This window comes from Chaetodon auriga, chromosome 3 (genome assembly GCF_051107435.1).
Source record: "Chaetodon auriga isolate fChaAug3 chromosome 3, fChaAug3.hap1, whole genome shotgun sequence".
Classification (NCBI taxonomy): domain Eukaryota; kingdom Metazoa; phylum Chordata; class Actinopteri; order Chaetodontiformes; family Chaetodontidae; genus Chaetodon; species Chaetodon auriga.
In genome coordinates this window covers 3,698,892-3,820,787 of record NC_135076.1, presented here as the reverse complement: position 1 = coordinate 3,820,787, position 121,896 = coordinate 3,698,892, and the positions used below count along the sequence as shown (strand labels likewise).

At 40.4% G+C, this 121,896-nt stretch overlaps 6 protein-coding genes across 7 annotated transcripts in view; 1 reads left to right on the top strand and 5 right to left on the bottom strand.

Annotated features, from left to right (window-relative positions):
• The first annotated feature begins 2,220 nt into the window (after window positions 1-2,220).
• Window positions 2,221-17,876, top strand: b4galt6 (UDP-Gal:betaGlcNAc beta 1,4- galactosyltransferase, polypeptide 6). Of its 2 annotated transcripts, none has more exons than XM_076723315.1 (9): window positions 2,221-3,012; window positions 8,544-8,660; window positions 9,964-10,077; window positions 11,493-11,617; window positions 11,789-11,905; window positions 12,134-12,321; window positions 12,496-12,618; window positions 14,763-14,864; window positions 16,711-17,876. In XM_076723315.1, the coding sequence occupies exons 1-9, from the start codon at window positions 2,898-2,900 to the stop codon at window positions 16,856-16,858; spliced, it is 1,149 nt and encodes a 382-aa protein (XP_076579430.1). In that variant the 5' UTR covers window positions 2,221-2,897; the 3' UTR covers window positions 16,859-17,876. The 2 variants fall into 2 exon arrangements, with proteins under 2 accessions (XP_076579430.1, XP_076579440.1); XM_076723325.1 differs by having other exon boundaries at window positions 2,243-3,012; window positions 9,964-10,308; window positions 10,555-11,617.
• Window positions 17,877-26,201: 8,325 nt separating this feature from the next.
• On the bottom strand, window positions 26,202-28,925 carry ttr (transthyretin (prealbumin, amyloidosis type I)). Its single transcript, XM_076727021.1, has 4 exons — window positions 28,833-28,925; window positions 27,673-27,801; window positions 27,435-27,566; window positions 26,202-26,436 (listed from the first exon to the last, which is right to left on the bottom strand). Exons 1-4 carry the CDS (start codon window positions 28,902-28,904, stop codon window positions 26,329-26,331), a joined length of 441 nt encoding a protein of 146 aa, XP_076583136.1. The 5' UTR covers window positions 28,905-28,925; the 3' UTR covers window positions 26,202-26,328.
• Window positions 28,926-34,227: 5,302 nt separating this feature from the next.
• Window positions 34,228-52,960, bottom strand: LOC143314913 (uncharacterized). Its single transcript, XM_076722255.1, has 14 exons — window positions 52,851-52,960; window positions 48,111-48,236; window positions 47,063-47,218; window positions 45,472-45,610; window positions 45,021-45,190; window positions 44,546-44,680; window positions 44,079-44,264; window positions 43,361-43,965; window positions 41,855-41,997; window positions 41,130-41,351; window positions 40,533-40,772; window positions 39,562-39,695; window positions 39,091-39,417; window positions 34,228-38,963 (listed from the first exon to the last, which is right to left on the bottom strand). Exons 1-14 carry the CDS (start codon window positions 52,905-52,907, stop codon window positions 34,401-34,403), a joined length of 7,203 nt encoding a protein of 2,400 aa, XP_076578370.1. The 5' UTR covers window positions 52,908-52,960; the 3' UTR covers window positions 34,228-34,400.
• Window positions 52,961-55,660: 2,700 nt separating this feature from the next.
• On the bottom strand, window positions 55,661-78,721 carry LOC143317854 (desmoglein-2.1-like). Its single transcript, XM_076725772.1, has 16 exons — window positions 78,614-78,721; window positions 73,481-73,597; window positions 70,807-70,962; window positions 70,306-70,447; window positions 68,522-68,691; window positions 68,279-68,413; window positions 67,024-67,209; window positions 65,713-65,926; window positions 65,313-65,487; window positions 64,269-64,411; window positions 63,682-63,903; window positions 62,875-63,129; window positions 62,393-62,514; window positions 61,164-61,448; window positions 57,990-59,763; window positions 55,661-55,713 (listed from the first exon to the last, which is right to left on the bottom strand). Exons 1-16 carry the CDS (start codon window positions 78,659-78,661, stop codon window positions 55,661-55,663), a joined length of 4,197 nt encoding a protein of 1,398 aa, XP_076581887.1. The 5' UTR covers window positions 78,662-78,721.
• A 13,277-nt stretch (window positions 78,722-91,998) lies between these two features.
• Window positions 91,999-108,018, bottom strand: LOC143317838 (desmoglein-2.1-like). The gene is made up of 15 exons (XM_076725771.1): window positions 107,927-108,018; window positions 107,146-107,212; window positions 103,193-103,282; window positions 102,530-102,688; window positions 102,188-102,329; window positions 100,461-100,621; window positions 98,813-98,947; window positions 98,481-98,666; window positions 97,037-97,464; window positions 96,781-96,923; window positions 95,888-96,109; window positions 95,244-95,486; window positions 94,083-94,213; window positions 93,633-93,956; window positions 91,999-93,287 (listed from the first exon to the last, which is right to left on the bottom strand). The coding sequence occupies exons 1-15, from the start codon at window positions 108,016-108,018 to the stop codon at window positions 92,196-92,198; spliced, it is 3,615 nt and encodes a 1,204-aa protein (XP_076581886.1). The 3' UTR covers window positions 91,999-92,195.
• An 11,255-nt stretch (window positions 108,019-119,273) lies between these two features.
• Window positions 119,274-121,896, bottom strand: part of LOC143314712 (desmoglein-2.1-like) — a 13,209-nt gene continuing 10,586 nt past the window's right edge. The window contains exons 12-14 of the mRNA XM_076721794.1: window positions 121,882-121,896; window positions 121,442-121,747; window positions 119,274-121,110 (exon numbers count right to left, since the gene is read on the bottom strand). The exon at window positions 121,882-121,896 is cut by the window's right edge and continues 116 nt beyond it. Of these exons, the coding sequence (XP_076577909.1) occupies window positions 120,013-121,110; window positions 121,442-121,747; window positions 121,882-121,896 (1,419 nt within the window). The 3' untranslated portion in view covers window positions 119,274-120,012. The remainder of the gene's footprint in view (window positions 121,111-121,441; window positions 121,748-121,881) is intronic.

The following is a 121,896-nucleotide window of genomic DNA, read 5'->3' as shown; positions in this document are numbered from 1 at the left end:
TCTGAAGCATGATATTCTGTGTACACATATCATAAATCTCTTATTAGCATTCACACAACAATCACACTTACTGCTCTCTGTCAGCAGAGCATCAGCACAGTTCTCTGATCTGATGACTTCAGACCAGCGCTCACAACCAGAGACCGCTGCACTGTGCGCCGTTAATTCGTCTGTAAATATCAGCTGCTTGCACTATTTGAAAGCCACACTCCTGCTGTAGCTTCAGCCATTATGATGCTTTGAACAGAGTCAAGTGGAGGCATACCATCAGACCTGGGAGCAGCTGACCTCTGCCTCTTAATGGAATGCACATGAAGGCGTAGAATAATAAATAGAAATAAAATGAATGTAAAAGCAGTGAATTTTTCATGAAAATCCAATCGAGTAAGAGCAAATCATACGCTGCTTTAAAACTACTCTGACAAGTTGGCCACAGTTGACTCAAAAAATTAACGTCAGGGCATGTAAGAGAGTAAATATGACTCATTACTACCCACCTGATGGTCAAGGTGAGAAGAAGGAGTGTTTGCTATGAAGACGGTCACAGATTTGGCCAATGGTCCTGCCAATCAAAATTCACTGAGGAAAATAAAGCAGCTGGTCATAAAGTGTTATTACAATTTTTTTTTTTTTTTTTTTGTATAAAACGTTTCCTCTGTAAAGTTCTAGAGGACTCTGAGAGCCAGGTTTATTACAGATTTTAGACAAACATGTAATTTAACCTTTATAAAGTGATCAAAAGACCATGCCAGAATTGATGGTATAGCTTGAGACATTGATGCCACCATGTTTCAGCTAAAAGATGGTACATTAGAGGAATGGACTACCTGAGCACAAAGTAAATGAATTGCATTTGTAAAGTTCTGTTTTCGTCTTACCGACCACTCAGAACTACCATGCAGGGCTCCACCTGCTCATCAGGAGTGATGACATCCACACACACTCACACACCAATGGCACAGGGAGCTGTTTGGTGTTCAGTATCGTGCCGAAGAATGACTGGAGGAGCCAGGGATGGAACCACAAACCTCTAGATTAGTGGATGACTGCTCTACCTCCTGAACCACAGCAGCCAGTTCATCCGCTCCGTCTTCCCGTAGGACTGCGGGTGGGACACAGAGTAGAGACTTACAGTGGCTCCTTGGAGACCGCAAAACTCTTCCCAGAAACAAGAAGTGAATTGAGGTCAGAGACAGCGTCTCTGGGGAGGTTGAAGACGTGTTGTAGCATAAATTCAGCATTCTCTATGGCAGTGTGTGGCTTGGACAGAGGAATGAACTGACATCCAGGCAAATGTGAGACCTAGGCAGAAGAGGAACAGGCAGGAAACACAAGGGAGCCTGCAGAGGGTGTTGAGAGCTGACGAGCCAGGCAGCAACGAACTCCTTGGTGTCCCATTGGACAACCACAGGGAGCAAGATTTTCAGAATGTGATGGCTTTACCTTAAATTCAATTCCGTAGGTAACTACTCAGGTGAAGCAAGGAGTGGGGAGGCTGTCCACAGGGTCTGTGGTCTTGTCCTCTTACTGGAACTAGTCGGTCAGGGTGAGAGAGTTTTGCATTCTTGGAGCCTGAGCAGGAGCAAAGAGTTACGCTGAATCCTTTAAAAAAACACACAAGGCCTGGCCTGGCCTGGCCTGGCCTGGCAGGGGTTCAGATATTTTGGCCTTGCAGATATATTCCAGGATCTTGTGGTCTGTCCAGACCGCACTTTCAGCCTACTGAGTATTTGAGGCTTTATGCTGCATCAACAGAGAGACAAAGAAAATATTTATATATTTTTTTTCTACTGTGAACATTGGATTTTATTGCTTAAGGAATCACAATGAAGCATAGATCAGGATATCCCAACAAGATAGCCAGTAACAGTGTATTGATTATTGGCTGTAACAACAACAACAACAACAACAACAACAACAACAACGATGATAATAATAATAATAATAATAATAATGTTTTAATTCAGTTTGACTTCTCGGTGTTGAAATTTTAGGGGCAGAATCATTAAATAAAATGTACGCTTGATCTCTTGAATCAAAACTGACCTCTTCTGTCTTTCGTTTTCAAGCGTAAGCTCGCGAACGGCCTCAAAAAAAAAAAAAAAAAAAAGAAGAAAAAAAGAAGAAAAAAAGAAGAAGAAAAGAAGGCGCAACTGGAAATCACGCCGCCGCACCGCGCGCGCACAGGTTTCCATGGCGACGCGGGGGAGGGGTGGCGTTACACCCACCGGAAACGGTCTCTGCAGTGCCAGCAGAAAATGAAAAGGGGGCAGACCTGACATCTCTATTGAGTTTATTTCTCATATATCATTCTACACCTATGTGTGTGTTGAATGCCACAGTCGTGCGGCAGCAGCGTGGAGACTCCCGGTGGCATGACTGGACTCCTGTGCGCGCGGTCTGAGGAAGTAGCGCACCGACTGTTTTGGAAACATCGCACCGGCTAAGAGTAGACTGTGTGGGAGAAGGCAGAGCGGTCCTGCCCCCTTCAATGACCAACCATCAGTGCTAGCGATAAAAGTCTCGCTGGCGACCCCGCAACCATGGAAGGCTACCATGAGTATCCTTAAGTAGTACTGTTGCTGAGCGCTTGGCCCGTAGTGTAAAGGTTTCAATATGCCTGACCGGTGGTCCTCCATGAGGCTCTCAGTTGCCTGATATTAACGTTACAGGCCTGCTTTTTCCATCTGGAAATTTCTTGGCAGGGGAAAGCAGGCCAGCTAGCACCGCTAACGTTAGCGCTAGCCTTTTCCGCGCTGCACCTCTTGGCTTTGACGGTGCAGATTTTTCCATGACCTCACCATTGACACCGTTCTCTATCAATTCGAGGACATTTTAACTCCAAAAAGTATTTTATGGGATTCATATCGGCGAAAGAGAAGCGGGCCTAAGCCAAAATGGTGAACTGGAGGCGGCTGCTGCGAATGTCCAACCGATCGTTTCTGGCCTTCATATTCTTCTTCTCCATGTCCACCACCTGTCTCTACTTCATTTATGTGGCTCCTGGAATAGGTTAGTTAACAGAGATTTACACTAAACGCCTTTCAAGGTAACAGTTAATGTGCTTGTGTTTGGATTATCCGCTGCAGCAACAAGCTCCGGCGGCTGTCACAGTGCTTGCTAATGCTAAAACAGTTAGCTAACAGGCTAATTAGCCCATAGAAAAAGGTCCACCCCAAGCATGATGTCCATCCACTCCTGCGTTGTGAAAGAGCAAAATACCTCTCGCTGTAGCAAGGGGGTTGAAATATTACAGAAATATTGTCAATTTGTGTTGGAATTGTGGACGGCACAGCAGACTTGTGAATGAATGAACGATAACTGCTCAGGTTAATTTCAGGGTACCACACAGTAAGTAACACAGGCATGTTGAGCAGTCCATGACACGGTCCATGCTTGTACTGGAGAGTGGGCCAAAGTGAAGCAGTATTCACCATTTCCAAATGTGTCCCCTTTCTTTAAATGTCCTGTTAAATTTGGTCAATGTGTACCTCAGAGTTTTGTCTTGTAAGTGAAAAAGTGACTGTCACGATATTATGATGATTATTGGATACTGAACTGTGGTCAGACTGCCTCAGTGTGTGTTATGTCTACAATATACTCTATATTTATGTACGTGAAGTCCATAATGTGACATATATGGTATGATACCATCCAGCCATGATATCTGAGCAGTCATATGTGTGTCCTGTCAGCTGGAGCTGCTACAAAATATTGTGAATAACCTTTCTGTGAGTGGAGATATTTACGTCCTGTTTGGCATGAATGCAGATGCTACATTGATATTTGGTGGGCCAGCCAGGTTTCAGATGTATGTAACGCTTTTGTTGATTCAGTGTTTTACGGGATCATTTCTGCGGTAATCACATGCTGGGTGGAAGTGGTTGTGTGCGACCGGGAATTCTCTCTCATAGTGCAGGCTTTTACTGGCAGTCAGTGATAGTCATGCTTGAAGGGAGAGGCAGTTCTGGGAAAATTTGCCAAAGATTCTTGATGGCCCGAGGTCTTGCAACATGATCGTACATGTAAAGAGATAAGATGAACAAGAAAAGAGGGTTTTGTGTTTTAGACTTTGGCTTTGTTTGTTGGTGAAGGTTTATTGTGTGTTCGCTTGTTTTCTTGTACTGAACTGTATTATAGAAAGTGAATATAAAGTGTCAAATGTTTTTCTCCTCCGTGTATGAAGGGGATTTATCCAGTATTGTACTGGTGTTTACTACCAACAGTGGAAGCAGAAAAACACATCTACCCTACCCTAGCAAACTGCTCCTGATAACTGTGCTATCAGTGTGTGAGTGTGTATGTGAATGGTCATCGCTCCTGATTAGCAGGTGGCACCACCAAATATTTGCCGCCATGGTATGCATGTGTGGGTGAATGCATGAATCCTGGTTTGTGTCGTAAAGTATGTTAAGCGGTCAGTAAGACTAGAAAAGTTCATCATAAATGCAGCCCATTTGACATTATGTAATAAAGTATAAGAGCACCAGTTTTTGAAGCAGGTAGTGTGTCATGGCTTCAAACCCATGATCACAGGTGATATACATCAGGCCTGGAGTTGTCATTTTTAGGGCAAGGTCACTTTGGCCTCTGACAAATAGAAAGTTAATTTAGTCGAAACCAAAGGTGCAATAACAAGTGATAATTACGTAGAATGAAGAAATGGTGAATGGACTATTTATATAGTTTGACTGTCCCTCAAAATGCTGTCTGATTGGTATTTTTATATTTGAATAATGAAATCAACTGTATATATGGGTTAAGAGTGATCAAGATTAATCTGAACAAGTTTAAACGCTCATGCAGCTATTAATGTTTGACAACCACATCATTAGAGTGCCATAGAAATGACTTTTACATGTTAAACATTAAACACACTGATGAGAAGCTTCTCAAGGTGAGATAAATAATCTCCTCTAGTCACTAGATACACTGCAGACACAGCAGCTGACAGGAAGAGGAGTTCATATAATGCAGAGAAGTATAAGTTTTTTCTGGGTAGATAATTGTTCATTTTATAAAAGGGAAAACAACAGGAATGCTGAGCTTTCAAGTTTCATTCGGAGTCATTAATAACCATCAAGAACATCACATTTAGGACAGCAGTTTAAAAAGGCACACAGAGAGCAACCATTTACTGCATGCTGCTGTTAGAAACTCAGCACAGTTAGCTGATAATTAGCCTGATCAGCCACCATCAGTAATCGATACTAACATACATTATTAGACTGTAAACCATTAATCAAACTGATAGCAAATGGCAATCAATGACTGTCTGACAACCTTATCATATTTTAGCGTTTCCAGTGTTTCTGTGGTTATGCCAGAACATTACAAAATACACATCCAGTATTTGAAAGGAACTGAAACTCCATGTGCTCTCCGACTGAAATATTATGGCAAACCTCCTTTAAGACCAACGACATCTGCACAAACACGTGATTCAAGAAACACAAGATAAAAGGTGTCATGTTGAGAGACTTCTCGTAAATTCAGCATTAGTAAAATCCATAAAGATAAAATATGTTCTGTAGTAATTTAACAGATCTGTCAACAACTCTGTCTGCTTCCAATGGTTGACTGTGCTGTTTTAGTTGGAGATGACCAAGGGAATGACAAGTGAACCGTCTCAAAAGTTTTGTCCTGTTACCTGTTTTTACTGCTAATTGCAGTTATTTGGAAAAATAATCAACATGATGCTGAAGTAAAGATCTCACAAAGCTGCAGTTATTGCTTATTTTGTGTATGAACCCTTGCACATCTACACTCACAGAAGGGTCAGCTGGGGGTTTTAATGGGTTGACATATTATCCTTGGCTTCTGCCTTTGAGGCCACAAGCCGTATCTTTTTTAAAGTTGGAAAAACACTGTATACAAGTCAGGCATCCACCTTGTGTCGAGCCTTTTTCCCCCTCAGAAAATGTGTTGCTGAAGCTGTTCTGGAGGCTTGTGCTGCTCCAACACCTTACTCAGGCGTATTTTTTGTTGTTTTTTGTCGCCCAGCTCGACACTGCACGTGGCTTAAAGTTTCAGGCGGTTCATGACTGTAGGTAAAATGTGCCAGCCACCGAGTTAAGAAGAGAAAGTTTCTCGGATTCTTTCCCCTGAGCTGTGTGTGACACAGCACGTGGTCTGAATATGTCTGGGTGTGGGTCTCCTCCTCACTTGGTGTTAGCTTGTCAAAATGTGTTGTAGCTTCCTGTGTGTTTCTGACATGTTTACTGCATTTTTCCTGGGTTTTCTGTGCAGTAGACTGCTATGCAGACTGTTCCAGGCGGCACGGTTCAACATGCAGCTGAGGATTTAATTTGAGGACTGATGACAGTCATCCCGTGCTCTTCTTGTTCTGCCTACCCTATAACAAATTTGACTTTTCACGCACTTGTGCAGTTGGGAACTTGAGTACATATTGACATGTGTGGCAGCAGATATAGAACTTACAGTATTATACTGACAGTATTATATTGGTTTCAGGGATATAGTGAACATTTCTATTAGAATTTCTTCAGGTAATTGTTGGTCCTTGTCAGAATGGAGGAGCTTCATCTCCTCTCCAGCCTGTGTTGACCTGCCTGTAACCTTAAGCCTGCCTCCTAATCACCAACCAAGGCTGCCTGGCTGATCTGTGATGAGACGCTTATCATCCCCAAACACTCTGTTTACTCACTCACACACGCGCTGAAAGTTGTGGACAGACCAATAGGAAGAGAGACACTCGAGTTTCGTTGCGTATTTTTGTGTTACCCATAAACAGCTTCTGAAGTTTTTCTGTTGATGTTTTTCCACAAACTTTACAATATCACAATATCAATTTCAATACATTAGAAGTTAAAATGATGGTATAAAATTACACGTACCATGAAATGAAATTGTTGTACCAACAACAGCAACTTACTGGTCATGTGTATGTCAGTGTAAACCTTTGCAAACAAGCTGAAAAGTGAGATAGTTTGTATGGTGAAGCCTTGCTTTCAACAGTTCTGACAGATATCCGGATGATCAAAGCTTTCTGGTGTGGTCTTTATTTGGGCCTCATGCAGGACAGGAACCTCTCTTACACACACTTTAGTTTTTGTTTTGGCACATAGAAGAGACGTAGAAATGAACAGAAATCACTGACTTCACAAGTGTAATAAATTGATCTGAGTTAGTTTCAGTATGTTACCGAAATACAGTGAATCATAATGTAAAATTATTCTGCTTACTTATGTACAGAGAGCTTCAACAGTGTTTTCATTTTCTTTAGATCTTATTGGCAACTTCCCTGCAGTTGGCTGCCTTCCACTTTAGACATTAAATGCTTTTTTGGCATCTAACGTCATGTCGGACCATTGCTTCTGTATTTCTGCCACAGTGCTGCTCTCTGATGATACAACCACTGACACCTTTATTGACAGTTACTGATGGTTTGTTATCTGGTATAATTACTGACCCTGATGCATTCATTATGGTTCTGTCTGCTGATTTCTGACCGCAGCTTCTTCCTTTTTTTTATCTTGACTAACAGTTTTATGAATGAAGTTCATAAATTCAGAGAGTTTGGTGAACCTGACTAACACTTCTTTGACCAACCGGTTTTCTGAGCTGTCACAAGTTCATTTTGTTGCCTCTTGCCTAATGGAAAAGAAACTGGTTAGGGGGCATTTTTTGGATCAAGACCAATTTTGATGGTGTTGTAAAATTCAAGCACAGACAGAAGAAGAACTTGTCTACTAGCAGACTTGAAAACATGGGCCTTGTTTGCAGTTGGTCTGTGTCACTCACCCAACCCAAACACGTTTAATAGTCACGTCATAAGCACCGTGTCCTGTTGACAAGATCTTACACTTATTTTTTGTACCTGTAGTGTTTTTGCTTTAAATGACATCTTGAGCCCCTGAAAATATCACTGTCATGTCTGAATAAGCTTCTGATTACTTTTACTTAAAAGTCCCTGTAGCAGCTTTACTAGACTGGATTTAACTGTAACTGTAAATCTGTCATTTTCACCACAACCTGTATGAACTAAATGAACACAAATTGAAATATGCAGAGAGAACATGTCTGTCGTAAAAAGACCATGAAGAGCAAAATTATTACTCAGTTATCAAGAAAACCAGATAAATAACAGAAGATTCTTCTCTCCTCAAATTAGTCATTGAAAAAACATTTTTATTTCATTTTTTTCTCCACACTTTAAGTGCTTTACATATGAACTAATGAATGATGAGAAAATGCATTTTACAGAGTTAACAGTGTTCCTCGAGCTCATGATGGCTACAAAGCTTAAGTTCTAAAATAAGAGTTTTAACAGTGAGATGTTCATTTGTTCATGGTGTTCTCCTGTAGTTGTAATATAGTGTTTAAACCTTCACTGTTTCCAGTGTTTGTAGCTGCTAACACATTTGTTATTATGATTGAAACGGTAACATCCATGTTTTAAGTTGTGTTTTACACTATGTGAGGGCATGTAAAGAGCCACCACTACATGGAGCACATGTCATTGAATGCATGTCATGCAATAAGTGAAGCAAATTAAACTCTTTCTCTTGTCTTTCTGTCAGCCAACACATACTTCTTCATGGTGCAGGCTCAGGGCATCATGTTGAGGGACAATGTGAGGACCATTGGCCAGATGATCCGATTGTACACCAACAAGAACAGTACACTCAACGGGACGGGTAAGTGGTCCACACAGGTACTTTTTACTCTATGGGGAATTACCTTGCAGTCTCTCTCAATAAATACAGAGATTCTTCCTACAGTATATGAAGTTAAAGGAAACTGACAGTTGTAGTATGTGGATGTCTAAATGAGGGTGTTCCTATTGACTAATTTGACTGACATTTAAACAGAAGTTAAAACTTATACTAGTCAACCGCCTACAAGTAAGAAAACACTCAGAAAACAGTCAAAATTGAGCACAATTTAATTTATAAGGTTGGGTATTGTTTGAAAAAAAGCTGTTTGAAACCAGTTAGCTGGTTAGCTGCTATGCCAACATCTAAAAAGCAGGTGGTGCAGTTTTCTGATAAAGGTGAAATGTGTCATACCTGGCACATCATGTCGGAATAAATGCAGCGGTGTCGTGCTACAGGGGCTACAAATCCTATTCTCCAGATGTAAGGGTACACACTTGTTTGGCACAGACCCCAGCAAAATTCACATCATTGTCTTTGTATTAGTTTTTTCAGTGAAAATGAAATGCAAAAGTTACCATTCCCACTGAAATTGTGACATATCGCAATATCTGTATCTGCGTCTGTAATCTGGATTGTTTTTCTTTTTTTTTCTTTTCTTTTTTTTTTTTTTCCTTTTGCATTTTGCATTTTGTTCAGCCTGAATTAAGACATACTTAGCCTGGTAATTATCTATTTCTCTGATCTGCCGAGTGACCTGAATCCATGTAACATAATTGTTACCTTGCTAGGAAGCTAGCCTGCTGACACAGACTGCCTCAAACATGAAGTAAACGTGCTTTATTCTGAAGGTCGCCTTCAGCTGAATACTTCAAGCCACGCTCTGCCATCTCAATTTTCCAAGGTTGCGTGGGAGGTCACGCTCTCCGTCCCTCTATAAACACAGGGCAGGCCAACACTGTGACAGGGAGGGACTCACACATACTACCAGGCACGCACAGTCGCTCCCCCATCAAACAAAGAACAGAGAAGCTCGGATTACAACATGTATGAAGGGAGCGTGACTATATTCTGTGCTCAGGATGCCATCACTCACTATGTTCAAAGTCTCACACGTAGAACCTTTAAATGGAAGGATTTGCTGCTTTTCATTGTCATTTATGCCAATATATGAGTGTTTGGGTTTAGGACTGTTGCTTTAGGAAATGTTTTGACATGTAATAGATTAATTGATCGTGAAAGTAATCATTGGAATAATCGATATTGAAAGTAATTGGTAGTTGCAGCCCTTCCCTTCACACATTTCAAATGCGCATTCACCCCCTGTTGGTTGTTTTTGCTGCAGACTATCCTGATGGCAGTAACTCCAGTGAGTACCTGGTCCAGCCAACCACGTACCTCCCTGAGAACTTCACCTACGCCCAGAACCTCCCCTGCCCAGAGCGATTACCTTCTATGAGTGAGTAGACTCATACCCAACAGCAGGAAAATGTTTCAGATGGTTGGTTAGCTCAGAGATTAAAAGACCTTTACTGCACTTCCAGCTTTGCTGCTTTAGTATTAAATTGCAAAAAAACAAAACAAAACATGATGAAGTCCATGGTGTTTCAAAGATTGTCGTACAGATGCTGCATTTCAAGAAAGATGCTAATCATGTGTCATTTCTTGTACAGGGCTCTACAGTGCAGCAGTTTGTCCAGTTAAGATTAGAGTGTGTGAATGTGTATGATTATTTGGTTGTACTGGTTGCTCTGAGTTATGACTCCTGCATTGGCAATATACACAGACAGTCAGGGAGCAGCTTCTCAGTCAGCTTTTCAGTCCGAGCAGTCCATCACTTCAGCAGCGGATCGGATCAGCCTACACTAATATTTACATTCATTTTATGTGTGACAAAACTTTGCTGATGTAGGGTTTGTGTGCTCTCTGCAGACAGTGTCACTCAGCCAAAGGTTGTTTATGAGGAAATGAGCATTGCTCTGTAACACCACTGTACATCTTCTCTAGTTCAATGATCAGCTGGTCACGTCAGTTTCAGGAATCGTATTCTCCCAATTAAACTTTCATTCGCATTATGTCAGTAATTTAAGAATGTCAGCTTAGTAGTTCTGAATCAGGTTTTGGAGAAAGTTCCTTATGAAAAATAAGGTGAGCGAGAATTAGTAGGTTAGTGTTCAAAGTGCTACTGTGAACATTTATGTTGTTTGACCATTCCGACAGTCTGACACAAAAATGTCTTTTGCGATGAGTTGAATTCTTCTCATGTCATGTGCAGGTTGTAGCTACAGGCTGTGAACAGTAATCAGGCTGCCACTCCAAACTGTTTCTGTCCTCTCAGCCTTCAGATTTTAGCTTTTGAATTGCACTTATTTATAACTTTTATATCTTCAGAAGTCAAACCTACATGGATTCAGTCAGAGATTTGACTGGACTCAAGTGTGATAAGCAGATTCAGTAAGAGGATTTGATACTGGGTTCAGATTGGATAAAATACTGTGAAACCTCAACACTAACTGTAACCCCTCAAAATAGTTCTGTCTGTGTGTGTCCCTGCCACCTATGGAAGTTTAAGTCCAAGTGAGCCGCAGAATTGATGTTATTTGTAGTTTCTTGTTGATCAGTTGATGGAGGCCGGTAAAGCCACAAGCTCCTTGGTCATAACCAGATCCATTGTGGATCATCACTCACAGACACACAGACTGCAGCTGGGCCTTTGCACAGTACCCACAACAACCCCTCCAAGAGGATTTTCCTGTTTGGTCTGATAGAATGATTTTTGAGTTATTTATTTAGTAATTTATTTGTTTTACTGTTGTTCTGTGATGCTGATGTGTTAGTGGAATAACCCCCCCTCCCTTAAAAAACTCCCCACAGAGGGCCTTATGGAAGTGAACATGACAGAAATCCCTATGGAGGAGATAGAGGTGAAGTTCTCCAAGTTTTTTGACATTGAGTTTGGAGGCCATTGGAAACCAAAGGACTGCAGACCTCGCTGGAAGGTAGGCTAATGTGTTTTACAATTCTAGTAATTATGTATCCCATAAACATGTACACTGTTAAAACATATGTCAGTCATGCTGAATGGATTCTTCTGAGAAATAAAAACAAACATAAACCAGATGGATTTACTAGATATAAGATGATTTATTACTCTAATATCTGTGCTTTAGGTGGCCATCCTGATTCCATTTAGAAACCGCCATGAACATCTGCCCATCCTCTTCCAACACCTCATCCCCATACTGCAGAGACAGCGGCTGCAGTTTGCCTTTTACGTCATTGAACAGGTACAGTCTGTTGGTGCATGTTTCTGTACTGCAGCCATTTTTGTCCATCTAGAATCAGATGAATGCAATCCATAGAGTGTGGATTGTGGGGGGAAAAAAAATAGAAAAGCATTTTAAATGGTGAAGTCATGGCACTCAGTGATGTAGAAACAGGGCTTCATATGACTTCTTACTTCCTTTCATAGCAGCAGTGTCATTGAATTTCTGTGTGTGTGTATGTGTGTTCAGAGTGGGAGCCAGCCCTTCAACAGAGCCATGCTGTTTAACGTGGGATTCCTGGAGGCCATGAAGGACTTGGACTGGGACTGCTTGATCTTCCATGATGTTGATCACATCCCAGAGAACGACCGAAACTACTACGGCTGTGGTCAGATGCCACGCCACTTTGCTGCCAAGCTGGACAAATACATGTACATGTGAGTGTGTCATCAAAATGTGTATATTTCTTGAGAAGATCTCAAATGGAAATGCCCAAAGCATGATTAATTGAAGATGTACAGACCTTCTTTGGCAATGACAAGTGAACTTGAGCATTGACATGAAGGCAGTGAACGGTCCAGATCACGCAGCATGTTTGTTGTTGTTTGCAGTCTTCCATACAGTGAGTTCTTCGGTGGTGTGAGTGGACTGACTGTGGAACAGTTCCGCAAGATTAATGGCTTTCCCAATGCTTTCTGGGGCTGGGGAGGAGAGGATGACGACTTGTGGAACAGGTAGGTCTGCTGAAGGGGGGTGTACAGTGCATTCAGAAAGTATTCAGGTCCCCTCATTTAGTCACTGAGTTGTGTTTTCCACATAAGCGTGTCAGTTTTTGGGGAGTACTACTGCATATGTCACACATTGTACCTTATAGGTACCTTACAGGTACAATGTGTGAGATAATGCGAGAATTCTCGTGTAAAACATTCAGAAAAAATGAGCTCACATTATTCACAGAACGTGAAAAGTAACAGTGATGACACAAGTCAAAGATGTCTCTGTATTGTTTTTCACAGACATCTAGTGAACTGAGTGTATTAACTGGCTGGCTGCAGCCTGTCCTGTCTCGTAACACACTCTGTGACTCAAGTGGCAAAAGTCCTAACTTTTTGGAGTCAGGGTTGTACATACTGTACTGTGTGTATAGTTTCAGGGTTGACATTGTTGACATTGTTGTCATGGTGACGTTAACTGCTCCAGTGTTGTGTGTGTGTGTTGCTGCAGAGTTCACACATTGTCGTCACACCGTGTTCTTTACTCTGTGTCTCATTTTCTCTGGACGCAGTTTCTACATCTAGTGTAAATGTAGCTGGAAGAAAATGTCAGAGTCAGCTTGGACTCAGTCTGAGCCTCCTCTGCCTCGTTTTCATGTTGACCCAGTCATTAGAGATGTGATGTTGATCCATTGATTAATGTTATTTTGTTCTCACTGATCGAAGGTCACTGGCATGAAATGGTTTAAGGCTTTCCCCCTTTCCTGCTTCTCTGAATCTCTTGGTGATATTATCAGTTGTAGATGGTGAAATCCCTAATGTCCTTTGCAGTTGTGCATTGAGAAATGTTCGTAAACTGTAGGAATATTTGCCCACAGAACTTTTCACTGCAGTGGTAAATCTCTCTCCAGACTTTGTGAACGACTGAGCCTTTGCAGGATGCCCATTTCATACACACTCATGATACTGTCACGTGTTACCAGTGAACCTGTGGAATGTTCCTGGGTGTCCACATATGACCATTACTGTGTTAATATAAGTTGCAGTCTGTTCTCGCTTTAGATTCACAGTGATGTATGTTGTCTTTCTGGTCTGCCAAATGAGTGTAATGCTGTGAGGACAATGGTCTCTGAGGAGAGATCATGTATTCTGCTTTGCATTGAACACAAAGTTAGTCAAAAAAAAGTCTTCTGTTTTTGTCAGAACAATCTTTAGACAAGATTCATCTCATCATGTGTTCCCAACACATCTCTGCTCTCTCAGAATTTTTTTGATCTCTACAGCTCTAATGATTATCAGCACAGATATGAGTGACTTCCTGTGTTGAGAAAGGTGCTAAAGTGTTTTTACTTCCAGTCCTAAAACTGGCATCAAAAATGCATCACTCAGAGCTTTTGGCCAACTGATTTCACCTTCTCCCCCAAGAGTGCAAACTTGTTGCCTTTCAGCATAGGCTGTGTTTTATACCGCAGAATAGTCACCAACATGAACTGCCCTGCCCTGCCCTGCCCTGCCCTGCCCTGCCCTGTCCTGTCTTTGAGTGGCTTACCTTGATATTCTTACCCCAATGCTAACTAATCTCAGTCCTCATGCCTAAGCCAAACCAAACCTACCAAGTATTAGCCAGAGGCAGTGGACAGCAGAGCAGAGTTGTGTACACAGTGAACCAGATGAAGCGAATGATAATGTTTCACTCGAGGTAACAACTGGCTGCCATCTTGCAAATGTAGCTACTGGCTGAGATGCCCCCCCCCCAGCTGTGGCTGCAGGGTGATTAGATATCAGTGAGATCTTTCTATAGTAATTTTGCTGTTGTAAACCTAAATACATCTTTACAATTCTAATAGACAGCACAAAGCAATAGCCATGCTGCAGAGTCCCATTATACCACCATGACAGTAACTTGTGAAACTGAATAGTTTTAAGTAGTGATCTGATATTTAAGAATGTAAGAAAGTCATATTACTATAGTGGTCCATGACTGGAACCATAGCACATCTGAAAATACCACCAATACCATCATGTTACTATGAATTTCTGAGCTTTCAGCTTAATGAATGTACCTGTAAGTAGACACTTGCTTAGTAAGCATGTGAACAAATGGGCTGAGGTTGGCATTATGGTCATATTGATTTAAATAGTAATACAACCTGGTTTCTCCTCAGGGTTCACTATGCTGGTCTGAATGTCACACGACCAGAGGGAGAGATCGGCAAGTACAAGTCAATCCCTCACCACCACAGAGGAGAGGTGCAATTCCTTGGGAGGTAAGACAGCTTTTCAGCTTTTCTACAATAAAGGTATCGATTCTAGAGAACGGACAATGAAAAATGAAAGAGTTAAGTCTTTTCTTTTGTTTGAACTACACATACATTCCATCTAACATCCTTTAGATTACAATTACAATTGCCGAGCCACAGTCGCCCCCTGGCTACTTTTATTTATTTATTTTTTTCCCAAAAAGGTAGTTTAACTTCTTTAAAAGAATGAATGGAAATCATTTTAATTTAAAGAAGATAAAGATAGTCGTGCAGCAAAGGTTAAATTATTCATGGTCTGTATCGCATGAAATTAATCTGCACAGAAAAGCAGGATGATTAAACTAAATCCTTAGCAGGAAATCCATCCAGTCCAAACACACACAGGATGTTTTTTTTGACTGAAAATCACCACGTTCTGGATACACTGTATACTCAAACTAGAGTTGTTCCTCTTCCTCTCAGTGAGCTGATCAGAGTAACTAATAGATTTCAAAGTTTTATTTTCCTATAATATTCCCTGCGTCTCTGTCTGCTTCAGTCATCGCTGTACAAAGTTTACATACACAGACATGGAGCAGCACTTGAAAGAGTGGGTCCTTATTTTGTTTGTGTCTTGCACGAGCGTGTGGGTGATGTGATCCTGCCCCTGGTCTCACTGACAGACAGTTGGTGAAAGTAATGCACTATGAAACACAGCAATGCACCAACAAAGGCAGTGAAGAAGAGGACTGCTAGGTGATCATCAGAGATGGGAACACAGGATTTGAAATATTTAAACTGACTTATATCTGATGCCAAACATCAGAGGAGCTCACTTTTCAGGTTAACTCCTCAAACAGAGCCAGAACAGGTCGAGGCTTTTCCAGAAGTGACTGATATTGTCCTTACCAAGCTCACATTCTGTGACATTACCTGGATGAATTGCCTGCAGTGTTAAAACAACCCAAATGAACAAGAACAGTGTTTTGTCACCAGTACCATGAAAGACTGGATACAGCCCAAATCTCTTCTTTGATATTTCCTCGCTCCTTGCCTGAACCAGAGATCACTTTGGTCTGCCATCTTGAAAACTGTCTCAGAGCGAGAATGTGATAAGCGAGAATACACAAGAGCAGCTTTACAGACACCTTTAACTGGCCGACACACCCGCTTATTTGTTATCACTTATTGGTTGGACACTGCAGCTGATCGGACTGATCTGATACATCACAAAATCACTGATATTCATGCCAGAGTGAAGACAGATAACAGATAAAACTCAAGTATACCACTCCCAAGTGTTGTTAAAGCTGTGTGTGTGTGTGTGTGTGTGTGTGTGTGTGTGTGTGTGTGTGTGTGTCAAAGCCTGATGTTTTAGGTAAATTTTGACCAACTCTCAAGCAACCAGCTGTTTAGTGAATTACTGAGCCTTTTTAAAAATGAAACTATGTATCTGTGAGCTGTTTTGAAAGATATCCATCTCCAGTAGGAACCAATGGACCGATTACCTAATTTTAAATCTTGATACTGGTTTAAATGAATGTGTTGCTGCTTTGATCTGATTTTACACTCTAAATAATTCTTGAATTATTTTGACCAGCACAGTTTTTTAATCAAGTTGTATTTGGTATTAGTAAATAGAATAAATATGTACAGAGTCGTAAGAGTGATGACGTGTTATAGAGGCTATTTTGCACAGAAATGATTACAGGTGTGCCTGCAGATTTCGGCTTGTTCTTTTCTGTGCCTTGGGTACAGAAAATTTGATAACCAGTGATCTGGAAGCAGCCACAGGTGTATGTCCTGTCAGAGAGGCAGGGCAGATGGATGAGAGTGGATAAATACTGAGAACTGTGTTGCTGTGTGTTTGTAGGTATAAACTTCTGAGGTATTCCAAAGAGCGGCAACACTTGGACGGCCTCAACAACCTCCATTACAGCCCCCACATCTCCCTCAGCAGCCTCTACAAGAACATCACGGTGGACCTGTACCCCGAGCTCGCTCCTATAGCAGACTACTGAACTGCCCCCGCCAACCGCCACCCAACCCCTGGTCCACACCCCCAGCTCACCCAGCTCCCCTCCGGCCTGGCCTCCTAGTGTCCCGTTCAGCCATTCAGAGGCAGAGCGGGGGGTGCACCGGAGGAGAGGAGGGGGGCACAGGCCGTGAGGGGTGAAGAGGGGCACCATGTAATGCTGCCAAGAAATTATCGTGAGGAAAAAAAAAAATTGAAAAGAAAATCCAAACCGAAAAAAAAGAGGAAAAAATGAAGAGGCAGTGGCAAGTCTCTGAAAGCGAACTGTTGATTGTGTGTGTCAGTGAATCTGTGTGCGAGCGTGTGCGAGCGTGTGTGAGTGTGTGTGTGTGTGTGTGTGTGTATGTGAGAGAGATATGGGTCAGTTGCTGCATGTCTTTTTGTCCGTGCCGGCTTAACTACTACAAGTTGACATGAGTCTTGGTTTAGGTTGGAGGGAGCAGCAGCATCTCAGCTCTGATGTTTACTGCAAAGCCTTAATGTGGCAGAACCACAGCTCCCTCTGCTCGGCTCCGCACTGCTTCACTTCTGATGTATCACCGTCACCTTACAAGCCAACAGACAAGATCTTGTCTCACTTTCTACTATCATTTGTTTTATACATATCATTTTGTTAGGCCACAGTATTCCTTTAAAATGAGGGATCAGAGTGAGGTCGACATTAGTGTTTGTGATGTACATTTTTTTTATTTTGATATGTGGTATTTATTTTCTCTTATTCAGGGTGTTTGAAGAAGCACTCCTGTCTGTCACTCAAGTGTTTGCTGTTTGTTTTGCTGCACTGCTGCTGAATCCGCATGAACATGTATGTAAATATCGGCCTCTTAAAGCTCGAACACAGAACACAAATATGTAAATATGGGCCTTTAAACGCTCGGGCATATTACAGTGATATTCCAGTGGGTTTGAATTTTATTTTGGCAGCTACCTTCGTTCTGAGGATTGAATAAGAGTGAGTGGTTTCTTCCTAACAGGAAGATCTAACAATGTAGGATGTTTGGCTTAAGAAAAGAAAAAAAAAAAAAAAGACGTATCCAAATCTCAAGATTTGACATCATCTTTTGCATGCCTTAATTTATTTTGTTTACCAGATTTTGTTTCTTTTCAAACATAAATTATTTCATCAGTTGGAGATGTGTATATTTTAAATTTTGCCTTTTGTTGTGCTTTATTTTTCTTTGAGGTGCACTGTGTGCAAAGAGTAGAGCTGCTCCTCAGAAGGAGGGAGGCACGACCGAGCCTCTCCTCCGTGACTTTGTACAGGGAGCAGAGTCGGCCAATACAGCAGGAGTGTGTCCACACAACATGCTTTAGTACAGGTTCATGGTCTCATGTGAGTGTATATTTTTGGTCTCAGATGTATTTTTATTTTTTATGATTTTTACTCCGATTTAGTGCTGGACCATGTGATAAAGCTCTTCATTGTACTGTACCGTGTGCTGAAGCATGGGGATTTGGGCTGGATGCTGTGTGTCTGGACTGTGGTGTTATTATTTTCTAAGCTTGTGAGGCAGTCAGAAGGGCCAGAATGAGAGAACCTTAGTGTCAGCTCCTCACGGCTGAAGCTACTGCTGTTCTTGAATGGCACACGCTGTGAAAAGTTTCATTACTTAAAGCTTTGAGCACTAAAGATGGAGAGAAACGTGTAGATTATTTTTGACCAGATGTTCACTGTTAAGATTCTCCTCTATATCTCTAGGTTTGGAATTTGACCATGAATTGTATGTTTGGACATTTTCTTTGATTGTATGTCCTGCGATGTTAAATTGGAACTCTGGCCATTTTTCACCTGGGCCTTATTTCCTAATAATCACGACCTAATCTTCGTGATGCGTCTCCTGGAGGCTGCCATACACTGTGTGATTTTGGTCTTTGGTTTTCAGTCCAAACTGGGGCTTTACACGTCCACTGATGACCCATTCAGAGCTTTGGTGACCAAAGACATTTAAAACTTCAGAACCAGATGATTTCTATGTGACTGCTGCTGAGACCCACATCTACAAACCAACCAATCAGATACAGACATGAAACACGCTGTCCAACCCGACAGATATGTACAATCACATCAGCTGTGTACTGTATATATCAATGGTGTCAGAAGACATTTTTAATGTCGTAAAAATGTTGAGAAACAACTCACTACAAGGCCCATTTAATACATATTGTGGAGCTTTTGATCATATCACATGATCTTCATCAGCAGGTGGAGCTTGCCCTGTTGTCATGATGATTGAAAGCTCTAGAGCAGGTGCTAAATGGTCCATATGGTGAGGATTGAACTTTTGAAGGACATGTTTCTGCTTGCAAATTTACATTCTTCCGTTCAGAAATGAAAGAGAAAAAGGTTAATCTGCAATTATTTTGATAATGAGTTGTTTAAAGGTCCAGTGTGAAGGATTTAGTGGTGATGTTGCTGATTGCAACCCGCTGAATACCCTGTGTCTCATCTCTCCCTTTCCAAATGTGGAGGAGAAACTCACAAAAACAACCCAAAAGGCCCTCTAGAGCCAGTGTTTGTCCCTTCTCCCTACTGTAGAACCATGGTGGACTCTGTGGAAGAGGGACCCGCTCCCTCTGTAGATACAAAGAGCTCATCGTTAGGTAACAGAAACATAGGTGGCATTTTCAGATGAGTTTTCTGTTTCTACCATATTCTGCCAATAGATCCCCCTGGATCTTACACACTGGGCCTTTAGTCATTTTTAAAGCAGAAAGGCCAACTATTCAGTCCACCCTCTCAAATGTGACTATATGTATTTGATAAAGTAAATATGATTTGGTTGTACGCTGTTGGTCAGACCAAACATGCAGTTTGAAGACATCACGCTGGACTGAATTCTAACTTTATAGGCCAAACATGGAACAATTCACAGAGAAAATAATCAGCAGATAAGTGGAAAATGAAAACAAAAAATCTGTTGTTGCAGGTTGAATTTAATCTTCTGTTTATGTCTTAGTGCTGTGATTGACCAAGCATTTTGATGTTGATTTGATGCAGTCACACACGTGGTGACCCAGACTGTATCAGACGTCTCTTGTGTGTCACACAGTGAACCCGTAAGATGGCTGTTCTCACACAGTGTGCGGGGCCCCGGTCCTGCTTGTCTTGGTGTGTTTCTCCTGTCAGTGCTAGCAGGCTGATAAAAGCTGATTTCAGAGTCTGTCTGATCAGACATGTACAAGTATACAAGTTCAAGTTGCTCTCATAACCACAATTGTTAACATCGCACCGCTTTTCACAGTGGTGCCTCAGTGGTGTTTTTTGGTTTTTAACTTTAATGACCCCCAAAAAAATCAAATCACAAAATTCCACAGTTTGTGTGCTGTTAAGATATGGAAAGGCACACACTGGAAAGCCTGACACAGGCACACACTTAGTGAAGCAGTAGAGACTTTCTTGATGATAGAAGGATGAGGTGGAGGAAAATGGCCAGAGTGATATTTCTACTTTATTTTCTACACAAACACTGCATGGACTTCTGGGAAAGGCCGTCTTTAAGAGGGCCCAAAAGCCCTTGCAGCAGTGGTCATTGGAGCAGCCTGTATATGTTTACAGAGTTTTGTTTTTTTTTTCCCCTCAAAAGCAGCTGAGGCTGAACTTCACATTATAATAGTGTGGCTTGTGTTCAGCCTCAAAGCTTTAACATTTCAAAGCAAGAGAAGAGCAGAGTCACAGGTCAGTCTGATGTGCTGAAGCCCACGTCTTTTGTTCGTGGTCTTTCCTTTTCCAGGCTTTGAACAGTGTTGCTTGAGGAGATGATTCTCTTTTGCTATGCCTTTCTTAGCTTAGTACCACATTTTTGCATAAGAGAAGAAATCATCCCTGTTTGTAGGTTACTGGCTGGGATCTGACTGTAGCAGTAATATGGAGTGTAGTTGAGAAGTAGTGGACGTAGCCTGGCAGCTCACTTCACAGCATTATTTTCATGACTCTTGGTGATCAGCTGCTTAGGGCATATACAGTACCATGTAGTTGCAGACCCCTCACCCCTCTCACTAAACTGCCCTGCTACCCCTGTTGTGTTGCTACAGTATTTAATGCAGCAGTAATGCCTTAATTATTAATTACTGTTGGCAGTGAAATATCAGATATCTGAGAAGCAACATTCAGATTTTGGCTGTAAACTCCAAACTAAAGCCACCTCCCTGAGGGAGCAGACTGACTGGTCTGGCACTGTGGCTCTCAAACTTCCTCTGTCATGCTGCCCAGCCACTGCTTTGAAAGCAGACAGAGCTAATGCCATGAAACCTCCTTCATGAAAATGTCATTTTGCATCATTGTTAAAATCAGGGAAATAGCAGAACAAGTCTGTTTGGAAAAGGTTTCATTGAGATGCCATTCTGAAGAGCATGAGCTGCATGTTACCTTTGGCTTTTACATCTGTTGCTGTTGTGCAAATGAAGAAGTTCAACTTTTTCCAAACTGACAGTTTTGAGACACAGAAATACTCATTGACAGTGAACTTGAGGACAGGCTTCATCATATTTTCTTGGTTTCTCCATTTTTTGGTTGAAGTGCTTGTTTGATTAGCATTACGTGTCAAAAATCTACCTCCCCTCCCCAGTTCTCCCCCTCTGTCACCCACCTGTTCTTTCCCACATGTCTGTAGTTTAAAGCAAACCAATCTCAATAATGAGAGTTACTGTTCAGGTTGTACGTTGCATTTCTAGACCCATTGTGTGGAGTACCGTTTGTTACTCTCTTCTACAACAGCCCAAATGACTTTTACCAGTATTTACAATGTAGTTTGACTGCAGAAAATGTTTCAGAATTTTAAACATTCATCACCAAACATCTGGTTTAGGTGTCAGTCTCCCAGAGTCAGTTAGCCTCCACAGAGAGTTGAGGCCAGAGAGGACCACCTACAGCTGAACGACATATGACAGTGACAGTATACGCCCCTTCCCTGGGCCTTGAAGAAAGGATTTTAAGGAGATGCAGCTTGTTAAAGGGGCACTCCAGCAGATTAGTATTGTGTTTCAGTTGAATTGGGTTGCTGACAAGAGACATTAAAAAAGGAATTATGAAAATGAAATCATCAGAGGCTGAGATGTCCTGACCCTCAGAGGTGTTATAGCCAGGTTTGACACAGTTTGACCAGTAAAGCCTTTGAAATGAAAAACATCAGCACCAGGCTCCAGAAACAGACTCCTACACTTCCCATAATGCAACTCAGAGCATCTTTAGGTCGACCCTCTGTGCCTGGGAAATGCATATTTCCAGTTTCTAATGCAGCCTTTCTGTTACAAATGTAAAGTGTCCAAGCTCAACATGAAATAACCCTGATGACATCACTATGACACCATGAGGGTCAGAAGGGTTTTCACAGAGTAGTATTTGACTAGTACACAGACCGTTCTGTGTCAGTGTGGAGGAGTGTTCCTTGAACAGCTGAAGCATGTCAGTGGAGTATTGATGATCACAAACTGACTCCAGCTGACACGTGTCTGTCACACATCGTTGCGCTTTAATATTCTCTCTGTGGAGTTAGAGAGCAGTATCAAATGGCTCTGAGGTGTTCGGGGTTGATGCCGCCGGGCAGTCAGCATGTAGCGCTTCAGATCAGGCTGTTTACTTTACTCTCATGGCTCTGCATAGTATCTAGTTTGCATGGCCGAAGCCAAAACTCTGGTCCAGATGCCAAGTGCTAAAACAGGGAAATAATCTGTCTGAGATCATTTTTCTAAATTACTCGTATTTGTTCCTGGCTCTGATAGGTGTTGGGTGTCAGGTCAGCGGGTCCCAGTATCAGCTGAGGCTGACTCCAGTCCTTTTTATCTGAAATCTAAAAGTGTCTGAGACTGTTCAGGTGATGTGTTCACCATTAGATAATTGTACTCCATTTACCAGTATTTATTTGTGCCTTGAGTTCTTCTTTCTTTTTCACTTTACATTCAAGCTGAAGAGATTAAAATTGTTTTGTTTTCCAGAATTGTCACTGTTTTGTCCTCTTCATATTAATCATACTATAGGGTCAGACTGTGTGAAACATGTACGTGATGAGAATCCAGACGTTCTGCTGAAACATTTTGCTCAGTCTGTCATCTCCAGTGTTGATGGCTGCCTTGACATCATGTGCAATAATCCACTGTGACTGCCTGTGGGCTCATGTTCAACCAAAGCTTCACCCACATGCATGAAGACCGAGACCCGAGGGCGGTCTTGTCGTTTTATGCATGTCACTTGCGGTTGAGGTTTCAAGTTGTTTGCTGAGAAATTCATAGAAACCAAACTTCAGTGCCCTCTGAAAGAGTGAATGCAAGCACATATCCTATCATAAACAATTTCAAGCACAAATTGCTGAAGCTGTGAGGCAAATGCAGCAAGACCTGCACCCCAAAACCTCTTTTATAGGCTTCAATCTGCATGGCCTAGCCTACAAGTACGTATGTGGAGAAAGTAATGTAATTATCTTCCAGTTTCCATGTGCATGATGAAGCAGAGCAGGTACGCTGAGGCTTTGCTTTTGTTCACAGCAGCGCAGGCAGCTTTCCATTGACGAGCAGTTACTCAACAAATTGATGTGATGTGTTCGTATTGGGTATAACACATTCATCTCTGCTGAATAATCTGGGCTCTGATGCTTTTCTTTGTTCTGCTTCAGACTGGGTATGTGGATGTTTGTAACAACACTGTGGTCTTCATTTTTCCATGTTCACCAGGCCCTTCTGACATTATATGGAAATGTCTTTTTCTTTGACTTTGAGAAGTGTTATTAATCAGAGCCTGACTGGTATGTCAATATATAGTGGCCATTTATCACAGGTATATCATTATAGGCTGTATATGCTGGTAGATAGAGAAAAAAGTGCATCCAGAAATGCAAAGATCTGTTTGAACTCAGTTAGAAGCAGTGTTGCTGTTACGTCATTTGTCCACCAGAGGGTGCTGAAATGGTAATTCATGGACTGCAAAATGTCCTGCGCTGAACATGTCTTGGTTACAGTTCTTCAAGAAACATATTTAAAGTATCTCTACTGGAAATATTCCAGAGCTTTCAGCCACATCCTGTGGCCTCCACCTGCAGATGGAGATGTGTGTAACAAAAAGAGAGTAGATGATGAGATCAAGTAGTAGTAAAAAGAGAAGAGCTGATAAATCAGCTGATACTAGTACACTGCAGGTGTTTTGGTATTGCTGTAAATCACAGCCAACTAGTAACAAGAACTTGTCTTAAAGAAATGCTAAAGATATGTGTAAAGGAACTGTCAGAGCACCAGAACATATCCAGTGGTCTCCCATGGGGACCCCTCCATCTCAAGTTTTAAATCAACATGAGTGAAATATCGTGAGCATTTAGAATTCATGTCATATGATCCCAAAATGTTTGAATTTCTTTAGAAACCGTTTCCTTTTACGGCTTGTCGTCCAGAGAGCGTGGACATGTTTTTAGCTATAAACTGTCCCGCTCACTTCATGCTTTGTCACAAAAAACCTGAATGAACTGGAGGAGTCCTTTCCCAAAATGTTAATATTGGTCAGTATGTTGTGATCAAGTGTTTCTAGCATCCAGTATCAGTCTGACTCTAAATTAGACCTGAACCATCTCCATTTAAATGGATGAAGATTATGAGACATGGCTGAAAGCAGAAACTTTCCATTAAGTTTTTGTTCTCGTCAAACCCTCAAAAACACAAACACACAAAAACAAAACAATATTGTCATCAGGTTTGTTTATGGATTAGTGTCCATCAGGGTCCACTGTTACCAAATGAAAGGCTGTTGTAAACATCGTATGTGGCCACACTGGTTGGTATTTTGGTGGTGGCCGAACGAAAGCAGAGCCATTTTTCAAATACTGTCCTGAGAGCTTTAGAGAAGCTAAAATGATAGAGAATAAATTGCCCAGTGTCCTTCCCTGTCCTGCTGTGTTTGACCACATTAAAGCACGATGTGGGACGTGTACCATTTCTTTGTAGCTCTTTGATCCTCTGTATGTCACGATCATCTGATCACCAAGCTCTTCATCAGTTCAACAAAGTGAAGTTCCACACTGAGCCAACCCTGTGAACATAATGTAGCACCCACTCTGCACATGCTCAGTTCCTACAGTTCTGTCTCATTCTGCCTCTCACGGGCTCAGAAGCATGAGCTGGAGCCACCCCATGCCACCCCCCCCCCCCCACACACACACATCAATGAACTTTTTTTTACATGGTGAAGTTAGCTCCATTGTCAGACTGGTAACAGACAGTATAAAGACAGTTTGAGTCTGGTGTTGAACCGTTACTTTGTAAAGTTTTTTTTTTTTTTTTTTTTTTTTTTTTTTTTCTTTGTCAACAAAAGACAAAATAAACACTTCATTGCCATATCCTGGAAAACAGACCTGATTTTTTTTGTCTCATTTCTTGTGCTTGTGATGTGTTTCACACAGCATTATATCTGTTAAAAGATGAAGATCACAGCAGTCTGTCATGTTATCAGCACCTCGTTCTATAAGAAGGCCTGTGTTGAGGTGGGATCATGTCAGACAGTACTTGAATTCACAGTCATCTGTGACAACACACAACAGAAAACACAAAAGTTCCTCTTTATTTGTTAAAGAAGTTCAAGGTGAGTTTTGGTTTTGCTAAAATATCACATTTGCACCTTTTTCTTGAAAACCCTGACCTGCATGACAGTACAGTTTGCATTGTATGGAACAGAATGAGACACTGTGTTTAAGTTGGTTTTGTGTTCCTAGTTCATATGAGTGGAAAAAAGCTTTTTTATTAACAGCTCCTTGAGTTGCATCAATCTGTGTGGGTAAACAAATACTGAAATACACAACTGTTACTGATATAAAATACACATTTAGATATGATAAGAACACTTGTCTTGAAGCTCAACTTAGTGTTAAAGGGAAAGGCTGGCATTATTTATTTTCAAGAAGAAACCCACAAAAACTAACAATTTGTGTCTCAGTGCTCGGTGATTCCTCTGTGGCTCCATTGGCTCCCATTGAAGATGCGAATCTTAAAAAAAAAAAAAAAAAAAGCTAACAAATGAATAGTTTCATTTTTAAAAAATGATCAGTAATTCACTAAAACCGATGCACACCATATTTTTTATTTATTTATTTATTTTTTTATTTTTTTTTTTTAATCAAACTTTACTCAAACAGTAGAACATTTTGCATTTTCCAGCACAGATTAACCCACATTTGGTGCTCTAGTGAGTATTTGGGGGCAGCAGAACTGTGTATGTGGGATTTGATCCAAAATAAACTACAGTGTGTGTGTTCATGGTAATGAAGGAACACGTCATCCAGTGCAAGTGCGGCTCATTGATGAGCTTTTAATAAATCCATAGTATATATCAAGTTCAAGTTATGGCTTCACACATAATACTTGTTCGTAGGACATTTTCATTGTTTGTTTCGATCAGCACATGAGAGATGTTGACAAGAAAAAAAACTGAGAAGATGCAGCCTGCTGTCCTGATGCCTTCAGTAAATATCCATGGTGTGATGTGTCTCAGTGTTGTGCGTCGGTGACCACGGCTGTGGTGGTGTAGGAGTATGGACTGAGCAGCAAGGCCAAGGTGTAGTGACGATGACCTCCAGCATGGGCCTCAAACACCACCTGCACAAACACACATCCATTGGGTCAGAACATGCTGCACATGCGCAATGCCACAGGGTGAATGGTAGAAAGATTTACACTCAGTGCGTCCCACACAGTGGAGGGTAAAGTCTATGTTAGGGACACGAGGACATCGTGTTTGTGGACTTCTGTTCGGCGTTCACATCACCCCAGAAATCCTCCACTCAAAGCTCACTCAGCTCACTGTGCCAGCCTCCACCTGCCAGTGGAAAACAAACTTCCTGACAGACAGGAAGCAGCAGGTGTGGCTGGGGAAAATCACATCCAGCACTGCAGCCCCTCACGGATGTGTGCTCTCCTCCCCCTCCTCCTCCTCTATACCAATGAGTGCACCCCAGGTGACCCATCTGTTAAGCTCCTGTTTAAGTTTGCAGACATTGGCTTCATCAAAGACGGTGACGAGTCTGCCCACAGACGGGAGGTCGAACAGATGGTCCTCTGGTGCAATCAGAACAACCTGGAGCTGAACATACTCGAAACTGTGGAGATGTCAGTGGACCTCAGTAGAAGCCCCTCAACACTGCCCCCATCAGCATCCTCAGCAACACTGTTTCCACTGTGGAAACCTTCAGGTTTCTGGGTTCCACTATCTCCCAGGACTTAAGATGGAGTTAAAACATACAAACACAACCCTGGTTCAACCAGGGTTGTGGTCGAATAGTCTTTTTTCTGAAGATTCCTCACTGAGTGAAATGAACCAGAATCACTCTACGGAGCAGTCATCAAAAGAGCTGTTCAGATTCTCTAAATGCTAAGGAAAGGTGCATCAGTGCTTCCTTTCGTAGTATTACCAAACTCATTCTTCTCGCTCTCTCTGGTTGTAGCTGCTAGCTGCTGTTAGCTAGTTAGCTCAATTAATCATGCAGTATGTCGCCATTTGCTGACAAACTGAGAGCTTGGAGCAGAGGGCAATTGTTGGTGTTAACACTGCAGGAAATGGAACTGCGCTCTTTGTGTGATGTATGGTTTATACTCACTTCAGCTACTTCATGGAACGGCGTGCTTCCCTCACTATTCCAGTAAGCTTTGGTATCAAACTCAACACGATACACTCCTGCTGAGAACTGCTGCTCTGTGATCAGATTATGGCTCTCTCCAGCGGCATCTGTCTCTCTGCAGCGAGGAACAGGGAAATCTGTCTGCATGGTTTGTACATATTAAATAGATAGTGAGAAGAAACATATAAAATACTCAACCTTACATTTCATATTGTACATACCCATTAGTAATATGTGTCCACCCCCCATCAGCAGTCTTCCGAGACACCTTAAATGCCACTGATCCAGCTGGAGTCCCTTTCACTGCATCCAGGATTTTCACCATCAGAGGACGCACATGTTTTTCCTGCAGCACAGACACAAGCCAGGACTACCCAACGTGCTCTCTTCCTAACATATACAACATTCATTCTCACACATCCATGTGCTACTACCAGGGTAGATCCAGTGTTCAACGCACCACAGTGTTACTCATATTACTGTAATGTCCCATGTCAAACTGCAACAGAAGCTGTCTACAGCTGTCTACACTAAGTGCTGTGGGTTTGAATTAAAAACAAGTCAAGCCAACAACAAACAAGCCAAAGCATTCAGCTTCAGATTGTAGATTTAAATTCCATTTCCTTTACTTAGCTTTGCTTATTCAGCTCAATGAGTTCAGTGAACACAATCTGTACACGCTACAGAGCTGCTATCTCTGGTGTTTCCAGCACTGTGGAAGCACAGAGCAGAGCAGTATGTACATAATGAGAGTGAACTGTTACAGGCAGGTCACTGAACTACCTTCTTCTCCACAAATCGATAATGACACTGGCCTGTGCTGCATGTTCATAGAAGCTGCTGTTGGTACAGTCATTTGTTAACCGTGGTTTGTTAGGTCCCTCACGTTTACCTGAACATTCATCTCTTGCACAGTTATCTGAGGGGAAACTCTGGTTCCAATCTCATCTTTAATGGGAAACAAACCCTTTCATGGAGTTCTAGATCACTTAGTTTACCATGCTTCATGATGGTCAAGCCTTGTCTAACAGTCCTTCAGGGATTTAGAGAGAATGTGTTGAAGATTGTGGCTTTGCAGTGACCCTCTGGCCTCAAGTCAAATCAGGATCGAAGAGGATATCTGATTAAAATCTCAGATGAAATGAAATCAGTTATACTTACATATTATTAGAGGATAACAATTTTATTTTTCTTAACCTCTCATTCTGCAACCTGATGACACGTATCATCAGTTTCTATTGTTTTTAACTTTAAATGGTTACAAATATTCAAAATCTGTAGCTACAGACCAAATATACAGTTTGTATCTGAAGAACACTAATTTAGAATGGTTTTGTAACACAAGCTCGTAGTGACACGTAAAACATGAACACAGACACTGACCGTGGGGGCCGTGTTGCAGAGCAGCACAGCTGAGGCTAGAAGCAGATAGTGCAGTGGTTGAAGCATGGCTTGCTGATGGTTAGACAGACTGACAGCGTTGACCGGTGTTCACACATGACCTCCACTGTCTCAGGCCTCTTATAACATCAGCTGTCCTCCCCCGTCCCTCCCTCCCTCACCCACCCTGCTGCCAGCTCTGTGGACCATGTCAATACCTGGACAATGAGTAACTGACTAAATCAGCCTTGGACCAAACCAGTATAGATGCTTCAGCAGCCAGTCCTCTCACCTACACCTAGAGAGCCATTTTATCTACTTGATAGTAGATAAGTTTGTGAAACAGTGGTGAAAAAGGTCAAAGAAGATCCAGAAGAAATCCTGAATCCTGAAGAAAAGCATGTACCTTTTAATTTTGAATTAAGCTTTGTTTAAAACATTTTGCAGTTTCTTTTTGGAGTTGATTTTCTCATTGTTTGTTGTTTCCTACATCATTTCCTGTTACTAAATAGTATAGTATATTGATTTCTCATATACTATGTGCAAACACAGTGTACTATGACAGTTGGTGTAGTACAGACTGTATACCAGTGTTGGAGGAAGTATTCAGTTCAATTACTAAAGGAAAAGTCATTTATTCAAAATCTTACTGAGGTTAAAATACATCAGCGCTCAAAGTTCAGTAGTAAAAGTTCTGGTTTCACCCCTGTGACTGATACATGATTCTATGTGACATTGTTGTGCATTTTATTTTTGTGGCTCCTTGAGGCAGAGCTAGTTTAGTTTTAACTACTTTATATACTGTTAACTAGTGTAGTCCAGTGGTTCCCAACATCAGGGGCTGAGCCCCTGCAAAGGGTCACCAGACAAATCTGAAGGGTCATGGGATATTATAGGAGAGTAAAAAGGAAAAACAAAGTTGTGATACACATCTGTTTCAAGATGTTGGACTGTTCTCTAATCTTCCATGTGTTGTCAAATATTGGATAATTTGACCAATAATTTCAATGAAACTATGGGAGAAGTTTAGTGGAGCCACTAACAACTCATAGACAACTACACACAAGACACAAGCCAAAAATACAAATAAATGTAATGGTGTAAAAAAAAATAAAAAAATAAAAAAATGAAATGAAGTTGAAGTATACAGTGACAGAAAAGAGAAATACTTGAGTAAACTGTATTTAAGCACAGTATTTCAATTAAATTACTTTCCACCACTGCTACATAGTTTGGATCTGGGACCCAGCTTTGGCTTTTCAATCATATGTACTTTAATCAATTCACCAGAAGGTGGTGTAACAACCTCAGGAACTGGATGCACTGACTCCTATATTACTGACATTACATGAACTTTGACCTTGGGGACATTTGTATAAGATAGGAAGAATCGATTTGTTGATTCAGTTTTTTTTTTTGTTGGTTGTTTTTTACTAATTTCTTGAAAAGAGTTTGTTCTGGCTCTACGTGTCCTGCGATGCACTGAGATGCCATCTGCAAACATTACAGGAGTACAAACCAGGTAGAATAGCCTGCAGTGTGTACTCTGTAGCACTGTGCTCATTTTGCTTGCAGTATTCAAATGGAGTCACAGTCCTGCTGCTGTCATTCACTTTGCTGAATTGTATAATTCAGCCTCAGAGGAGTGCAATCTGCCATGTCTGAGCATTTAATGAGCCGTTAAACTTGACCTTTAAACCTTTGCATTGTCAACTGTTATAAAGGGTCCCTGAAGTGTTATTCAGCTTTGTAAGCTGAGGACAGTATCTGTTTGGTGAGGGCCGCTCCACTTTGACATAGACAGCCTCCGCAACTCTTCTTCCAACCCACCCGTCCTCCCTGTCTAACATGTACCTCATAGTCATTAAAATGTTTCTGTGTTTAAATGTTTAAATATTTCTACTAGTCGTAAATGTGTGAAAGCTGCCAAGTCCTGTCCCCAGGGCATCGCTTGCCTGTGTTGAGACCCGTCGAACAAGCAGCTGTGTAATTTCCCCTATATGTACTTTAGGTCCTGACACTTCTTGCTGCTCTTGACTGTATATATAACGATGCTATTGATATGTATGTGAATCTGGTTCTTTGGATAGTCTAAATGCTGTCTTAGTATGTCTAAAGGTTTAAAATACACAGGCATGTTATGGGATGATGACATAATTTCTTCAGTCAGCGATCCATTTTTCCCTGATTGTCCACATATCGTCTTGTGTTTTGTGTCTGTTTTGATGAATGCCCACTGTCCACTGTCCATTAATGTTTGATACGATTATTTCCTCCTGTCTAGCCTCTCACAGTGTTGTAAGGCATGGATCACCAGATTCTGTCCCAGTGGATGATGAAAGTCAAACATGAGATATGTCAGCATGGGTGGCCTTTCTGTGTACTTCCACTTGAACGTTTCCCTCTTTTCCACACCTTTATTGAACAGTCCAAAAATGAAAGTTGGCTCCGACTCATCTCCTCTCCAGTGAACTTGATGTTTTTACTTTATTTTTTATGTGTTTATATGATCCATAAAAAGAGTGCAGATATAACATATGAATAAAGGTGCAAGTATAAAAATATCAATAAAAAGATCCAATGTCGAAAAAATAGACACAATGGCAAAAATATGACATATGTGCACTGTAAGGTTAGAGGTTTCAACAGAGCACACTGGCTTCATCCAGTGATGCTGGTTGTGGTCAGGGGTGAAGGACCTCAGCTGTTCTTGGAACTGAGACAGACTCAGTTTAAACTTTCAACTCAGTTTTGCAGCTGAAAGGCTGCAAAAACAAAAGGTAACATTTTGTACAGTATACTTTCAGCAGATATGATTCTGAAAGGATTCCTTATATCTGATAACACATTAAATCAATAAGATTATAATTATTACTGCTATTTAAAAACAGGTGACAGGGCCTCTGTATGTAACTGTAATTCCTGTGACTGTGTGTAGTCATATCCAGGTGATTTAGTGATGAGGTGGTGGTGGTGGTGGTGTTATATTTTGTGGTTTAAAGTCGTGCTGTACAACAGGTTTAACAGAGGTGTTGTCCTCACATTAGCCCTGTAGCAGGTCATGCATCGATGTAAATAGAGTTAAGCACAAATGCTTTGAAAACACATTGGCATGAACATTAGAACACAAGAGTTCCCACAGCTCTAACAAGTGGACATTCTTGCCGGTTTGTTTTTAAGGCATCTGTGCGAATGAAAATGCAGGTGACACTTCAGTGTAAGCAATCACATCTCACTGCCTTTAGGGCAAAGCAGAACAGATTCTAACTGACATGAGAACAGCACGCCTGAGATCATCTCAATATTGCCGGCGCCACCTGTGCTCATGGTCTGTGACGACTCCTCTCTATGTGGACGGCCCCAAAGGTGGTGTTTTCCTCGATCCTCAGTGCCTTGCCGTGTCTTGCTACTCTCGCTACTGTCTGTGGTGAGAATGTGTGTGTATGTGTGTGTGTGTGTGTGTGCGTGTGTGTGTGTGTGTGTGTGTGTGTGTGTGTGTGTGTATGTGTGTATGCATGTGTGTTGAGAGTGTGTGTTAGTACATACAGAGGGTGGGAGGGATGGGTTTTCACTGTTCTGTTTTCATTTATATTGTTTTTAACTGTTGTAAAGCACTTTGTGTTGCATTTTAATATGTATAAAAAGTGCTATATAAATAGAGTTTGTTTTGTTGATTTAATAAATTCCTGAAATGCAGCTTGTGGAGAGAGGAGGCTTGGCAGAGGAGCTATGAGGACGCGAGGATGCGCAGGTGTGTCCTCTGCAGAAGTCTTTTTGACACCTGTGAAAAGAGGTGCCATTGACACCATGGTGCGAGCAGCCCTCTAAAAATCTTAGTTTTCCTTTTGTATATCCACAAAATGTGTCAAATCATGTGTTTGGATGCTAATTTAATTTAGTGCAAGTTGCTTTCCCATCTTCTGTTCATCAACAGCTTGTCTTTGGACAAGGCTGGGTGGGTGTCAACACATCGCTTCCTCTCTGTGGTGCGACTGCACTGGGCGACACTCTGTTGTGGTGTATGTACTTAACTCTGACACTGCACGATGTGTGCATTGCATGCTTTTTCCTAGTAGCACACACAGGGCTAGCTGGTGATTGGGTAGCACCTGAGAAGCTTATTAGCATACAGTTAGTGTCTCTTTATATGGGCATTTCTCTCTCATGTAGAACTGCAGTGTAATATAACCTAAAATTATCTTAAAGTTGTGCACAAGTGAAAACAGCTAACTGAGGACAACATGTTTATACAAGAGAGATGACCAGTACAAATTTAGCTGCCAAATACACAAAGTGTATAAAAATATGGATGATGATAAACATGATAAATATCATGTTTGGCATGTTACTGACATATCACTAGATAATAATGTCATCTTTTTTCCTTTATCTGATATTAGTATCAGGACAGTCATAGAGCTTAAAATAATCTTATTATGATATATCAAATTCAACACATTTGTTACAAATTTGTAAATATTGTGAAACATCTTTGCACCTCGGATTTTCTTCCCTGTTTCTTGGTTTTTAGCATTTCTTCACAACAATCACAACATCCAAAAGCAGCACACAAGTCTCTCATTATCTACTATTTGAACAGGTCAGAAGCTGCTGCAATATGTTGGCAGCAGAGAGGCACTTCACAAGCTGGATGCAACCTCTATTTTTCATATATCTATGAGTGAGTTGAGTTAGATGACATGATTAAATGAAAGAGTATTTTCAAGGTATCAATCCAATCAAAACCTCAAACAAAACTATTGCAGCATTTACATGGAAGAACCAAAGAGCACACTGACTGTACACAGCATGATGTACACTGTGTGCCAAATTGATTGACTTCTTCAGTGAAATGATGACAGTATTCAGCATTCCTAAATTGGTTTTATTCAAAATAGTGATATATTTATGAGTAATTGTAAATTAAAACAACCAAACAAACAAAACAAAGTCTCCCGACAAAAAGTAGACTTACCAAACTATTGCGTTAATACACACACTCCCACATGCAGGTGCAGGATAAATCCAGCATAGTTTCTGCAGCTTATCTTTCAACCAGTTAAAATGTTCTACCTTGTAATGATTTACATTTACATTTCAGCCACAATTAAGCAAGAGGGGATGCCTCTAACACAAACTTGGTTATATGGTTAAATGACAAACACATTATACAAGATATTTAAGCCTCACAGTGACAGCAATTGTAAACAAAAGGGTTGACCCACCACCAAAATTCTAAACACAGGTTTGGAACTTGGAATAACATCACTGGAGTTTGCAATCAAAGCTATGAAGTGGGCATTATATTTTAAGTCATGGTGACCTGACACACACAAAAACAGACTCTCTCTGTAGCTCAGTCCTAGTGATGTATGAGAATGTACCTCTTCAAACACAGCCTTCTGGCCCTTTTTGAAGGTGTCTTAAGACTTCATAAATCCTTTGTAGAATTTCCTTTGATACTTGTGCAGACAGTTATTCATTAAACTGGAGTGTACCACCTCCACATTTGATGATATAGGGAAGCTGTATAGTTATTAACACAGCTTCAAACTGAGAGAGAAATCACTGTTGCTTACACTTTCCAGAGGAGCTTTTAGGACTTTGAGGACTCTTGTTAGAGCCTTTTTTACTCTTTCTGGATTTGTTCCGAGGGGTTTGGCCGATGACTGTCTGAAGTTCTACAGGACTCACTTGACCACCACTTGCCACAGCCCCACGCATGTTATCAGGAGCTTCTGACTCAACATCTACTGAACCAACTTCAGTGTTCAGCGTTATCCCTGCTACTTCTCCAGGCATATGTACACTCTCATTCTGAGGAAGGTAACCAGATTCCTCAGCTACCTCACTTGCAATAAAACTTGCATCTCCTGTCTCTGCTGAGCCTGGGTCTGTTTCCAACACTGACGATATGGTCTGGTCCACCACTTTAATGTCTGAATAATGTATTGGTGATACCTGACCAGATGCGTTATTTACTCCCTCTTTAATCTCAGGGTCAAAATTAACATCTGCCCTGCATTTTTCCAAAGCGGAATCTCCACCTTCACTCTGTTCAATCTTAATTGCGTCTGTCTTCTGGTAATCAGACAGATTTGTTTCACCCTCAGCTACTTGTCCAGATGCGACTATGCTACCGCTTGCTCCTGTGCCTTCACTGGATGTAGAAACCTGTCCAGTGGCCACTCTGAATGATGTCAGTTCCTCTGATGATGTGACCACATCATCCAAACCCTCAGTGTTAGCAGCCCCGACTAAATCTTGACCAATCGTATCTTGGCTGTCAGGAATATCGAGAGCTATGCCACCTATCTGAGAAGAGGCGTTCTCTTGGCTTATTTGATGTGTAGTAACTTCACAAGGCATTTGTTGAGTTTCAATCACCTTTGGTGTTGCCGTCCCCTGATTCATCTCTAAACATTCAGTATCGAAAGACAGAGTTTCCTCTTCTAGCATATGGGAAGGTTCAATACTTTCTTCCTCGTAAGAACTGCCTGATGTGTCTTCTTTTGCACCATCAACATCTTGCTCATCTAGGACACTTATATTTTGCTGTAAAGGTGACTGCACAATATCCTCCTTTTCTCGTTCGTGTATGTTATCTGAACACACGAGATGATCCTGCGACTGAGGACTTGTTCCTGGTGCATCTTCTTCTTCTCTCTCTTCATCTTGGTCATAAGAAATGCACATTTTTTGCTGTATGGATGGTGCCTCTTTCTCTCCATCACTTACACTGTCATCTGAGATGAGCTTATCTTCCATTTGAGAAACTGTATTCGGTGCATCTTCTTTTTCACTGTGTTCATCTTCATCTGAGATGCTAGTCATTTGTTGTACAGATGACACCTCTTCCTCCACTATATCTTCTTCTCCATCTCTTATGGTGCCTTCTGAGATGAGCTGATCCTCCAATGGCGGACTTCTTCCTGAAGCAGTTTCTCTTTCAATGTCTTCATTTTGGTCTCCTGTGATGCTAACATTTTGCTGTATGGGTAAGGCCACTACCTCCACAATCTCTTCATTATCTGAGATTAAGGTGTCATCCAACTCAGAACTCACGTGTGATGCATCTTCTTTAGCACTCTCTTCATCTTGGTCATCTGAGAAATCTGTATATTGCTGTACTGGTGAAACAGCAACCTCATCTTCCTCTTCATCAGTAATGTTGTCATCTGAGTTGAGCTTTTCCTCCATTTCAGAACTTGTGCTCAATGCATCTTGTTTCTCAGTCTGTTCATCTTGGTCATCAGATGTACTGAAACTTTGCTGTGACTCTACTTCCCTCACAATTATCTCATCTTTCTCTCCATCACTTAAACTGTCTCCATATGACTCAACTTGATACTTGTCTACTCCTGATCCTGATGTTATATTTTGTTGATCAACATCATCTTCTTTGTAGTCGAACTCTTTTGCTGTATGTAGATGTTGAGCTAATGTTGAAATGGTTGGCACATTAGAGCCCTCTACATGTGCTTGTGTAATTTCTTCCGACACTGATATCAAATTTGGATCATCCAGATCTTCTTCCGCTTGATTTGTTGAAATAGTACTCATAGTGTGCAATGATATTTTTGCTTCAGCATCAGCAATATCTGTCTTTGCATGGCATTCGTCATTCTTATGTACTTCGCCATGATTCACCTGTCGTTCTGGCATTGCTTCTTGATCAGGGATGGACCTTTCTTCAGACTCATTTACAGTGTTTGTTAAAATCTCATTTAGAGGAGTTGCTGGCAATTCATCACCCATAGCGCTGAGTCCCACTTCAGAATCAAACATCTGTTGGTCCTGCTCAGCCTTAACCTCTTCATGTGCAGTACTGGTAACAGTAGTCATGTTCTCCATATTCTCTTCTGCCAGGATACTATCAGAAGTGGCAATAAGCTGATTTGTTTCTAAGTCTGAAACAACTTTCTTTGCTGGACTGACATCTTCATCAAGCTCCCTTCCACTTTGACCCTCCATGCTGTCATCTGATTGAGGATCTGACCCAACTTCAAAACTTCTGTCATCTGGACCTTCAGCTGTGCTGAGCTGAACAGGTTTTCCTGCTTCTTGAACTTCTTCTTTCAAAGGCGTTGCTTCCTGTCTGTCCATACCTTCTTCTGTGCTCTCATGTATTTGATCATCCACAGTGATCAAGTGGTCTGAAGTGGAAGCGGCTTCCTTTCCTTGAAGAAATGTGGATTTCTCTTCATTCTCTTTTTCTGCATTTACTAAATTAGCGACATCTGATTCAGGTAGGAAATCTTCTGTGGTGGACACTTTAGTGACCATAGATATATCTTCCTCAGGAAAACCCTTAGAGGGAACATGATTGTCCTGTTCTTCTGGTTGTGGAGCCTTAGCTTCTTCCTCTGTATTGTCTTGTGGGTCACTGGATTCTGTTGTTTGACTTATCACATCTGTAAATTTGCTTGATGGAGCTTCAGTGATTTTACTCAGCTGATTGGGCCCAGTGTCGTCAATTGTATCTCCCACTTTCTCTGCTACTATGTCAGACTTCTCAAATGATGTCTGTAGTGCATTTGGCCCTGGTATTGATTTCACAAAATCTTCCTCAAGATTTAAATTTGAAGATTCTCTTGATTGGAGACCCTTGTTACCATCAAGTGCAATTTGGACCACCTCACCAGCATCTTTATCATCTAAAGTTGTGTGTTGCTTAGATGTGTAGACGATCACATCTTCTGATTGCTTTTCTTCAACTGTGTCATCATGCATGTTCTGAGCTGGATCCCTGTCATCCTTAACCTCTTCATTTGAAGGTGGATGAGTTTTAGTGGTTTCATCAGAATATATGGTATTTACGACATTGATGGTGTTCTTGTCGTTTGATGAATATATGCTACATTCTTTTGGAATATGACTGGCTTCCACTGATTGTTCCAGTGGATTAATTCCTTGGAACTGCTTGACACTTACCTGCCTAATCCCAACTGGATTTATCCCAGCTGGCCAAATTCCAGCCTGTGTAACTTGTGGCTTCACTGCCACTACATGTCCCATTCCCATTTGTGGCTGCCCAACACCAGCTCCCAAAACAGTGACTGGCCCTGACTCCATATGCCCAGGCTGCCCTACCCACGTTTGCCCCAAATTTCTATTTACTGCAACAACAACCCCCTTTGTAGGAACAGGGTGTCCTGGCAGAATGGTGCGCACATTCCCCTGGGCTGCTGGAACTAACACCCCCTGAGGAGGAGCAGCCTCTTTTACCAGGATAGCACCTCTGGGCAAAGTACCCTGAGATGAACCTGGATCCACCCCCTGCGTCTGACCTGGACTACTCCCGTCCTTAACTAACATATAATTACCATTAGGATTTGGCCCTAAAATTTTCCAACCATCCACTGGGACTGTGCTCTGAGACACACCTTGGCTAATAGGTAGTAACAGGGTGGGGTTGACTGGACTGATGGGGCTAACAGGACTTTTGGAGCTCTCAGTGCCCTGGATAACTAGCCCAGAAGGAGAGCCAGGGGAGCCACTGATAACAAGTCCAGAAGAAGGACTCTGGGGCGCAGTGACTACATACATACCTGGAACATTGGCTCTATGGGTCACATCTGGCAGCAGAACTGTGTTCTGGAGCTGTGGCTGAACTACTAATTGCATGGGCTGTAGTACAGGGCTGGTAGTGTAGTAAACTGGCTGCTGCTGTAGTACCACTGTCTGAGCTTGACGAGGCAGAGTAACAAACTGACTGGTGTTAGTAACACTGGAACGAGGAAGTGTCATGGATGGTAGGGCAGTGCTTGCAGTACTGACGGATGATTTGGAAATGTTAGTGGAGGCCATGACTTTCTCTGTCTTTATTTCGGTATGTTTTGTCTCAACACTTCGCTCAATTTTGGGTTCAACAACTGGTTTAACAATATCAACTGTGGTTTTGACAGCACCTGCTACTTTGTGTGTCAGGGAGGGTTTGGGTGTTGGTGTTGGAGGTGAGCAGATCTCAGCTAGAGTCCTGAACTTCGGCCCAAGGTCATTCAGGAACTGCAGGTCATTGTCAGGCTCCAGGAGGCTGCAGCAACCCACTGAGCCAGCAGGGGAGCCCTGGCCCTCAAAATCATATTCCAACAGACCATCCTTCACTGGCACCACAGACGCCGCTTTCTGTTTAGGGCAAATAAACACTGGTTAACAAACTCTGAATATATGTTTGTATGTCAAAAATCTGGTTTAAAAAAGCAAACACAACAAATAAACAAACAAGAACAGCTGCATGAAAATCTAATAGTACCTGTGAGTAGTAATTATTTAGGAAAACATCAGGTAGAGCTATATCCTCATACAGAGCTGGTATGTTTTGGGCACCAAGGGTTTGCCTGCTGAATGTAGCACTGCCATAGCCATGGTTGAACGATTCCCTTGAAAACTTGTAGGTGTTATCAACCTCCATCAGACTTTGGCTGGTTTCTTGAAACTTGTGCACAGATTCATTGTAGACTCTAGATGTCTGATGATATTCTGTGATTTTTGAAGGAATGCCGTTGAAGTTTGGTGCTGTTGCCATCGCAGCATTCTTTTGGGTACTCATCATGATAGGAACACTTTGGAGTGGCACTTCCTAAAAAAGAAATAGAAAATAAATGAAATGTTAGCTATCAACACATATTATATATGATTTTGACTTGGTATTGTGGGTGTGGTGTCAAAACAACATATAAGTCACTATTGCTCCCTCAAAAAGAAGACAAAAATGCCAACCAACCTTATCCTCGCCTTTGCCTTCCGTGTGGTAGGATATGAGGTGTTCTTTGGCGTCAAATGGCATGTCACTGAATTGGTCAGGAAAGATATTGTTTGCTCCCCCACACTGACAGAACATCAGGAGAAGAGGGATCACTGCAGAGAGATGCACAACATTCAAATCAATGTAAAACAAAAAAAAAGAAAGAAAGAAAGAAAGAAAGAAAGAAAGAAAAACGCTCTGGTATTTTTTTCTTTTGACAAGGTTTTCTAATTGCAAGACTCACAAAAGCAAAAATGAGATAACGAACATCAGCAATGTAATTTTATGCTACAGTGACAAGAATAAATCCGGCTGTTGAGGATCTTCTAATGTTTAATTTCTGTTGAATCAGATAGGTGTCAGAGAGATAGTGACTGAAGGCTACGTCATTTTTGAAGCTGCACTTGGACTAAAGTATTCAGTCCAATACAACACCACCATTGCATACAGTAATGCAATACACAATGATTTAATATCAGTAAGTATACATAATGGCTCGCTAAAAACTAGTATAACATTATGCAGAGAACTAAATAATGCTATGCAGTATTGAATTAAAACTATCCTGAATATTTTTGGAGGAAAATTATTTAGCCTGTGCTTAATGCCTCTTCCACCCAACATCTGTGCTTGCTTACCTAATGCAAAGAGGTCTATGTCATACACAGCAAGTAAATGTTTGTATATATAGTACCAAATCATAGTGGGAGTTATCTCAGGGCACTTTTCATATAAATACTCATAATAATATTATTTACAGAGACCCAACAATTCCCATCATAAGCTTAGTTGGGTATGCAGTATACCTATACAATTTTGTTTAGGCCAGTAACTACACTCCTTACAAATGAATCAAATGAAAATGAGTAAAATGTTTCTTTTAAACTGCATTTGTGTTTATATGATCTGGTAATAATGTGTATTAGTGCGTTTGAGAAATCTCAACTCACACAGCAGTAAGCACATTGCCGCTAGCAGCAGGCCGATGGCTGGCGCAGAGAGCACAGATGAGGTGGTTGATTGTCTGGCTGCCTTGAAACTGCAGTCCTCTGTTTCCACACAGGTACAGACATTCACAGTAAAAACCTCATTGGCTGGGCAGGACAGACCCTTAGCATCCGAGACTTTCACCTGCAGTTCATAGAAGCCAGGCCACAGCTTCTCATTTGAGTGAAGAGCGGCACTCGTCTCTAGAGACAACAAAAAAGAGAGAACTCACACTGTATTATTACCATTAGTTGTAACTTTAGCAATAATACTAATAGTACAATAATAATACTACTATTTTTACTGTATGCTACCATAAGAGGAGGTACATCAAATAGACTATGAATTTTAAATTTGTATGTCAGGTTTTAAACTAAATTCAATTTCCTACAAGTGTTATTATTTTCGTTGGACATTCAAATTCCAAGTCATTATATGTATTCTCTGATTAAGGGATGAACAGTCTTATACAGAGGCAAAGATTAACCTGAGTTTGCAATTCACTTTGCTTTTTGCTTTTTGTAAATTCATATGCTTAAACACTTATTACATTTTCTTACCATTGATGACTTCTACCTCCCACTTTCCTTTTGTCCCATCAGGTATGATGGTGAATGTGAATGGAGCAGCGTTGGGGCTAACATCCTCATCAAAGCCAGTCACATACACAGTTTTTTTATCAGAGCACAGACTGCTGTGACTGGTGGTCAGGGTTGGACAGTGGTCGTTAGAGTCAGTCACTTGAATGGCTATTGTTCCAGTGGCTGTCTTTGATGGCATGTCTGAGGATGACAACAGCTTAATTTGTTAAACAATACAGCACATGTACACCACAAAGGTCCACTCTGGAGTGTAGAGGTGAAGTCAGTAGTGAACAACTGTTTCTTACTGCAGCTTTACACAAAACGAATGACTTGAACTCAAAGTCTTGAACATTAGTCGGTCCTTAATGTTAAAAATGTTTTTCTAACACAGCAGGTCTGTTAAAACTGGCAGTGGATGTATAGTATTTCACCCTTGGGCTTCCTCTCATTCTTTGGCTGACACACCCTGAATCACAGAGTGGTTTGATGGGTTCTGTCAGAGATCAGTGTGCTTCATTTCATAAATTATGTCAACTACAGGTATGAACCACTCATCCAACCCATAAATGTACACATAATAAACCATGCTGAGAGTCCTTCAGCACTGAAGGCAGAGACTGTTCAATCAGTAATTTATCAAGAGGGAATACATTTTTGACAGCAAGCCCACAGGATTTTAAGTACAAATAGTACAGTATTACCTTTGCTTATGGCCAGAATCTTGGCAATGTAGGTACCGTTCACCAAGAACGGTGACTCTCTATCTGGGTTCTTGTTGAGTTTGATCTCAGCTGTGTCTTCATCGATGGTGAACCAGTTATCTGGATCATAGGCTTTGACATAACTGGAACCCAACAAATATGTAAGAAAAGGAGCAAAAACATTCAGAAAGTAATAAGAAGCAGTAAACTGTTTAACCAAATGCGGTGATTTGGAAATAATTTAACAATAGGGAGAAACATTTCATCATTTTCTTGCAGAGAGGTAGACGAGAAGATTGATGCTGCATGATGATCTCATGCTTGTGTAAGGATGTAGCTGATGCCAGGAGATGATTAGCTCATTTTTAGTATAAAGACAGGACGGAGAATGAAAAGTAAAAAAAGTAGACAAGTAAAAATAAAAAAAAAGAAAGAAACAGCACCTCTATAGCTCACTAATTAACACTTTGTATCTGTTCCACTCCTTATCATAAAAGTATTTGTTACTTCAAGGTTGGATTAACGTAATTGTTTGCTATCAGGATGCCCCAATAAGTCTCTAAAGAGTCTCCCGCTGATCCAAAATGTACAGATCCACATGTACTGACATGAACTAGAAAAAAAATGATTATACCTCTCTCATATTAGCTTCTCTGTACTGGCTCCCTGTCAAATCCAGAATAGAATTTAAAATGCTTCTCCTCACCTACAGAGTCCTAAATGGTCAGGTAAGGAGCTGTTACCCCACTAGAATACTGTGCTCCAGAATCTAGGTTTACTTGTGGTTCCTGAAGTCTCAAAACTAGAATGGGAGCCAGAGCCTTCAGCTATAAAGCCCTTCTCCTGTGGATCCAGCTCCCAGTCTGGGTGCAGGAGGCAGACACCCTGGCCACATTGAAGAGGAGACATAAAACATACCTCTTATGATAAAACTCATGTTTAGGACTTGCTCAGGTGAGCCCTGAACATCCCTTAGTTATGCTGCTATAGGCCTAGACTCCCAGGGAACTTCCCATGACACACTGAGCTCCTCTCGCCTCTTCTCCCTCTTCATCTGTACCATTTCTTATCTCATTAATGCATGTTACTAACTTGGCTTCCTCTCTCTCCTGTAGTTCAGTGCTTTTTTGTCTCTCTTGTCTCCTCTCATTTTCTGCATGTTCCTCTGCTACAATTCTTTTTCCAGTTCTTCTTCTTGGCTGTTAAAGGGGAAGTCTTTGCTCATGGTGGGAAGGGCTGGGTCTCTATAAACAATATTGTAGAGTACAGTCTAGACTTGCTCTGATTTGGCATTATGTAAATAAAAATGTAATTGACTTCCTGGCTCAAGCTTCATACTTTGTACACAGACAGGAGAGTGACACCAATGTTAATACTGTAAACTAAGATGGTGAACATGGTAAACATTACAAACAACAGTATGTTAAACATCAGTGCTTACATAGAGCGTTACAGGGCTACTAGTTTGGTAGAGTCATCTTGTTTAAAGTTCTGTTATTGACTAACCTGACATCTTCAGCTGGTTTTCCTGTATCTGGATCAACAGCAGCAAAGACTGTGAGCACACCATCCTTAGGTTGTTCATTTGGATCTTCTGATACAGGAACTTTCTTGGTGCTAGGTATGAATGCTGGGCCCTCTGGCATATTATTCACTGCTATCTTAACAGGATAGCTTTTCTGTGGCGCATCTGGCTTCGGCTTTGTCCCTGGTCCTGGTTTGTCACCTGGTTTGAGTCCACCACCGACTCCAGGCCCAGGGCCAGGCCCTGTCTCAGGCTTAACACCTGCATCCCCCTTTGGACCTGCACCTGCTCCAGCTCCAGCTCCAGCTCCAGCTCCAGCTCCAGCTCCAGCTCCAGCACCAGCTCCAGCACCAGCTCCAGCACCAGCGCCAGCACCAGCTCCAGCTCCAGCTCCAGCTCCAGCTCCAGCTCCAGCTCCAGCTCCAGCACCAGCACCGGCACCAGCACCGGCACCAGCTCCAGTAGGATCACCCTCTCCAACCTTAACGCCCACATCCATCACTACAGCTTCACCTCTTACAAAAGGAGCTACATTCTTAATATGCAGGCCAAGCTCAAGATTCTTGACTTCTTCAAAATCCAGTGGCTGTTTGGTCCGGGATGGAAGGTAAATGCGATTGAGAGAGAAGACAGTAAAAGGGATAAGATACAGCAAAGCAAACCATAATATTTAAAGTCACATCACACAAGTCTAAGTACCTTGATCAGCTTCAGGATGCCCTCATTGGTTTTATTGTCTGTCTCAATCGAGAAGATTTTATTCTCATTTCCTTTGGCGATGGTAAAGATAGTCAGCCAGTTTTCTGTGTGTTCAAGGTCTTTGTCCACAGCTTTGATTTTCATCACAGTTACATTTGCAACATTTTCATCCACAGAGCCAGTGTACTGTAAAGAGAACAAGATTCAAATCATAGCCATCATAGCCAATAGCCATCAGTGAAAACTGTTTATTTGCTAAAAATGTAGGTCTGTGTCTGCATCAGATGTATGTCTACGTGTTTCTGTGCACAAAACGTATGAATGCTGGAAACAGACTACATCAGCTGTCAGTGAACGCCGGACCAAAACCCCTCACAGTATTGGAAGACGTCAAAGGACATGGAGCAGTTGTGTGTGTGTGTGCGTGTGTGTTTGTGTGTGTGTACTGTATCAGCTATATACCTCACCTCAGATTGTTCCAGAGTGGGGACGTTGTCATTGATGTCCAGAACCTTGATATTCACAGTTCCTGTCCCTGTTCGCCCCCCTGCTGCCCCTCCCAAATCGGTCCCCTTCACAATCAGTTTGTAGAAGTCATTGGTCTGTCGGAGGAAAACCAGCAAACCAAAATGTGTTGACTAAAGGCCATTAGGTTAGGTGTCTGTCAAGTTCAACAACAGTGTCATCTTTACAGGGAGAGGGGCCTTAAAACTTTCTTTGATTCCACTCTGAATTTGAATTTTGGTCAATATTTTGCTCCACTCAAGGAAATGGGATGACTCCTTTTTGTAGGTGCCATGAGTAATGTTTACTCCTTAATTTGATTCATTCATTTCACTTGTCGGACAGATCAGTCATACAGATCTTATAAAGCTTTTAGAAGTAGCTTGCACAGAAAGGCTACGTGGCAGCGTGTTTATGTGCAGTGAGCAGCAGCCTCACCTCTCTGTCCAGTTTGGGACTCTTGACATACAGTTTGCCTGTCTTTGAGTCTATCTTGAACATGTGACCCGTGCCTGCTGGCTCCTGACTGACGATGCTGTAGGAGATGTCTGAATTAGTTGTCCCAGCTTGGTCCTTATCTTTTCCCGTTATCTGCATAACAAAGGTCCCTGCAGTGGATCACAACAAGACAAGACCATTTCAGGAGAATCCATCAAATGAGTGTTCAGAGGACCTGCTCACACATACAGTGTATCCAGCCAGTGTTAGTAAAACAGAATATGATCACAGTTTCACAGGGATCAGTTTCACCATAAATGCGTCACAACTCTCTGCGCCCTGGTGCCCCACTTCATGCAGCTGGTGCCCTTTTCTTTTTCCTTTTTCTCCCTGCCCCTCAGAGTCCACCACTGTTGCGAGCTGACGGAGAAAACAGGTGTTATGGCAGTACCTTCTTTGCTTTCCTCTGTGACATTGCCAGCATGCATCTCAAAATAAGGATCATTGTCGTTCTGGTCCACGATTGTGACAGGCAGTGGGATATTGGCTTCGGCTGTGGTCCCATTTTTGTACTTGGCCATCCCTGTTAGCTGCATGGATTACATGAAGAGGTGGGACAGCGTTAGACAATCTCTTATTGAGCTTTAAAGATGTGAAGGAGTAATACAGAAACATAGGTACACATTCATTGAATTTTGACAATATCTTACAGAGCTTTCAGCCACCTCTCAGCATGGATCAGCACATGGAATTTGTTTGAGCAGTAATCTCATCAGCAAACTGAACAACTGAACTCCATCCACCGATGAATGCTGCATAATGTGGCTGAACGCCACAGAAGGAAGGAATGTCTGAGGTGTAAAGTCAAGAATGAGCCTTTATGCTCAACTTCAAATGATGGGTTTATAACACACTCTCACTCACTATAACACACTGTTCAATCAAGCTATAGATTCTCCACAAGGCAGAGCTGTTCACTTACTGTCAGGCCATTCCTGCCAACACGTGCCACATGACCCTACAGCTGTCCCATGTACTCATATTGACTTGACTGTTCCAGACCACTGAGTTAATAGAATTTATATGACTTATGACTTAAGTGGCAAACTCACCTGACTTAGCATTATGATAATGCAATGCAGCTGTACTTGGTAATCATCATGTAGCATGCAGTATGGAGATGGAGGTCAGTTGTAGCATGTTTCAGTTATAACAAACCTTCAATCTGTAGAAACATCATGTGCTTTAAAATAAGAACTGTTCTCTCTATGTGTATCTTATCAAAGATGGATACGGATGATCTATTCCATCATGGGGCTCTGGCTCAATCCTCTCAAAAGAGAACACAGATATAGCGATAGGTGAAATCCATTGTGATGACCAAAGTGCAAAAAAAAGAAAAAAACAAACATTGACTAAGAACAAGACTGAGACTGCCTCCACCATCCTTTAAAAACCAGATGCCCCTGCCATCAGGCTCCATTACATAACACATTATTAAGGTGAATGAAACTGTGGTGCCAATCAGCTTATGCAAATGTGACTTCCGTGCCCTGTCTGAACCAACATGATGCTCCACTCTTTCTTTTTGTCCTTCTTTAACTTCCTCAGCGTTATTTTAAGAGGATGCAAAATTATGCAGTTTAAGACTGTTAAACGCCACACCTGCTTTGAACACCAGGCAGAACAAATTTTGTTACTGACTGTTATAATCTGTACCACTGCCATTTCCAATTAGATGCTCTCTTTGGTCTCTGTCTGGTGGAGGCTCTCTGCCTTAATGTCAATGTACGCATAGCATAAGAAGATATGCCTTGGATCATCTCCCTTATATAAATTCCTGTTACCATTCACTCCTTTGTCTGTGTTCTGCATCTGGAGTTCAGCCATTAATCTCAGATGTTAACAATTTTGTCTTTAAGAGGTACAAATATGTGTGAGGGGAGGCTTCGTGACATTCAGTTAAGTCTTGGATTGAAGGAAAACTGAGCTGTCCATCAAGTACAGTACAAGGCATAGAACTTATTTCATGAAAGACTTACATTAAAGGATGGATTCTTCTCCCGGTCCACAATACCAGTGATGCGTACAAACCCGGTCTTACGGTCCACCACAAAGAGGTTGAAGGGTGGCTTGTCAGCTCCTGGTCCAGCGAGGAAATACTGCACTTCTGCAAGTCTGTCATTATCAGAGCGAATCTGACAACAAAACACAGACAGGAAATTCAAGGATTTGTAAACGCTGTTTTGATTATCATTATTTTTCTCTTTTTATGCAAATACTGCATATTCTATTTATTCCAAACAACGTATTTACAATATACTGTATTTCCACATAGCACATTTGTTTAATACATGATGGCTACTGTTGGATGGCACCATAAGAACCTCTTCAGCCATTGCTATGGGGCAGATGTAAGAAAATCAGAGTTCTGCCACTTTAGAGTCTTTGATTTTTTCACTCAGAACGAAAACATCCCAGCATCGTCAGTGAAAACTGATCTAAAAAACAAAATGGTTTACAAAACCTTTTTTTTTTTTATATAAACCAAAGTTCTACACAGGAATTATAGCTGACTAAGGGTGGAGTTCAAAATCACATTGACATTTGCAGTCACACACTTTCCAAGAATCCATTACAACCTCCTCCTCCAACTATGCTTATTACTTTAGCAGGCTTCTGCTTAGAGGACCCCTGCTCAATTGGGCCACATGGTACACTACGTTCCACGCTGAGCTGGTTCCTAACCCTAAGCCCTTGGTCTAAAAGGAGATTTATTTGGCACTTTCACACAGTTAAAACAGCGCTTCTCTAGGAGCACATATCAGCCTTTATCCCACAGCCAAATTCCTTCTAATGGTACAGCTGAGGACTGGAACTTATTGAAATGGTTTGTTTCTAACAAGTAGAAACAGGTTTTTCATGGCAGTTTGTGGCAGACTAGTCACTGACACAACAGAAGCCGGTTCTTTGTTTGACATGTTTGAGAATGTCATCTATCCAAGTTTATCCAGGCACCTTGCCAGCATTTTAATGTCACTATATGCTAATTGTGAGAAATAAGATTTTAATGAGCAAAAACCAGATGACCTTGGCAATGAATTCCCTTTTGGTGTAGTCGACGTTCTCCACAATCTTGGCAGGAGGAAGGATCCATTCTCTCTTCTTTCTAATCTGTGGCTCTGGCTTGTCCTCGCTTGCCTCAGCACTGAGCATCTGAAATCAAATAGCAGATGTACACTTGAGTTTGCTTTAATGGAAACTGTATGCAGAAGTACAGTGTGCAGTACTAGTGATGGGAATTCCGGCTCTTTTAAGAGAGCCGATTCTCAGGGCTTGGCTCTCATAAAGAGCCGGCTCTTTTGGCTCGCCAGTGGCTCCTCAGATTTTTTGCTTCTTAAATTAATTTATTAGCAAAATAATGTAAAATAAAATTAATTACTAATGTACAAAACATAGTCTATAGCAAATTTTTACTGGCAGGAGCTGGCTCCGATCGATTGTTAGAGACGTAGACATTTTTCATACTGAAATGAAGGGAAAGTAGCAGCTTCCTGAAAGACAGAATGTACTGTATGTACCTCATGTGAATACACCCTTACTGAGTTAGAGTTGCACTGTTTGGATACAAGTTAACCTGTGGATTAGAATATGTGCTGTGGTGTTACTGATCCACTATAGACAAAGAGCCAAATACAATCATCATGTTGGAAAGCCATGGGAGTTGGCGATGCATCGGTCGCGAGCGGAACGGCTCTTAGAGCCGGCTCTTTGAAGTGAACCATCGGAGCTGGAGCAGCCTGGGAGCAGGAGCGGGAGCCGCTGTTTTGGTTTTTTGTTTTTTCTGGACTTTTTTCTTTTCGAACTGCATGTGATTGGTCAACTACATGATCTGACACGCACTGTGCGGGGGTGGGGTGGGGGTTACAGACACACACACACACACATAGAGCTGCGACAGCGAAAAATGCTGGAAAAGTGAGAAAATGAGTGACCGCAGGAAATGCAGTAAAATTTGACATAATTCCCATCACTAATGGGAGTAACTCTTTGAAGTTTTAGCCCTGCTGATTTTGTACATAGTGTACAAATGATACTCTATATTCAGAGGTCAAACACTTAAACAACATTTTACTGCACTTAAGTACACTTGACAGTGCTAGTGTGACACTGTTAGCAGTTACATTTAAATGCACTTTTACTACTTTATGTAGACAGAGGTACTTCAAATACAACTTGATTTAATCAAAATGCTTGAGATATATATATATATCTAAAGTATATTACACAAATATTTCTTATATATGAAACCAAATGATATATGCTGATAAAAAGTATTCCTAGAGAAAGTGTATGTTAATTCATGAAAACAAAACAAACAAACAAACAAACAAACAAACAAAAAATAATCCTGGTGCTTACAACTTAACGTGTCTCAAAATAGCAGTTAGTCAGTAATGTACATGTAATACTTAAACATTAAGCACAATATTACCATGTCAAAAATAATGATTTTGTTGAAGTGTGTGTGCTCTTAAAGGACAGCAGAAAAAGAGATGAGTTTAAGGTGTAGTCCAGCTCCACAACACTGACTTTAATAACATTAATATGAATTGGCAGCACTTCAGCACTGAAAATGAATGAATGTTTGCCATTCAGCTCCTGGGCACACTGTGCAAAGAGGAAACTATGGTCCTGTGCCAACACTGAGACAAGCTGAGAGTTGGGACCTGGTAAGTGGGGCCCTGCTGATGCCAGCTGTGACATGATTCCATGGTTTTGTGGTGTCGTGTGAATGTGTCAAGTTAAAAGCTGTGGCTGTTGCTGGAGGTGTAGTGCTGCCAGGTTCAATACTTGGAGTCTAGTTTGACAGGAGTGAAATGGTGCAGTCAGTGGATAATGGCCGAGCACAATGTGTTCAGCTAGCCACTAAAAGTCCCATTAATTGCTTCATTTAACCCTGCATGGGCGTGGTGATCTGGGTGTGGATGGAGCTGGCAGAGTGGAAGTTTGATAAGTGTTGTCCCACCTGTGTTACCATAGGTCAGACAGACACACACCGACCCAGTTTAGCACCATATGCGGAAAACAAGCAGAGCAGCCTACTAACTAGAGGAAGCTGCTGATTGTAATATTGCCAAATATATTGTTAAATCATATTTATTCTGAACTGACAAACTAGCACATGTTACAGCAAGCATGGTGTTTTTCTTCTCGCTCTGTCAATAATCTCTCAAGACAAGCGTGACAGTGGTTGGTGCTGGGAGGGGGGCTGACCCATGGGTCTAATGTTTTCACTCAGGTGTTGTTCGGAACAACAAAATCACTGTGCCTCATCATGTAAATTCCACATTAAGAATACTATAGCCTCAACTACTTTCCCTTCTCCTGCCCCTCGGTATAGGCCAAGCTCTGACTTGGACTCTGACAAGCCTTCATACAAGATGGATATGCATAGAAGCAGAAGATCGTCGTCTGCGCAGAGTGTGTAGCTGTGTTAGTAAGTTGTGGAGTAAAAAGTCATCAGGTCAAGTTTGAAGATTTTCAAACGCCAGAGAAATTTATGGGGCTATGGCCCTTTCACCACCACTGTTTTCCCTGCTTTTGAGCGAACTCTCATGCTACTAAGCTGAGCCCCTAGCATTTGTACTAACAGTTAAACACCACTCGCTGTGTAAGCAAATTTTCACAGTTAATCTTCAGGGAAAAATGCCTTCTGGTTTACAGATATTTCTGTGAATATGCTTTCTGGACAGAGTTGGTTGAAGTGTTTTGCAGCGTCAATCACTGAAGATTTTAAGGGAGACAATGTGATACTACTGAAGCTCATGTTTGTTTGAACACTGATGGAGGGTGTAATGCACTGTAATATCATTTTCTGGTGGGAAGGTAAGCTACTGTGTGTAGCTTCAATAGGTCTGTTTCACAGCAGACATGATATGTGACAGCAGGGAAATTACAAGTGTGTAATAAAATGAAAGACTGAATTCAGTTTGAAGGTCCTGGTTTTGTTCCTGCTGTCACACTGTTATGCTGTCACAGTCACAATTGAGTAGTACAGAGCCATTTTCAGTGTGGTTGCTTTTCCTATTAGAAAACAGGTCAGAGAATAGGTTTGACTAATTTCTGCTTTGTTGTCCTCTGCAGACACACAACAGGTTTCACAGCTTGCCTGACACCTAAACAATCCCCTTCACTTCTGTGTCTATTTTCTGTCTCACTTCTTGTCTAGTGATTTATATAATGAGTTGCTATGTGGATATTTTAAAAGATATAGCGATGTTAGAAATTATACAAATACATATATGTTTAGATCTTTGTTTGCTGTTCAAATGTTAAAATACTGGTTAATACTGTTACACGATCCATCAGCACAATGCTGTCTCCAGCACACAAACACAATCAACAGACTGTAAAGATTAAGATTAAGATAAGATAAGATAAGATAAGATAAGATAAGATAAGATAAGACTTTATTGATCCCACAGCAGGGAAATTCAGTCCTTACAGCCAGCAAGTATTACAAAGAGCAAACACAGTGGCATAAAGAGGTCAAAATAAAAAAAAAAATATATACAGGGTACAGAATAGAAAAACAACTATGTACATTACATTATGTACAGATTATAAAAATACTAAATGCCAAAAGAATTCTACTGCCATAAAAAATACTATTAACAATATTCTTATGATAAATAACTACTAATGTCATATGTTGTATTTCACTTGAGAAAATACTAGGTCTATGCATGTGCACAATATATACAGTTTATACAAATACAGTTATATGGATAACAAATAGTGCTGCCACTTGCACGGCGCTATTAGTTCATCATCATTATTATTATTATTTATCAAATGAAATCTTTTCCATACCTGCTCTTTTTAAAATCCTTGATAAATAATGGACTATAGGTCACTAAAGTCATATGTTTTTAAATGTACAGTTTTCACATCTAGATGAGACTTCTCGTGTTTGATGAGGGTGAAAAGAGTGACCTTCAGCTGAAGAAGAGGACCATACTTTCAGACAAAATTCTTTCGAACAAAATACATCAGCTTCTGAGTGGGATCAATTGTACATTAAAGGAAATATGCTTAGTTCACCAAACGTCAGTCTGACTTCAGGTGAACCACCTCCAAACCAAATGATTAGACTGACTAACACTATTTAAATCTAATACACTGTCCATCAATATGAAACACGACACCACTGAGGCCAAATAGTACAGGAGCTGATTAAACTGAATTATCTACATCTGAATCCAAAGCTGCTTTTACTGTGCTAACTGATTCACCTGGAAATGAAATATATGCTAAAAAAAAAACAAAAAAAACAAAAAAAAAACATGCTTGACAGTTTAATAATACAGTATAGACGCACTCCTTCAGGGCTGGAGCCAAGATTTTACATCAGTCATCATTTTCTTATTCATCTGCTGTTGATGTCCACCTTTTAAATCCCCTTTAATGTGAACTGCAATTCATGTCCCCACATTCCCATAAAATAGTTAGTGATGGCATGATGGGTCCTCAATGGTAGTTGTACGGTCTTATTTAAAAAACATCAAACGCTGTGTAGGACAGGTTGTGACCTTGGTTGGGTCACCAGTGAGTCACCAGTGAGATGTCACTGAATATAAATGTAATTGACAGTTCCCATTTACTTCAACATGTTTTGTCATGATCAGTAATTACTTTTAGCACAGTGCAATCTACTTCACTTGAAGAAAAAATCCCTCTTTTGTAATAACAGGTTCCCTCATGGCTTGCAGCCTGTCCTGGTGTGTCAGGGTGAAAGTTATCAGTTGCTTCGGGGAGAATACTCACCAAGGCCAGCACGAACAGAAGCAGCAGGTCCACCTCAGCGACAGAGAGCCGAGCCATGACGGCAGGGTAGCTGCAGCATACGGCAGCCAGTCCTGTCCGCACTCAGGTGGTCCAAACAGAACCAAGTGAGCAGCCTTAAATAAGTTCTGTTATGGACACACCTATGCCCTCTTCATCCCCCTCCCTTCACACTCACAACCACTCCTGGATGTGCAGCCCCCTCCCCCACCCACCCGCACTTCATGTGTAGTTCTTCATAATCACATGTGTGCATGTTTCTCAAAGGTGTGTCTGCTCTCTGCTGTGCAGTTTGAAAGGCCGCAGTTAGCCCACAGGGCTGAACATTTCATCAGAGTGATAAAGCCAAACAGGTAGAACGCACTATAAAAACACTCCAGCTTCCTTAAGCTTAAATCAGTCACAAAATTATCAACCTTATTATTATTATTATTATTATTATTATTATTATTATTATTATTATTATTATTATTATTATTATTTTAGCTCTACCAAAATATGTACTGACTAGAGAAGGTTTTCTACAGTACTGATACAAACAACAGTCCATACAACACACTGTACTGCAGTAAAGTTAACTTTAAGTAGCATTAAATTCTCCCATTGAGTTATAACATGCAGTTAAGTTGTGTAACTTACAACTGGTGTGTTTATTATGTGGATTTTGTTTAGGATCACCTTCTTTTAATGACTATTTACAGTATTATTGCTCTTTGTTGCTGCTGTTTTGATTTCATCATGTAAATTCAGCTCCTGTTCCTCTCGACTGCATGAATGAATGTCAGGTTGTTCATGTTATCAAAAAGACCACGTGTGGAAACTTGATAATATAATGGAGGTTTCCATAGGTCCTAAAAAGTCATAGAAAATGTCAAATTTAACTTTGAATTGAATGAAATATGTGAAATACTGCTTAAGGAGTCTCAAGTTTCATTTGTTTATCACAATAAATTGTGACAATTAAAGAGGTAAAAGCCACTTTTAAAAAATTGGCTAAACATCGTCAAGACTCAGCTTCTCAGCAGTCTGACAGTGAAATGTTTTAGAACTTTGAAAAATCTGAAAAACAGTCTATAATTAAAGACTTCCTCATATTCTTCTCATGTGTCATTACTGAAAAACATCTGCACAGCTGCTTTTTTATGACTCTGACCCAATACAGGACTGGTTCTGTAGAATTTTTAAAAGGCTCTGACAAAGAATTCCTCATTCACATTCATGTACCTGCAACATTAAAAACAAGTATTTCATGTTAACAGCTCTGCAATCTTAATGTCCCTGACAGGTATAGTGTTAACATTCTTACCTGCTCACTGTCTGTCTGTCTTTAGGCTCTTCTGTCTGATCTCTCATATACAAACAGACATTTTCAGACAGAAAACTCTACTTTGTCATTGAAATATATACAAAATAAAATACAGTGCATTCTAAATGTAAAAGTGGGATTAAGCTATATGCTGATACTAATGACTTGTCAGCATTAAGAGATACTTAAAATCCCACGGTGATACTTCCATTTTCAAGACAAGAACACAAACATTTTGTCTGTCTTGCCGTTATTTTTTTACAGTGCATATGCAGCTTCAGTACCATCTTAACCACATGTGCATGACAGTATACGCCTGTGATTTATTTGTCCTGACATATTCTCGTCAATGGTACTGACAGATATGACTGGCAGCTCTATTAACTATCTGGCACAAACCACCGGTTACACCTGTCATTTGTACCCCTGTGAAACTGAGGCTGAGTCAAAGCCATAGCTCAGATCCTGAAACTGATTGGCAGCAACAGCTGTGAACAACAGGAGATGAATGTTTTTCAGCTGTGCCAGGTACTGGTGGCCTGTGTGGGTTGTGGGTGTGGTCCAAAGGGATCATATTTGTGATATTTCTGTTTGTTTTCAATTTCATACCTTGGCTGACCCAGAAGTTGTTTCATGATGAAGACAGATGTTAACCTGTTTATGGTGCCAAGGTCTGACTTAGCTGGTGAACTAAGCAACTGTAAGATGTCACTGAGGAAAAAAAAAAACAACTATGCTATATCACATGTGCAGATATCCACATCGACTTGCTGTACATACTCAGACACACACACACACACACACACACACACACACACACACACACACACACACACACACTTGTGTTTTTATCACTTGTGGGGACATTACATAGACTTACATAACCCTAATCCTAACTAACCATAACCACCATTTGCCTATTCCTAACCCTATACCTAACCTAACCGTACCTAACCGTACCTAACCTGTAACCCTATCCTCAGTCTTCACCCTAAAATGTAATGATTTACATTAAAGGGACCTGCATTTTGTCCCCATAAGGCAGGTGAGTCCCCACAATGTGACTGTGTAAACAGATTTTTGTCCCCACAACGTGATAAACACCTGCTTTCTCTCTCACTCTCTCTCTCTCTCTCTCTCTCACACACACACACACACACACACACACAAAGAAATAAAATCCCCACTCCTATCACACATGTTTAGGTACAACACTGTATCCACTTTAGCTGGCACAGTCTCTCTACAGTACCCTCTGTCTGAGAGTCTCATGCTAAAGCGTGTATATCATGTCTGTCTGTTAGATAAATGCATTGTTTCATCAATATTGCAACACCAGCGTCACTTCACTGCAGAGCAAACAGTTTTGGAGGTCTGTCCCTGTTGGTGGCAACATGTGGAGCACAGGAGATTTCACTGTATGGACTATAAATGTTTGTCACAGACACATTTTCCTTGTGTGTGCTGTTGAATATGAAGTTTGCATTCATGGCAGCAGGTGTGCAGTTATGCCGACACAGGTGTTTATCTCACTGAAAGCTGAAAAAAAAACAAAAAAAACAAAAAACCCACACATGTTAATTTTGCAGCACAGCTTCTGCCTTAAGGGATGCTTCTCACTTTAGACAGGTGTGTGTGTGTGTGTGTGTGTGTGTGTGTGTGTGTGTGTGTGTGTGAAGGGAATGACTGTAACTCTGTGATTTATGATAACAGCTGCTTTCAATACATTACAGGCATGATACTATCTACTATTCCAGCTAGGAGTGTGAGTGAGAATGTGAACCAAAATGACTGTTCCACTAATGCAGCAACTGTCCCGTGAGAAACCAAGTCTGAAACACCTTGTGTGTGAAAAGAGTGACTAGAGGACACAACAGACGAGTTGACTAATTATCTTAAATCACCAGCACGTTAAGGTACACGAGCCTTGGTCAGTATTTGTAAATCTGTATTTTTGTGAGTTTTTATTGTCTGGGGGTCAAGGGACTTTTATTCTGACTACAATAATTATTCGCAATATATTTTTTGTTTCTTCACAGAGTGACTTTGTTTGGGTGACATGACAGTCTGATATATGACTTGTCTGCTAAGATAAAGGCCTGTATAGAAGTCCTTTTTCCAAATAGTTGTTTGCTTCCTCATGCATATTTAAATCTATCGGTAAAATATAACCCTTTAAATTAAAATGAGCATTTTCAAAAACAAGTCAGTGATTCCATATTGATGCAAAATATTCTTTATTGCTATATGATTGTAAAAAGTCGTATTAAGTTGAATATGAGCTCTGCACAACTGTTTGAAATTAGTTTCCAAGCAAATGAAGCAACTTGGGCAGGTAGGAGGTAAAAGAGGCCAGAGCTACTGCCCAAATTGCTGTAAAAAAGTTATGTAAGGTGGTACGCAGACAAGTTTGATCCAAAGTGTTCATCAGTTCAACAGTTCAGAGAGTTCATCAGCAAAGATGAACACAAGTAAACCCTCACCAACACTGACTGAAACAGAATATTTCTATAACGGCACCACAAATGGCAGCCTCAAAAATTACCCCAGAGTTAAGTCAACACCAGTAAATCAACCAAAATGTACAGAATGAGCTTTAGAGCTGTACTGCACAGGAGCCATACAGCTCAGTCTTATTTCATAAACTACTGAAACCCATATAAACTGCCCAATTCAAAACTTATTTTAATGTTTGGATATATAAACTGTATCCTACAACAGCTGCATGCAGTGGTCTTCTTGATGTTATTTTTAGTATTTACCCTCCACCAAACCATGTAAGCTAAACTGACTGTAAGCAATGACCCTTTAAAAGGGCCAAATGTTTCCACTGTGGTTATATGTCTTCCTCATAATGCAACACTATTAATCCATGTTGGTCAGCGACAACATTAGAGTTCAGAGGGAGGAAAAGGCTTATCTGCTTTCACTTTGTGTTTGACTGTCTTACTGTGCTGCACACGGCAGCTCTGTACTGCCATCTAGTGATATAAAAATCAACAAGCACCGGATTTGAAATCCATCCTTTTCCTGCTCTGTTTCACTCACCACAAACACACACACTTGTCCAAACTAGTTCATTCTTCACAATGAGATGATGCAAAAAAAGCTGCACTGGTTTACTTTATACTTAGAATTATAGAAGACATTTGAACATAAACATACAATTACTTTACTATAAAACACATTCTCATCTATTGCTATGATCAGTCTCACTGATGGACACTGAACAGATCCAATGGTGTCTCCTTTAGCTATTCCAGACACAGGCACAGGATTCATTCTTGTTTCAACCAGACTGAGTCTTTATGCTAGGAGCTCTGTCAGGCCGTACGTAGATACAGCTGTGCTTTGAGCTAAATGCTAACATCAGCCTGCTAACATGATGACATTGACCATGCTAACACACAGGTAAAATATTTGCAATGTTAGCATGCTAACATTAGCTAATTAGCACTAAACATAAAGTACAGCTTAGGCTTATGGTAATGTGGCCATAATCCAAAGTACTGGACAAATTCAAATGTTGACCTGATGATGATTTTTGTAATATTTCAAGATTTTTACAATGCCCTGTCTGTTTTTTATGTGCAAATTGAAAGTTCTGAGAAAAACAATACAACTAGTGTCATTTCATAACAATCCAACAAATTAAACATTTTACTCTGGACCAAAGTGATAGACTGATGGACTGACACTGGTGTCCCTACAGCCACAGTGCAAGTGTGGCTGAAAAGCTGACTAAGATTCTATAACAAACACATCATTATTTCTATTCATATCTTCCTTTGTCAGTAGAATCTTTTGATTGTTACCTGAGGAAGCATTTTTTTCGAGTGGTGCTTTGATTTCAGAATTATCCATGAAACCTGCTGATGCTGTCGACTTAGATCTTGTCTTGTTTCCTTTCTGCCTCTCTTTAGGCCCTGTTGCTCCTGCACTGATAGGTGCACCTATCAGTGTCTCTATATTACATTGTTCAGCCCTTCCTCCACCTCCACCCTCTGACTTGATCTGTCGACCATTCTTCCTGACACCCATTGCCTCTCCTTGGCCATCAGACATCAGCCATGTCCCCACACCCTGGTTTGTCTCAACCACACTGTTGCCTCTTTTCCAACCAAGAGTTAACGCCCCAGCAGTGTTTCCCCCTTGCATGATGTGCTCAGTGTGTCCAGATGTTCCGTTCAGCAGAATCATGCCCTGCAAGTTGGTAGGTTGGCGGATCGGTTCAGCCAGCAGCATTTCTGGTGGGACTTTGATTTCAGAATAATCCATGAAACCTGCTGATGCTGTCGACATAGATCTTGTCTTGTTTCCTTTCTGCCTCTCTTTAGACCCTGTTGCTACTGCACTGATAGGTGCACCTATCAGTGTCTCTATATTACATTGTTCAGCCCTTCCTCCACCTCCACCCTCTGACTTGATCTGTCGACCATTCTTCCTGACACCCATTGCCTCTCCTTGGCCATCAGACATCAGCCATGTCCCCACACCCTGGTTCGTCTCAACCACACTATTGCCTCTTTTCCAACCAAGAGTTAACGCCCCAGCGGTGTTTCCCCCTTGCATGATGTGCTCAGTGTGTCCAGATGTTCCGTTCAGCAGAATCATGCCCTGCAAGTTGGTAGGTTGGCGGATCGGTTCAGCCAGCAGCATTTCTGGTGGGACTTTGATTTCAGAATAATCCACGAAACCTGCTGATGCTGTCGATTTAGATCTTATCTTGTTTCTTCTCTGCCTCTCTTTAGACCCTGTTGCTCCTGCGTTGGTAGGTGCACCTATCAGTGTCTCTGTATTACAATGTTCAGCCCTTCCTCCACCTCCACCCTCTGACTTGATCCGTCGACCATTCTTCCTGACACCCATTGCCTCTCCTTGGCCATCAGACATCAGCCATGTCCCCACACCCTGGTTCGTCTCAACCACACTGTTGCCTCTTTTCCAACCAAGAGTTAAAGTCCCAGCGGTGTTTCCCCCTTGCATGATGTGCTCAGTGTGTCCAGATGTTCCGTTCAGCAGAATCATGCCCTGCAGGTTGGCAGGTTGGCAGTTTGGTTCAGCCAGCAGCATGCACTGTGCTGCTGGCTGAACCTCCTGAAGCTGTGGCTGGACTATGTAGGGCTGCACCACAGGGCTGGTGGTGTAATAGATAGGCTGCTGTTGCTGTAGGAGAAGTATCTGTCCAGGAGAGGGCAGCATGGCTCTGGTAACAGGACCAAGATGAGACGACTGAGCCATGCTACTGGTGCTTTGTGAAGCATGCCCATGCACGCTGCTGGAAGCTGCTCCATTAAAGCCCATGACTCTCGTAGATGACTGGCTGATGTTGACATTCTGGTTATGCTCTGTGCTCTTGCCATGGATATTCAGTGGTTTAGTCTCCAATGTGGGCCCAGAAATGTGGTTAACTTCATCTACTGCTGGGAGGACAATGCTTTGACGTATTGGAGGAGTTGGAGGTCTAGGAGGAGAACACACGTCAGCCAAGGTCTTGAACTTAAGCCCAAGGTCATCAAGGAACTGCAGGTCGTTGTCAGATTCCACGATGCTGCATGAGCCCACTGAGCCAGCAGGGGAGCCCTGGCCCTCGAAGTCATAAACCAGCAGACAGTCCTTTGTTGCCTGCTGCTCTGCTGCACAGCTCGCCTTCTGCACAGACATGAACATGAACACAGAACATGAAAGGCACATTACTCCTGTCTCTGTCAATTCAGTCATGATTACATCCAGCTCCAATTTAACAATCTGCAGACTAAAACTCTGCACTAATGGGCTCTATCAGTTGTCACTCTACTATAAGAGATGACAACATGGGTGCTCTGCCTGTGACATAGATGGATAGAATCAATGTGATCTTTCCTCTGACATAAGGTTAACCAGCCATGGCTATATGAGAAACATGCCATCCAAATATAATTAAAGATCCTCATATAACACAAATAAAACATTATACATGAATAGACTACAACTGCTCAATGTGAATTAAGAGATATGCTCACTATTGGAGCCATATAACGGGCCGAAGGTGTACAATTTCATGTCAGTTAGTAAAATCTTTTTCACATTTCCAAAATCTTTTTTCACATTTCCCTTGTCCTTCTTTTACTGATTTGACAATGTATGTGAGGGAGGTGTGTGTGGAAACTAACTTCCTCATAACATTGTTGTTCTTCACAGCAATTCCTCATGCTCACTCACAAGTCATGCCAGTTTTTGAAGAATCAAACTGGGGACGCTGCAGTTTAAACCACCAGAAAATCTCTCTGATAATGATACCCAGGCTGCATTTCCAGTTTTATTCAGTGAAATTCAATTCTAAATACTTTCCTTATCCCTTGAGAAACAGAAGCACTAATGGCAGGGACCAATCTGTAACGGACTAACAACATCCAGTACCACACTACTCCTCAGGAATATATCACATTGCATACACTATTCTACATTTGCCATTTTAAGACTTCTTTATCTAGAATTGGAATATTTTTGACTTTGGCACCCACCAATGGTGGTATCAAACACCACACTGTGGCAGATTGAGCACACTCCCAATGGATCTGAGCACAATTCTTAACTGGGATTGCATTACGGTGGCATCAAAGTAATGAATTACAATAATGTTATAGTCACATCAAAAATGTAAACATGGTGGTTTTAACATTCATACTTTCGTATCAACTCCTTTCCATCAAAATGCTAAAAATCTCTTGCAACCTGTTGTTATCTGTCTGTGTGTAAAACTGACAAATATCAAACTACTAAACAAAAGTATGTCACATGTAGACAATATCTCACCTTTCAATCAATATCAATCAGTCAATCAATTTCCAACAAGAAGCCAATTTGACCTAAGCAATCAGCCACCAAAAATGATCTATACTCTGTCCATTACCAATAAATCTTTCACATGTCAGTCATCAGTCAGTCTGAAGTAATCCAAACAATGCTCATTTTGTCTGTCTATGAAACTATGTTTTTATTTGCCTCACCTGCGAGTAGTACTCATGCAGAAACCCATCAGGTAGGGCAATGACATCCATGCTGTCATATTGTTCTGCCATTGCGTACAGCTCTCTCCAGCTTTCCCTGGATTCTGCAAAGCTGCTCTGCTGCATCCTGCTGTTGGCCTCATAGCTGGTCTGGGCAGTGCCCATGGTAAGAGGCATGAAGGAAGGTGTTGTGTTCGGTTTGGGGTTAGGAGCTGCTTTGCAGGCCTGTGCAGTAGATATGACAGCGGGCGACATCTGGAGTGGAGCGCTGAGCAGAGGGACCTCCTGAAGGGAACATGGACAGAGATTGAAAAGAGGAATACCAACTTTAGACAGTTTTTAGTTAAAGGACAGCAGCACAACCTGGCATAGAAGAAGCAGTGCTGCTGTGGGAACAGAAATTATCACATTTGTTGAGTGATAATGACACTGATTGCGTGTTACAGTATCTTTCCTGACTGATTTGGGGATACAAACAACAAACAACATGTTTTTTAATGTCTCTGGGGCACTGCTTTAAATCAGTTTTTCTACTGGTTCTACAAGATGAGCTGAAGGTTATCTCTTGGATTTCCAGTCTCTACTTCTCAGTATCCAGGGGGTGTGCTGTGGATGCCACTTAAAAACAAAGCTTCCCCCTTCTCTTGCTTATTTTGGATATCTACGTGGAAAGTGGTGAATTTCTCCATTAATAGTGAGAGGCAGGAATTAGACATTTGGTGCAACTTATATAAGACACAGAGCTGCAGAACTGGGGGCACCTGGTGGTGTTGCTGTGGCAAATGTGCACTGGTTAACCAGTGGTGCGCTCAGAGTTTAGCCTAATGGAGCTAACAGCTGATGGAGCAAACAGAACTAACAGCAACAGGAGCTAAACAGAGCAGGACTGAGAGTTGCTTCTGGTTGTGGTTTGTTCTGTTACTGTATGTCATTCATTACCGAAGACATGTTATTAGCAAATCTAAGCAAATATAAGGTTTGTGCTTCTTGCTATAGATTCTCTTTGCATTTAACTTAACAGTTTAACAGTTTTCTTCAGTTTTTGTTATGTCCTTATCATTAGTTACTTTATGTAGATAGACACCAGAGTCGAAATCCGTCATTAAAAGCAAACAGTATTATCATGCTTACCATAATATCATACTAACTCATCTGTAGCACATTAGCACTGCATGCTTCAGTTGTGCACTCCTGAGTACAGACAGTCTGCTTCACACTGTGTATTTTACCTTGTCCTCTCCTCGACCCTCTGTATGGTAGACCATCAAGTGATCTTTGGCTTCAAAAGGAAGTTCAGAGAAGCTCCCCGACACTTGTCCACACGAGCAGGTCATCAGTAAGAAACCTGCCACTGAAGAACAAAAGCAACCACAACAAAAGTCAGAATCTTTCAATTCATCTTGCATAAATTATTTTCTCACACACTCCAGCTGGTTGACATGCAGATAATTTGATGAGCTGACCCTTAAATCCAACATTTGTAAAAATAACTTTACACTAATAATGAATTTTATTAAACATTTGACATAAGCCACATGATGAAGAAGATGTCATTTTCAAAATGACATAACTTCTGCAGGGGTAATCCAAAAGAATCTTCAGGGTATCATCAGTCGTAACATCACTTGTTTGTTTTTGAACCACAATCCTAGATCATGCAAGTGTATTTTACTCATCATTTCTGAGGCATGCTACCAGAATTCATACTCACAAAGCAGTATCAGAAGTCCCAGGATCAGTGTCCCCACTCCCATTCCTCCAAATGTGGACAAGGATTTCTTGAGTAAAGCTTTTTGACCTTGGGCCTTGTCTGTTTTGCAGGTCTCTCCTCCTTTACAGGAACACACATGTAGCTTCAGGGACTGGGGTTCTGGGCAGGCGAGACCCTGCTTGTCCCGGATAATGAAGACAACCTTGTGGTGACCAGGCCACAGGGGTTTCAAAGCGGTGAGGGTTACACTGGTATCTAAGACCAGGAGGGAAAAAGAGTCTTACTGTTTCAGTACAGGAAAAACTGGTGTTTTTTTTCTTTTTTCTTTTTTTTTACCCCAGATTTTCATTTTTCAGACTTTCTTTTTCACTGTGTGATGAACAATTGTTTTGTCTGATGTAAGAGCATTATTGACCCCAACTGCATATGAAACAATTAACAGTATTTTGTCTTTCCTCTTTAACAGACAACTAACGGACATAGAAAACTAAACTCTACACTCCACACCTAAATGAACATAGCAATCATTTAGCTTCTCTAAATAGCAAGCAAATATCCCACATCACCATCCAGCTCGCTCATCAGTGCTGACACAAAGATCATCAGTAAGGAGCTAGCTACCTGAGGATTTTCATATTTTTATAATCTACTTTCAACAAACCAACTTTATAAAATGCAGACATTCATCTCACAACATGTGCAAACTTTTCAATCTGGAGGTAATTAGATGCCAAACCATTCGTTGAGGGTTTTGACGAAAAAACAACATTCAAATAAACAGGTGATAAGAAAAATAGGGTACCATACCATTAGAAGATTTAACCCTCCACTCTCCGTCACTCTTGTCTGCCACAAGGCTGAAGTTTAAAGGGGCTGAGTTTGGGTCTCCATCCACATCCACTGCTGTGACATTAATGATTACAGTGTCTGAGCAGAGGTACTCCACATCCTTGGTCAGTGTGGGGCAGTTATCATTTACATCTCCCACCTGTAATGCTATTGTTCCTGTGACCATCTTAACAGGCATGTCTGTGGGAATCAGAGAACAAAAGAAGTCCACAACAGAAAGGATAAGAAAGCTTGTGGAATCCCAGCATTCACACTGAAATCCTGTATTGTTAAGTGTCTAAAAGTTGCATCTATAGTGGATGTTGGTTCACAGAGTGATCAGAGTGATCAGCAGTAGCAAAACCTTCACATGACTAGGCGCCAGTTCATTGTTGATATGGAAAGTATTGGTTAATGGAGCTTTAAAGTCTTCACTTAGGGCCAAAACCGTACAGATCAAAGAAAGGCTAATTGCAGCCTTCAAAAGCTCAGCAACCCTGTGCAAACCCCTCAGCAAATCTTCTCCAAACTCAAGTCAACACCTACTATCCATAAACAGCACTTACCCTGAGTCATACTCAGTATTTTAGCGTAGTATGTTCCGTTAACCAAGAATGGAGACTCTCTGTCCGGGTGCTTTTGAAGTTTAATCTCAGCTGTTTCTGGGTCGATCAACAGCCAGTTATCAGGATCATAGCCTTTAGCATATCTGTGGGAAGAGCATGCAGCAACATTTACTTTGTAGATTACAACAATCGAAGCAGTCATATATTTCAATTTGTACTGTATGTATAGCGTTTTTCTAGTCTGACCACTAGAAGAAAACCACTAGAAGACCACTCAAAGCGCTTTTACAAGTCTGCATTCACCCGTTCACGCACACCTTCATACAGCAGCTAAGCCATCTGCTCGCTATGAGCGTGATCCACTCACACACCAATGGCACAGCATCGCGGGCAGTTTTGGGGTTCAGTATCTTGCCCAAGAATTCAATTCAATTCAATATTCTTTCATGTGGACTGCCAAGGCCAGGGATTGACCCACCGACCTTCTGATAAGTGGATGACCGCTCTACCTCCTCATATAATGTATCATTCATATTAATTCCTCTGCTGCAGAATTTCACAGTGAATACAGGGAATTAAATAATAATATATCCTAATCACATTTTGTACAATTTATTGCAGTTTAAAGATGATGATCTATTTTCTCAATGTAATTACTCCCATGAAAAGACAAAACCAATGATGTGTTTGTCAATAGGTGCTCACAAGTTCTCTTAATAGCCCACTGTCTGAACTCCCTACTCCCTGCCTACTACTGTGCCTCTCAGCTCCGAATCCCTTGGTTCCTACTCAAGACTTCTGTAGATCTTTAAAAGCACCTCACAAATATATAGTTTCATTTTTAGCCACACCTTTGGCATAAGATGGCAAAGTCTGTCTCTCTGTCAATTGACCAGGCCACTACTTTGGCCGAGAGCGAAATATTTCAACAACCAAAAACATTGGCTTTAAATTTGGGACTATGGATCATGGTCCCCAGGGGATGAATACTATATGAGGCACCAACATTTTTAGCTTTTAAGCTTAAAATAAAGTGTGACTCACCGAACATTTTTTGCAGGTTGTCCAGTATCAGCTTCTTGGGCTCCAAAGACAGCAATCGTCTTCATTAATGGAGTCTTGCTTGGGTCTTCGGAAACAGACACAGGTTTCACTGCAGGTTTATAGGCGATCCCCTCAGGCACGTTCTGCACTGCGATATTCACTGCGTAAACTTTGCCTTTTGTTGGCCTCTTTTTGTTGCCACCAGATCCAGAACTCCAGCTAGAACCAGCACCTGTAGCAGCTCCACCTCCAGGTCCACCAGCACCACCCTTTCCCCCTCCTCCTCCTGCGCCTCCTCCTCCCCCCCCTCCTCCTGCGCCTCCTGTGCCTCCTGTGCCTCCTGGGCCTCCTGCGCCTCCTGTACCTCCTGGTCCTCCTGCGCCTCCTGCACCTCCTGCACCTCCTGCGCCTCCTGCGCCTCCTCCTCCCCCTCCTCCTCCTCCTCCTCCTGCGCCGCCTCCTCCTCCACCTCCTCCTCCACCTCCTCCTCCTCCCCCAGCTCCTCCGGCTCCTCCTTGACCCCCATCACCACCGCTGTCACCCCCCACAGCTGGGTTAACATTGGATACTACCACTCCCAGCTTGATATCAGGAGTTTCCTCAAAATCAACAGGCTGGAAGGAAAAGCAGAATTGAGCCACATCAGTTGACTCTCGCAGGACACTGTTAAACAACTGTTAAACAGCAACAACTGAAATTTGCCCAATAAACCAAAGACTCTCGTGTGACTGAAAAGTTGTCAACACAACTTGACATGCTGTTTAGTCATTAGGCATTAAAAGACAAAACAGCATTTTTTTATTCTATAATGCACATTTGACTTATGATTGTAGTGAAAAGGAAAATGTTAGAGTGATCTGGCCAATAGCCATGCATGGACACAGCTACATTTTGCTGTTGAATTTCTTGAAATCTTTCAATTTAAATGCCAATCATTTATTTAACAAACAAAACAAACAACTTTCTTATTTATTTTATATGTATTTAATTGATAGGGGAAACTTTAAATTACCATTTATAAATATCTTACAAATAAATAAATCTTAAATCAACTATTTTTATGAAATGTATTATTTAGGAGGTGGATTGTCTGGTGGAAAATATGTCCTTAACAAAAGATTAGAAAGATGAACCAAGGTATTCATCTGTATCTAAAGATTTTGGCAGGGCTAACTTGATTGAAGTTTTCCTCATTTGTTTTGAAGGATCTCTATGTTTTGACACATAGAAACATTGTGGTTATCCAATTTGGTGATTCAGTGAGGAAACATATGTTAGTTTGGAGAATAATAGAAAATGTGGTTTTCTTCTACTCATAAAAATGTGAAAAATTAATATCTGGGATATCCAATTTTTACAATTTCATCATTTGAAATCTCATTTCATTAAAGCTAAATCTTATTAAAGTAACCTATTCAAATGAGCAAAGAGGTTGTTTTGTTTGGTGTGAAAAAGACATCAACCGATGGGGACAGTTTACCCCTTTAGCTCATTTTTTGTATTTGCTGCTTTGGCTTATGTATAAGGATGTTGTACATACTGAGATTACATTCAAACATCTTGCATCTTCTTGATAAACAGTGTTCTTAAGGGGTGCACACACACACACACACACACACACACACACACACACACACACACACACACACACACACACCCGTTATACACACACATTTCAGCTGTGCAGGTGCTGCAGTAAAGACAGATCTACCTTTTCAAGCATCAGAACACCTTCGTTGGTTTTGGGATCAGTCTTTATACTGAAAGTTCCGTCGTCATTTCCACTGACGATTTGAAAAACAGCCAGCCAGTTTTTAGATCCCTCCTCATCAGGATCCAGTGCTTGGAACCTCATGACCTCCTTGTTCTTTGTGTTCTCCACAATGCTACCTGAATACTACAACAGCACAGCACAGACAAGAAAATTTTGCCATTATTACTTTGAATAACTTAAAGGAATAGTTCAACATTTGGGGGAATGTGTTTATTTGCTTTCTGGTGGAGCGAGATGAGAAGATTGATATAACTCTCTGTTAGATATGAAGCTACAGCCAACAGCCAGTTAGCTTAGCACAATCACTAGAAACAGGGGCAAACAGCAAGCATGGCCCTACAGCTCCTCTAAAGCTCAAAATTTAACATGTTTTATTACCTGATTCGTGCAAAAAGTTGCCAGGCAACCACCTACACTTTGGTTTTTAAACAAGTTAAACAAGCGAGATATAATTGATTAAACCATTTTCACATTAGACAAAAAACGACCCACTAACATCTGGCTTTTTTCTTCAGTGGGAAAGAGTCCATTCCAGGGTCAAATGACTCTGCAGTAGTCACGGGTATTTATTGAACCCAGCTCGGTCAACAATGGAAACATGACACCTGGGTGGACACGCTAATTTATACTGCTTTTTTGACACAGTGATGACATGCGTTGAAGTTCTGAATGGTTGCGTGTAAATATTGCCTGATATCAGACAGAATATATATATACACACACATATATATTTATACACACATATATGTGCATGTGTGTGTATATATAAATAAAATAATACATATATATTATTTATTTAATTTTACTAATTGTATTATTCATGTTTTTTTAAAATCATTTTTATGAGAATTGAATAAAAGAAGTTCATTCTTCATAATGTATAATTTTATAAATTCATCACAAATTTAATGTGCCAGTTATTAATTTTGAATAAAAGACCTGAGAGTGGTATCAATCTGAACATCTACTTCTATGTCAGAATGTGTATAGAGAGTCAGTCGTTGATACAGTAGCGGTATGGGAAGGTACAATATGTGGTTTTTGGATGTAGCTAGCTGACAACGTAGGCTGCACACAGTATGTAGACAGTGTAGAGAAATATCAGGGAGTGCTGTTTATACACTGTTTTAAGTCATTGACACTATTTATTTCTCATCAGAATGTCTTCCCTGGAAAACAAAGTCAGAGGTACCTCATCTTTGTCCAGTCTGGGTTTGTTATCATTGATGTCCATTACTTTGATATGAATTGTCCCCGTGCCTGTTTTGCCCCCTGCAGCTCCACCCATGTCTGTTCCTTTAATTGTTAGGTTGTAGGAGCTATGTTTCTGTGGACAACAGAGGCATCAAGTTATAGTTGATGTACAGCATATGAAACTTAAATCAGTTATCAGTCAATCAGTCAGGGGAAAATGTTTCCACCACACTTATCTTACCTCTCTGTCTAAGGTGTTTTCTTTGACAAAGATTGATCCGTTGTTTTTGTTTATGTAGAACAGCAATTTGCCATCAGAGGGCTCCTGCTTCATAATGCTGTATGCGATCTTTGAATGGGAAGAGTTGAACTTGTCTGCATCAGTAGCTGTAATCACACCAACCAGAGTCCCTGGACAAAAAATAAGAAGACAACATTCAGTAGCTTTTCCATCAATAGATACCATTGCTGCAATGCTCTGTTGTCTTGCCATTAGGACTGAACCTGAATTAGGATTTTCATGCATGACCCAGAGTCGGACAGAAGAGTCAGTCACACTGGTTGGCAGTAGATTGTTTCAGAAGTAGCTCATGTAACATCACCAATCTGCGACATCAGCAAATGTCAAACCAGTTTACTATCTGAGTCCTGGTTAGAATGTAAACTGCTTTGCCCATGATAGAAACAAAAGCATTCCTGCATGCTTTGGTTGGTACTCTAAATCCCAGCTGGTGGCACCTGAATGCTGCAAAGTTCATAACCACAAAACATTCTCCTGAGTTTGCTATTCTTATGGTCTCACCATTACAGCTACAAAAGTCAAGTCTGTCCAGAGAGTGTGCCGGAGAAAAATTCATGTCCAAAATGTCCAAAGTGTCCAAATTAGAAAAGGTTTAATGTCTGAAGACCATTAATATCCACAGCAGATTTGGTGGTGATCCAAACCAACCGATTCCGACCAAATATCAGAATCTATAGTTAGATACACTGAGCAACCTGTGTGCTGGATTTGGTGTAGCTCTTTTCTGTTTTTTGTGGCGGTGAATTAAGGCACATACCCAAGTGCAAACATAAAGAGTCTACTCCACTTTTTAACTTTATTTCATTTCTATCATTAGGTTATCATTGTTATTTATTCTTTTAGTAACAAAATGAATTGGAACAAGACTGAAAGTCTGAAACTCCTTCGGCATCTCAAACAGGCTGTAGAGCTCACTCATCAATATGAAAACATCTGCACAGTCCTGTTTTTCAGTCATCTGGTGCTTTACAAATGTATGCAGTACAGCTGTCAATGCTATGTTATGAGCAACATGCAGACTCCTTTATCCCAATGCACAGAACCACACTGAGTATGTGTAGGGCTGAGATGCTCATCACAACTGTGGCTGAATGTACTGAGAGCTCTTCAGCTGCTGCTAATACGATGCTAATGTGGTACAGCTGGTGTAGACCAGGTGCTGGTGTTCATCCTCTGTGGAACGGGAATTTGATGAGCAAACATCATAGCAAACTGTACATAAAAGAAGTGATAAAATTCATTTCTCATAAATAATTTAAAATTCTGTTTGTAAATGTGCCTCTGAGTAACATTTGGAAATATTTTAACATAAGTCGACATAATGTTTAACATAACATTTTGAAATTGTCAAAGAACCTAAACAAACCAAGTTTTACTATACGGTTCCATCTCTCACCCTATTTCACCTTAACATGTGTACGCTTGCTCTGAAGTATGTTTGAGGCATACTTAATCTCACCACAAATTCTTTTCCAGTTTATGTTTGGACAGAAGCCGTATGCATGCTGTGTGCACATACATCGTTTCTACAGTTGGCCCCAGGTGTTTCCATTCTGTCTGATGGTTGGAACCGGGTTACAAAGAGCTGAGCTATGCTGGGAATGGCAACTCAATATCATTCATGCATCTTTACATGACTATAATCATCATGACTCAGCAGGTTTTCTCCAAATGAAAATTTGAACCCTGTATTTTGAGTGTTGGCGGCAGAAAACAACATTTACCTGGTGGACTGGACTCATAGACTGTAGCTGGAGGTACAGCGGCAAAAACAGGTGGATTATCATTCTCGTCCTCCACATCAAATCTCAGCTCTATTCCGCCTTCAGCCACACTGCCATTACGAAATCTGGCCACTCCTGTCACCTGAACAGAAATGAAGACACTCGTGTTCAAATGGCACAGAAATTCACTTGATTTTCAAAGCTCTGTTGTTGCAAAACAGTAGTAAAGAAAATATTCAAATTCAGTAATTAGTTGCCTCTGATCACTTTTTATTTTCTATTTTCATGCTTGTTTTTCATGAAGTTTCTGTGAAACCTTGTGCACCACAATGTTTGGTCTTTATTATATTCTTTTATTCGGACTAGTTTTAATCTGCTTATCTACCTCTGCCATCAACAACTCTTGCTGATGTTGATTTGCAGCCAGTTAAAGCCACTATGTCTACATTGTCTAGTTGATTATTGATTAATGAGTAGATGTGTAATAAGGTGTGTCCTCACAATGTAGGTTTCTTTCTCCTCTCGGTCCAGTTTTCCTCGGACATACACCAGTCCAGAATTCTCATCCACAAAAAACAGGTTGACTGGTGGTAGACTGGCCCCTCGACCATACAGAGAGTAGAACAGGTTCTTCCCTCCATTCTTGTCTGACCTGATCTGAGAATGATAACAACAATCATGAAGTTATTAAAAAAATTACAATATATCATACAATCAATGTTGTCTGTCTCACATTGTCAATTCAGCGAGACATTACTGAAAGCTCTGTGACACTTAAATTATGAAATTCTGCTCACAGTGACAAGAAACAAGTTAAAGCTCCTGTCCACAAACACAGAAAAACAACTGAAATTTAACTCTTGCATATGTATTTTAACACAATTTTAATTACATCAATAACTCAATAAAACCGTTTTAATTCCTAACCTTATCAGTCAAAGAAGCTGTGGAACTGCATCTAACACACCATCTGCTCACTTGCACTTTAACTCAAAGACAGTTCAGCAATGTGTTGATAATGTTGAGAGTTTTAACTAGCTATTTTAAGCCACAGCATGACCCCACCAAGTAGTTTTGGTGGGTAAACCCATCCAAACTGTGACTGTCAAATGAAAAGTCTCTCAGAAAGAAGCTTTATTTTGTAAGTGTAACAAGACGTGTATTTATTATTGCTAAGTTGACTGCAGAATGAGAATGAGTTCTTTTTAAACCGACAGTGAAAAGGTGGACCAGAGGGTCAATTACCCATTGTTGATACTGGGTTGACAAGACAAGAACACTGACATTCAATGATAACTTTTTTGGCAAGGTTTTTTAAAAACCTTTCTTCCTACAGTGTATACATATAGCAGCTGCAGTCCGATAATCTGTACAGCCCTTTCTGTTTCCTGGTTACATAAAGAGCAAACCATGTCTGAATGTTGGCGTTGGACATAAGTCATGAGTTAGATGTGCAGAGTTACTGGGCTGTAAGAATTGTACTTTCCCAATAAATATGCTCTGAGAACCATTTTGAACATCAGCACTGCTTAATAACTGGGTAATGTCTGTGATGTAGGTTCCAGGTTCTTGTCATCTTGCGCCTACATTACTGATAACATTACTGATACTTGCTCCTGGCTGGTGTGCCAGCATGGGCGATAAGACCACTGTAGCTCATCCAGGATGCAGCAGCCTTAAATCTACCTAAGTTCCTCTACACCCTCCACTGGCTACCGGTGGCTGCTCAAATCCGATTCAGGACACAAGTACCTCATGCTGCAAATGGCTCAGGCCCATCATACATCCGGAACATGGCCAAACCATACACCCCAGTCTGTCCACTATGCTCTGTGACTGCCAATCACCTTGCTGCTTCCTCACTATGAGTGGAGCCCAGCCAACAATCAACAAAATCAATGTTTGCTGTCCTCGCTCGACAATGGTAGAACAAGCTCCCCACTGACATCAGGACAGCAGAAACTCTACACACCTTCTGTCTATTATTGTGAGTTGCTTCAATGTATGGAAATATATATTAAAATATAATGCAATGATCACTAACTGCCTCTACAACAGCTGTGCTGTACACATGCTGGGCCTCTCAGCCTCGTGCTACAGGGCATGCAAACAGAGGTGAATATGGCAATAAATAATAATATGCTTCATTTGACTAAGATGAAAGTTTTAATGCACCCTGAAACCTGATGAAACGATCGAGACGTCAAGCCTGAACACGAGAGCTACAACAAAGCGTGACAACTTTTATCGCTCCTGGGAATGTTTTTATGTATGTGGAGCTGTTTCCAACTTTGCTGTGTCTATAGGCTCTGTGTATTTATGAGTTTGGCCTAACACATGCATCAAAATCCAAAAGAGATAATTCATACAGTCATCAGTTTTATGTCTTCTTCTTCAGATCTTATGTCTCATTCTGAATTATAGCAGGGCAAGAACCCTCATGCAGGTTTTTGAGCTCCACCAAAAATGAAATAAATGTCTTTTTACAAGTGAGGACATGGACAGGATTGTTAGATTGTTGCACAACAATCTCGGCTCAATACATATGCCTCAGTGGGACCCTTCCCCAATTTTTTTTTACATCCATTTAATACACCTTTAAATGCAGCCACAAGTATCCTAACCAACACTGGGAGGATTACTGTGTTATTTTACTTTTACATAAGAATTGAAGATGAATTCATTTACAAAGAGTGCTTAATCTCGTCTATTGAAACACTGAAAAAACTTTGTAGACCTGACTGACTGGAGTTAATACCGGGGATAATGTTTAGTAATAACAGAAATAAAAGTCAAACTTTTCTAATTGTGCTGAAGCTTTGATGACAGGAAACAATGGATGCCATGAATGTCTTCAACTCAAACCTCAAGCCCCTGAGGCAAAGGAGCGCCTCTACCAGACAGAGTCTTGTTTTCAAAAGCATCAGATCTACATTCCTGCTAGGCTTTATATTCCTTTAACCCTAACCCTGTTCTATTGTGATCACACGCAAGCATCCTGTCCTTTAATATGGTCTTGACTATGTCATAAGGTAGGATTTACCAAGGTGAAATATGAAATACAAATCTTTTGACAAATCCAACGTTTAGCCTGATAGTGGTAGAGACATTTAAATCACACCTTTGCTGTGGAGAGATAGGGTGAAAACACAGAGATGACATGGAAATTTCTTACCCGTGCAACATAACCGCTTTTACTGTAGTCCACGTTCTCTTTCAGCTTCTTCGTTGGGATAAGCCAGTCCCTCTTTTGGCGACTGAGCACTGGGGCGTTTTCTGCACCGCTGACCATCTGCAGAGAGAAGAGGACATTCATATCACACTGTGGCAGTGTTGGTACCACTATTTTTTTTCGGTTTTGAGTCAGTAATTTTCTATTAATGACCAAAAAAGCACCATGTTGTTCAGTTTGATCAGTCAGCAGCGTGTGACTCAAATGACCTCATAACACTACAGAACTTGCTTCAGCCTTGCCATCAAAGAATCTCTTTTGTTTCAAAAATTCCCCTTTACTCTTTGTTAAGATTGGGTTGACATCAAAAAACACACAGTAATGGTCAGAAACATCGGTTGTTATTACCAAGTCCAGAATGTTACCATGCTGATTAGTAGCTTCATTTACATTTTACATTTCAGGATCAGTCATATATAGTGGTGCCAAAAGCAATCAGCTCTGTCAATTTGTACATAAACAGCTATCACTATCTTCAGAATCAGAATCAGAATCAGAAAAAGCTTTATTGCCAAGTACGATTTTACACATACGGGGAATTTGTTTCACCACAACAAATTCCTCGTATGTTCCATTACTGTGTGTTTTTTGATGTCAACCCAATCTTTTGAGTCACACGCTGCTGACTGATCAAACTGAACAACTTGCATTGTTCTTCAATAACAAAAGAGATGCTCATCACAACTGTGGCTGAATGCATTGAGAGCTCTCCAGCTGCTGCTAATACGATGCTAATGTGGTACAGCTGGTGTAGACCAGGTGCCGGTGTTCATCCTCTGTGGAACGGGAATTTGATGAGCAAACATCCTAGCAAACTGTACATAAAAGAAGTGATAAAATTCATTTCGCATAAATAATTTAAAATTCTGTTTGTAAATGTGCCTCTGAGTAACATTTGGAAAAATTTTAACATAACTCGACATAATGTTTAACATAACATTTTGAAATTGTCAAAGAACCTAAACAAACCAAGTTTTACTATACGGTTCCATCTCTCACCCTATTTCACCTTGACATGTGTACGCTTGCTCTGAAGTATGTTTGAGGCATACTTAATCTCACCACAAATTCTTTTCCAGTTTATGTTCGGAGAGAAGCCGTATGCATGCTGTGTGTACATACATCGTTACTACATTTGGCCCCAGGTGTTTTTATTCTGTCTGATGGTTGGAACCGGGTTACAAAGAGCTGAGCTATGCTGGAAATGGCAACTCAATATCATTCATGCATCTTTACATGACTATAATCACCGCGACTCAGCAGGTTTTCTCCAAATGATTGGATCAAAATGTGTGAAAAATGGCATCCACCTCTGAGTGACGTCCTTTCAGCACAGTCGTACAGATAATTTTAGACTCTTGTTCATAGAACCCATATGATCTGTCAGATTAAACTCTGCATGAACTGCATTGATTCTCTGTTTAGATAATTAATCAGACTTCTAGAGCAGTGGTTCCCAACAATACGAAAGGAGAATATGCATTTCATTTACTGTTTTGAGACTCTTCTGTGATATTTGTTTTTGCATTGTGAAATACATAATAATAATAATAATAATAATAATAATAATAATAATAATAATAATAATAATAAAACATGGTATCATTATTTTAAAAAACCATAATAATACTTTAAAATTAACCAATCTGTCCATTTACAATATTATACAATATTAGAAATCCCTCCAAGGTAAGATTGCACATTTCCCCATCTTTCAGCTTGTGGCAGGACTCTTTGATGGCCAACTTGCGGAGCTGCCGTACGACCACGATCTATGATAAGTCTGAGTGACTTATCATAGATCATTACGGAGCTACAAGGTAACAGACTTTGTGTGGCTGTACATCGAGTAAAGGTCTGGATGGAGGTGAGTTATGAAATCAGAAGGCATATTTTAACTGTCTGCAGGTCTGAGGTTGTCTCCTGAGAGGGCTTTGTAGAATGATTTGTTTCCACATAGCTCCGTATCCAATTTCATTATCCTAAGTAAGTAAGTAAGTAAGTAAGTAAGTAAGTAAGTAAGTAAAGTTTATTTATATAGCACCTTTCACAGATAAAAATCACAAAGTGCTTTACAGCAATAAAAGCAGAAGGATAAAAACAGAAATGATGACAGTAAGAATATAAGTATAAGTAGTAATACTGATAAAACAGGGGAGTAACAACTAAGAGCAGAACAGCAAAAAAAAAAAAATAAAAATCATACATGAACAAACAATAAATAAAATAAATAAAACAGAATAGAGCAGCTACTGGTCAACCGAAGGCCTGTCTGAATAAAAGCGGCCTCATAAAAATTTCATTCCATTCCACAGCTTCGGTGCGAGAACTTGAAAAGCATGGTCACCACGGGTTTTGTACTTGGATTGGGGTTCAACAAGTAGTTTTAGTTGGCCAGACCTAAGAGCTCTGTTTGGGGCATACGGGCGAAGGAGATCGGCAATATACCTGGGTGTTTGACTGCGCAAAGCCTTAAAGGTTAGCACCAATATTTTAAAGTGAACACGATAAGTGATCGGGAGTCAGTGAAGAGAGGATCGGACAGGGTTGATGCGGGATCTCCGGTTTGTTCCTGTTAAAAGGTGAGCAGCTGCATTTTGGACTGTCTGAATACAGTTTAGAGAGGATTGAATCTAAACAAGACGAGATAAAAGCATGTAAAATCATTTCTAGTTCCACCTTGGATACCATATATTTTAGTCTATCTATATTGCGCAAATGGAAAAAACAAGAGCGCGTTAACTGGCTGACATGGCCGTCTAGTGAGACTGGTCAAAAGACATACCTAGATTTCAAAGGCAGGGTTTAACACAATCACTTAATGCCCCAATATGCTGCTTAATGGAAGGTATCCATTTTGGGAGAGCAAGTATAAGAGCTTCTGTTTTGCTCGTATTGAATTGAAGGCAGTTTTCGGACATCCAGATTTTTACTTCCCCACATTCACACTTAAAAAGAATATGCTCTTTATTTATTTTCTTTTGCTCTAGATTATCTGTATTTTTGTCATCTATTTTATCATTCTTATTGATTATATTATCCTGAACAGTGTATGCAGTCGGTAACTTATCTTACTTACTGTTACTGTTCTTATACATTCTATTCTAATAAAATAAAATCCAAAGCTTTTCATACGGATAGATGGGCCTATACAGTAAGTGTGAAAATGTGACGTTAATGTATATTGACAATAAGAATGATAAAACAATAAACTGTCTTGCCGTAAGAGACTGAGGGACATGTTAATCAGCTGAAATGAGTGAAAACACCTGTTCGGTGGACCACAGTGGGGCTATGTGTGGGCTTCCTGTAAACGGCTGTATACCTGAACTTTATTAAGATTTGGAGTTTTTTTGTGATATTAGCTCTGCATCTGGACGTGATCAACATAGCGTCAGCCCGCGTGCCATTCATATGTTGGTTGACATAATGAGCTGTACTGCAGTCATTCAGAGTGGTACGTAAGTTTCATGTAAAAAATAAATGGTTACTTTGATTAATTAACACCTTCCTGTAAATGTTGGCTGTGAAACCCATTTTTTTTTCTTTTTAAACCATGAATACAGAAATAATAACATCCATATTTTTTGGGAGACTTAAAGCACATGCAACTTATTAGTTCACCGTATTCGTGATACAGTATATCGAGAGCTACATCGCTCTATCGGCATGTAACTGAAAATATTAATGGCTTAAAAACCTTACAGATAACGAAATAACATGTCCATTAAGACAACAAATAAGATAAAGAGGATGAATTTTGTGTTTGAATTTGTAAAAACTGTCGATTTTCTTGAGGATCTTCTCTGTGTAGAAAATCACAGAAGCTCAAGTTGGTTTTCTTTGTGTTTGAGGGGAGGCAGTCAAGGCATGTCTACCCTGATGTTAAATAAAAAAAACAAAGTGGCGTCACTTACAACTTTGTATGCAAATACAAACTTGCACAAACCAAGGCATGAAAGGTCACTACAAGAAGATCAAGTCGGCACAGTTTCTGTTCCAGGAACCCTGTCACTCCCATATTTGCTCTTTTCCCTGCCCGGAGAGAACACTATCCTAATAAGCATATCCAAAGCCAAATTAAGACCTAAAACATAATCCCAGCACCACGGTCTTCATTATTGTTGACTATTTTGGCATAGCATTAATGGAATCAGTATACTTGAATACACTCGAGTGACAAAGATTCTTTTAGCACATCAAATCAAACAGCGAGTCCCAATGGTACAGAACAAGCCATTATCATCAACCGTTTAGAAATACTTTGACAAAATCATTTTGACTCAGGCTCCACTTGTATGATTCTGCCAGGGTTTATAACCACATCTTCCACATGAGATGTGTTTGCTGAATGTAATTCATTTTTAAGTAACTGAACTAACATCTATTAGTAAAGGAGAACAAAACCCAACCCTGTTTCAGTCACAACAAACCTGTTGTCCCGTTGGTCCCTAACATTTAGTTTGGCGAGATATAACAGAAATCAGTGAACTGTGGGCAAAGTGAAACAGACAGACAGGCTGAGGGAGAGGCCTGAGTGCGGCTGAAGAAGTCGTAAAAGAACATCTTCAAAACTAAACTGATTGTGGCTAATTCAAAACTAATTCCAAATATGGCACCGGGACAGCCTCTCATCTCTTTAAAGCTTGTTATTTTAGATTTTATGCACTGACTGTGCTGATTGTTGAAGCTGGATTAAAAAAAAAAAAAAAAAAGCCATGCACTTATCAACAAAAAAGAGGGATCATTCAAGGTGAGGAAGGGAGGCGTGGATGGAAAAAGATTCATAGCACCTGTGGTGAGTTCATACTTACGTGAAGGGAAATTTAACACCCTAAAGATGTTGGGTGCGAACTTCAAGACTATTTTTACTTTACATATAAAAATGACTTAAATCAATCTCATCATAAATGAACTGATCAGTCATTTCCCCCCCACATGCCTTGGCACTTGTTTTCCTTTTTATACGTCCTTTTCCATCCATCTCTTCATTTCTGTGACTCCCTTCCCTCATACATGCAGACACATAGAGACCCATCTACAGACTCGTACGCAGACAAACAGGTGTGAACTCACCATGATGGACAGGTGAAGCAGTAAAACAATCGCGAACATGCCATCCATGTCTCAGGTAGAAGGTGCACAGCGGGCAAAGAGGATTCCTCCACACACACTGAAGCACTGTATGCTGCGGTAAAGTTAGCGGCTCCAGATGCCAACACTCACATCATCCTCCTTCTCTTGAGCTGCTCTGTCTTCTCTCTGCTCCTCCCAGGTCCTCTCTTATCTATCTGCCCCTTCAATGCCCTCCTTCTTACAACTCCTCCTGCCACACTCAGAGCTCTCCCATCACCGAGCACACGGGGAAAAGTCAAAATTCACATTCCACATTTGCCTTTATTATTTTTGTTTTTTGAGTTTGATAGATTCACTGACAGTTATCATTCAGAACCATTTCAGAACATGTAAATGGTTGTCTTCTAAAATGAATTGAGTTAAGTGAAAAGTCACTCACTTTAGTCGTCAAATTAAGTTTGTTAAAGCTACATTATTTATTTATTTATTTATTTATTCAATTTCTGGGCTATTTGGGGACAGCATAATAAACTGTAACCAAACATTGACATATTATTACCCTAAAAAACTGATGTGACTAACATGTTAGCAAACAGTTTTTTTTTTTTTTTTTGTTTTTTTTTTACACATCCAGAATTCATTTGGACTGTTATTTGTGTCCACCTCAAGAATGTAAGTCCAATATTCACTTTCCTTTTACCTCCATCTGTTGCTCAGTAGGTAGCGTACAGTGGGTTTATCAGAGCTTCAGACGATCATTCTCTGTGTCAAATCCTTTCACATTACATAGTCATTTGATCAATTGTTCATGTAAAAGTATTGATGTGTATAACTGTATACCTAAACAAAACGTTTTAGTTCATTAGCGTAACTGCCAGCATGCTGTACTGTCACGTAGTTTCCCACAAACCATTAAGGTTATGAAAAATTTCCCGATGATGGAGAATTTTTATGTTTTATGTGTCTTGACTTGCAAGTCAACAAAGACAACAACATTTGCTGCCAGCTGTACAACAATCCCAGCTAACCCTGAGAGTCCTCCCCCCCACAGGCTGCAAATCCAACTGAGAACTCAGTCACTTAATGCACAATGAACCTATCACTGAACTCATAGGAGTTTGACTTCAGTTCATCAACCTTAGGTTTAGTCAGTTTCACATTGCCAACACTGAAGTAACTAATAAGGAAATTAGGGTTCAGTTAACTCATTATTATAATGGTAGTTGATTGAAATAAAGGTGAAGAATGGCACTACACTCCTACCCTGGCCCATCCCTCTGGTCAAAGCAGGACTATTGATTAAGATCAAATTATTAGGGTTCAAGCTATGAAGGGACAGAACCCTATTGCATTTATATTTATTATTATTATGAGCTAGAAACATGAAATTTAGCCCCATAACTGGATACAATATACATGTGATTCCCAGGGAATTAAGGCCCAAAAGCTATTTCGGAAAAGCCATGCCTCTCACACCGTCAGTCCAACTGACATAAAGTTGGACACACAATTCCAGCTCAATGTGCTCTTCAAAAATGTGTCTTGGGCTATAAATGTCTGCCATGATAGGTTTCCACCATTTTAATTTTTTTTTTGAAAAACAGTACTTTGAAGAGAACTGGGAAGTTGGATTTTTGACTCTAAAAACCAAAATGAGTACACCACATCATGGAGATGAGATGCACATGTCTATTGTAAATGACTACATTGGGTTGAAAAAAATCAACCAAAAAATGTCATGTGGCTGGGCTTAGCAGGAAAATGGTGTCAGTCTCTTCAGGCTTTGACTGGGAATATGCCTGTTGAATTTTTGAACCCAACTTATAGGGGATACCACAAATACCAAAACGGTGCACATCAAAATACAGAGTACAGAATTTCACCATTTCAGGTGTAAATTGTGTTTGGAGCAAGTAAGTAACCAAAATCTGAAGTGCCATATTGATTGGCGCAAGTAGGTGCCTATCATATATTTGCTCATATCTCACTGGAGCTGCCCCATGCTATTTCCTAAACATACACACTGAGTTTTTTTTTTTTTTTTTCAGTTCTGATGAAGGCTTTGTGAAAACAGAACAGGGCTCTCCTCATCTTTGTGAAGCTTGAAACATGCTTGTTGCTGCTTGCAGCTTTACTTCCATCCATGAGCTGCTTCCATCTGTGCAAAAGGTCTTGGACCTTGAACCTTGCGCCTGAATTTTAAGGCAGTGTTTACAACAGTCCTCAAATATCAAGGAATTTTACAAGCTATATCACCGACAGGTAGAAATCAGGAAATTCACCAGGGGACGTTAAGGGAAATTATAAACGGGTAACATTTTAGGATACACAGTATATAGCATAATGTGTCTACTTGTATGTTAATTTACCTTCCGAGACTTTTTTTTTTGTCATTTGATTGTCACTGATTGTGTTTAAATACAAACTCAATAAAGCCATTAAGAACTAGAAAAAAACTAAGCAGGCAACATCCCACTTTCAGAACAAAAACAGTTAAAACATTCAAAAATGGAGTGATAAAATAAGGTGTTTGTCCATGCCCTTTAGAAGTACACGTACAAGGATTTTCTGATCTGACATCCTTATCAGAAGGACCACATCATCTGTGCATGCATTCAAAACTGTTGCAAATCATGGCTTTCTTGTGATGCACATAAAGGTTTTGACACAAAACAACTTGGTTAGCAGGCCATGTGCTGAGTCTGAGTCCTTGGCAGCGACCTGGGACCCTTTCCTATACATCGTCCCCTCTCTCTCTGCCTCCATTCTTGTCTACCTCCAACTGTCCTATCCAATAAAGGCAAAAAATGGCCAAAAGGATAATCAAAAAAAACTAAGCATTCAGTTAAGGTGAGAGAAGCTTCATCATCTTGATCATAATAATAAACTCTTGACATTTAAGGTTAGTGAATGATAGTAATCATGGTAAAAAGAAACCAATGTAAGAGACAGGAAACCAATATTTGGTTTTTCATTGACAACTCTATCCTGCCTCAGCTAGTCACTCAGGGGAACTCTGCAGCTCTCTCAAATAATAGATGGTGAGACTAAAGTCTTAACGAGAAACTGTTTTGCATTTGAATACCATGTAACGTGACATGATGTGCCAAGAGCAGAACGGTAGTTAACGATTCAAAGCAGAGGAATGCTATGATGTGGAAGATGTTTGCCAAAAGATAATGGCACATCGTGCAAAATTTTTAAGGAGTGGTAAACATTCACAACTGCAGACATGAAGCTTTACAAGCAGCGAACCTAAACACTGTCAAAGAACCTACACAGCCATGGTCCACCCACATGTGACCTGATCAGAGCTCTGCTCAGGACTGTGTGACCATCTGTTAATGTTATTTCATCCAGACTCATCCAGTAAGTTTTCTTTCACCTTCATTGTCTCTATCATTAAGTTCTTTATCAGCTCCTGTATTTTCATGTCCTGATGTAACTCCTAAATAGTTTGAACCAACTTCAACCTGAGTAAATCTGTCTAGCCAGAGCCTCTTCAAAGATCTGACTGGATCTGTAAGACAGAGATACAGTTTGGGGTCATTTTAGGCCAGTGGTTTTTCATCTCTGTGGCTTATTTGACACTAATCATGTAATCCCAACGTCCCTGGTGTGAGTCTGGTTGTGGATATATGTTACATGTTATTCCCTCATTGCATTTTGTGTGTTTGTAAGTCAGCAAACTCAATCTATTCCTCCCTTTGGAAACATCGTATCTCATTTGTAAAACCATCTCCCTTCAAGTACTTCATCAATATCTCCACCTCATCTGTCACCTCATCAAGGACCATATCAGTGCCTATTTCATAGGTCTCAGTTATTTGTTGTTTCTTAACATAGATACAAACAAGAAAGAGCGAGAGAGAGAGAGAGAGAGAGAGAGAGAGAGAGAGAGAGAGAGAAAGAGAGAGAATAAAAACAAGCATAAAAGCCCAGAAAGACATTTTGTTACAAGGCCATTTAGTGGCTTGAACACGAACCGTAAAATGTTCAAGTTACTTACTGTGGAACTATAAAAGGAGCTGGCTGGCATAATATGCAAATCTTTCACATGTATGCAAATTGTACTGTGACACGCTGTATTCTGCAGCGTGCCTGCTCTTTCCTGCTTTTCTTCATTCCTTCAGGGTGTGCTGTTACTGCAAAGACCATATTCATTTGACATGTTGCCCAGATAATTACAGGCAAAAAACAAACGGCTTGTCATATCCAATAATATAGTAAGCCGCCCTAATGCAGTCACACAAGGACATAAAACGCTTGTTGACCCAAAGTGTTCCAGCGGTTATTAAAACAATAAATCATCAGATAAATGCTTTCCATTTGACATCCCTGAGACGGGCATCATGACATAATGTCAAAATGTATTCCAGCACATATGCATCTGTCTGCATAATAATAAACGAACTCGTTTTAACCGCTGTATAATCATGAACATTTACATACAGTACAATTAAAAAAAGCAAAGTGTAAATCGATAAATAAAGCTTTTATTTCTGCTCTGAGGAGCGAGGAGGAATGTCTGAAGAGCCATGAATGAGGATACATGAGAAAGGCCTTCATGGGAGTCTTTTACTGGTCGAGACACCCCTTACTGGGTATCAGTCATTGACTGGATGCTGAGTAAAGACACATAACACCTGAAAGTGTATCACTCCAAAGTTTTACATTTTATTTGTTTTCTGATTCACAATCTAGTTACAATTTCAGTCTGACAGTCTAAGCACTGAGGAGCATCAGGGATGTGGGTTACAGAATTTCAATCATTGTGAAATGTTTAGCCTAATAAATGATTTCCAGTCTTCAAAATATATCATAATCATATTCTGGGTTACTAAATAATGAATTCACAATCAGAATATCAATACTGACGCAAATAGTGATTAAATAATATAAATGTATTCTGCCAGTAGAAATGGCTCTTGTGCCTCTGAGCAGGACACAGTACACCGCACAAATACAGAATGCCCTTTGTTATTCATGTAGAAGTGTCTGTTAAACAGGTAACAAACTACAGAGAGAAAACACTGCTGCTCTGGCACTTATAACCGTGTGCCTTTTTAACATTAGCATGGCACAGGACACATGAGTGCAGACACAATTCATCAAAAGTCTGTTAAAGTCAACTGACAGCCGATCCAGCTGTGATCAGCTGCTGCTGTCATCGGAAAAAGACGCTGCTTCACGTGATGCTTCAAAGGAAAAGACATCTCATTTGTATTCTGTCATTCTGTCTCCCTTCACATGCTTTTTTTTTTTTTTTTTTTTTTTTTTGCAGCTCTCCATATGTGTTAAACCCATTCATCCATGACCTGCTCCCTATGCAAACTCTGTTGCTTTTTGGTCCAATGCAAAGATGGTTAAAGACATTAACTTACATCAACATTAAGTATGATGTTGAAAGAATAACACCAAAACAGTGATATCAGATAAACCATACGTCACCCTCTATCCTTAGTTAAATTAAATATAGCGTTGGATCTCTCAGATATTTGCTGGATTAAATGAAGACAAGTCTAATAATCTTTTATTTGGCATTTCTAATTGCCTTTCTAAATGAAACAATCAACTGGAAAGTCATACTTTATTCAACTGAAATCTATTAGACATCAAATATTAAATTAGGTGTTTTTTATTTACTGATAATCTAAATAAAATTTTAAAGTCTTTCAGTGTCAGTGGCCATTTTCATTAGATAGATAGAAGAAGATAGAAGCTAGAGTGAAAGGAAATGCAGGGAGGGAGAGATGAAATGCAACAAAGGTTCCCAGCTGAACCTGAGCTGGAAGTCCATGCTGAGCTCCTTCGATCTTAGATTCCTCAGTCACTACGATGTCTTGATCTCTTCTGGATTCCACTGCTGTAATCACTGTGATCCTGTCATAGCAACAGCTGCCTTCATTAACTGCTGTCGGTGCAACATGCGAGTGCTTTATGTTATGCAATTTGTAACAGGTGCGTGGGACATTCTTGAGGGTTGACACATAGAGCAACATGTAACTGAAACCTCCGTGGCTTGATTCCAGCTGAGAATGTTCGAAGCATGTTACTCTTGTCTCACTTTTACCAATGTTTTCTCTCTGCTAACTATCAAATTAAAGGCAAAATGCAGAAAGATCCAACACAATCTTAAGAAGAAGTGTGCAATTTCATATATACATGCAGACTGTAAAACTCAAACAATAAATTCAGTCATGATGCAGTCATTTCACTCTGTTTTCAAACTACTAATTAGTTTCCAAAAAGTTGGGACACTCTAAAATGTCAATAGAAACAGATAGTGATGATTTGTAAAACACTGAAATGCCGTTTTTAATTGAAAATAGCACAAAGACAACATATCAAATGTTGAAACAGGGTCATGTTTAACACTCTGTAACACCCTTTTAGCAACACTCTGTAAGCATTTGGGAACCGAGGAGACCAATTATTGTCATTTAGAAAGTGGAATGTTTTCTGTTCTTGCTTGATGTTCAGCTTCAGCTCCTTAACAGTTCGGGGTCTCCTTTGTCATATTTTATGTTTCATAATGTGCCAAACATTTTCAATGTGTGACAAGTTGGGACTGCAGACAGGCCGTTTTGCTATGGAGCCATGCTGTTGGAATGTGGTTTGGCATTGTCTTGCTGAAATAAACAAGGCTTTCCCTGAAAAAGACAACGTCTGCTTGACACAGTACATGTGTGTCGCATTCATGATTTCCATAACAAATTTCAAATGTTGACTCGTCAGACCACAGGACAGTTTCCCACTTCGCCTCAGTCCATTTTAAATGAACTCAGGACCAGAGACGGTGGCGATGTTTTTGGATCTGGTTTGTATACGGTTTCCTCTTTGCATGGTCGGGTTTCAACTTGCATTTGTGGATTCAGCGATGAACTGTGTTCACAGACGATGGTTTTTGGAAGTGATTCTGAGCTCATGCAGTGATGTCCATTACATAATCATATCTGTTTTCAATACAGTGCTCACATTGAGAAGAATTCTTCTTAAACTGTTGCACTATTTGCCAGCGCAGTGTGTCACTGCGGTGAACCCCTCCCCAAGACTCACCCTCTATGGGAGGCTGTTTTTCTACCCAATCATGCTACTACCCTGTTGACAGTTGTTGTTCATACCTGACACCTGTTCCGCCAGGTGTTTATGCATTTCACAACTTTTCCAGTCTTTTCTTGCCACGGTCCCAACGTTTTTAAAATGTAATGCTAGCATCAAATTCTAATTGAGGATATCATTTTCAGAAAACAATGAAATTTCTCAGTGTCAACATTTGATATGCTGTCATTGTGTTATTTTCAAATATGGGGTATCAGTGTTTGGCAGATCATCACATTCTGTTTTATATTTACATTTTACCAACTTTATTTGGAAACAGGGTTGTAAATAAGAAACTGAAGTTCTTTATGAGCCAAAAAACAAAGTCCAAATAGTATAAAAAGTATTTTCTGCTGTGTGCAGTAAAATAGATGTGGATAAAAAGCAAATGGAAACGGAGATGAAAACATCAGATCTGTGTGGAGTGATGAGGATTCTGTCACCTTCTTCACATTAATGTAAAAGTCCCAGTCTCAGTATAAGTTAGTGTTCTGTGGTGATTAGATTAAATGCAATTTGCATCTTAGAAGTATGATATCAGATAAGGCTTTAGAGATATTATACATAAATGATATTATTAATACTTCTAATATTTTGAAATTTGTAATTTTTGCAGATGACACAAATATCTTTTGTAAAGGAGAGAACCTCCAACAGCTGTTAAACATCGTCTCTGAAGAGCTAACCAAGCTAAAACTGTGGTTTCATACAAATAAATTATCTCTCAATATAAAGAAAACCAAATTCATGATTTTTGGGAAACACAAAATTCCAGAAGACTTAACCATTGAAGTACTGTGTGATAACACCAGATTAGAAAGAGTTTATGAAAATTCCTTCCTGGGAGTAACAATTGATCACAATCTCAGCTGGAAACACATTTGCTCTAAATTGGCGAAGACTAATGGTATACTTTGTAAAGTCAGACACATACTGAATCAGAAAACAATGTACATTCTATACTGCTCGCTTTTTCTTCTTTATCTGTCCTATTGTGCTGAGGTGTGGGGTAATACCTACAAATCCACCCTACAGACAATATGCACCATGCAGAAAACGGCAATGAGAATAGTTAGCAATGTTGGCTATAATGCACAAACAAATGATTTATTTTTAAAATTACAAACATTAAAATTTATGGATACAAATTATTTACAAAGCCAAAAACACCTTACTCCCTAATAATCTACAAAAATGGTTTAAAGAAAGAGAAAGTGGTTATAATTTAAGAAGGAGAGGGAATCTCTTACAATCCAAGTTGCGCACTACACTCAAAAGCATGTCCATATCTGTCAATGGGGTGAGGTTGTGGAATAATTTGCCTGTAACGATCAAAGAAAGTAAACACATTGCTCAATTCAAAAGACAGTTTAAAATTCTCACATTAAAAAACTATAACAATTGAGGTGAAGGTGGGCCAAATGTTTCATTTCCACTTTAAGAGGCTGTACTGAATCGTTTAGCCATAAAGTCTGCATTTTTTTTTGCTTTTTTTTTCAAATATTCTCTTGTATTATACTTTCAGTATATATTGTTTTTTATTTCCAGAACTAACTACCTCAGATGAATCAAGAGTTTCTCATTTGGACAAATGGCGATACTTTGATAAAATAAACAGTAGCCGTGTTAGAAAATCAAGATGTATAAAAGGGGAAGGTAAACATAAGTTAGCTTCTTCCTTCTCCTTTTTTGAACATGTAGAGACTTTTAATTTATTTATTTTCTGTGAGAAATGTCATGTGAAAAATGCTTCCTTGTTGATTCTCATGTTCAAAAATAAATTTCATTTCATTCATTCATTCATTCATTCATTCATTATTATTATTTTTTTTTTTTGTTGTTGTTGTCTTCTTCTTCTTCTTCTTCTTTTTTTTTTTCCAGTAAGAGTGTTTGGCCTAGAGTTAAAATTCTTTCATTGTTTTAATTTCTGAATTCATCTGCATCTTTGCTCCACTGGTCTTCGGTTCTGAAAATATCACATTTCTGACCATTTTTCAATTATATCAAAATCCTATTTGAGTCCCAAGAAACTGAATTTGAGTCAGCATCATTTACAGATGTTGATGATCTAAAGGTATCAAGGACATTTTATATGTCGCTTCACTTTGAAATTGCACATTTTGAAATTTGTGTATTTAAGTTTCATTTTATATAAATTCTCATAATTCAAACTTGGCTGAAGCAATTAAACCAAACTCAGTGCACGTATTTGAATGATAGGTTTTGGCTTTGCTGCCCAGTCTTGGAATATTCTGCACTTAGTGGTTAGCATAAGTGCAAAAATATATCTTTGTACAAAATTCATTTTGCACGATTGATTAAAGTACTCATTACAACAGATTTCAATATCTAGACATTTCATGTCCCAAACTTCAGAAAATCTAAATAAATCACCCAAACATCCTACAAAGCTGAGATTTTTTAAGCACATCCACTGAATTGTGACAAAAGTTTGCTCCACTGTAACCTATAGTTAATTCAGTTTGAGAAGTCCACAAACAGTAATCTGGCATAGTTTTTGTTGCCCTCAAGGTGTTTAAGGATGAAGTTGAGTTCTGTTACAGTTGCATCCTGGATCCCTCTGTTGAGTCTATATGCAAATTGTAGTGGTTCAAGGGCTGTTTGTCCTAAGTGTCAGTTCTGTTTTGATCAGCTTTTCAAAGTCAAAGTTTTGCAACAGGGACTATAGTTGACTGTTTCCATAAGTCAGGGACCTTCTGTTGGCACATACATTGATTAAAAATATAATTAAAATGGGGGCTAGCTGTTCCGCACAACGCAAAACGAAAGAACGCAGCTGCCAATGTTGTCTGGGCCCGGACTTGTTTTGGCTTTGCTGTATTTAAAGGTGTTCACAACACTTTGTGCAGGGAAACAGACATCTGAATGGGACAGGGACAGGAAAGACTGTTGTTGGCCAAAATTTTCGTTGCTGAAATCATGTTTGTCAAATCTTCCAATGCCACCTTTTTCTTTGTTTTGTCATTTAGACCCACCATTGTTTTAATGCTGTTCCATGCTGAGCCAAGGAGGTTGTTGCTAAGTTTGTGTTCCACTTTGAGTTTATAGTCCACGTCTAATCTCTTTTTTGATGCTGTTTAATTCCTGAAGGTTATTTTGTCTGAATGCTAGCCTTTTCTTTTTCAAGTTGTTTTCTCACCCATGGCTTGTTATTGGGGTATATTTTGACAACATTTTTAGGAATTACATTGTCCTCACAATATGCAACCCATGAACTGACCACTTCAGTCAGTTCATCTATGCCCCGTGAGGATTGGAGAAACTCTTACCACAAGGTACAGTCCAAGCAGCCTTGCAGCGTCAGTGTAGCCTCCTCAAACCAGACTCTCACTTGCCTGGTATCCACTTTCCCTCTCTGTAGGCAAGTGCGATATGCTGGTATAAGATGCACGCAGTTGTGATCAGCAGAACCCAGAGGAGGGAGAGGGACAGATTTGTAGGCAACTTTGATGGAGCCATAACACTAATGGGGTCACATATGAAACATATATTTCCTGGAAATAGCAAGTCCCTTCCCTATCTTCGAGACAATGCAATCAGTATGGTCAGACCAAACAGTGTTATGTAATTTAACACCCAGTCATTTGGTTTTAGTAAACTGCAAGCTGAGCACAGCGGCATCAGGGAGAACACTTCTGTAATCAAATCCAACACATTTAGACTGCCAGCAGTTCTTTTCAAAACTGACTCTTGCAAAGACTCTTTTCTACCCAAGACTGAGTGACCCAAACCTGGAAAGTTAGTTGTGAGAGCAACATCACAACCATCTGACAACAGACACCTTGTCAAGGAGGAGCAGTTCGAGCTATTGCATTGAGATTAGTGCAACATATGTTTTCATCAACTTAGTGTGGTCCTTGACAGATGTTATAGAAATTTAAACAGCCCTTGATAAGTAAAAGGTTTCACACCTCTGATACAGCCTATTCTTTATGGCTTAAACACAAGACACGTATCAAATAACTGTAGATAACAAATAATAAAAAAACTAGAATCTGTTCTTCTATTTAGAAAAAAACGTTTCTTATTTGTAAAACCATATTGCCTCAAGCTGAATGAGTGCTTTGTCAATATCACCACCCGACCTGTTACCAGGGATCATATCAGCACCTCAAGACCTCAGTGTACATGAAATAACCTGTGATACAATAGACTTTGTTTGTAAGCACTCTTCTTTACGAAGTTAAAGAAAAATGAAATCAAACAACACAGGGCCAACAAAATACTGCAAAAAGTTGATAAAACCATAAAATAGCAAAAATGGAGAGATAAAACCAGGTTAAACACATTGAATATTGACAGTGCAGCGTGTTCCAAAGTGCGAGAGGGAGCAACTGTAAGTTGACTGGGATAATATGCAAATCTTATTTACATGAATTGTACTGTGAGACACAGTTATGTGCAGCGTGCCTGCTCTTTCCCGATCTTCTTCATTCCTTCAGGGTGTGTTCTTACTGTGAAAAACCATATTGACATGAGCCAATTATGGGCAAAACAAACAGCTTGTCATATCTAATAATATATCAGCCCCTCCTCATGCAGTGACAGAAGCACATAAAACACTTGTTGACTTGAAGTGTTCCATACAAAAGAGTTTATTAAAGTAGTCAATCATGAGATAAATGCTTTCTGTGAGACGTCCCTGAGGTGGGCATTATGACATTATGTGAAAATGTATTCCAGCACATAAGCACCTGTCTGCATAGTAATAAAAGAACCCCTGTTTTTACCATTGCATATCCATGAACATTAACATGCAGTACAATTGAAAAACGCAAAGCATTAATTGAAGTTTCAGAGTTTAATATATATAACACACAATTCATGACACCATGACACTGACGGGTAAAAAAAAAAAAAATGTCCAACATGAAACTTTACCTGCAATTAATTTAAGAGCAACAAGCAAATCATGAGACATAAAAATCCCTAAATGTAAATTGAGCATGTTTAGATCAAGCTGGGGCACAAGAAACCAAAGTGCAAGTGAGCAGAAATGGATGTTTACGTTTGTCTTTTCTTTGGATCGCCCCGAGAAAGTCATTGTATGTTTCTGTCTAGAAACCAAGTACCATGATTGAACCCTGACACGCAGCACTTAAATATCAAATAAAATTTTTTGCTCAAATACAAGAAAATACAACTAAACACACAACCATTTTCTGGACAGTCTGTTGCATAAGACAGACATCTCTGTAAGATGTAGGCTGCTTAATAGTGGAGTCATAAGGTTCGACACAGGATGTTTAGTCGTTATAATACAACAGAGGCACATAACCTGAAATAACCACAAAGCTTACCCCTCTATAACCCACAGCAACTCACTCATGCTCGGCGCACCATTTACTCCACCTGCCATGCTCATCCGATGCCTCTCACAAACACACATAATGTACAATCATATGAAATAGAATTCAAGTTCCTGATATTACAAAATGACAAATAGAATAAATAAGATAAAACAAAGTTAAATACAAATAAACACAAGTGATCATGTTGACAGGAATCTTGTAATGCAAGGTTGACCTTGAGTTGTTATTCAGATAGCAGAGATATGTATTTTTTATTTGCAAAGCAATTCAGTTGAAAATATTGTGTATGTTGCATGTAAAAACAAGCTCACATGAAGAACAAATCTAAGGGCGCTTTCAGATAGCCAACAGTTTGTGCTGCTAACTTTGCTGTTTTAGAAGGGCTAACTCTTACATTACCCTAACATCTATAATGTCATCCTGCAAACTATTTCTTCTATTTCAAGCCATAGCTTAGCCACATGATGATATAATAGTAGCTGGATTGCAGCTTGTGTGGCACAGGCAGGTAGCTGAGCAGAAGGGTTGCTTCCACCGATTCAAACACGGAACATCAACATCGCTGAGCAGATGTGGTGACAACGGCTCAATGGCTGAAATAATATTTAAGTCTAGTGTCTAAAGTCTACAGCCATGCTACCTGCTATGAGGTTGCATTTGGACAGTGATGTTTTGAGCTATGCTAACATCAGCATGACAAAATGCTCAAAATGACAATGCTGATTTAGCTGGTGTAGTGTTTACTATGTTCACGTTTGCTAATTAGAACTCAACACAAAGTACAATTGAAACTGATGGGAATGTCATTAGTTTTGCAGATTGAATCCAATGTCTGGTTGCAAAACTTTTTTTTACAAAAAACTTCGAATATAATTGCATTTCAACAATCAGTGTCATTTTTTTTTTTTTAAATCAAAAAGCCTGGCTGGGTCATGCACCAACATCATGGTTGTTTACTTTTATTCTGATGTCAAGTAGAATCCGTAGTGTGAACATGCATGTACATGTAGTTTCATTTTAAATCAAGCTGCTCTGACACATCCTATAGCATTAAACTGACATGCACATGCAGGGTGTGTCTCATGAATGTACTTGACAGGTTGCCTCGCCAGAAGTTTGAACTGCATTGAAAACTGTGTTTTCCAACGTCACAATTCAGTGAATTTCTTGTGCATCACCACATTGTGTTGGGTGGGGGCTGTGCTCACTGTGGTGGTAGATGAACCCAATACGATGCTCTGAGAGCCAGTGGATGTGCTACCATTGTTGTGGAGGACTCTTTGAGATCCAGAGATATCACTCATCTGGGACTGACCTGCTGATTCCTGCACCAGCTGCCCTCCGCTGTTCATTGGCCCTCCGACCACCAAGACACTTTGAGATCCTGAAAGCCCTCCTGACTGTAGAGTGCCCCCTGGCACAAAGCAGGTCTGGCTCCCTTTCAGCACTTTCATTGATCCTGCAGGGACCTTGCCCTCGACAACCATCATGGTCTGGGAGCCAGAGAGGTTGCCAGTGTGGACCATATTGGCACCAGCCCCCTGGAGTCCACTCCTCTCCACCAGGACCATCCCAGGACCCTGGGCTTGTCCGCTGGACATCACTGTCTGTCCCTGTACGACTACACCTTGGGCAGGTATGGCCTGGGTGCCGTTAACCAGTACCATGCCCTGCAGGTTGGTGGCTGGTGCGTCAGCCAGCAGCACGGTGTTCTGAACCTGTGGTTGGACTACATAGGGCATCGGCTGGAGCACAGGGGTGGTGGTGTAGTAGACAGGCTGCTGCTGTTGTAGCAGGAGCATCTGGCCTTGATTTACCATCCCTTTATCCATTGTGGTCCTCCCTTGTCTTACAGTGGCCGCACTTTCCTTCACCATCTGAGAATGCTCAGATGTCTCTCTGACCACAGTCTGCTGTGTTTTAGGCACAGTCGGCTGCAGCTTGGGTGGTGGGGACAGCTGTTGGGCAGTCACCACACTTGATACTGAGCTCTGAGTGTTGACTGATGCAGTTGGTGGAGGAGTGAATGTATGTGTTACTTCAGCTGGGATCTTCTTGCCTCCACACACCTCTGCCAGGGTCTTGAACTTTGGTCCGAGGTCATCGAGGAACTGCAGGTCATTGTCAGACTCCAGGAGGCTGCAGCAGCCCACTGAGCCAGCAGAGGAGCCCTGGCCCTCATAGTCATAAACCAGAAGATCATCCTTCACGGCAAGGTCCTCATTTCCACAGGACACTTTCTGTTGAAAGAAAATCAGGAAATAATCAACAAGAGACCACATTCTCATAAGCTGTCAGGATGTCCATTAACACGAAGTGAGTTAGTTAGCTCAAAGGGCTCTTTAAGATTTAGGTTCTGAAGAGTGACGGTCAAACTTAACCTCTGCTTTTATTGGCAGGACTAGTACAGAGCTGTTATGGCAAATACATTTGCATTTGAGCATTTCCAGCTGTACCTCTTTCGGCCAGTTTGATTTGTTTTTTTTTCCAACATCTCAATATCGTCACAATAATAATTATGTCCTGGACAACACCCTACTATGCATTACAGAAAGTGAAAACGAGAAATTTCAATGATTCCTCACCTGAGAATAGTACTGTCCCAGGAAATGGTCTGGCAGAGCCATTCCAGCATAAAGTCCTCCACCTACTCCTGATTCTCTGTCCTCAAATGCAGAGTAGAGGCCATTGCCGCTTGCCTGGTTCATCATCGCCCATGTCCCTTCTCTGTTGCCACTTGAAAAACCATCTGGATACATGGCCCCGTTCATCCCATCCATGGAAGTGACGGATTTCTGAAAATCCAAACCTGCCATTGGCGCCATTGCTGAAACTTTTTTCGCCGTGCCCATATCCATTTTGACCATATCTGCATCCTTTTGTGTTTGTATGTTCAGTAGTGGCACCTCCTATCACAGGCCAGTGATCCAAATGTTAGAACAGAGTCAACAGTCATCATCTGAATAGCAAGTGTCCAGTATGTATTTCTGCCCTCAACAGTAGTGGTCATGTTAATATAAATATGTTGGTCTTACCGTGTTCTCTCCCTGGCCCTCGGTGCGGTAGTTAATGAGGTGTGATTTGGTGTCGAAAGGCATCTCAGTGAAGCCCCCTGGCAGACCCCCAGCCCCCCCACATTGGCAGAAGAGCAGCAACAGAGGAATGACTGTAAAAACAACAACAAAGTGTGAGTCTAACTTAATGACTCCAGAGTGGCACACATATAATGTGGTTTTATCTTCTCTTGTAATAGGCCACCATGTAGTTCATTATTAGCAATACTAGGTCTTTCCATAACCATTCTGCTGTAAGTTGCATATTGTAATGCATCTGGCATTTTTTGACTTGTCTGACAGTCTGGCTTTGAGTGTGTTGTCACATATGATGACTGCCACCTGCTGGTCAGACACACAATCACATCTAAAATCAAAGGCTTTTCAGGGAAATTACCTGACAGAAAACCGAGGCCATGAGAAACTGTTATTGGATTCATTTTCCCACCACACCTATTGCTTCCTTTCAGATGGTGGAGCATTCAAAATCACTTGAAAACTTATTTTCTATTCAAATCTATTTTAATCAGTCTCTTACTGAAAACTCTGTTTTGTGCAAAATTTAGCAACAGTAAACGTAAAATCAAATCAATACATGCACTTGGCAAAGATTTTAAGAAGAGTGTTATTGAAAAATTCTGAAAGATGTTTTTTTTTGTGTTGTTGACATTTATGCCTATTTGATTAGGCATAAATCAAATGGTTGCTTATTTTGAAAGCAATACAGATATCAATATTCAGGAGTAAATTAACATATAACACAAATATTTTTCATTAAGGTCCTTTAAATTTCAACAAAAAATGAATTTCCCAATTGGGACCCATAAGATAAAGTCTAAGTCTAAGTCTAATTAAGAATTGTAATGAGATATGTACTAAGAGGGTCATTTAATAATTGAAAAATAAATTTGTCGGTGCTCTCTGGCTGACAAATTATGATAAGATAAAATAAGACAGGAAATTTGTGTTAAAACTGCAACAACAACACAAAAAGGATTCTTTTGATATTTAACAGTCCTTAAGTATTAGTTTACATTTAAACCTTATTTAAACTCAGCTTGTATAGAGATTGACTTAATCAATGCAAACGTGTCAGGTCTTTGATCGCATGAGTCTTCATGAGAATGATCACATCATACTTACGTAGTAAGAGCAGCAGGCCCAGGAATAGCAGTCCGATGCCTGCAGGTCCAAAATCTGTTTCTTTGCTGGTCTGACCATTGCTGCCTCGTTTTCCACACAGAACTCCATCCTCACAGGTACAAACTTGGACCCTCACTTTCTGTGGTTCTGGACAGGCATGGCCCTGCTCGTCCTTCACCACAAATTCCACCTCATAAAAACCAGGCCACATGGACTCCTCGGCCCTCAGGATAGCTGCAGTGTCTACCAGTAACAAGAAAAACATATGAAAAGTGTAAACAATCAATATGCTTTACTCTAAAGTTAACAGTATTCTGGATTCAGAACTCAAATTTAAAGTTGGCCTTTCCACTCTGTAGCTTAAAAACAAGGTTCCAGAGTTTTAAGGTCAAACCCTATTATTAACCCCGTCATTTGCGAAGCTTAAAGCAACTTATATAGAATTAAAAATAAATAAATAAATAGAAAATAAGATTAAAAAATATATATAGAAAATCACTTTGGCACCCCCTAAGCATATACTCAAGCAAATCTATGGCAGATATTAGCTCCTGTTGCTACAGAGCCATTTCTAACTTTATATCTATTTGTATATTTATATCTGTCTACCATAACTTTAAAATTATTGGTAGTATTCTCCTCACCATTGAGATGCTCCACGTGCCATTTTCCTTCAGTGCCCTCTGGGACAATTTCAAAGTCAAAAGGAGGTCCATTAGGGAATAAATCTTCATCTTTAGCATTCACAATAACAGAATCATCCGTGACACACATGGTCTGGATGTCACTGGTCAGGGTGGGGCAGTGGTCATTAAAATCTTGCACCTGGATGGCTATGGTGCCAGTGACTGTTTTATCAGGTTCATCTGTGGTGGAAAGACAAAAATAAGATCAGGTCATTCAACATTTCCCTTGTTTTTATTTCCATTCCTGAGACAAGTTCGAGACAAACGCTTCACTCCCTCTGCTGGTGGACAACAGGTGTACACAATTATTAGTGATGGGACCAGACAACACAGTGAGGTTCTTTGTCTATGTGTATTATTACTGCTGAACTAGTTATGCAGTCTGTGTTTATTCACCACTAGCTAGCCAGCAACTTACACACTAATCTTGAGTGGGTGTGCCTGGATAATTGATGATATTCCATAAGACAGTGAGTGCAGATACTTTGATTTCCACTACATTTGCTGTGGATGTTGATGGTCCCCAGATGGTGAATCCTAATCCTACTTTCAGTTAGCTGCTGAGTACACTCTTGAATGAAAATTTCAAAATAGCATAAAATATTGATAATATTTTGTGACTCTATGGACATTGCTCCAGAGTCTTTCTCAGAGTAAACTTTATGCTTCTCCACTATTGGCAAAGCAGTCAGATTAATACACATTTTCAGTGTTTTATTTCATCTATCACTTTCATATTGTGGGTTATATGAGGTGAAAACCTTTGCCTGTTTCAGTCAATAGCAGAGTTTCAACTTTTAAGCTTGATGTGTCATCTGAAGCTTGAGCAGACACACAGAGGAACCTCATACCTTCTGAAATGCCCAGTACTTTGGCAAAATATGTCCCATTGACCAGGAATTCAGATTCTCTGTCAGGCATCTTGTTCAGTTTGATCTCAGCCGTCTTTGGATCGATGGTTAGCCAGTTGCCAGGGTCTGAGCCCTTCACATACCTATAGCAGAAATAAGCTCTATGAGTTGTCATCATTGAATGTAGAAAATGAGGCTGACATTGCAGTTTTAACTGCAGAATCTTTCATGAGTATATGTTTATGTATGCAACTACCTGACATTCTCCGCTGGTTTCCCAGTGTCTCCATCTATTGCAGTGTAGCTGCCAATAACATCATTAATGTTGATGGAGTTGCCTCCCTCGGAGATGGGAAAAGCTTTGACTTTGGGGTCAAAACTAGGCCCCTCAGGCTGATTCTTCACGTTGATTTTTACTGGATAAGTTTTAAATGTGGTTCCACTTTGCCATGTTGATCCTCCAGACCAACCTCCTGTACTAGAACCACCTGATCCCCCTCCGCCCCCTGCTCCACCCCCTCCTCCACCACCTCCTCCGCCACCTGCTCCGCCACCTGCTCCGCCACCTCCTCCCCCTATACTTATACCAGCTCCAGTACTTCCCCCAGATCCACTATATGGTGGAGCCTTGTTTCTCACAGATATTCCTAAATCAAGGTCCTTCACATCCTCATAATTCACAGCCTGTGAAATGACACACACAAACACAATGAACACAGATTACTATTATAACAATAACAGATATTAACATTTGTCAATACAGGGTCACTATATTTGATAAAATGAAAACTAATGTTAAGGTAACAGGCCATTTTCTCTTGTTCTACACATAAGAAAACATTGTTGATTAGTAGATGGGGTAAAAATTTGATTTTTGAGGTTCGCATTACAGTTTGTTAATGGCAGATTGCTAAAACATCTTAAGGTTACGGCTAAGTTTTTTTCACGGTTAAAATACAAAATAAATTGTTGAGAACTGCCACCCCTCAAAACATTGTGCCATTGCTTTTTGAGAATTGTCTCCTTAATGTGCTAGAAGTGTTTGTTAACTCTTGTGATCCTGTGAGCTATTTTGTCAAAGGCAATAACTTCTGCTAGGATGGCAAATTTGTCCCAGGTGAAGGGTCAGACAGAATGATTCCAAAACCTGTATGGAATGGCAACTTCTTGACATTTCTTGGACTAGGAGGATTGGTCCTACAGAGTTCCCAGAGTGTGGTCTTGTTATCACTGGACTTGGACAATCTTCGAGCATTGGGTGTTTCATAAGTGAGGCTGAGTCTGAAGGCAAAGCTCTTGATTTACGATTCGCTGTGAGTTCAAACCCTTACCTACGGTCACGAGCTCCGAGTGATAACTACATGAGTCAGATAAAAGTGGCTGGGCTCACCCTAAAAAATAGAATGAGGAGCTCAGACATCCAGAAGAAGGTGGTTTGGGAATCTGATGTGGATATCTCCCTGACCTCTCCCCGTGAGAATGTTCCAAGTTGGAGGAGAACGTGGGGCAGACTTTTTTAGACCTTGCTAGCAGCCTAAAATCTCACCTTAAACGTGTTTCTTTTGGAGTTTCTACTTATTTTTTCCAGTCATGTCCATACCTACTGCTTATTTTCATTCGCTGTCAGGCATGATCATTGCATTTACCACATTTATCCTACAAAAGACTTTCCCACTGCTGTGTTGCTCATTTAGCATTACCTTGTCAAGCATTAAGATGCCCTCGTTGGTTTTGGGGTCCGTTTTAATGCTGAAGTACCCTGCCTCGTTGCCTTTGACGATGTCAAACACAGCTTCCCAGTTGTCTGTACCCTTCACGTCCATGTCATCTGCTTTGATTCTCATCACCTCCACACCATATTTGTTCTCCTCAATGTTGCCCACATACTGCAAGTAAAACACATTATGAGATGAAAGTAACAGGGTTCATCTCAGTGTTTGTGTTGATTAGCATTTATTTGACTTAAATGTGTGACATGTGACATGAGCACATCAACATTGTCATTTTAGGAAAAGTGTAAAAAGAAAACTACCTGCTCTTTTTCCAGAGTGGGAACGTTGTCATTCACATCTCCGATCTTAATGGTCACAGTGGCAGTTTCAGTGTTTCCCCCTGGTTTGCCATTCAAGTCTTGGCCTCTCACCGTCAAAGTGTACTGATCTGTTTTCTGAAAGTGGAAACTGGTTATAAATAACTTACAAAGACTGTATCACACATTGCTGTGAAATGGGACTAATGTAAGGTGTGAATTCTGAGAGATTAACTATGAACTGTATTATATAATGTTTGCTGCATGGTTGTACTTTGGACAGGGTAGCAATACTGGTTGGTTTCATGGCCAACAAGCTTGTCATTGTCTAGACCGGACCTTACTGTATGATTTGATTTGTACTGTATTTAAAGGGGATACAAAGGTGTTGTCCTGTTAAACATCCAAGACCAGACATCATCCAGCTAGGTGTCAACTGAATGAGTCTGGTGACTATTTAAAAATGGAGGTATTGCAAGATATAAGGTACAGCAAATACTCTACTCCGGTAAATATTCTTGAAATGATTTGAGTCATTAAGTATACTGCAATTCCTCCACACTAGATGACAATAATGATGATGATGATAAGGGTAGGAAATCATGAACTGCTGTTGGTTTGAAGTTGGGGATTTTCTTTGCAACCTTTATGAATATTTGGAGCAAGCTTTGTTGTCAGGAATACAGTGACAGTGGCTTTAGATGGAGGTAGACAATGGTGTCTTTCAAAATACTTCAAGGTGAACCTCAGCTAGAACAAATTATATGGTAATGTAAACATGTTTGAATTTTCTGGTCACTCTATGAATATTTGGACTGCTAAAAATAAAGGTCAAATCAAATCAAATCAAATCAAATAAATACTCCTGAGCAGCATAACAAGCCCTGAAAACAACATTGACACATATAATGTATGTTACTATAATGTTATGGTGAACATGTTAGCAAATGCTTTTCTTTTAACACACACACACGAAACACTTCAACACTGTTTTGGAGCTGTGTTTCTATTTATTTATTTTTCTATCATTTTAGCTCTGGTTTGATCTCCCCTAACTCCTGACAGTAATATCTGGCTTTTGCTCCTAAATGCTCCGGTATTTCACCAGCTAATTCCTACCTCTGTTACTGTGGGAGTTAGTGCTAGACACGGAGCATACAGTGGGTGTATCAGAGCTTTTCTTTTGCCCTTTCCTTCTGCCTGCTACAACTGGAAACAAGATCCAGATATGAAACAGCAGATATGCAGTCTAGAATACCAAAACAATGAAAGAAGCTGAAAAGTTCTGTAAAGCTTTGTGAAGTTTCAAACTGGGTGATGTTTTTCTGTGGGCTCATCAAAGAAACACCTTTTGATTTACACATAGGCATTTGATTGATTCTAATGTTATGTAAAAATTTTACCTTGAGCAGCTGATAGAATGTATAGGTCATCATGTTGTGATGGGAGAATTATCAGTAATAACAGGCATGATGGCAAGAATACACAGAAGTACACTATCTAAAGAGAAGAACTCCCCAGTGTTAAAAACTTGCACCTTCTTAACTGAATGTGATTGTTGATTGGATTAAGGGACACTGATCAGCTGCTGGAGTGAAAAATCTCTGTGGAATTTGTATTAGACCTGTAGATGTGTTGGTGTAGTCCATACCTCTCTGTCAAGGGCAGAATTTTTTACATAGATGGTCCCATCCCTGGTCATGTAGAACATGTCATCAGGCGGATTCTGATTTACGATGGAATAAACGATTTGAGAGTTCTCATTCCCCGGTTCATCAGCATCAGTTGCAGTTATTTTCATAACTGAAGTCCCTGTAAATAATAACCTTTAATTAAGCAGCCATCATACTTAAATATGTCCTGTGTATAGTTCAGTTGTAAACAAACAACAAGCACCCAGTGTGCTACAGAAATTAGCTAATGATTACAGAGTAATTGACATTTGGTGTATGATTTTCCTTTTCATCTGCCCGACATAACACCTTTTCAACAACTGATTATATTATTGTCTGGCATATTATTGTCAGTAACACAGATATGATTTTAATGTCTCTGTCTGACCATAGTCCTGTCTTTTCATTTGCATTAAAACAACACCCTGCTTCAGAACACTTTAAAAACACAAACTTGAGGCAGAACTGAATTAATTTAGTCTATCAGTTGACAACCCTTGAGTGATATGGGATGCAGTCAAAGGTCAGAAATAAAACAATATCCTTTACATCAAATCATTATTAAGTTAGAAATCATTTGATTGAGTTTCTGGAAACTGAAATCAGTTTTATCATAATTCATTGTTCATCACACTAAGCAAAATCAGTACATGAACAGTGCCCAACTGCCTTTTTGCACTTAAGGATGAGTGTTCATCGAACAAACATCTCAGCAACTGGGACCAAAGAAGTGAGTTTAATTTCTGATATCATAAAGATTAATAGCACTTTTCAACTACTTATTCAAAAGTTGTTCAAGTCAGAGGTGTTCACCATTACATTTATCTAAGCTGGCCCCAGAGACCATGCATTCATTAGAGGTGCCTGTCACTCTAGAAGGAAGGAAATCCATTAAATCAATGAACAAAGGCAGATTACCAGGCTTCAATGGATTACCTTGAGAATTATACATTTTATTTTTACTGTTAAATATGCTTGATTTTTCCATTAGTAAAGGTTCCTTTTCGGGTAGTTCAAATATTGCTGTTATTTCGGTTTTGCAAAAAAGGGACAAGCCTCCAACAGGCTACTCCTCTTAAAGGTCTTTCAGTCTCCTGAACTGCAAAGTCAAAATTTATGCTAAGGTCTTAGCCACTTGGTTGAAGCACTATATGGCTTGTCTGGTCCACCACGGCAGCTGAGTTTATCAAATCCATACTAGCATCTGATAATGTCAGTCGCTAACTTAATGTAATAGGTTCAGCCTCAATGTCAGAAAACCACAGTACCATCTTTCACTAGATGCCAAAGAAGACATTTGACTGGTGCTATTTATGAGCTCTTCTCCAACAGAGAAGAAAGAGCAGATGGGGTCACTTCTGTGATTATGTTACTGTATAGCAACCCTTTCACAGTAGTCATCACAAGTAATATTTGCTCATCTAGATTCTCAGATTCCAGATCGTCTCTTCAGGGCTGCCCCTTATCTTCACTTTACTTTGTCTTTCTGTGGAGCCTGCCGCTCAGGCAGAACGACAATCGGAGGTTCTCAGTCCAGTCACCACACATGACACACCACATCACTTTTCCTTGAGTAACACTAAATGTAAACATAAGAGATGAACAAAAAGGAAAAGCTTCCAGGTACAAACCCCAAGGTTTTAATTCATTTTAATTTATTATGTAATCAAGCCAATTAGAATTATCCTATCAGAGAAACACTAACCTGCAGCACTGTGCTCATTCACCTCCCCGGGCTCGATGGTTCCAAAGACTGGAGAGTTGTCGTTCGCATCTAAAACCTGGAACCGTATATCGATGTTTTCCTCTGCCAGTCTGCCATCTCTGTACCTAGCAACACCTGACAGCTGAAACAGAAAGCTCAAATGTTATGGTCTGTCTTAGTAGGTGCATTTGCAAACATGAATACCCTGTGACAGTGTAGCAGATGACTGCCAAATGCCTCATTATTAATTATCAATAGCAGCAATTACTTAATCTTAGCACGGGAAAAATGACTTCAAAGTCAAAAAGTATAATAAGACAGAAACAGTCATGTATCACTCACATTGTACATAGAGATGGACTCCCTGTCAAGCATTTGGGTCACACGAATGACGCCAGTTTCAGGATTAACTACAAACACATTGAAGGGATGCTGGTTTGCACCCACGCCTTGTAGAGAGTAGAGAACATTCCCTGTGCCATCATCTTTATCTGAATGAATCTGAAACACAGAGAAGGAGAGCTGATTCAGTTGAACACAGTCTAATTCATATTCATTTCAGCACAGCAGAAGGAAATGACCCAAGATATTTGCACTAGAAAATCAAGAGCAACTATTTGGAAAGTTTGAAATCAATTTATTTCATATAAGCAGAGAAAAAACAAAATCTTTTAACTATGATTTGTTGTTGAACACTAATCGTTATACAGTACAGCGCTGATCCTCAAGCATTTGTCTCTGCAACTCTCTCAACCTCTGTCTATATGATCCACTTTATTTTCACGATGCACATTTTTTGGTGTGTGGGTGTTTTTCTTTTGGCTGTTTTTTTTTCTGTTTATGTAAAATAAATTGTTACAGTCTCTTTTAAAGATGTATAAAGACATTTTTAGAATGTCAAGCTTTGCTGTGTAGCTAAAAGTCCCTTTTACAGCTTTTTGTTCAGTCCAGTCAGTGAGAGTAAAAATTACCAGGTCGGATCAAAGACAAAGAGCGGTGACTCACCTTGGCAACAGATTCCTCTCCTGTGTAGTCAACATTTTCTTCCAGTGGTTTCCTCGGGGGAATCCAGACAGCTTTCACCACAGCAGCAGCCTGGAGGTATAATAAAAATAGATGTACTTACTTCACAATGAACTGCACGTGAAAGATGAATCTCAGTTTGACACGTGTAAAGTCAGATGCATATCACTTAAGGTTAGATGATCAGATTTCTCAGCATAGGAAAAAATGGTATAAGAAATGAAAATAAAATGTGCATCTTGGGAGTAACCTTGGGCACTGTCAACAACGTCTTTCTAGAATCGTAGACAACTGTCCTGAATGAATGTGTGCTGCCCTGTCACTGAAAGGAGGGTGGCACAACAGCTCAGACTCACAGCAGGAACACCCCGAGTTTTCTATGTGGAGTTAGAGCATTTAAGTTAGTGTGGGAAAATCCTGCCTTCTCAGTGTGTCATAACCCTGCAGCTGAGTCAAAGTCTGTTGACTCAGTCTGCTGACTTTACTGTAGGCTCAGTAGACTGAGTCTGTATTTAATAACCTCAGACCAAAGCACTGTCTTAGCTCATAAGCTCCTATTATATGATCATATGCTTGGGGTGGCACGGTGGTAACACTGTTGCCTCACAGCTAGAAGGCCCTGGGTTCGAATCTCGCTGTGAGCGCCGGGGGCGTGTCCTCCGCCATGCCTTCAGTGCCAGCTGCTCGAGGAAAAGGGCCTTTCTGTGTGGAGTTTGCATGCTCTCCCCGTGTTCACCCGGGGTATCCATTAAAAATACCCCCACTTAACTGAACTTTGCCCACACTAAAAGCATGCAAGAAGATCACCACCTGACCAATGGTGACAAAAGGAACTGGGTCCCCGGGCGCCGGTTGGATGGCAGCCCCACTGCTCCTGGTCTGCCGCGGAGGAAGGACAACCAGGATGGGTGAAAGGCAGACAAATTTTACCAGTGCATGGCGTGTGTGTGCATGGATGTATCTGAGTGACAAATAAAGGGGACTGTTCCTCTGATTCTTATTTATTTTAATTTATTTTAAATCTGACTGTTGTTGTTGTTTTGGTCCTTCATTGCTGTCATAAGATGAGGAGGGAGAGAAAATACTGACAGGTTATATGTTCCAAACTCACTGTTGATACCTTGTATTAAAAATGAAACCACAAAACAGAAAACATAAATATTCTCACTAGAGTCTTTATTTTCCTATCCAAATAAATACTTTGTTTATCCTTGCTCTAACGATTCTCTTTAAATAGATGTCTATGTATGTAATAGATGTCTTGTTCATGAAATTTCATATAACATAAGTGAATGAAATACCAGCTTGGCAGTGACAAAGTTAGTTCTGTTTCCCCACTGCCTCCATAGAATGACACCTAAAATTATATCATTATTGTAATGAAATCACTATCAACAGTGTCACTGTGTGAGAAAGCTAAGGATAAAAAGGACTGTTTAATTGCAGTTACTGGGACTTCCTGATGTGCAGATGGTGCTGACACAAAAGCTGTGAAGCCAGTCAGTCATGTCAGGTACCTATGACAGTGTGATTGGCAGAGAGCTAAAGGTTGTTCCTGCCAGTGGGACTTAATCTTTACGTCTTGTTAGTCTGAGCGAGAGGCTGGTTCACAGCTAACAGCAAAATTCACTGTTCATTGATTAATAGCCAGCAATCCAGGTAACCAGGTCTTGTTGTCTTCTTACTGCGGGCTGATACATTTGTTGTCAGAACAAAAAATTTTGCCACATGATTATACTCTAGCACTCGCTAACTTCATTTTAATGTGCTAGCAGAGGACTGCATGGCTCTTAAGATGCTGGATTTGGGGCTCTGAAGAGGCTAACCAGAGTTTTTACTTGGACATTATTTGATTGTTCATTCCATACTGAAAGGAAAGACTGTCCTAAATTCCAGCAATTTAATTAGAGGATTAGATCAAGGTTGTTATAGACTTTTCTGACCATTCACATTCAATTTTCAACACTCTTTGTCAGTTTGTTTGAAATGACATGTTTCACTATTCACAGAATATTTGATCGTCTGTTTTAAAGGTAAAATACACCTAAAAATGAATTTAGTAGTGACATCCCAATGATTTAAGAAAGTTAATTCAGTTTCTGTCTTCCTGAGGGGGAAATCTGAGACAGACTTCATAATCAGGCCACACTTTCTGGATATTTTGTCCATTGATGTTGAATTACAGATATGTGTTTGTCCAAATGTGTTTTGACTGGAAGTATTTCTGTTGTGAATCAGAAAATACGGCTACCTCAGAAAGACTCCCATTATCTGCTTTTTCAATAAAACATGAAATATTTTGAGTTGTGTCTACCTCATCAACTCTCAAAGTTTTACTTCTGATTTGAGCTCTACCCTGTTTGAAGATGGTGGAGCTATGCAGAAAAAGAACTGTGGTCAGTGAGAGAAAGACATCTGCGAGGTGTCTCATTTTACAAAGAACAAAGAAAATATGGAATAGTCAGCAAGGTGTCAATGAAGGACAGTCTGTCCATGTACAGTCTGTGCCCACACAGCCCTGACAAGAGATTTGACCTTTTGCACCTCATTCATTTAAATAAAGAAATACATAGAAATACATTCACTTCATGCTCCAGATCTCACCTCCTGCTACCGCAAAGTTCAGTTAAGCTGACCTGCCAGTTGGAAATAAAGGGCAGGGCTGCTATGTTGTTCAGTAACTACTGACTGCTGCCTTTTCTTGTGTCTATTGCAGCATGGTGAATGAATAACAGAATAACGGCAGCATGATGGTCAGCAAATAGTGTAAGAAGTTGCAAATGATGCAAATTGAAAATGATGATACCCCCTTTATCTAGCACTTGTCATCGAATGGCAAACATCAAACTTGTACAACTTGTTCAAACGTGCCAAAATGCAGATGGCAAAATAGTATTTCCCTGTGTTTAACCAGGAGTGAAGCCTGCTGGGGAGTGTGAAATAGAATGAGCCTTGATAAGGTATTTTTCCAAATATTTGGATATTTGTCACAGTTATTTTACAGGTTGAACCACATATGAACAAACTGAGTGGGTTATTGTTCTGTTTCCCACATTTTAGTGATCATATTTTCACATTGTACTTCCACTGAACTGCAAATAGTGATGAAGCTGCAGCATTTTTGCCTCAGGCACTCGTAACTGGGTCTGTATGAGAAACACCCAGCATAGCTTAAGACATTGTGATGGCCTCTATGTAAAAGCATGTCAGGTACTGTGTGTACCTACTTGTGTTCAGAGGACAAACCGACACACCCTGCCACTCCCAAGAGATTTAACTAAGCCTCCTCTATGTAGTCACTGCATGGGCATGTCAGGATAACAGAAGATGTATAATGAGAAAAAGAGAAGGGAGTGGCCTCACATCTTCCAGTGAGAAAGAACTCACCAGGAGCATCATATACACAGACAAAGAAGAAACTGAATCAGCAGTACTGACAGAAACCAAATGCCTTCACTATTCAACATGCTAAAGAGATGCTAGACATCGCCAATCCATAACCCTACAACTGTCCAGTTCAAAATAGTATAATAATATAATAATATAACTGTTGTCAGTCAGTCAAATTACAGCTGACTTAGTTCAGAAAATGTAGCACAATAAAACTACTGCATGAACTTGCTTTAGTCAAAATCACCCACAGAATTCCTGATGATCTGGTTGGCCATATAACTGAGCTGGAACCAAAAACTGTCAGTCAGTAATAACATTTGATTTTCATTGCAAATTGTAGTCTGTAATTTGTTGTAGAATCCAACTGAAAGATATTTGGAAAAACACAACAGAAATAATGTACCACAAAGGCTCGATGTATGATCCATAGTCAGCATTAAAGATGGTTTCAGCAGAAATATACTTTCACTATGACATATCAGTTATTTTCTGGAGTCAAGTAACTTAATATAGCAGAGAGAGGAAACTCCTTCTGTACTCACCAAAAGCAGTAGCAACACAAACTCGGGCGGAGAGACCCGAATCATGACTGCAGAAAAGTCGCAGTGTCTGGAACAAGTGAGCAGATAGAGTCCTTAGAGCACCAATGTAAGTTCCTGACAGACTGTGAGCTGATGGAGGTGAGGAGGAGGTTTATGAAAGAGGAGGAGTGCACCACCAAGCAGACACACACCTCATCAATGTGTAAGGTATTGCGTAATGCAACATCAATGTGTTCCGGTACGTTGTGTATCATGTATATCAGTATCATTTTATATGAACTTAATGAGGCAAATGCCATACTTCTTTTTTCTTCTCCTTATTGGTACTATTACTACTACTACTACTACTACTACTACTAATAATAATAATAATAATAATAATAATAATAATAAGAAGAAGAAGAAGAAGAAGAAGAAGATAATAATAATATTCAGCCATCACAATGGGTGTGTCTGTCCCTAACAATCATCATTTCCCATATATAAACAATCAATAATTATTCTATAGTTGACATCAATTTGAGGTTTTGGACATTAAGAATTATCACTGGTTGTCTTCTGCTGGAGTTCTGGTCTGTGTTCCTGTGACTTAAATTTCAGCAAGTTATTACAAAAATATAGTAAATATGAGGTGGACTGATTTAATAGTTTTAACTGTCACTCTGCATCATCAGCGTTACACTGACTCAGTGTCTCATTGGTGTGCCAAAGGGGCTTGCAAACAATGCTGCACGTGAACGTAAATGCAGCTCTGGATTTATTAGAATGCTTAACAAGTCACCTGTCATTCTCTGAGGATTTGGCAGACTTAAACACATCACATCTTGCTATGTCCATGCCCTTGCAAGCCTCCACATACACCTCTAGAGACATGGTGATTTCATTTTTCACAGTTTAATAAGGCAGTGCACAGCAGCACAAAAGACAGTTTCTAACCCTCTGGGATGGACATTTTCTCAATATTTACATATCTTCTTAAAGTCACTTTTAAAGATAGGCTATTTGCATGAAACACATAAGACACATATGCTATATATCAAAAATTCAATATGTAAAGAGATAATTTGATATGTTTGGGATAAGTTGAAGGTTTTCAAGTTCTTCAAATCTCTTGTGAAACATACCCTTACTCATGTGAACCAACTGTTTGGTTCTTGAAGTGGGTTTACCAAATTCTAAGGTTCACAAAAGCAGTTGAATATGTGAAAACGGAGTGGATGATTATTAATTCATCACTCAGTAGCTTCATTGATTTTTATAAATATCTGCTCATTCTGAATTAAATGCAGCAACACATTTCAAACAAGTTGGGACAGGAGCAACTAAAGACTGGGAAAGTAGTGGAATGCTCCCAGAGCACTTTCTCATTTCTCCCTTGCTTTTTTGGGAACAGTTTTGAGCAAAGCTTCTTTCCATTGGTGTGGAAAAACATTGTGCTAGATGCATGTATTAGAAACATTACATAAAACATTTGCCAGTTCTTCCTACAAAGTCTTTAAAACCCAAGAAGGAATTCACTCAGGATCAGCTGCCTTCCTCGCATTGAGGAGCTTAGCTTTGACATGCCTGATGCTCAGGAGACATTCTGCTCAGATGGAGTAGTGTGGTCTGCTTGGTCCCATACTGAAGCAAAATGCTTTGCCAGTGTGTCACACTCACACTGCAAGGTGTTTGGGTATCACGGTATCACCATCACCCTCCATCCCCATAAGTGCTTATGTGGACTTGAACCACTGTTTTGAGTTAGGGCACACAGCTTCTTGACCTCAGTCTTGTAGTATTGCTGATTGACATTCCTGATTTTTTTGACAATAAGTGAATATATATTTGTGTAGGGAATTTTATTGCCAGAGCAAAACGCATGCTGACACTCTTTTTCAGATTTTTCATTTGTACAGTCATGCAGGGCTTGTTTTTGTTAGTAACCAAGACCCTCTTTAGTGGGACAACTTTATCCAGGATGGACCCAGTAATAGAAGTGAAGGCACTAACTTTAACTTCAGGGTCAGTGACTTCATGAATGATGGGAAAGTCAGTTGTGTCCATAAGAAGGCCCAGCTGCCTCATTATCTCCAGTGTGCTGTTCTGGGCTTGGAGGGCCATTCACCAACATTCAACAAGATGGTCTGGCGATCAGAGGTGCCAGTAGAGGAAGAAGGGATGCAAAGGAACGTCAGGATTCAAGTTGACTGGCTTTTCTCATTGCCCCAGCCACAACTTGCTTTAGTCCACATCTGATGCAGATGTTTTCAGACTTGTACCTATTCATGTCCCCAAGAATGACAACTGCAGTGTGCTGGTAATTGTGATCAATGTTACCATGACAACAATCCAGATACTGTGTGATTTGAACGTTTTGAAGTTCTTCATGAAAACCCTCCTTTCTATCATTTCTCAATGCCTCTTGCATTTGGGAAAATGAATCTTTTGAATATGTTGACATTAACTTGTAAAACAAAGAGATTTGACCTCTACCACTTATGTGGGGGAGAGTTTCCCAATTTTAGACAAAGGAGGTACAGACAACAGTTGCTTATGGTATGGTAAGGTCAAACGTTTCAGCTGTAAGTACTTACATTTTTTTTTTTTTTTTTATCAGATTGCCATAGTTCACAACTGAATCTATGACAGAAGATTGCCCTCTGCGTATGTGACAGATGAAATAATATGTATTATCAGCAAGTCACAGCAAGCGGTACAGTAATGTTTAATAACCTCATGTAGAAACCTTCACATTGTGATGTATGAGACTTTTCATGCTACAGTTCAGAATTATAATGGTCACTGTCGCAGCAGTGGGAATACAGTGCTTTTGTGCTTTCTTTTTTTTTTTTCTTTTTTTTTTTCTTTTTTTAAAAATGGAAATATGGGGAAGGTTAAATTTTGAGTGTGTTTTAAAGCTATTGTGAGAGTGTCTGTGTGTGTTGTTAGAGACCTTAGTGATATATGCCAGGTGGGAAAGCAGCGTAGGGTGTAGCAGTGTTGCAGTGTAAGCAGTATGGGAAAGGAGGGTCAGGTCATTTATCACCTCTGCTCCTGGAATGTGCTACACTTGTCAGACTGCTTTTGTTGTTCATCAGCCTGCTGATGTTTGGTGAGGGTTATGGAACTTTTGTTGTCTATGGATGGCAGTAGTAATCAGAACCCTGCTTGTCTGATGCTCCACATTTCTTCATAATACTTTACACCTCAATCAGATGGACTTTCATCTTGTTCTTTAGAGTTCATCACCACCGAAAGCTTACATATGGTGCATATAAAACCTGATATGATCAGCTAGTAATCTTATTTGAGATATATTTGTATTTTGATTTGATGTATGCCATCTAGTTGGAGAAAAAGAAATGCAACTACATAAATAAAGACTGCTGTTAAATGCCCTGTTCACATTAAAAAAAGGTAAAGAAACAACAACTATGATCACAGAACATTCTGCCATATATCTTCCTCCCTCCCTGCCCTGAGCACTTCCTCAGTGAATGTGCTATAAATCTGGTCATCACTTCCAAAGTTCCAAAAAATCCCCCCAAAATAACTGGGGTGTATTCAACTTAACTCTGAAGTGAGGAAGCCTAACCCCTCACCCACTGTGGTCAGTGCTTCCTGTAACAGTATGTGATGGTTATTTAAAAGAAAAGCCAATGAAACAACTATATTAGGTCTTTGGTTTGACCAGGTTTTATAAGAAATTCAGTCAAATGAAAACAAATCCTACTCATCCTTCTCAAGTGACTGAACCTGACGTGATGAAAAACTGCAGCAAAACATGACTGTATTCAAACTCCATGTAAATTTCTTGCCATTAATATAAAAAATATGTAACATTTCTTCCCTTTTAAAGACAGTTACACCGGTTTGTTTATAACACTCACATTGCCAGTCCTGTTGGCCCATCCGCATTGCCAGTGGTCAGACCTAGAAGGATGCCAGTAATATATAAAACATTAATTCATCCTTTAGGTTGTATTTCATGATAAAATTCCTTTGCCTTCCTCTATCTATCTTCAACAAAGCACTTTTGTTGCCATCAGTTTTGATCAAACAGCTTTATAATTGTGGAATTTCTAATTTCAAGCATCAAGTTAAACAGAGCCAGTAACAAAATGTTATGATATCTTATTTTAAGACAATTAAAGACCAAATAGCCTGAAAACTTCTTGTGAATAGTTGATTTGCCAGCCCTGGTAAAAATTTTGCACTCTTTTGTCGAATGAGATGCTGACATAATCAACACCAAGTAGGAATCTTGGATTCCTCACCACAAGCCGGGGAATTAGATCTCTCCTCTTGGCTGCCATCTTTGTCAGGGTCACATGGTCACAAATATTGGTCTCCATCTATGTATTTCTAAGGTAATACTCTTGTTAAAATCAATAAAAACAACAACAACAACAACAACAACAACAACAACAACAATAATAATAATAATAATAATAATAATAATAATAATAATAATAAATAACAATCTCCAAGCCTAAATTCATGTGGCTGCCCTTAGAAGTGCCACCTAGAGGCTTTATTGTTTTCAAAATAGTGAGAGTGAAAAAGGAAGACATGAGTCACTGCTTTCATTGGGCTAATCTCATACAATGTGCTGATGGTGTCACACCCAGAGAAAACTATGAGTAACTCTGAATTCAGTTCTCATGGACACTGCTCTGTTTGTTACTTCTTTTCCAACTCAGCTCCTACTGATTTGTAGACAACAAGGGTCAGTTTGAAGACATCCTGATACCCTGTTAGTGAAGATGTGGTTTTTAAGTTTGTAGTCTGTGTGCAGCACTGCAGCAGTAATGTGTCTCATCCTCCTGTTTTGTGATAAGATCTGTCACCTGCAGCACTTCTTTAAACCTAGTGTCAAAGTGTTTGTGTAAAGTGGTAGACTTCCTGTGGTAGACTTCCAAAACCAAACACATCATCTCCTACCAATACTTGTTCAGGTGATAGATGATTTTGGTTTGAACAGTGGTAGCATGGATCAGTCAGCAGACAGGTGAAGACCACCATCATTTTTGAACACGAGTGATCAAATCAATCAATTATCAATTAATCTGTCAATTACTTTCTCCATTAATTGTTTAGTCTAGAAAATGTCAGACAACTGAAAAATATCAAAAAGTAACCCCTGATTCACCCCTGAATCATTCAACAATTCAACCAACTGTTCAAAACCCACATCAGTTTACTTTAATATAAGGAAAAGAAAAGCAGCAAATGCATGCGCTACATTTTAGATGCTGATACTGGAGGTTGTTTGCTATTTTTGCTTGAAAAATTATTTAAACAGCTGAAGAGAAATTAAATCCTAGAGTTTTGGCAGGAAACTGTATATCTGTGTGGCTGGACCCAAGGAATTTTCTAACCCTAGCAAAGAGAGTGGACATACGACTATGGCTGAACACTATGATTATGCATTGGTCAGTGTACTGTTGTACTTATTTGCCTTGAGGCACTGCCTTGCCTGCTCATCTACAGGAGGCTGGTGGAGACAATTGGGGAAAAGGGCAGTGTCATGGGTGTGGACACTCTGGGTGCGGCTGACTGCTGAACCCCACCTGGTCAAAACCTCCTCTCGTGATACTCAAGTTGATGCTCAGCAGTAAAGCTGATTTGCCCATAAAACAGAACATAAGTCTGTTTTGACAATTGGAGCTTATCCATGTTAATTTGTTCAAAGTTACCAGGTTTATAGATGTTAAACTAGCAATCATTTTAGTCAGAGCGAGATTCTTTCAGGAAAAGCAATAGATGTTGAAGATAGCTTCTTCCCCCATTTCATAAAACAAAAGTCCATACGATAGTGCAGCTTCACATTTTTATTTATTTATTTATTTTTTTGATCCACACAAATAAGAGGTGGACACAGTAATCAGATCTCAAGTAGGAGACTGAAGATGTAAATGAAGGTGTAAATGTATCCAGGTAAAATCATATCAAGGCACAATGTGGATACAAGACTCATTTTAAAGCAAGGTGTAAAGGAGGTCTATCATAACATCCTGAAGATTTGCCAATGATGACAAGAGATTTATTTTTATTTTTGACAATTTCCTTTAGCACACATGGTACACTATGTGACAAATATGAATGAATAAATGTACTACTTATGTATCTGTTTTTGAGTCCCCAGCATCAGTTCTCCCTGCAGTTCTTTCACACGTTTGTGTGATTTGTGTTATAGATCCTCAGACCACTCTTGGTCTCTCATATTTCTGATTGTGTCAAATATGTATTTACCTCAACTGACAAGAGAGGCAGGCCTAACAGCATATGAGGTTTTAGTGAAAAACCCTCTCGGGTCTGATCTCCTTCCATTTCCTATGTTTATCTGCTGCTGCTTCCATCTGATGATCTGTAAATATCCCAGATGATGATTCAACCTCATTTCTCCTAAACCACATGAGAACTTAATGAAGAAATGTAAACAAATTTACATGCAACTACTTGAAATCAAAACAATAACATGTTGCTGCTGTATTAATAGGGTTTGAGGTCCTGTGAGTAATTTAGTTTTAATTTTTTTATGACACACTAAGTTTTCAGTTCCAGTGGGAACTGAGATGGGAAGACAATCTGTGGCGCTGTGTAATTACAGTAGTTGACAGAAAACAGACAGACGGGGCGTGGTGTGGTGTGTCTGTCTGTGAGTCATGCTTCTGCGTGAGATGAGCTGTTTTCTAAAAGGTTTGCAATGTGTCAGTGCATGTCTGTTGGTGCCTTCAGCAATTTGACACGTGCACCCTCAAGAGATTTCACTGGGTAAAACACAAATGGTGCCTGGGTGGGGCAGATAAAAACTTAAAAACTTCTGATCAGACAGATTCACATTATTGGTGTGAATTGTTTAATGCATGTGCTTGCTTAGAAACGCAAGCACATGCATATAGGAAAAGTTCTGTAAACTGCAATCAGCTGAAAAGAGGGACTCAAACAATGGCTCATTTATCCAAACAAAGTGTTTAATGCACTCCATACGCATTGTGAGCACCCTACCTGTTCAGCTGGCACATTTCACCTTCAATTAGAAAAAGTTCAGCTATGACCAGAAATGTGTTGCACACCACTGAAGCTTTTTCTCTGCTGTCAAATGGAAAAAACATCCTGGTACTTTCTTCCAAAGTGAACTGTCCAACAGAAATCAGCAGAAGAAATGTTAATAATTGTTGTAGCTATATGAGCTATGGATGAAAACTACCACAACATAAACAACTAAAGACACACTGGATGGAACATTAGTTTAGTCTTTGAATTAGTTTGAATATTACTTGTGTTTTTTGTCTGTATGTTTTTATGTTGTTTTGTCTGAATGTAGCTCCTGTTTCCCGACTGCAGTACCAGAAATGATGGGAACAGTTCTTGAAGTCATCCATTTTGAAAAAGAAGTGTTTGAACAACACAAAACAACCGAACACGACTAAGAATCTGGAGCAACTCCAGCAGCTCCGAGACAGTTCATCCTCAGTAGTGCTTTGAGCTAAATGCCAGAATCAGACCAGCAGCACATAATTCCATTTGGAATCTCCAGTAACCGTACGATGGCAGCCGCAATTAAGAGAAACTCTGGATCTGGCTTTGTCTGCACAGCCTCCGCTGTAGACATCAAGGGTTACAGGAGGCCAGTTGTGGCTGATGACAGCATTTTTTCTAACACCAATTCCTGTGATGACCATGGCAGTATCCTGTGTATGCAGAGCATTCTAGGAAAGGACCAGAGCAGTGTAGTTGTCGCTCCCCGGGCTTGCCGAGAAAGGACAAGGTGCTTGACCTCCAGGGATGCCAAATGGGAGCTGGCAGAGTTGGCACAGGGTACGGAGTGTTTCCTCACCTGCTGTGTAGACCTCAGGTCACCAGGCAATCTGCTAGCACAAGCCAATTGATCCTTGGATCTTTTAGCTACCCTGCATCAGCTAGACATTTCCTTTATAAATTTTTTTGATTAATTTAAAGACCCTATAATTTGCATACAAAGCTCTTAATGGCATAGCACCTTCTTCCATTTCAGACCTTTTTAACTCCTTATCAACCAGTGAGAACCCTTAGGTCCTCTGATGATGGTAATTTAACAGTTCCTGAAGTAGCCTGCAAAACAAGTGGGGAAAATGCATGCACGACGATACAATATGGAATGTATTATAAAGTTAAAAGTGTCCTTGTAAATAGTGTTGTTGTAAATAAACAAACATTCTATTTACATCCAGTGTTTCTTACCAAAACACATTGTGTGCATCACTGGGGTCTCACAAACATGGATGCAATGAGAGCATTCTATTGAGATATGACACAAACACTCACATTGAAAGTGGTGCAGAATATGATACATACACAGTGGTGAATGTGTTCCACCAAACACTGTCTAAAACATTTCTTGAAGATGGATGCATTATGGGTAAAACCACCCAAATGTATGACGATCACATGTTAAAAAAGAAAAGTTAGGTGGTGTAGTGTGGTCAGTTTGGAGAAAAACACTGCTGCTTTCAGCTTGCTGAATCCATGAGTAAACTGAACATGGTGAACAAACAATCACCTACCTTTCATCTCTTTAATGTGACGTGATGGTGAAAAGATTTCAGTCAGTCTCTTTCAGCCCTAATGACTGATGAGGGTGGAGTGCTTCTATTCAGCGTGCTCAGGGTAAAATCAGGTTCTACAGGAAACTGCTTTCTGTCATTCTGAAGCACCGGCTTGAGCACACACATACACATACACACACACACACACACACACACACACACACATACACACACATAAACATGTACAGTAATGTTTACTAAGCAACCAACCTCCCCTGAAGGACAATCAGAAACACACCCTCAGCATCATGCAAGTGTTATGTGGTCATGTGGCTTTTAATTTGACGTACAACCCAGATTCCAAAAAAGTAAAACAGAATCTGTTTTTGACACACAATAGTCAGCAGAAAACAGTGCAAAAACAATATATTTAATGTTTTACCTCACTGATTTAATTGATTTTGTAAATATTTGGTTATTATAAATTTGAGGACAGCAAGATGTTTCAAGCGAGTTGGAACAGGAGCAACAAAAGACTGGGAAAGAACCAAAAACACCTGTTCGGTAAACAAGTTCACTGGTAGCAGGTGATAATGACTGAGTATGACAGTAGCATACTCGAAAGGCTCACTCGCTCAAGTACAAGGATGGAGCGAGGTTCACCAATCTGTGAAACACGATAATATAAAGGAGATTAATACATGGTCTCAGGAACACTTTGTTAACCTGTTATTTTAAACACAGTTTAAGTCATGTTTGCAAATGATTGCTTCTGTTTTTATTTCCATTTTACACAGAGTCCCAACTTCATTTAAAACTTTGGTTGAACTTTCCAAGGAGTTCATTGAAATATCATTACATCTCACCAAAGTAGAAAAAAAAAAAAAAATCACATCACATAAACACATCATCTGGGTCATAATTAACTGATCATAATTAATTTTTTGATGGGTGACATGAAACTCACCAGTCATGTTTATCACCATTGTCTTACTGTCTCGCAGAGACTGCTTTACATTTACAGTAGCTAATAGCGCTGAATGTGTGTTATGTCCCCCTGCCATGCAGCTGGCAGTCCTATTAGCTGACTTTACCCAAACTGGGAGTTGACTGAACATTGCTGAACTGCGACTGAACAAAGCCTTCCAGAGAAGCAATAAATCATATAAAAGACAATAAAACATAATCAAGGTCTTAAGGCTTTTTGACCAGATCTTAGTGGATCTGGTCAACCCCCTAGGAGGAGTATATTAAAGTACAAGACATGTTCCTATTGCCAGTAGGTGTTGCTATAACTAAATATTGGCATATACATGCATTCAAGCCAGGACTATAATCAACCAAACATTTTGAGTCTGTGGCAGATTTGACTATGAACAGTCAAGTTACAAACCACTGCATATTTTGTGGAAAAACATGGATATTTGACAGTTTGACCCAAACTCAAAACCATTAACACTTTTTCATCCTTGAGGTGTTCTATTTACTGTATGTTGGCCAAGTTTTGAGGTGGATCAGTTTAACCTCCAAGGAGGAGTTTGTTAAAGTATGACCCCTTTAATGGCAAAGAAAAAAAAAAAAAAAAAAAAAACAACAACAAAAAAAAACACAATAAGTAAAATTGGTTGACTTCCTCTTGGGTTTAGGTTGGGCACCAAGAAACTTCTTTCAAACAACTTTCAAGACTTGGGATGTTACATATTCATACCAAATGTACAATTAGATGAAATATACCATGAGGACAAGTGTTAAAAAATTGTAGGGAGCACTATCAAGCCATTTTGCCTCACCCAGTTCTGAGACTCATATCAGATATCAGTTTTCATCACTTCTGATATGTGTGCACGTTTATGAGATTTTTCGAGCATCTCTAACCCTTCAATAACAACTTCATGCTTCAAGGTGAAACATCAGAATTGGCATGCCGCCACGGGAATGCTGTTTGATGAAAACCCACAATTTCCACACCAAAGCATCATCAAGTTCTGAAGGCTTTTCTGACCACATTTGAAGTGAATCTGGTCAACCTGCCAAGCGGGGTACATCAAAGTACAGAAACTGTCATTTCCTAGATGGTGAAATGACTATGACTGAATACTGGTATGTATATGTTCTCAGGCCTGGGGCTCAGAACAGTGATACCCAGGTATTTTTATTGTCATTTTGAACAACTGATTCGGATCAACAACTCATTTTGGATCATCACCTGACACACCACATGGTTTGTAACATAGAACCACATTGGAAGATGCCCATGGAAACTGTTTGGGAAAGGGCAGGCACTTTCAAAACATACTTGGCATGTGATCGGACAAACCATCCATCTAATCACTGCCACAGGCTATCACAGGCTTAATCTTAAACCAATCAGATCAATGAACCATATGATGTAGTAGAAGTCTTGCCAACGTCACTGGAAAGAAGAACAAAAACATCTTTTCCATGGAGAAAAGCCTTTGGTGCCGCTCTTTGCTCTTCTTTTTCAAGATGGCGCCACGTGAGTGGCAGCAAGTCGGCTGATGCTGCTGCTGCCTGTGAGTGCATAAACAGCACATTGTCTACGCTGCAGACAAGACACCCACAGGCCATCTTTCTCATCTCTGGGGACTTCAATCATGCCTCTCTCTCTGCCACTCTCCGCAACTTCACACAGTATGTAGCCAAGCTGACATCCATTGTGGACAACTCCTCCCACCCCCTGCACCACACTGTGAGGACCTTGAGCAGCTCCTTCAGCACAAGACTTTTACATCCCCAGTGCAGGAAGGGGCGCTACCGCAGGTCATTCCTGCCCACAGCCCTCAGACTGTATAATAGTGCACAATAACATCAACTCAAATGCAAGTTGTACTGATCACATCTCACATTTTTCCTGTTTTCATGTGCAATAGTCATTTTTAAATGAGTAGTACATATAAGTAAATAAGGGTGTACGTATTGTATATATTGTAAATTCCATAGGGTATATAACACTTGTGCAATATTTTTCTTGTCCTCTTGTCCTCTGACTTCTTGCACTCTGTCTTGTTGCTGCTGTAACATGTGAAATTCCCCCCATTGTGGGATAAATAAAGTCTATCTTATCTTTCTTTCAATGAAGAAATAATCTCCCTTTCTCATATAAGTGATGCTATAGCAGCATCTATGCTAACCTCCTTAGGAGCCCCCTATGGTGTGGTTGAAAAGAAAAAAAAAACAAAAAACAATGCCCGCCTGTAGCTGCCAGTAGTTCATCATAGGACACTAACTGGTCTGCACCTCTGTGGTTCACAAACACATAGCTTGTAGCCTGGCAAGGTAGATTCTCGACTCACATGATCTCGTGTGATCTTGCAAATCCAGTTGCCTTGCAAGGTAATACAGCAAAAGATTCAACTACAATACTGACTATAAATGGTGAAAGTGAGTCTCCCTGCCTTGTGTTGCTATTTGAAACTAGGAGGATAGAGGCCCATTAATGATGACAGCTGCTGGGAGTGACATTTATAGCAATGTTATTATTAAATTCTTATAATTATCTACGAAATCAAATATGTTCAAAAACGAGTCTTTTTGTATATTTGATTTTATTAACAAACAGACAGCATTTAACTGTATAAGTGATATGGCAAGGCAACAGAACAGGAAACTACATAAAACATAATGAGGATGTACTAACTGTATATTTAATGTGATTCTGTGTGACATTCTGATACCACAGATAGGAGAAGACAAGAAAAGACATAAAAAAATACAAAAAATATTCATATGTAAGACACAGAAACATTGTATAGAAGGGAGTGTCTGTATAGCTGTGCTGCAGTGCTTTATGCCGAGCCAAATCCATAGCAGTAGAGGCGTGGAACAAGGTAAAGTCACTAGATAGGTCAGCTGGGATTGTTTGGACTGTCAGTATACCATTGTTATTATTCCATTTTATCGCTGACATTTAATTTACTTTGCCACTGTTGCCAAGTGCTTGCTCATGAGGGAACTGTTGGGTCTCTGTAGTTTGGTCTGTACCAGCTGTATATGGAAAGTGTCCTGAGACAACTTCTGTTGTGATTTGACACTATATAAATAAAATTTAGTTGAATTTAATTTCCCCTCTTCTTTGCTTGGAGTAATGATTGTGCTGTAATGTTGCCTTTTACCCCAAATCTTTGGGAGGGCACTGTTAGAAGGAGGCCTGGAATTTATTTTCTAGAATTCCATTGTGAAATTTAAAGAAAGGAGCACAGGGAACTTGCCCCTTTTCCCATTAGCTTTCTTGCATTAGTTGAGTCCCACAAGCATCCCATCACCACCTGGACCAGGCCAGAGGAACAGTCTTATTGGCATCACAGAAAATGTTCTTTGTTGTCCTGACAATCTGTCACTCATTGACCTTCTTGGTCTTCTGCATCATCACTTTGCGTTGGGTGGGGGCTGTGCTCACTGTGGTTGTAGATGAACCCAATACGATGCTCTGAGAGCCAGTGGATGTGCTGCCCTTGTTGTGGAGGACTCTTTGAGATCCAGAGATACCACTCATCTGGGACAGAGCTCCTGCCTCCTGCACCAGCTGCTCTCCACTGTTTATTGGTCCTCCGACCAGCAGTACACTCTGAGATCCTGAAAGCCCACCTCGCTGTAGAGTGCCCCCCTGCACGAGGCAGGTCTGGCTCCCTTTCAGCACTTTCATTGACCCTGCAGGGACCTTGCCCTCCACGACCATCATGGTCTGGGAGCCAGAGAGGTTGCCAGTGTTGATCATATTGGCACCAGCCCCCTGGAGTCCACTCCTCTCCACCAGTACCATCCCAGGGCCCTGGGCTTGTCCGTTGGACATCACTGTCTGTCCCTGTACAAGCACACCTTGGGCAGGTCCGGTCTGAGCGCCGTTAACCAGTACCATGCCCTGCAGGTTGGTGGCTGGTGCCTCTGTCAGAAGCACAGTGTTCTGAACCTGTGGCTGGACTACATAGTTAATTGGCTGCAGCACAGGGGTGGTGGTGTAGTAGACAGGCTGCTGCTGTTGTTGTAGCAGGAGCATCTGGCCTTGATTTACCATCCCTTTATTCATTGTGGTCATCCCTTGTCTTACAGTGGCCGCGCTTTCCTTCACCATCTGAGAATGCTCAGATGTCTCTGTGACCACAGTCTGCTGTATTTTAGGCACAGTCGGCTGCAACTGGGGTGGTGGGGACAGCTGTTGGGCAGTCACCACACTTGATACTGAGCTCTGAGTGTTGACTGATGCAGTTGGTGGAGGATTGAATGTATGCTTTACTTCAACTGGGATCTTCTTGCCTCCACACACCTCTGCCAGGGTCCTGAACTTTGGCCCAAGGTCATCGAGGAACTGCAGGTCATTGTCAGACTCCAGGAGGCTACAGCAGCCCACTGAGCCAGCAGAGGAGCCCTGGCCCTCATAGTCATAAACCAGAAGACCATCCTTCACTCCAAGATTCTCATTTCCACTGGACATTTTCTGTTGAAAGAAAATAAGGAAATAATCAACAAGAGACCACATTCTCATAAGCTGTCAGTATGTCCATTAACACAAAGTGAGTTAGTGAGCTCAAATGGCTGTTAAAGTTCTGAAGAGTAAAGGTCAAATAAACTTTTGTTTTAATTGACAAGTACAGAGCTGTTACGGCAAAGAAATTTGCAATTGGGCATTTTCAGCTATGCCTCTTTCATTCAGTTTGATTTGTTTTTTGCAGCATTCCAAGATCATCACAATAAATATGTCCTGGACTGCAAAAGCCTGATGTGGGTTACAGAAAGTAAAAACTCGAAATATCTCAGTGATTCCTCACCTGAGAATAGTACTGTCCCAGGAAATGGTCTGGCAGAGCCATTCCATCATAAAGTCCTCCACCTCCTCTTGATTCTCCGGCTTCAAACCCAGAGTAAAGGCCATTAATCATCCCCCATGTCCCTTCTCCGTGGCCACTTGAGAAACCATCTGGATACATGCCCCCATTCATTCCATCCATGGAAGCAACAGATTTCTTGAAATCCAAACCTGCCATTGGCGCCATTGCTGAAAAATTGTTAGCCATACCCATATCCATCATCACATCTCCATCCATTTGTGTTGGCATGTTCAGTAGTGGCACCTCCTATCACAGGCCAGTGATCCAAATGTTAGAACAGAGTCAACAGTCATCATCTGAATAGCAAGTGTCCAGTATGTATTGCAACATTTCTGCCCTCAACAGTTGTGGTCATGTTAATATAAATATGTTGGTCTTACCGTGTTCTCTCCCTG

What these genes read in the sequence shown, in the direction of transcription:
- b4galt6 (XM_076723315.1), top strand. Translation starts at nt 2,898, where the DNA reads ATGGTGAACTGGAGGCGGCTGCTGCGAATGTCCAACCGATCGTTTCTG. An exon ending in TTATGTGGCTCCTGGAATAG is followed by an intron (nt 3,013 to 8,543) that starts GTTAGTTAACAG and finishes TCTTTCTGTCAG; the next exon opens with CCAACACATACTTCTTCATG. An exon ending in CTGGACAAATACATGTACAT is followed by an intron (nt 12,322 to 12,495) that starts GTGAGTGTGTCA and finishes TGTTGTTTGCAG; the next exon opens with TCTTCCATACAGTGAGTTCT.
- ttr (XM_076727021.1), bottom strand. Translation starts at nt 28,904, where the DNA reads ATGCTTCAACCACTGCACTATCTGCTTCTAGCCTCAGCTGTGCTGCTC. An exon ending in CACATATTACTAATGGGTAT is followed by an intron (nt 27,567 to 27,672) that starts GTACAATATGAA and finishes CGCTGCAGAGAG; the next exon opens with ACAGATGCCGCTGGAGAGAG. An exon ending in CGTTCCATGAAGTAGCTGAA is followed by an intron (nt 26,437 to 27,434) that starts GTGAGTATAAAC and finishes GTGTTTGTGCAG; the next exon opens with GTGGTGTTTGAGGCCCATGC.
- LOC143314913 (XM_076722255.1), bottom strand. Translation starts at nt 52,907, where the DNA reads ATGGCTCGGCTCTCTGTCGCTGAGGTGGACCTGCTGCTTCTGTTCGTG. An exon ending in GTCCCAAACTGGACAGAGAG is followed by an intron (nt 44,681 to 45,020) that starts GTGAGGCTGCTG and finishes TTCCTCCGACAG; the next exon opens with ACCAATGACTTCTACAAACT. An exon ending in TAAATAATTACTACTCACAG is followed by an intron (nt 38,964 to 39,090) that starts GTACTATTAGAT and finishes TGCCCTAAACAG; the next exon opens with AAAGCGGCGTCTGTGGTGCC.
- LOC143317854 (XM_076725772.1), bottom strand. Translation starts at nt 78,661, where the DNA reads ATGGATGGCATGTTCGCGATTGTTTTACTGCTTCACCTGTCCATCATG. An exon ending in TGCTTCACCTGTCCATCATG is followed by an intron (nt 73,598 to 78,613) that starts GTGAGTTCACAC and finishes TTCTCTCTGCAG; the next exon opens with ATGGTCAGCGGTGCAGAAAA. An exon ending in AGGAGAAAGAAACCTACATT is followed by an intron (nt 70,448 to 70,806) that starts GTGAGGACACAC and finishes ATTTCTGTTCAG; the next exon opens with GTGACAGGAGTGGCCAGATT.
- LOC143317838 (XM_076725771.1), bottom strand. Translation starts at nt 108,018, where the DNA reads ATGTCTCTAGAGGTGTATGTGGAGGCTTGCAAGGGCATGGACATAGCA. An exon ending in AGTCCATCTCTATGTACAAT is followed by an intron (nt 102,330 to 102,529) that starts GTGAGTGATACA and finishes TTTCTGTTTCAG; the next exon opens with CTGTCAGGTGTTGCTAGGTA. An exon ending in ATTCTGCCCTTGACAGAGAG is followed by an intron (nt 98,948 to 100,460) that starts GTATGGACTACA and finishes TTCCACTTTCAG; the next exon opens with AAAACAGATCAGTACACTTT.